We start from the raw sequence: 144,179 nt of genomic DNA on the forward strand, positions 1-144,179 counted from the left end.
TGAGAATTATCAAATTTGTGCTTTGGGACATCTTCCTTCTGTTTTTATCTCTTACTCTCTGGTAGTTATGCTTTCACTTTTATATTGCAAAGGCTTCCAATGTTCATATTCTGCTCTGCAACCCTAACCAAGGCTTTACACGTTGCCGATAGGTTAACCTAAGATGTTGAAAACTGATAAACAGAATTTGTTTTATTATGATACCAGATATGGTTTACAGCCAGATCAAGAAGTATACAGTGTTTATTCAATATTTAATGAGCTCCTAGGTATGTCAGGTACTGTTTCAGGCACTGGAGACATAACAATAAACAGACTAGGCGAAAATCTATGCCTTTAGAATGCTTATATTTTATTGAATTTTCTACTCACAAGAACCAATGTTACTGTCACTTGCTTACTGGAAGGAGAGTTTCTAACATGAAGGTCTAAGAAATTTTTAAATTACATCCCATTGATTGCTTAAAATCATGTATTTATGATGGAAATGATGGGTAAATAATTTGGAACTTAGTATGTGATAAGAATTCTGCTCAGTATTTCAAATATATATATACATATATATGTATATATATACATATATATATATATTTCTTACAACATCTCCATGAAATAGGTATTAATGCATTCATTAGTCTATAGACAATGAAATGGAGATATATATATATATATATATATATATATATATATATATATAAGATTCAATACTTCACAGAAGGGACTATGAATCTGTAATCACTGAAGGGAATCACACTCAAATACATGAAGAGTTCCGAGATATAGGAAAATATTTTCAGGAAATATTTTGTTAAGTTACAGCGAGGGAACAAAGACAAACTGTCTTAAAACATGGCATGCAGATTATGTGAGCTGAAAGCAATCAAGGCCCAAAAGACTTTGGAAAAAACTTTGACCTTCTCCCCACAAGAATCTAGATAGAGGACCTGCTTCTGTCGAGAGTTATCACTATATAGAAGTACATTATAATGTGGGCTACATAGGGTAGACATGAGGAACCTAGCAAGGCCTGTTTGGCCAAAGTCCTCTCTATGTTCTATTGTTAGTAAATGGCCCAGCAAACATTTGTTCATCAAACATTTGTTTATCAAATATATTCTCTTTTTCATCTTCCTATAAATTGTATTCCTTCCCTTTGAAGTCCCAGACCCCTACTCACTTCTCTTTATTTCAGGATGACATAAATACCTAATTTTGCTTGACTGTCTTCGGAATTTCATGTCTGTGTGGATTCTTCATACATACAGAATTAAATTGATTTTTCTTTTACTAATCTGTCTCATGTAAATTTAATTCTTAGTCCAGCTGGAAGAACTTTGACAGAATATTTCTTCCTCCTCAATAAAAGAGAATATGATCTTTTTCAAGTGGCAATGGAGTAATTATAAATATTTTATATAGTTTAAATAATGATTTAAATTGTAGAACACACACACAAAATAGAAATTCCAAAAATTCAAGAGTTATTGGGACTATATTGATTGATTTTTTTTTTCCTCTGTGGCCTCTTTTCCTGCTGCTTCCTTCCTGGAGCACTTGGATCATGACCATTATTCCAATATCCATGTTGGGACATGAGGTAACCTTGAAGATAAAGGTCACGCACATAGGATGGCTGCATAGGAACAACCACTAAATGACCAAAACAAAAACAAAAACAAAACAAAAACAAAAAAACCCAGCAATATTAGTCTTGGACTCTCTTTCAGGACTTCTTTTATCTGAGAGAAAAATAATATCACATGCATTTAGCTAGTATTAATGCTGGATTCTGTTATTTCTGTTACATGCAGCTAAACCCCGTTCTCCTTGATACATAATATTGCTGTCATTTTGACTCTGTCTCCAAGATCTGACTAAAATGGTCTAAGGTGATATGGCCCCTAGAGGACATGGTCTATTAAATAAGATCTTGATATCGGAAATGAAACGCTATTCTATTTAACAATGACCTTGGGTAGATTTATGGGACAGATAATGTTGATACATTATCCCTTATTAGTTACAATATCTTCCCAGCTGCTAAACTGATCCAACTTAAACTAAGGCATTACCACTTCTTCCTGGTGACCTATTTGAAGTGAAGAGATAATAAAACAATAGTAGGTAAAAGGAAGTCTAAGGAACTTCTGTATGAGTGGAAGTTATCTAATAATGTATTTCATAACATAAGTTCAATTTGACTTTAAATAACTGAATTCTGTAAGAAGTTACACTCAATAGAAAAATATTTTTTTGGAGGTAACGGAGAAGAAATATATACTATCCAGAACTCATTTTGGAGAAAAAAAAAAAAAAAAGAACTCATTTTGGGAAGGGATATATGTTACCAACTGACTTAACAATGGGTATTTTGTTAATCATTAGAATACTCTCAGTATTTATGAGACTTTAAATGTTTTATTCCATCCACATACTGCTCTTATTTTTGACTTTAATAAAAACAAATATATAGATTACTCATTCATACCATAAAAATATACATTTTACATAATCTGCCCCCTATTTAACAAATTCAAACACACTACTGCAAGACAGATTTGAATGAGAATTTTGAGAACAGATTTTTTGCTGTGATCTTTTTGATAGTGTTGCAATTAAGCTGCCAAAAGCTAAAGAGAAAGAACACATGTGCACACTGTATTTGACTAAAGAATGGCTGCTCAACCAAAGCACATTTAGTACAACAGATTCAAGGAAGCATTTAGCATACCTGACACATAATAGCTAGATGATGGGCAGTGAGGTATTCATCACTGGAAGTAACTGTAATATAGAGCTTTCTCACTTTAACATTGACTTCATTCTTAGACCTTTGTGTCAAAGAGGATGAAAATATAAACACGTCTCAAAATTAATACTATAATAAATACTGCTTTAGAGAAAGTGAAGATTTAAATGCTTTAGTGGTCCCCTCCCTGCCTTTCTTAAGTCTCCTGCATTTTGAGGGGTGTGGAAAGACACACATCTGTCTACATGAGGAGACTGAACCTTGGTTGACTCCTCTGGGTTTTTGAAGCATTCACCTTTATTGGCAGGTTAACTGTTTTCTTATGCTTCCATATTAGTAGCTTTGTAGGCACAAAGCCCAACATAGGTTATAAAAAAAGGAAATTTCAATGGAGATGCTAATAATTTTTACTATATGAGAAGGATGCTTGGTCTATATAGCTCATGTCCTGCAAATTCTCCTTTACTTAAGTCACATTTAAAAAATGAATATCAAATTTTATTTTTAATATTAAACTGATAAAGCAAAATTCAGTGTTCTAAAAATTGACAATACAGACAAAAGAGCATGTTTCGATACGTTTCTATCACTTTTGAAAAGACATGGATAATCTCAGCATGTTGTAGCATCAAGAGATGCTGGTGGGAATGTGAACTGGTGCAGCCACTCTGGAAAACTGTGTGGAGGTTCCTCAAAGAATTAAAAATAGACCTGCCCTACGACCCAGCAATTGCACTGCTGGGGATTTACCCCAAAGATGCAGATGCAATGAAACGCTGGGACACCTGTACCCTGATGTTTCTAGCAGCAATGTCCACAAGAGCCAAACTGTGGAAGGAGCCTCGGTGTCCATCGAAAGATGAATGGATAAAGAAGATGTGGTTTATGTATACAATGGAATATTACTCAGCCATTAGAAACGACAAATACCCACCATTTGCTTCAACGTGGATGGAACTGGAGGGTATTATGCTGAGTGAAGTAAGTCAATCAGAGAAGGACAAACATTATATGGTCTCATTCATTTGGGGAATATAAATAATAGTGAAAGGGAATAGAAGGGAAGGGAGAAGAAATGGGTAGGAAATATCAGAAAGGGAGACAGAACATGAAGACTTCTAACTCTGGGAAACGAACTAGGGGTGGTGGAAGGGGAGGAGGGCGGGGGGTGGGGGTGAATGGGAGACGGGCACTGAGGGGGGCACTTGACGGGATGAGCAGTGGGTGTTATTCTGTATGTTGGCAAATTGAACACCAATAGAAAATAAATTTATTATTAAAAAAAAGAGATGCTTAGGGCTTATCTTAAAGAAACAGAGTAATTGCAGGATTTGAATTACTTAAACCACTCAGCTGCATTTAACTGAGATAGTATACTCCCATGTACTCAGGACTAATTCCTAAAATTTCTCCCCAAAACAGGTTTAAATAGCCTATCAATTAAAATTTTTGCCAGTGTCTTTCAGAACACAGCAGAATTCCTTAGTCTGGTTTTACCAGTTTTTCTTATTGGTTTCTTAACTCTGTCATAGCTCTAGTAATAAAGAAATTTTATCTCTACATTGGAAAGTAACTTGCCTTAGTTCTCTTTTTTTTATTTTTTATTTTTTATTTTATTTTTTATGATAGTCACACACAGAGAGAGAGAGAGAGGCAGAGACACAGGCAGAGGGAGAAACAGGCTCCATGCACCGGGAGCCCGACGTGGGATTCGATCCCGAGTCTCCAGGATCGCGCCCTGGGCCAAAGGCAGGCCCTAAACCGCTGCGCCACCCAGGGATCCCTACCTTAGCTTTCTTTTAAAAATTTTTCACTAGATAATAAATAAAAACAGGTAAAGATGCTCAATGTCATCAACCAGTTACCGTAAATTTTCTGGCAAATGCAGACCCAGGGGAGGTGGCTTACTTATTTGTTTGTTTGTTCATTCATTCATTGATTTATTCTTTCACATATTCACTCCTTTATTCATTCATTTACTCCCCGCTTTGCTATGCAAAGGATTTGAAGTGATTCTCAAGAATATAAATCAAAAGTAGAAGTACTATAAAAATAAGAAAATTTAAAAACTAGAATTAGAAAGTAAAGATGAGATATAGCAGGGTTGGAGGAGGAAGCAAGGATAACTATTATGATAGAATTATAGGTATGTCTCTGACCTTTCCATTTGCCAAGGCATAACAAAAACAAACAAAAAAACACAACCAAAAAACAAACCCAGAATCAATTATATGATTTGCATTGTCTTCAAAAGGAGAATGCCAGTAGAAGCAAAATGTTCTCCTGTCTTAAGAACCGAAAATAAATTCTCTTTGGGAATACTTACATGAGAGGCACCAAGTGATGTAATTCATTACAAAGTTAAATACAATTGAGCAGTAAATAGAATTGTCTGTTTCACACAGCAAGCTCTAACACTATCCCTCAAGTTAAGCTGACGGCATAGCAAGAAATAAGTATAAGAAAAAAAAATCTGAGAATGGTCAGGAATATGTGGTTTTGGGTTACTGCTTTCTGATATTTTCAGTGTATTAGTTAAGACGCTTTAGTTTAAATCACTGGAAACCGAGATAATGTAGAGTGACTAAAATATATAACAAACTGGAAGTAGGGAGTGATGATGGGTTTCTGGGCATTCCCTGGACAAGCCAGAACTTTTCTATACCCTGAGACTTGACACATGGTTTTCTATTTGTCTGAAAAAATCTTACTTTCCCAATTAATTAGGCAAACTCCTAACTTGGTGTTGTACAGTGTAGTGGTTTAGAGTCTTGGGTTCTCAAACAAATAAACCTAGGCTTGAGTCCTAATCCTGTAACTCATTTGCTTGTGACCTCTTATAAGTAACTTTGCTGAGTCTCTGTTTTCTCATCCAGCAAAACAAACAAACAAACAAACAAAACATTTTGCCAAGTTCTTGGTCCATAGTAAGGCTCAATAAATTGTGGTTACTAATAATATATGAAAAAGCTTATGACAAATTTTATGAAATATTTGGAAAATAAAACATCTTACAGAAAAATGGGAATAAAACCAATCCATTAAAAGTCTGTCTTGAGTAAAACTTAGTCTTTTAAATTTTTTGTATTTTTCTGGATGACGTGCCATTGCTCACCTTGTTTTGTCAGTTTTTGATTGACTCAGTTTGAATAAATATGTTCAATACCTTATTTTAGAAATGTGTCAGCAAAGTAATTAAAATACGTAGGTTGTTTTGTTTAAAAAATATGATCTTAAAATGTAAAGGTCTTGAGTTTGAAATACTTAAAAACTTTCTTAAGGCAACTTTGTTGTGAGAGGCATTGGAAAAAAGAAATGTGATGGTTAATTTTCTGTGTCAATTTGACTGTACCGCAGGGCAAGCAGACACTTAGCCAAACATTGTAAGTATTTTTGTGAAAGTGTTTTTGGATAAAATTAACATTTCCACTGGTAGACTGAATAGAGCAGATTGCCCTTCATAATGTGGACTGGCCTCATATAATCAGCTGAAGGTCTGTACAGAAATAAAAGATTGAACCTCCCTTGAGTCAAACAGAATTTTTTTCTCCCTCATGGCCTTTGAACTGGGACATCAATTTTTTTCTTGCCTTCAGACTTGGACTGAAACATTGGCTTTTCCTGGGGCTCTAGAGAGTTTTGGATTGGAAATATACCATAAGCTCTTCTGGGTCTCCAACTTGACAACTTACACTATAGACCTTGGGACTTGCCAGGTTCCATAATCACATAAGTCAATTCCTTATAATAATTTGCTTTATATATCATTCTATTGGTTCTGTTTCTCTGAAGAATACTGACTAATATAGGGCACTTCATCCTTTTTCATGTTTAGTTTCAGGATTGTTCTTGGTTGTAGGTGAACTCATGTATGCGAACTGAAGCAGTCATCATGTATCCTGACTACATTTAATCAGTTTTCACAAAAGTGTAGTTACAACTCCTTTAAGCACAATCTTTCCTCCCAGTATTATCAACTTCTTTTCTGGATTTGGCCTTGAAAAGATGCTCATGTTTTCTCCAACCTTCTGCGTCTTGTCCTGCATGTACTCAGAAACCTAAGCAAGGTGGGTGTCTTCTGTCCTGCTGATAAGAGACCAGAAACCTGAATGTTCTATGGCACTATGTGGGTCAAACCTTTTTTTGTCCAGTTCCACTTGTTCTGTGAACCAGTATAATATTTTTATGGTTAACCCAGAAGCATGTTTGGAGCCTGGCAAGTTATAAGGAGATCTTTCTTGCACCCTCAGTACAGTTTTTGGACCAGCCTTCTTATATCCTTCCCTTCATTATCTATGATTGAGCCATGTTCCTTACTTTTCCCATTGTTTTTTAGCTCTTGTAATTTGGATTTGGTTAATCCTTAGAGTGATCTTTTAATTTTTTTTTTATCAGACCAGTGACTAGAAAAGGTAAAGGCATTTATTTCAAAGAAATCTCTGCTAATTGAAGTTAAACTCCTTAATACATCAGGATACTATTACTCTCAGATAATACATTTTGACTTACATTGGCCTCTCCCTTGAACTTCAAAAGAATTTATGCTATTCATTTTGACATTATATGGGAATGTATTTTCATATTACTTATTCAACAGTCTTAAATTATTTTGGGATGGATCATAATTAATGCTTCTCTAGTTCCTGATATAGCAGAGATGATGATAAAATATGACATGCTTAATAAATACAGTATTGCTAGAGTCAAGTAGTTTTTTAAAACTTGCCCTTTGTAGGCTTTTAGGAACAAAAATTATCAGAGAAATTTAGAAGGAGTTTTAAATGGAGTTAATCCCTGCTTGAATTATGACCATATATTGCTACAAAATATCTAGAAGAGGTTTTCTGTGTTCACTTATAATGGAGAATAAAATGACCACTATTGGCTACGAGAGATGAGTTATATAAAATAAAGGACTCTGGTATGTTGACCCTGATGGGTTTGAACATGGGAAGGAGGGCCTGATGCTAGTTTAAGAGTATGCTGAAAAGAACTAAATTGCTCTTAAAAAAAAAAAAAAAAAAAAAAAAAGATAAGTGGTACAAATTCCCAAAGTGATCCCAGAGAGAAAGGATGAAGTGGAGGTGTGAGATAAAGGAAAAGGAAAAATGGAATGATGTAAGACTGAAGCAGTCCATCGGGTCATCAGTGAAAAATATCTGCTGTAGGCAAGTTATGAACTAAAGAGATTTTGAATAGAGATATTAACAATTTAATTTGAGCTTCCATGAATGCTGTAATATATACCCTCCTTGATTACCTCAATCAAAAAAAAGTCTTCAAAATATATACACACTGACAACATTATGTAAATAAAGAAATTGAGGCATAGACTGAGTTTTATGACTTGGCAGAGAAAATATGACATAAGTACTACTCATGTATGTAGTGAAATAGTTCATAATTTAAACTGACAAAGTAGAAGAAGTGCTCAGAAAAAAGATGTAACCATGGGGACATAAGCCCTCCAAGAAACTGGGAATTTTGGAAAGACTTCTGGGCTCCTACATGTAATGGATTGAGCATCTGAGTTAATTTTATTAGATCTCAAGAAGCAAGAATCCTAATTTCAGTGTCATATACATTTAAGAATTATGGGCCCTCTTTCCCTTATCTGTTATTTTTGCTGATGTTTGCTCTTAGAATTCTATTTCAGTGCCTATTATTGCTCCTACAACAGAGAACAAAGACACTATTAAAGTGACGCATGTTTGCCTAAAATGAAACATGTAAAAATATTTTCCATGTCATGTGGAAGAAATAGAGCCTATACCTACAGCCATTCATAATTTTTTTCAACAATTTTATTCAGTGAAGACAATGGAGTTTCATACAATGTCTTGTATTCATATGACAATAACAGAAATATCAGTTAAATCCATTGGAAAGAGTCATCGTCTTAAACCAATAGATTCATTACTACCTTAAATTATCCCTTGGATTATCTGCAGAGTAATAAAGTTAATAAATTTAGGACACACTACCCCCAGAAATGGCACATTGGCATACTAACTATTTTAAAGTGAAGAAATTTGAGTAATGGCAGGTGCAGGAAGGACTTTGTGACTTTCTCTTGAAGTAGGTCATAAGACCCTTGTGTGAGAAGTACTCTTCCTACTCCCAAAAGAAAGGAGCATCCTTCTCTCTGAAGGTGAAGGGACATCAAGAAGAATCTGAACAGGCCTTGCTAAATTTTCTCCAGTCTACTGCACTTGGTTCACATCCTTTGGCCTATCATATTTCTACACGACTTTCTACTCTTCATCAAGCCTACTATAAAAATGTTCAGGTTTGACCTTTACTTCAGGTCTTTATTTCCTCGAATGCACCCTTGTCACATAAAACATATTAAATAAGGTTTTATGCTTTTCTCTTGTTAATCTGTCTTTTATTACAGAGACTCAGGCAAGAATTTAGAAAGGTAGAAGAAAAATAGATTTTTTTCTCCCCTACAAAATGCATTAGGTCAAGTTTTAACAACCTCCATAGAAAATAAAGCATATGTTTATAAATTCTATTAAATATGATCTTTTATTTTTAAATTTTGTTAATAAATTAGAATGCTTATATCAGAAATATCAAGGAAAGGAGAATTTACAGTGATAAAAATTGCTCTTTGATATTAATAATAGGTTTATACTGTATGGATGATTGGTTGAAAAAAATCAATCTGCTGGTAAATGTGTAAAACAATGAAACTTTCTTTATTCTTTCTCATATTATAAAGGTGGAGGGTAGCAGACTATGCCTCCCCCAAATATACCTTTTGGGGATAAGGATTATTTTGGGCTGATAGTTTTGAGAAACAGCAAATACTTAAGCAGTTCTGGAAACAGAGTGGAAGTTACTGTATGGAAAATTTACATCTATAAAGGAAAGCTCCATTTGTAATGGTGTCTCCTTGTCCATCCAGGAAAAAGGTGCAGGAAGAGACCCTTATTAATGGAGAAGGCTACAACTGAAATTTGCACAACAAATCTTACCCTTGATTACCATGCTTTCCCTGGTCACCTCCCTCACCACTACACACAACCTTTCTTCTTTTGTCTTTAGTTAAAGATGATATTTAAGCTGGAGTTCTAAATCACTTCTCTGAAATACTCATTTTTCCGTTGGTATCTCCCATGTATACTATGAGGTATACACGTTAGTCAACTTTTGTTTTTCCCTTTTAATCTGTCTTTTGTTACAGGATTCTCAGCCAAGAATTCAGAAGGTTAGAGGGAAATTATTTTCGCTTCCCTACAGTCTGGTAGTTCTATTTTCAATGTTTTTAGGTACCTCCATACTGTTTTCCATAGCAGCTGCACCATTTTGCATTCCCACCAACAGTGTGCAAAGGTTCCAATTTCTTTAAAACCCTGCTAACACTTGTTATCCTCTTTTTTTTTTTTTTTTTTTTTTTTTTGGTAATAGCCATCCACCAGTGTGAAGTAACATCTCATTGTGATTCTGATTTGCATTTCTCTAATGACTGGAAATGTTGAACATCTTTTCATATACCCATTGGCCATTTGCATATTTTATTTGAAGAAATGTCTGTCCAAGTCCTTTCCCATTTTTAAATCAGTTTATTGGTCTTTTAGTTATTTTTTGTTTCTTATTTCATTTTACTTTTGAATTATAGCAATTTAGTGTCACATTTTAAATAAGAAGCTGTATCTTCCACAAGAAAGGCATATGGTGCTTTTGATTTGTTTTAAAACCAAGACATTAATTTTTAGTTTCTATTTTCACAATGAAGTTAATTGTCTCTATGACTTAAAATGGCAGTTCATTCTAGCATTAAACTAACCCAAATTACACTTTGTTTTAAAAAAAAATGCTTTCTTGTTTTCTCCAGCCTTATTGGTACTCTTTTTGAAGATTTTGCATGGCAAGGATAATGCTATATATTTATCAAATCTCCTTTCATTTTCATCTTTCAGGGCACACAGGAATATACAACATTTCCCAAGCTCCCTTGCAATTAAATTGGGGCCAAATGGCTGGGTCCTAAACTAAACTGCCAGAGTATGTATTACCCAAGCCTGGAAACAATATGTTACAGAAATAGCTATAAGGGGGAAGAAGTGTGGCTAACTCACATTGGCCTTGATATGAGCAAGAAATAATCTTTACTAGATTAAAAATTTAAGATTTCAGGTTTCTTTTCATTTCTTTTTACAAAGTGTAGCCTAGCTTTTGATGACTCTCAGCAAACATTGTATATTAAGCCTGTATAAAATTTGATACAGAAAGGATTTTTTTAAGAATTTAAAAATATATAGACATTTTACAACATAAATCAACATTTTCCACAGTAGGGCTATACAAAAAAAATTGGTATTTTGCCAAATAACTGATGATGAATTAATGTCAGGAAAAAAACCAATTGTTTGTGGGATACGAAACTGCAGACTGGAGAAGTCTAAATATATTTAAGAACATTGAATAAACCAACATTAGCTGTAATTATATTTAATTATATGGTAACAGTTTTTAGGTTAACAAATTTGAGAAAATAAATCTTTGGCAGTTAGAGCATTTTATCTTCTTAAAAAACTTTTTTGAGTAGTAGATGAGAAGAATAATACTGTTATACTGGCCAATTTAACTCAAAGTGCTAAAGAGACCAAGGCAGGAGTCTGAGGAATACCCATAAACCTAATAAAGCTAAATGAATAGATCTTCAGTGAAATCCATGGTAACCACATCAGTGACATTTTGTAATTTTCTTTTTCATAAAGATTATCTGCAGAACCTGTAGACTGAAAAAATTGAAGAAGTACAAGCAATAAGGTAGCCATCAACAACTTCAGTATACAGGTCACTCTGACATATGGAAAAAAGGAACAGTTAGACCATGCAGTTTCCAAGATCAGTGGAGGAGGTACTAGAATGTGTCACCTCAAAGCAGGTTTCTTTAATATAGGAGTATTTTAAGTTAAAGGCCTTTGAGAACCAGCAGATGCAGGAAAAAGCTCTAAAAACGGGGCACAAATTTTCCTTCTATAAAGAAAATTTACATTTATAAAGAAAATTTCCATTTGGAGAGATGTCTCCCCTTACTGTACCAGGAAGTGGAGGACTCTTAGCTCGTCAGTGGAAAAGGCACTGACTTAATTCCGCATTATAAACCTTACTAAACAATCCTTATTTACCATACCTTCCCTGGTCACCTTCCCATAATCTATCTTCCACACAGGAGCCCCAAACGCTTTTTCTTTTATTTAAGTCTAAGACGGCATAGAAATCCAAGTTCTAACCATCCTCTGGAGTTACTCATCTCTGGGTGCTCCCATCTGTAATTGCAATGCACAAGCTAATAAAAAATTTTTTTTACTCTGTTTTTTTGTTACAGGGGCCCCAGCCAAGAACATAGAAGAGTAGATGGAAAAAAATTATCTTTTTCTCCCCTACCCTGCCAAATTCACCCCTGTTAATTTGTAGGCATTGTGTTATATATATTATATATACATAATATATGTATGTTATATATATATAATATATGCATTATATATATATATATATATATATATATATATATATATATATATATCCACAACATCAATTTTCAATGAACTAGGTCAGTTTTTGGTTACATTTTGATTCTGCTATCACTGTTTACATATAGCCAGCCTTGATTTTTGGCAGTTCTCTTAGAATAATGTGTACTTTACCATAATTAAAGAGTGCTCAGCTATATGACCTATATTCTCTCTAAAATGACATTTATAATTTTTTGAATTAAAAATTTATGAAGAGAAGGCTAACACAATTACACAAAAAATATTTAAGGATCAATATAATATGAGCATTTTTCTCTGAGTTTCCATTCATTAAAAAATTTTAAAAAGAGAAGCAAGTCATTCTCTACTGGGAAATTTATTCTAAGATGAATAAATGAGTGATACATAGAATACACTTGGCATAGTAAATTTTGGCTTTGTGATATGGGTATAAGGAGACGTCAGTATCTTAAGTGATGTCACAAATTATAAATCATTAGAATTTAATTACTATATTTTCTTCATAAGTAAATTTTATTAACAGGACACTAGTACTACAACAAATATGAGTCAAGACTTTTTAAAATATAACTCCTCTTTGCTTTTTGTACTTTTCAAATTTTCATCCTTAGTTACTAAGGTTTATATTTTGCATTGTTTTATACTGGGTAACAAGCTAAAGAAGAAACAAATATGATCAATTAAAGCCAAATGTTAACATATTTGCCATGAACTTTCGTTTACGCAAAACAAAAAAGAATAATTAATATTAAGCAGGCTCCAAGCCCGGCACAGAGCCTATGTAGGACTCCATCTCAAAACCCTGAGATCATGACCTGAGCCAAAGTCAAGAGTCTAGGCACTTGACCAACTGAGTTACCCAGGTGCTTTGGAACTGGAAAATGTTTTTGAGATCACAAAATTTTTGCTTGGCTATCCCTTGTTAGTTATCTGATTTTCATCTTTTTTTGGGTTGATAGGTTGAGAGAGTCAACAATGTACCTGGTGATGACTGTTGCCCTTACCACCTATGCAACTACGTTACCAAAAGATGCAGACGTGCTGCAATCCAGGGGGTTTCTGCAAAACCAGGCTGGATAGCCAAAATTATAAACTTTTGCTTTTGCTTAATCTATACCAGTCAGGCTCTAGATAACTGTCAAACCTCCCTTAATTCTCCCCACCCCAGAATTAACGTCCCCTTTCGAGCCGATGAATACACCAGAGTCATACATAGAGACTGGCAAATAATGGAAGCTTTTAAAATGTTTGTATCTGAAATGATTGCACTTCGTACTTCTAACAAACCTCCTAGAATATTCTATTTAGCGTCAGCATTGGTAGAATGTTCACCTCTGCCAGGAAATTGTAAACTCTTTTTGGGTGAGACTTCCATTTTGTTATGTGCCTTATGTAGTCTATCTTGCAGGGTTTGTTTATGTTTTTCTCCTTCGCTAGATGATGAACTTCTGGAGGAATAAGTTGTGTCACTTTCATCTTTGTGCCTAACACTACTTGATACATACTAAGTGCTCAAAGATTGTTTATTGAATTTGAGTGATATATCCCCTGGATAAATCTATTTATAAAATATTCACATTTGGATGGGACTTATTCTATCAAAATGATTTACTTTGAAGATTAAGGTGATCGTGAATTAAGAAGATGTGGAACTCTTTAAAGTAGTCCTTCCAACTTCATTAGGGGATTTAATAGGATTAGTACAGTATGGCAACAGGTACAGATGTGTTTGGTACCTAATTGTTTTCAGATTGTGTTTGCTTTGAGAGGGTCAGGTGCCACATCTTGGGAGCCTATTTTTAAAAGTGGTGTAAAGAGGCCCTCAACACCATATGTCTTTAAAAGGCCTGTGTTCTTTGTATGCAAATTTTGGCAGTGATCACCTTAGGTTTATACATTCAAAAAAAGCAAGCTAACTACACATTCTGATCAATAGGATAATTGAGGCTTTTGGATTCTCAAAGAAAAATGTTTACTCTTTCAATTGGTTGCCTAAAGCTGATGTCTGAGTCAGAAAACCTGTCAGCCCAAGTTGGAAGGACAGTGAAGAGAGTTTTAAAAATCAGTTTATTTTTATTCTATTTATTCTCCATTTCTTTTATATATATATATGTGTGTATAAATTTATTTATCTTATTCTCCATTTCTAAAAAGTACCAATATTTAGTTCTATAAACATTTTTTAAATACCCACCTGTTATATTAAATGAGTTAGAATATGTTTTTTTCTGATTTGGAAACTTTGTTTTCAAAAGATTTAATCTGTACCAATATCTGTGAAGTCTTTCTTAATTTCCCTTCAGAATTGACCACTGCAGGTACTGGGCGGGGGTGGGGGGGTGGGGGCTGAATTTGATCATTGATTTACTTGACAATTCTATTAAGATAACAATTTGACATCATTTTAATTTTCAAAATTAACCCTTAAAAGTCTGAGAGGATCTAGGCTGAAATCTTGCTATTCATTGTCTCTGTCATCCAGTATCCTAAGGATCAAGAAAAGCCCAGCATGGAATGGTCTCTTCGACTGATTGGTCTGAAACTCAAAGAAAAGGAGGATTTTGGTGTGTGAGCAGGTTAGGGTACCTGCAGTTTTCTTGGGGGCCCTAACAGTTATAATTTAAAGAAAGTTCCTTTAAATAGCATTAAATATGAATTCCTATGGGTATACGCCAACGCTGTCTTTGAAAAGGAACTTCTCTTATATTAAAGTGAGATCTCACTCTACTTTGCCGATGTATATGGCAAACTCAGTTTTACATCCAAACTGAGACAATTGGAGATCAAAGGGCACACCACACACTGTTAATAAACACACAGGGAATGCAACCGTAAACAGTCAGGACATCTACGATCACCACAGCAACAGAAATTCTTATATTGTACTTGGTTCTATCATTGTAGGACTTAGATGATGATGATGATGATCATGATCATGATGATCATGATTATGATCATGATGATAGTATGATGGTAATTTCTTCTTCCTGTCTAGGGTCCAGACTACATATCAGATTGAGAGTTTCTCAAAGAAAGAAACTATATTTCATTTTGAAGAAATAGCAGAATAGTCTGTTTTATCTATTCCACATACACTTGTTAGACAGGAATAAAGGAGAAATATAGTTGTCTTTCCATTTCCTTTTCACTTCTGTCTCTTCCTCAAACTCACTTTCCCCCGTGCCCCAGACTTTTGAGAAGAAGAATGCCTTATAGCTAAGTCAGCCTCAAGTCTCTGTCAGAGCTACACAACCTAAAATTGCTGGGGTGTAGGAGTAGGTGCTGGAAGAAACTGCGAGGGCCTGATGATCACTGATACAGGAAATGGCAGAAAGAAACTCAGAGAAGAGTATGGCCAAATAGGGAAAGAACAAGCAAGAAGAAAGTCAGGGGTTTTGTGAAATTTTGCAAATAGGAATGATTTAAGAGATGTAACTACTCGTTAAAGTGAAACCTAGGAGGAGTTTGGGAAGTTTTACTGTCTAATGTGGAAAGCAATTCTAGTACATTTTAAAGTGAACCGCAATAAAGGCTGGCAATATCCTCGATGTTTCATGGAGCTGGACTTCTGTATGCTGTGAATGTAATAAGATACCCTAGTTTTATACGTGCTGTACCTATTAAGCGCGTATCAAATAGCAGGCACTCTATTTGGAGAGGTAATGTTGAATAAGGCGTGTGTAGCAGATGATGCTTACAGAGCGAATGAGCGATGGATGCATGAATGAATGGCCACATTTGGAAGACCAGAAAGTTTTTCTCCCGTAAGCAATTTAAGGGCAACTTGCCTATGTCATGGCCCTTTACTCCTAAATATTTTAATGTCTATTCTGTTAAAATAGAAAAACACAATAATTTTTTAAATTCATTCTCTTGATTGTGTGGGATTTGAGAGAGGGTGAGGGGAGATTCGGAATCAGGCCATTGCTATTGTTTTCCTGAGAGCTGTTTATTAATCATGTTTTTCCTCACGCTGATCTGACCCCTGCTGATTACTGCAAAGCTGTACACTGAGCACACACCTGTGAGCTTCCTCCTTCCTGCTCCCATAGTCATAATGTGCAAGAGTGCACACCCTCATGTTCACTGTATTCTTGCGGATACACTACTTGCAAGGGAGCATTATGAAAAGAGTTTGCAAAACATTTTTCTAGAACAGCTTCAACAGTGACAATGTTTCAAGTCCTTCTAGCAGGCATCTAGTCTCATTTAGCTCTTGCATCAAGGGATTACCATTGTATTCACTTCCTTACACCTGCCACTCCCTCCCATTGGCACCCCTCTTGTTTACCACTTTTTAGTTTCACAGGGAAGATCACTGTGTCAATGGGAATTCTCCTTTCACTTCCTTCTTCTCCTACTTGGGTCACTAGGATCTTGTATGAGTTTTGTCCCCTCTACATCACTCATGAATTAATTTCAATCATATTTTTTTATGTAATGATTGTATTGTTACATTAGATTTTATTTATTTCTACTTTCCAGATCCTGTTGCTTTCTCCTCTCACTCTATTTTTCATTTCAGCTCTAATATTGACTCATTCTCTTTAATTCTCGTTTTTTACTTCAGTCTTCAAGAATAATGCTTAATATTAATATTCTTGGGTCCACCAATATATGGTTTGCTGGATCTTCTCAGAAGTTTGTCTGAATTTTAGTAGATTCTGTTGGTGGTTCAGGAAACAGTAGGATGTCTGGACAGATTTAAATTGGTGTGAACTTCCAAAGGCACCTAAAGGGAGAGATTGCAGCCTCATTACTGACAGATCAGATATAAGTGGCAAAACTGCATTTTTTTTCTTTTTCTTTTTTTTTAAATTTGACCCATATAGTGATTTAAACGATTTTTAATTAGTTACCAGAATTTTACATAGAAATTTTGGCTTCTCTTTGAAATAAGGATAATTCTCTTTAAATATAGATTTGTAGCTAAGTAGCTGCTGATCTTGTTAGATGGGTATATGATTTGGAGTTTACCAAGTCCCCACCTCACCCATTTCAATCATTTATATTTCCTGCCTGACTCCTGTAGGAGTTTCTGGCATTTATATGAAAGGCTTGAAAGCAGCCTGTTTCAGGAGGTGGAGAAGGGGGCCATGTCAAGGTGATAATTGCCCTCAAAGGACACATAAAACCTCGTGTGGCTCTTTCACTTTGTTCCCTGCCGTGTGGTGATATTTTACTGAAAAAATGACTGATTGACTGACGGAATTTCTCAAGAATCATCATGATACCTTAATTTTGTAAACCTCTGAAAACTCAGCAATGCTAGTGTGAAATTTGCAAGCTTTTCACCCCTATGGCCTAGTGCTTGTGGCAGAGGAGGTAGTTCTCTCACTTAGGCACAGTTCACACAAGAGGCCAGGGCCAAGGGCACACTCTAGGCGGTACAGTGTTTACTCAACTGGCAATGCTTCCCATCTTCTCACTGCAATTGGATTGGCCATTTCCAAAGAGTGGAGCTGCTAGAGGTTAGGAAGAAACATAGAGGCCATGGTGATTGTTGAAAAATATAAATGAATTCATGTCATGATCTTGATAATACCATTCTTTGGATTTCTATTGCAGTTGAGTAATATCTAAACTCCTTATAAGGAGTGCTCCTCACTCTCCCACATTGCAGCTCCAGTATAATCTTTATTACTCTATCACATTTGTTTTACTTCACACACACCTATGGGTCTCCTTCAGGACTTGGACATCTGTATGAAGGACTTGAATATTAAAGGCACCTCATTTCAGACCATTTCAAGGTAGTAGTTTGCCCTGAAAGGACATAGAAATCAGATTATGTCCTTCAGGTTTTTCCTGCATATCAGTCTCTTTGTTGCCCAGGAGAATGGCATTTTACTGACGGTCTGCTTTGTCTTAGCTCATCTCTTGACTTGTTCTTTTCTCATCTTTTAGGTCTCAGCTTAAATGTGTTATCTTCTAAAAGGTAGAAAATATCTACTTTTAGAAGATAACACAGAACAAGATAATCTTTGATTATCAAAGATTATCTTGTTCAAAATAAGCTCCCTCATGTACTCTTCATTACTCTTCTTTTATGTTAGCATTCATTACAATCTAGCAGTATTTTTTATATATTTATATATTTTTATATATATTATATATTTATAATATTTATATATTTTTTTTGCTCATCTCTCTACCTCAGACATGTATATGAACTGTATGACCATGGAAAACTTGTGTGTCTTTTTACTGATATATTTCCAGCACCAACCAATGTCTGGCTCAAAGATTAAAATAAATAAATGTGTACCATACGTTGACTCTCTTTTATTACGTTGATATTTCTGCCTCCAGTGTCTACAACCAAATTATACTACTAAAGCATACTATATTATTTTCATTATATATGTAAACTAAACTGAGAGTACCAGAAGTGTTGAAGAGTACAATTTACCCTAATGAAATATTTATTTAATTTTCTTTAAATATGAATCATCAGTGATATTCCTATTTCTAATAGTCTTCTTTCATGATTCCTTTTGAAGGTGTTAAGTTTGATAACATGCAGGTAAACTTTGTGGAAAAGATTGTGTTAAGGCAATTTAATTGAAGCATGTTTATTTGAGAAGTGTGATTACTGTCTTACTGAATAATATGATTATCAAGGTCTTTTTTTTAGGTCTTAATATATATCAAGTAGGTTTTAATATATAACAAATTACTTCTCAAAGGACACTCTGAGATTACAATAGCCAGTGAAATGTTATCACTGGCATTTTTTATTCTATAATTCTCAAACATCAAATTTCTTATTTTTTTCCCTCAAAGATTTTATTTATTTATTTGAGAGAGAGAGTGTGAGAGCAAGAGAGTATAAGCTGGGGGAAGGGACAGAGGGAGAGGGGGAAGCAGGCTTCCCACTGAGTCTGATGAGGGTCTCCATTCCAGGACTCTGAGATCATGACCTGAGCCAAAGGCAGCCACTTAACTGACTGAGCCACCCAGATGCCCTTCAGATTTATTTTCTAAAAAAACCTAGCCAGTTTGACTTTTAGAAAATGTAATAGTTCTTGGAACTCTTACCTTTACATTTCTTTAAGTATTGAATCTAAGACTATTCAACCTTCTCTGTGAGAAGCAACCTCTCTGAGGCATGCTCTGTATTTAAGTATAGTCAGAGCCAAAGGCAAGAGAAAGTTAGAAATCTATGCCAGTGTATATCCACTCAGTACTGAGTTAGCTATTGCTGTTTCCAATATAACCTGAGATCCACAACTGTAGAGGTGAGATTTGTGGCCCTAAGTTCAGGGAACCTAACATACACTATCAAGCAGGCCCCTTCTTGTTTGTCTTCTGCCTTTTTATACCCTTCGTCCATTGCCTTCCCCATTTCTGTTCCAGATCTTTGTTTTCACCCCAATTTATATTAATTTTCAACTTATTCTATCCCCATTTACACATGCAGCCAGATTATAAGAAATATTGGTTTTCTACATTGGTCCTCATTTGTTTTGCTTCACATGTGTTTAGTCACTATATACGCATTGAATTTCTCTTACAAATAACCCATAATGAAAAATACTAGATGTCATTACCTTTATATAATTCACTTTGAATTTTGAGCCTCATTTAGAAATAAAGCATTGATGTTTTCAAGTGTCCTTATTTTGATTATGGTTCTCTCAGTGGTTTATACCACAGTCATCTCACCTCTTACCAACTTAGCCCTCTTGGTTCTAATTTTCTCAGGTCTGCAGAAATGTCAGTACTGTCCTTATTTTTACTCACAGCATTGTCCAGTACAAGTTCCATAGGGGATCTCATCTAAAATCAGACCAAACACCAGTGCTTTCTTATCTCAAACTATCTACCTTCACTTTATTACCGGTTACTTTTGATTTCTAGTTTTAGCAAATCTCTATTCCCTATGATAGTGCTAACTATCAAGCTGAGAGGGTTATTTCTGTGATTAAAATTTCATGGTTTCTTAGATCTAAATTCTTTGCTAGGGAGAACACTGAATATTCTCTGGAGGAAGCAAAAATACAGCATAACATTTTTTGTTGCTGCAGAAATTTACCATTATAAATTCAAAGGAATGCCCTTTCATTAGCTCTCTCCAGGAGAAATAGAGTAATGATAATAAGCTACAGAGCAAGAATCCAGTTTGACAATTTATATTTATAATAATAAAATAATATATTTGATATATACAGGATATTTCTTTTCATCCAGATTTTTTTTATCCAGATTTTTATTTTCAAAACCAAAGAGAAAATGCAAAAAATCAGACACTTAAAACAAGAATATACTATATGGTGTATTGATTGTGCTAATAGGATCATGTTCCTCAGTATGGTTTTTTTAAAACAATTTTTTAATACGCCAGAGATTTTTTTATGTAATTAAGAATGGGGGGGATATTTTTTAATTGAATCACGAATTGACCACATCAAATCAAAGCAAAACATTTCTTAAAATCCTGTTATGTGCCTAGCTTTATGTTATGTACTATGAAGGAATACATGGCCTTAGTTGCTGCAAATTTTATAACTTTGATGAGGAAATGAGTAGGAAGAGAAATGCAATATATATGTTATCAAATTCTGGTTTTATAGCATAAAAGCTGAGAGAGTAAAAAATATCTGCATGTTAGAATCTTAAGATGACACTAATTGAGGTGTGTGGAATTTTGATTGCCCTTAAACAGGGTGTAGGAATTAAATTCATGGATGGGTCAGGAGGAAAGAGGTTGGTTTCTAAAAAAGGATGTGTAATCTTCCTGTAGGGCAGTAAATTTTTGTCTAACCCCCAAATTTCATTAGACTAATTCTGCAAAATATGTATACTAGTTTCTTTAGAATGCAGGATTTCTAGGTTTCTAGCTGTTTACAGAGATGGATGGGCCTACTGAGATGGTTTACACCAAGTGAATTAGAACAAGTTCAGTGTTGTTCAGTTTGCCATATGTGTTTAGAGACAGCTATCACTCTGGAAGTTTTTAGATTTTATTTGAATAATAGGAGGTTAACTGATAAGGTCACTTTGTGATTCAGAATAGAAAAACAAAATGTTCTGAGCTGGATAATAAAATACAGTTGGACATGTGACCGTGATTTTTCTGTTACTAGAATTCGAAATGTATTTTTATGTTGAAGAAAAACAACAAAATAATTTGGTGAAATATGTCACAGATAAGAACATGTGAAAAAAAACTAACGTGATACTGATACTGCATATAATAGGCATCAGATTTTAAGTAGCTGCAATTTTTGGTATTGAGTGGAAATATTAAAGATTCTGTAACTTCAGGGTAGTTAGAAAAAATGGTTTCAGACTTTACTGAGCTTGGAATTTGTCCTCTTTTACAAAATTCAGGAGCTATAGATCCTTTCCAGTGTTAGCGTGCAGATGCAAAATAAATGGAAAAACAGAAATGGAGAAATACAACGAGAATGTTACTATAGAGAAAGAGACACAGAGACAGAGAGAAACTGAGGGAGAATAAGAGCAAGGCACAGAGACTAGATAATGAATAGAATATGGGTTATCAGTTACTTCCTTTAACCTAATACTCAGTATTGTAACTGAATTATGTCTCTCCAAAATTCTTATGTTGAAGACCTCATTTTCAATATGCCTAGAGGTATGGCCTTTAAGGAAGTAATTAAGGTTAAAGTGAGGTCAAAGCATGAGGCCATCATCCAAGGACACTGTTGTCCTTATAAGAGATACCAGAAATCTCTCTCTCTCTCTCATTATATGCACAAAGGCTGTGTAGGGATACCCTGTGAAGGTGGACATCCATCTTCAAGCCAGGAACAGGCCTAACCAGAAACCAACCCTGCTAGCACCTTAATCTTAGACTCCTGGCCTCAAGAACTGTGAGAAAATAATGTTTGTTGTTTAAGCCACCCAATGTTTTATTATGGCAACCAGAGCAGACCAATACACTCAGTGTGCCAGTAGAGAAGTAGTATGCTTGGCAAAACTGGAGTAGTGTTCATAATGGAAACGATACTTACGAGAGGCACAAAGGGGGCAAACAATAGTTAGTAAGAGAGGATGGGGCATAGCCTAGAGATTGACAGTTGGATCCCTTTTTTGTTCTCTGTATGATCCTCAGCAGGTATATCTCAGAGTTTCAATATGGGAAGCAAAGCACAGAAGCAGCTGGAGGCAGCTCCTCTATTACATTTGTATACTTTTGCTTATGCCTACTAGATGAGCATAAAATTTGAATACAGAACATTATCATTTTTGCTTCTCTTCCCAAAATTAAACCCCAAACCAAAAACTCTGCATGAACATGCACACAAAATTTTGAATTCTAGGTTACCCAGTCTACTCTGAGTCATGGGGCTAGGAAACACAGAGAACAAACTACTAATCTGAGATCTGGACTGCACCAGCATCTAGCGGGGGAGGGGGGGCTGGCAGCATTGGGGCCAGTAGCCAGACTTATTAACTTCCAAGTGTTGATATACCTAAAAAAATCTTGTTTGTTTCCCTTAATGTGATACCATCATTGCATTAGACAGATCAGTATGACTAAGCCTTGGAAGAATTTTAAGATTACAAACATATTATTAGTAAAAAGTTACCCCAATATATATTAATATAAGTTGAAGTGGAGGAAAGCTCTGCCTCCGTTTGACTAAGTCTTCTCTATGCCCCAGTCTTGGTCAGTTACACCCATGTAATCCAGTTGCCCAATGTAATGCTCATAGATTGCTTTCAGGATTTCTTCATGTAGTTTTGGGCAGTGGCTCATTCAGCATATGTCCCATGTATTCCAACATGGGGACTTTGAGGACCCTGCGGCGTACCATACTTCTATGTCTAGGGTGAGTCTCTATTGGCAAAGTTACATCAAAACGAGTTCCACCAAAAAATAAACAAATAAATAAATAAAAATTAAAAAAAAAAAAAAAACAAGTTCCACCTGGAGCAAGAGCCACAGCAGCAACTTCTAATCTTGTACTTTTTAGAATGTCAAAAAAATTCTGAAAGATGAAGACTGGGAAACAGGAGAAAGGCAGAACAGGGAGGGTGAAGGGAAGTGAAGGGCAATCTGGACTAAATGGATGAACAGCCCTATCTTACCCATACCCAATCTATTGTCCTTCAAAAGACAATGGACCAGTGGTCAGCAAGAGCTCAATTTTGTACAGCTTTTCACATTCAGGGAGATCCCCACATAGTAGCACCTCACAACTATAGAAATGAGCTGAGTCATCTGTTGTTAATATTGGTGTGTGCCTAAGCCAAACTAAACAACAAATACAAAGTTAAAAAAAAAAAAACAATCAGTACTTCTTCCTGTACTCCTTACCTTCTTACACCAAAGAAAGAAAGAAAGAAACAAACTCTTTTCCTCAAATAGCCAAACCACATTCTCTGCTATAAGGAGAAATGAGGTAAGCATATTTGTTTTTATGTGACTTTGAGGTGATACCATACTTGAGTTGGCTCCAATTTTGCTAGCATAATGGATATGTATTAGGTCATACATCAGCTCAGGAAGATCTTGAGCTGCAACCCCAACTAAAAATAATTGCAATGACTTTCCCTAAATCCAATTCTATAGCAAATCTAATCTTTATCCCTTCTATCCTCAGACATTGCCCAGAGATCAAAGTGAGTCCATGGTAGTTGGAATATATCAGAAAGCATCAAAGCAGTGTTACAGCATAGACAGACATCACTCCCTGCTAGGTGGCACTCAGTTTAGAGGTGACTGTGCTCCAAGGGAAGGTCTCTCACCAGTAGTGAGCTCAACCTTGGTGATGGTTAATGCTCCCACTGATGGAACTGGATAAGATCAGCTTTCCCCCAGCTGCCAAGTCCTTGAATAAAATGCTCCCTCAGAATGATCCTTTGCTTGAAAATCCTTCGTTCCTGTTCCTATGATTCACTCATGCCAGGCCTTCTCATCCTGACTCAGCTCCCCACAACCCAGTCCATAGAAACCTGTTCTAACAGGTTGAAGTGGAAGAAAGCTCTGCCTCAGTTTGCCTAAGTCTTCTCTATGCCTCAAAGAGCAGAGGCTTTTGAAACAAAAACAAAAACAAACAAACAAACAAAAGCCAGGAAGAAACTCTTATCTCCCTCTGTCATATTTCTCCCTGGGAAATGGATCATTGGAGATCTAGCTGCTTTCACTGTGGAAAGCAGCTGAAGAAAGACAGGGAAAAAGCTCCACAGAGGAAAAAAGAAAAAGCAATAACATTAGTAAATATCTGAAAATAGTATCCTGCTCTGCTTGTTATGCCACTAGCTGTATACATGTATGCAAATAAACTACTCTAAGTTGCCCACTTTCTCATGCCTTAAGAAGGAATTTAGGGAACCAGTGACCAATAGGAATAAATTAAGACCTAAATCATGGAGAAAGAAGTAATATCATTAGATCAGTACTTATCAGTAGGAATGACACTGCTCCCAGGGAGGTGTTTCTAGGTGTCATAATTCTGTTTCATTTAATGAAAAAGGACCAGAGATGCTAGATGTCCTGTGTTATTCAGGGCAACCTTCCGAAAGAAAGAACTGTCTAGCATCCTGCATGGCTTTTAACTGATCCACACAGAACATCCAAATAGATGAATATCTACTCATAATGATCTAAACCTAAACTTACCTCTGTTTTACATGTAAGCACAAAGTATTTTTTGTATAGTGCTGAAATATATTTAATTTTTCAGGAATAGTGCTATTGAGCGAAGATTATACTTTACTTTGGAAATTTACCAAGAGTTGTTAACTGCTGGGAAAAGTTGTGCCTCCAATGATACATGCTGCCAGTTGGCTTTAGCTCTAAGTACAAGCATCTAACTACATTACATATTACAGTCATGCTCAAATAATTTCATATTTAAATATCAATTGTTTTATTACAAATAATTTTCCTTCCATGTGTTCTTTTGTATTATAGTAAATGCCTTGAATACATAGGGCAGCGTTGGGAAAGATGAGGCACAAGCTGTCATTTGTATACTCCCAGGAGAGTTACACTTAAAGTGCTTCATTCTCCCAGCAACAATATGTAACAACAGTATAAAGTATTGTCAACCAGGGAAGTTCACTTAAGTCATGTTGTCCAAGGTTTTAATTAGGGGGAAGTCATGTAACTATGGGGGGCCCATATGGCTGGCCTTACTTAGTTTCCAATTCTTCCAAGGTCACATTGATCTTGGGGCCAAAACCATTTGTTATGGCCCCAAGCCCCAGGTAAACAAAGGCACTCTTTCCAGGCAAGATATTTTTAGAGCTTAGAGATTATCTTTCAGGTGCTCATCAAGGACCAAAACTTGTTTGAAATGAGCAGGGTTTGGACAACTTAGGCCTGTTGAGTTAATCCTCCATATTATGCTATGAGTTTTACTTCAGAACATGAAAGTAAGTGTTATAAAACTTTTGCTTAAAAAAAAACATTAGATCTGCTAGGGCTTAGAATCATTGTATTGAACAGAGAGATTGAGAGACAACAGAATAAAATCTTTCACTCTGACTGCCATTTCCATCTGCCTCCCTTTCAGCCTCCTTAAGGTGTTAGGGTGCAATTTTCAAGATATAAGTCTTTTTTTTTTTTAAAGATTTTATTTATTTATTCACGAGAGACACAGAGCGATTCAGAGACATAGGCAGAGGGAGAAGCAGGCTTTCTGCAGGGAGCCCGATGCGGGACTTGATCCCAGACCCCAGGATCACAACCTGAACCAAAGGCAGAGGCTCAACCACTGAGCCACCCAGGTGCCCCACGAGATATATCTTTGAGTTAGACTTCCTGAATAAAAAACTGGCCCTGCCATTTACAAATTGTATGATTCAGAAGAGGCTATTGAAAGGTCCCATCACCAGTTTTTCATCTGTCAGTAAACTAGTGTTGTGAATGCACCTACCAAGAGTATAGCCAGCTCCTGATAAATGGTTCTGAGTAAGCACTCAGTATCTGTTAGAATTACTAATTGTAGAAACTTTCCTAAGAGCAAAAATGGGATTACCAAATTCCTTCCAAAGCAAAGGAAGGTTCATGGTCATTTGAAATTTTAGATATGCCTTTTCAGGATTTTGGTAGACTCTTGCTCTCAGTCCTTTTCCCAATTAATGAAGGGAATACCTGCTATTTGAGATGGGTTTTAATTCTAAAGTATGAGAAACAGTGATAGAGAAGTGTCATTTGTTTTCTGTGGGCCTGCTCATCACTTTCGGTTCAAAACAGGAGAGCTTAAAGCAAACCTTTTTTATTCCTAAGCTGTTCCAAACTATTCACTAAGGTACTGATGAGACAGAGATTTAGAGCAGCACTTTTTAAGTGATAAACATTTGGTTCGAACTTTCTTTTGATGCTACTTCTATTGAGAAAGAATAGAGCCTGTGTATGGCACCCTCCACTCACATGGCAGTTAATGAACAGCCTGAACTCATAAAACTTTTCTTACCCAGAGTGAACAAATCACATTATGTAAAGAGATTCTGAAGTGCTTTAGTCACTGCTTTCATGATATAGATACAATTTATAAGAGTATGTGAATGATTCACTTAGCCAAAATGGGTTGCATAAGTTGACTTTTGTCAAAAACAACCTAGAATAAGAGAATCAATTAATTGAAGACTGTGTGATACCTCAGCTGAAGAGTCTCCATTTATGGTAGAAGTACATAGCACTTCATCCAAAGTTAGGTGCCATCAAGCAGCAGAAAATGAGAATACATACTGTATATGAGAGAGCTTGCTTTCTAGATCATCCTACGGGGAATGGGGGTGGTCCTTGGGGATGAAGTGACTCATGCTCCCAACCCTCACTAAAAGCTATTAATCTTTCTTCTTTTTGGGAAAACTGAAATAGAAGTGCGGTCTTGAATAATGCAACTTAATAGCAGAAACATTTTTTTAGGAACTGTCACCAAAAGAGATCAAGAGAGCTTGCCCTCCACCCTGTCACAAGACAAGGGGCATCTTTTCCAGACTTTTCAACAACTCTGGAAAACTGAGAGTCCTCACCACCCTCCAGGGACTGCTGAAGTGAAATCTGCTGCTTGGTGTTCTTGCTGGCCTCAGACACTCTAGTCATCCCACCACTCCCGAGTTCACAGTCTCCTAATGCTTCTGGGTCTCCTCTCCACTGATCTGGTCTCTCATGGTTTTAGACTCCCCTAAAGCCTCTTACTGTGCCATGTGTTATTCCTTACCCATGATCAGCAAACTCTTACATAGCCTCAGCATCTTCCCCATGTTTCCTTTAACCTAAATTTCTCCTGTAGCATTTCTTAAGCAGCAGTTTACCTCCTCACACCCCACTCATCTCTGGGTCAGACCATATGAAACACTTAGACTACTACTGCACCTGCTTGAATTGATGTTCTGCCAACCATCTGAGATTCTCACTTCCATGTGTGCATCCTATACCTTTGGCTACCCCAAACTGCTCCAACCTAAAGTCACCAACTCAGACATCCCACTGTAAGGACACAGACTCATACTTCTTGTCAAGTTTTTATGACCTTTTGGCTTAATTAGGTTTTTCCTGCTTAACTATGATATAATTGACATGTAAGACTGTATAAACTTAAGTGGGACAATGTGGTATGTGTGGGTGTGTATCAAAGTATTTATCACAATAAGGTTAGTTAACACACAGTATATACCTCACTTAATCATCATTTTGAAGTTGTTATGGTGAGAACATTAAGGGTCTACTCTTACGGCAGATTTCCAGTATACATCATAGTATGGTTAACTATGGTAACCATGCTGCACATTAGATCCCTGGAACTCATTCATCTTAACACTGCAGGTTTGTACATTTTGACCAACACCTCTTTATCTTCCCCAGATCTCTGCCCCTGGCAGCCACCAATCTACTATCTGTTCTGTGAGTTCACTGTTTTTAGATTCCACATATAAATGAGATCATGCGGTATTTGTCTTTCTCTGTCTGACTTATTTCGCTTAGCATAATGGCTTCAAGGTATGTTGTGGCATAACTGTTTTATTTTTATGCTTCAGCCCTTCAGCATCAACATTAACTCATGTAGCTTTCTCTTGCTCTTCAATAACTATTGCAGAATTTCCCTCTCTCCTTGAAGACCTTGCTTCCTTCTTGCCATCAGCAAATGATTTGGATTATTTGACATACGCTTTTAAACATTGCAGTAACCTCAACTTCAGTACGTGGAAAAATATTTTTGAATCCTCCTTCTCCATCAGAAATGTCCTGTATCCAGTGTTCTTTATCTTTGTTTTCCTCCTACACACCTTCAATTTATTCTCTCAGTATTAAAAAAAAAATGTAAACCTGAAACTTAAATGTCTATGTGCAACCACTCCACTATTAGAAAGTCTAAATGATTAATAGTTATGCTACTTTATGGGCTGGCTCCTCCCTAGCTTCACCTTGTACTGCTCCTCACTCCGCCAAGCTTTTTTGTTCCACCCATAATCAACATCTTTCTCTTCTTCTAATGTGCTCAAGGTCTTGGCATAGTTTTATCTGTTTTTCCACCATAGTCACCTTACAACTGCCTATTCTTCATAGCACAACTAAAGTATCCTCCAGTGAGGTTTCTGTCAATCAAGCTCTACACAGTATAAAAAAGTTGCATATCTCAATTAGAATTGCTGATTAAGGGCAGCCCGGGTGGCTCAGTGGTTTAGCGCTGCCTTCAGCCCAGGGCCTAATCCTGGAGACCCTGGATCGAGTCCCATGTCATGCTCCCTGTGTGGAGCCTGCTTCTCCCTCTGCCTGTGTCTCTGCCTCTCTCTCTCTCTCTCTCTGTGTGTGTGTGTGTGTGTCTTTCGTGCATAAATAAATAAAATCTTAAAAAAAAAAAGAATTGCTGATTAATAGGTCTTTCTTGCCCTACTTTAAGCCCCATTAAGATAGGGACTAGGCCATATTGCTCACTCAGAGATTCTCAATAACGTCCATGGAAGAAAGTGAATGAATGACTTTAAATGAATCTTTTTATTATAAAAATATAGTATTTTTATTATTTTTTATTGTAAATAGATTATAGTTTAAAAACTGTATTTCTTGTGACTTACAGTGGTATGACTTTCTTTCCTCATAGAAGACAAATAGCTACAATCCTCTTATTATCTCAATTCCATGCACCTTTCTCCTGGATCACTATCTCCTATCTTTCCAGCTTATCCCCTCAATTATTCCCATCCTATCAAAATTTGGTGCCTATACTCTTGAAGCTGAAGATGACTGGAGAAAAATGTGCAACCACATTGACCTCCTACTTCAAATTCAGGGCCATGAACCTGAAAGTAGACCCTTAATTCTGCTCTGCAATCCTAGTACATTTCCCTGGGCTGCTTACCCTCCACTGTCCTGTAGGATTTTCTCACCTCTTCTTCTCTCAGACTTTGATTACTTCCTTGCATGCATTTGTACTCTGACTTGTTCATCTCTGGCTACTCTCTTCCTCGCTCACTCCATTGTAGCCCAGTGGCCAACTGGCTCTTCTTTGAACATTTAAGTATTCTCTATTTTAGGATCTTTCCCTGGTTATTCTCTTTGCCTGGGACATTCTTCTTTTTAGATAGCTTTATGTTTAACTCTTTCCTTCCCTCAAGTCTTTGCTTAAATGTGACCACCCAAAGACTTACCCTATTTAATTTTTTACTCTACCACCCTATTTAAAATGACAACCTACCCTTCCTAGCATCAGTGGTTCCTCTTAATTTATTCTCTTTAAAATTTTTTTAATTCCTTTTTTTAATAGCACTGTCTGATTCTGTCATACATATTTCATCTATTTACTATGTATAGTTTATGGTCTGTTTGGAGGAAAAATTGGTTAAAAAACCAGAAACTGTCAAATAGGATATTTGTGGTTACAATTCAGATTTTTAATTTATTCTCTGTAGACATTAATGGATATATATTCCTATTGTTTTATTTTATAAGCGTGGATAGAATCAAAACTTTTCAAATCTCACACACAAAGGAACTTAAAATAGTTTACCCATGAATTGGATACTTTCAAATTCTTTCAGATACATTGGTGATGACAGCCCAAATTGTCAAGATAACAACTCATGCTTTTCAAGAGATGGTAACTTTTGATTATACTTTGCTTTTTTTCCTCACATATATTTTTCAATATATACTTCTTATCAGATATATTGTATAAGTTGTCTTTATGATTATAACCTAATTATTATGCCTTCTGGTTAGGAGAATAGAGATATGTTTAAGGCGATCGTATGAAGAATCTGCATTAAAAAAATGGGATAACAATCTCTAACAACCAATAAGGAAGAAATTTTAATAGAAGAATGGGAAAAGTCTTAATGAAATCCAAATTTCCAATCAATACATATGAAAAGTGATCAATACCACTAGAATAAAAAGAAATAAAAATTAAAACATTGAAGAGATATTTTTGGCATGTTCAAATTGGCAAAGATTCGAATAATGACACTACCGATTACTGACTGGGGTACTTAGAACTAACCTATATTGTTAGTGGAAGTATAAATTTTAAATCAGTGTGGATAGAAATATAAACATTTTTTGAGCAGATATTTGGAAATACTAACAAAAAAATTCTTTAAATGTAGCCATTTAATTGCTTTTTTTCAGAAACAACTTGGATTTCATTTAGGCACTGCATACTTTTTGGATGTAGAAACTTAAGCAAGGCCAGACAGGTCAGATCACTAACTCTTCTTTATCCTGCATTCTATCCAGAGGTATAGATTGATTTACTTCTTCTTATAAGCTGTTTTATTTATTATTTTTTAAAAAAATATTTAAATTCAATTAACACATAGTGTATAATTTCAAAGTAGAATTCAGTGATTCATTAGTCTTATATAATACCCAGTGCTCATTATATCATGTGCCCTCCTTAACATCCATCACCCAGTTTCCCCATCTGCTCCCATTCCAGTGACCATCTGTTTCCTATGATTAAGAGTCTTTTACATTTGTCTCTGTCTCTGATTTCGTCTTGCTTTATTTTTTTTCCTCTAGTCCCATCTGATCCTGTGTTTTATTTCTTAAATTCCATAGATGAGTGAGGTCATCTGATAATTATCTTATTTCACTTAGCATGATATCTTCTAGTTCCATCCATGTCATTGCAAATGGCAAGATTTCATTTTTTGATGGCTGAATAGTATTCCATTATATATATACCACACTTCTTCTTTATTCATCTGTTGATGGACATCTAGGCTCTTACCATAGTTTGCCTATTGTGGACATTGCTGCTATATAATGACTCTAGTATAGTACATCTGGTTTTTGTTTTGGTTTTTGGTTTTTTTTTTGCACATCTGGTTTATCAATGATCACGATTTCCTTTAAGTGCTGTTTTGACTGCCTAAGACTAGTTGTGACACAGATGTTCCTTATGAAAATCTCTTGAAAAGCTGAGGAAAAGCAGAAGCAAATGAACAAAATAACTGGTATATTCCAGCTACTGGATCACTTTCTATTTATAGGGACTTTTTGAGGATGACCCAAATGTAGCTAATATGTGTAGACAGTGGGGCACCTGGGTGGCTCAGTGGTTGAGTGTCTGCCTTTGGCTCAGATTGTGATCCTGGAGTCCTGGGATTGAGTCCTGCATCAGGTCCCTGCAGGGAGTCTGTGTCTCCTTCTGCCTATATCTCTGCCTCTTTCTTTGTCTCTCATAAATAAATTAAAAATATATATATGTAGGTGGTATTTACCTTTTTAACACTTGACTAATGATTATTTCATTACTCCTCAATGGACATAATTCGGGACCTTGAATTAGTAGTTCTGTGGGATGCCTGGCTGGCTTGGTGGTTGAGTGTCTGCCTTTAGCTCAGGGCGTGATCCTGGAGTCCTGGGATCAAGTCCCACATTGGGCTTCCCGTGGGGAGCCTACTTCTCCTTCTACCTGTGTCTCTGCCTCTCTCTCTCTCTAATGAATAAATTTTAAAAATCTTTAAAAAATTAGTAGTTTTGTGAAAAAATGGTGTGTATTGTGAGATTTTTAAGATACATTCAGTTGCTCAAATTAGTGAATTATTGATAAATGAATCACACTGCTCTCTAATGAATAGATGACTACTAAAGAAAAATTTAGCAATGCAAAGGTCTCAAATCTTAAAAAGGTATTTTCTTTAAAGACAAAAATAATTTATAATCACTTTATTTATTTTTCAAAATACATATGAAACAGTAAAATTATATTTCAAGTGCTTTTCCATTTTCTTTTACAAAAGTAATCATAAACTGTACACTTCATAACAGCTTTGAGGTTTCATTGTTACATAATTCATCTGAACCTGACAAGTATGTCCACACATTCTAAAGTAGACATTGTAAAAATACTGAAATGTGTAACATCTTTTAAAGTGGTTGCAAAATATTTGTTCTAGGTAATACAATTATATGCAGTCAAGTTTCACAAATGGCTGGTTACCATGTACAAAAACCCGAAACACGAATTTCAAAAGATTTTAAAATTTCTGTTCTATAATGCGGAAGTCAAAGATATTGATTTGAACAATGGCTACGTATTACATCACAAACCAGTTAAAAAGTCACCTTATGAACAATGACAAAAGGATACCAAAAGGATCACATATGATGTATCTAAATTATTCAATATCACATGTGAAATTAAAAATTTTTGTGTTTTCTGGCAGTTTAGCATAATTGGCAAATGTCTTGAACTATTTATTCATTAGTGGAATCATCACATTTACAATGTGAGGCAGCTCTTTTCTATTTTGACCTCTTGATTCTTCATTCTGAAAGAAGGTCTCATTTTATTGTGTTCCATAACTTACCCATATTCTGCAGATGAACCCCATCATTTCTCTCAACTGGAAGGGCCAACAGAAAGTCAATGCAAATAACATGACTTGGGTTGGACTTTTGTTTATTAAAAAACTATAAATGCAAATGTTTTGCATAGTGAATTATGTCACTTATTTCTTATATAGTGATAGAATTTACGCAGTTATTCATACTAGGGATTACTGTCTTTTAAATGGAAAGCTTAAAGGGTATTTTTAAGGATAAAAATAAAACCCACAAAATGATATATATAGATAAAATAGAGGAACTCATGCAATTTTTATAGAGATTGATTCTATTGCTAGCTGGTCTGTAGCCTTAAGGATTATAGTGTTTTTGTTGTTGTTGTTTTGGTTCATAAGCTTTATTCTACAGCAAAATCATTGCCAAACATAATTCACTATATTGATGTTCAAATTGGGAAAATTAAAAAAAAACTCACACCACTTTTGAGATAGATGACAAAACCAAAAATCCAATGCATTAACCTTCCAACATTGAGACATACTTCTCTTAATAATTTTTCATTAATTTCTATAATATGCCTTGTTATGCATTAAATTGTTTTCAAGGGAACACAAATATTAAATTGAATAATTGAAATCCACCACCCTGTACAGTAAATAGGGATTCTGTGCACAGTATATGTAAATCGCAACAAAATTTCTGAAGAAAATGACCTATTTTTATCGTTTTATAAGATCAGGCATAGTTGCTCTTTGGAGGGGGTTCTTATGACCCAGGTGAGCTCCGAAGAGATTATTTTCAGTTGGAGATAAAAACATTTCCATAAAAATACTATCTGTGTCTCTAGATCTATCAATAGCAAGTCATTTCCAGTGTTTCATTATAGATAAAAATAGAATTATTCTAATCAATTCCTCCTTGTAGGAGTGTATTTAAATCATTTCAAGCATTAAGAAGCCTATCTTTTCTCTTAAACACCTACTTATTTTTTCAATCACCATTTCTAGTATTCAAAATGTTTGCATTCAATAAATCCTTAAACCTCACCTCAGCCCTTCCTTTAGCTCTTTCTTTTTAAAGTTTCTATAGCATGATATTGTCATGCCATCAAATCCAACCCTGGTTACCCACCTTCCTGATGAATAGGGTGAAAATGAAAACACCTTTTTACTTTGATGAGAAAACATTTGAACTGAATATTAATTTACTGCCACTGTTCAAATACACATCTTTTTGGTTAACTGTTAATGGTGGATGACAAGTATTATCAATGCATCTTTTATTAAATTACCACTCTAACATAAAATTGAGTAAATATAGGAAAAGTCTTTTAATGAAATAGAAAATTCTTACCTTAAAGAGCATCACTGAGTAAATACTTTGGAAACAGAATTTAGTGTAATCAGCAGTTTCCCATGTAAAATATAAACTCACTATTTTCTTTTAAAGAATGAGTCTTAGTAGGTTCAGATGAATCATATCCTGAGCCATGTCACTGAGGAACTATTAAAATGCTGTGTCATGAGTTTTTTTAAACAGCATTAGAGGATTTACCTTCCACTAAAAGGTAAAGATACAAAGGAGATTTCTATTTTGCTTTCAAAATCTTTATTTCCATGTATTTTAACATCTGTGTTTAACTACCATCCAGTTATGTAGATTTTCACTTTAAACTATTTTACTTTCCATGCTTTTGCATCATCTTTTACTGGCAGCAATACATTCTTAGCTTAAAAACTATAGAAGTTTAGATGGAGCAAAGTACATCAGAACAACCAGAGTTGCTTCAAGAACAAGTTGTGAAGAAAAGAGATCTCCACATTTTGTTTAAATGTAGTAGAGGTTGAATGACTTTCTTAAATCCTTATTAACTCAATTTTTTTTGTTTTGTTTTTTTGTCTTAATTATCAGGTAATTAAATCATAACTAAAGTGGCAAGGAATAATCAGATGGAATTCCATTCCATGAAAATATATTTACTTAGATAACATCAAGTACTCTTTTTAAAAGGGTAAAGAAATGACTGTGTGTTGTTCAAAGTTAAGATTTTTTGTGTCCCTTTATTTGTAAAGGCTCCTTTGATAATTCATTCCGAAATAAGTTACATTTTGTTTTATGGACAGCAAAAGTTGAGAGGGGAGTGAAAGTTTGGATTTTCCATTTTTAAAACAATCGATTATTAAGTTAAAGTCTTACAAGATTGATCTTCATTGAGTCTGCAAAATTTTAAAATAACATTATAGGAGAATAAACACAGGTGGAAATGCCAATTAAATATCACAACCCAATAGGTTCAAATATATTTGCTTTTATCTAAAACCTGAGTCAGTATTGATCAGTTGTGATCTCCCTGCAGTAATTAGAACACACACACACTCTCCAAAACTGCACAAGAAAGTGGATGCTTGGCTCTGCATTCCCATCTCCAGTTCCCTGGCATAGTCGTAATGATATATTTTTACTGAACTGTGAATGTATCAATATCATGAGTTTTTACGTGTAAAACAAAGTACCAGAAACAGGGCTCGCCTAACAAAGAAAATTAAAACTGTCAAGAAACAAATTAAGAAACCACTATAAAAAGAAAAGCATCATCCATTCAGATTTTTCTGAGAAGACTGCACATTCCTCAAACATTAGCATACTTTTCATATCCAATTTCCTCATTCCCCTGATTGCTTAGTGAATCAGGTAAAATACACGAATAAATAAATAAAATTAAAAAAAACAAAAAGAACATCAATATTGTTGTATAATGAACCAAGACTTGCTCCCTTTCTCTAGATTTATGTTTGACAAGTCCCTGAATAATCCCTGAAATTAGGTGTTCATTATATACCTAAACTTCAACTTCAGAATGTGTCAGTGCTGTCATGAAAAATGTGGTATCCCATGCTACTTAGTGGAAGATTTCTGTAATATCAAATCTCATTTTAAATACTGAAATTAAAAACATTTCATCCTCAATCACATGCAGAAGGAGGATAAGATAGGTTTGTATGGAAGTGTGGCTATGTAGAGTGAGAGTGTGTTGTATTGAAAGTGTTAAGATTGTATCTTAATAACATGAAGTATCCTTCAAAATCATCAGACTTTAGGGATAGAAGGGTACAACTCCCTCATGCATTCCATGAGAGATGGGTTGTGGTTATTTCTCTTCTTAATCTCTCTTACTGGATTAACAAATACTGGGCATGATGAATTTATCCTAATCCCTATGAAACAGTTTTTTAAAAATTACCTTAAAAACATATTCATATTTTAATCCATAGTCTCCACAGTAAAGTCTCCTGTTTGGCTGGTTGTTTGTGTTTTTTTTCATCATAAGCATTGGCTTTTTCTCCATAGGAGGCAAAGAAAAGCAAGAGCTTCTAAGAATGCATAAAAAGTCCTTAAAATATGTTTTCAGATGAAAATAATTATCCTCAGAAATATAGTTGTGAATTAATTGTAAGCTGCAGCTATATATACTAATAAAACATCTGTCTGCAAAAATGTCATTTTATTAAGAGTATAACTTGTCTTCCCATTTGACAATGTTTATTTCCTAGTAAAATAAAGAATCCCAGAATGGAAGTGTCATCTTCAGTCATTCTGTTTATGGCAAATGGTTCTTTTGGGCTTCAAAAGGTAGACTGGTATTTTCAAACAATTCTTTCTGTTATTTTCTATCAGCTAATGCTAGCTAGAAATAGTTGTTTTTATTAGGAGGAGACAGGTATTCTTGAAAAATTTTAGGGAATTGTGTTTGCATTTAAAATGTTAGTGTGTAAAATATTTACATCTTAATTTACAGTAATGCCATCATGTGAGAGATGCCACAAACAAAATTTCATAGCTTAAACTTGTTTTAATATTTAGAAATGATATTTTACTAAAATCAAAATTTTATACCTTGATAAAATTTTCTCATTCTGATGAACATGTTTTTATACTCTAAGTATAAGTTTTCTTGTTCTTTTCTTGGTTCTTTTAACCTCCTATCCTGGTATAATCTTGAAATATGCACTATTCATAGTATATATCTTAAAATAAGATTGGGGTCATTCAATATGGATACCTTCCGATAGGGTCCAGAAATGAGACAATAAAAAGTTGACCTGATTTAAAAGAAAGTTCTGTCATGTAAAAACATTTGCATAGTTTTTATAACTCCTGGCCAGATCCTTGATCCTTATGAAGGATCCTTTCATGAAAGGACTGCGGGTCTGGGCCTTTAGAATTATTTTTATTTTTATTAAATGTGGAAATTGTTATTTATGATATATATGTATATATATATAATTTTCTGAAAATTTTATGTAATTTTTCCCTTCTTAGGAAAATACCCAATTCTAGTACTTAATTTCTCATTGGGTTTAAAAGTCACCATTACTGTGTATAATCTAATTGACAATGAGCACAGACATTTATTGTACCTTTGGTGTCTGTTAGTATGTTCTATCAGAAATATAGGATCTACATGATAGCTTCATGTCACAAAATATACATGTCACAGTACTTGAGAACCTTACAAACACTTTAAAAATTAACACCTTCTGTTTCTATTCACTTGGGAATACTAATGCTACATTTGAGATAATGAGTATTAGAATTTTTAAAATACCAGTTAAACAGTTCAACAGATGTTTGAACTAATGTAACAATAAGACAGTATATAGAATGGTAGCCCAAATGGTTTGACCTCCATTTTCTAGCAACTAAATATTAATTCTTAAACTTAATTCAAAATTGTTCTTTAGATTATAGCATTGTCTGTATGTTTTAAAGAATGAACTTGAGAGACAAAGCTTTGAGTTTAGCAGAGCCAAACCTCACTAAGGAAGTAATTTGCTGAGAATGAAGAAAATATTATGAGATAAGTAACATTAATTTGATTGTGCAAGGATTTAATGCTGTGTAAGTTAAGTTCAAAATTTCCATTGAAGTTTATATGGAACCATCTGCCCAACTAGAGATTAACATTGTTGTAACAAAGTCAAAATCATACATACGTGACATGTGCTACTTTATACAATAGCAGAATAAACTATATTTAATTTTAGATAAGTACAGATTCTTTTAAAAGAATGTATTTCTTATGCAAAGAATTGCAACTTATGAAAACACTCTTTGTGCTAATAGGCATATGACATGAAGAATAAAATGCCTTATGCGAGTAAGGACTATTTGTATTCAAGTAAAATATATCAAGATGTCCAAAGTTAATGAACCGACAAAAAAAAAAAGAGTAAATGAAAAAAACGTCAAGTTTGTTCATTATCAAGATATATTTTAAATGAGGAAATCAAACCTCCCACTCTTTTTCTGATTTGATGAGCACAGGGTCCTGGGTCCTTATTATAATGGTCTTTATTTTGGAGGCATTATGGTGTGGAAGGTGGTTTGGGAGATGGACAGGATCCTTGACTATCAAAACTGGTTGCTCGGCCAGGCAACTGAAAGACAATAATTTCATAATGCATGATCTAATGCAAAAGATAATAAAGTGGGTAGTTGCTGCTACCTCTGACTAGTGGATATTCACCCATGATATGCAAATCTCCACAGAGAAGACATACATAACTTCCCCTGCCCTGTAGAACTCACCTTCTTGGGCAGCATGATTGGGCAAAGACATCTTATGGAGATGTAGGCAGAGCACGGTACCAAATGGCATGCACACAACTACTCATGACTGCAGGCTCATTTCACATTCTATGATAGGCTTTTAGCTCTTACTGTAAAATAATTAATGGTTTGTGATAGTGGGAGGTGATTGCTAGTTACGAGCAAGAAGGCTCAAGGCCCAAGAGACCACACTGTACTTGCTCTAAGGCAGAGGGCAATTTTTGTGGGGGCAACTAATGAGATGAGAGGGGATGACTTTGCAGATGGGAGCCATGAGTGTTGGAGAATAATTTCTCATGGTTCTTAAATATGTGTATTGAAAAAGTTCAATTACAATAGGATAGACTTTTGACTAGGTAGAAGGAACCAGATTTTCTAAATGATGCATTAGTCTCTCTCTGTTCCCAACTTACCCAGTTTTTGAATAATTGTTCCCTTCTCATTTTAATCCCTTCTCTGGCAATAAAACACATAATTATACACTCACCACTTTCCCAAAATGCAAAATCCAGCCAGTTCTTAGGTCTCTAGTCCATATGTTCTGTTTGACCAATGAATGTAGGTGCAGGAGTTGGAAAAAAGGAGCTACTTGCTGGAGAAAGTACATTTATATAGTCTTTTGTCCTCTGATACTCAGCTGTTAGAAATATATCTGGGATCTTCTTCTGATGCCCATATTGTAGCTTGTTCTTCCTGTAAGTCCTACAATGACTGAAAAGCGTTTACATGTCCTGAGACACAAACATAGGCCTATTCCAGAGCTCCCCTTCACCAGATAAATGTATAGCTGCTTATGAAACAGTCATAAGTAATTATAATATACCTTGGGGCATACAACCCCTGTCCTTTCATTACTAAAAGTTCTTGCTTACACTATCTCTCTTCTCCTTACATAATTCCTGTGAAGTCTGTAGGGCCATACATTTCTATTTTCATTAAGTGTGGAGAAATTCAGCTGTAGACAGAATAAGTGATCTGCTCAGGATCAGATAGCCAGAGGAGCAAGGATTAGATCCCATATCACTTTTCTTTTTTTTTTTTCTTTCCACATCACTTTTCAGTGTGGTTCTCTGCCTGGCAAACTTTACTCTCATGCCTAGATTCTTAAAATTAATATTCACTTCAAACTTTAAATGAAAACAAGAGGAGAGGCAGGAAAAGGATAGTGATTATATAATAAGAAGTAGAGTATATTTTATATTTTATACTTTAGACAATACACACTATTGACGTGAAACCCAACTTTCCTGAGACTTGCTAAATACACCTGTCTGTACTTCTGAAGCACTCTCGGGGAAAGTCCTGTGTGAATGTGCATTTGTGTTTGTGTATGTGTGTCTTTTATGATTTACATTAAATGAAGTGAGGTTAAAAATTGAGAACATTAATAAATATAAGCGGATATCTTATCCATGGTAACAGCTCTGTTGCCTGAGCATGCAATGTTCATACAGTGTTCATCAAATTTTCCCTATCGTGTCCTGAGTAACACAGCCAAGGTCACATTTTTGCGACTAAGCTGAAAAGCACTTGGGCCCACTGACAGTTAATTACACTGTGCTACCTCTCTCATTCAACCCAGTGTTTAATGCCAGAGCAAGAAGCAGACTCTCACCCATGAACAGACAGCAGTGTATTTTTCACTTACTATGTAGCTATCATAACTATTCTTTGTATCGAATGGCATAAATGCCAGCATCTACCCCACATCCTTTTGTTAACCTGCATTACCTCTCAATCAATCAGGTCACACAAAAGACTTACTTTGTGACTCTCCAAGAGTTTCCAGCAATCATCTTTGGGAAAGAAAGTCATCCCACCCTGTGACATTCAGTGTATTAAATAGACTGACAACTAACTTAAAGGCTAAAAATCCTGCCACAAGTGGATGTTGATACTTCTGGTTAGTATAACTGTGAATAGTAGTTGTATTAAGAGCTAACATATGTCAAACTCTGTGCTGAACACTTAATATTTGGCATTTTACTTAGTTTTACTCTTTGAGTTTACTGCTATTACAGAGCAAGGGCAGAAATATAGAGAAGTTACAGGAACTTGCCCCAAGTTCTTCCAATATGGGTCCCACAGCAGAGCCAGGCTTTGAACTCAGGCAAGCTGATGCCTCAGTATCTTAAAAATCTGTGAGCACTTTTATTTAATGCCCAGAGTATTGGGAGATATACTTGTCCCTTTACATAGAGGAGTTGTATTAGAAGATAGTACTTCTAATTAGGGATTCTAGGAGAAGTTTAGGTGAGGTGGCTGTTTTCACAAAAGGGAAACAGCAAAATTCAGTTGCCAGTTAGTAATAATTTACTTGATTGCTCTATCACTCATTTATAGAAGTTTTCATGCTACACAAGGAAAATGAGACTTGCAGTTTTTGTGAGCTTGCTGTCCAGAGGAATATCAGACCCAGAAAGTTTAATGGTTTCTAAAATCATACAAGGCACACAGAACTTTGAATACTGGATGATAAACTGTGTGGGACGGAAGGAAGAGCAATGTTTAAAAAAAAATTGGTGAATGTATACAATCAATGACAGACAAATGTTAGCAAATAATAATATTTAAGAAAAATAGATTTTAAAAAAGAATAGATGCCAGGGAACTGCAGCATACCTCCAGCAAGGGGTGCCAATGTGTTATTGGTTTTCGGTGATAGGCCAGCATTTCATTCCAGTGGTCTCGCCCAAGACCTTCAGCGTCCAGGCCTGTTCTACACACTCCTATGACCTCATTGTGTCCTACCCTACAATTTGGAGAATATCACACTTTCATTCCAACATTCAAAGATAAATGGAGTTTCATACATGTTAGCAGAATTTTAAACATGATTTAGAACTAGATTTTATGATAAGTTCTAAATTATTCTGCATATTACTTTAGGTCAAATTAAAAATTTTACACAAACAAAATGCACTACACAAGATTGGCTTTCAAATATGAATTTGTAAAAGGAGAATGCATAAACCGTTTTAGTTCTCTGTAAGTTGGGCACATTTCACAATAAAATAGAATGAGAAACACCAGCTGGTTCTTACCTATATTGTTGGATTTCCTTTTTAGAAGCAGCCCTATTAACTTTAAGTGATAGAAATGAGATCTTGTTTTTTTCACAATGCCTAATATTTTATAGTGATGCTTTGATTTCTTACCAAGAGTCAATACCCACTTTTATTTTGTATAAATGGCCATATTTAGTTGACTCTAAGTGATATGTCAGTATATATCACTGCTTATACTACAATGAAACAGGCCAGGGCTATATTCAGTATTACGGTATTTGAGTTATTATTGCACAGCACCAGGGAATACTGCACAACATTCCTGTTGTGTATTCCACACAAGACTCAAATGTGTATGTTCTAAGTCGCTTCCCAAGAATGGAATGTAATTTAAAGGCATTTCTATAGAGTTCTTTTGACAGACATCTCTAAGAAGACTTTTGAGATGATTTTAGGACCTTTCATTACTTTCTTCCTGTCACTGATGTAGATATGTTTAGTATCATGTTTCTTCCATATGAAGTTTCCCCAACAAGCATATTTTTAGGAATAATTTTAAAAATCTTTCTGTTCTATATACTGTCAAGATCCATTTCCCTAAAATTGTCTGCATGACAAATGCTGTTGTATCTACCTGCAATCACTGTGATAAATCGATAGGAATAATATTTTGGAAAGCAGATTAAGGGCTTCTGATGAAAGCACTGAAATATTTTTAAAGTTTGAAATTTTAACTAATTCAAGATTTTTGTCTCTCTAAATAGTGGTAGTTTTTTCCCTAAACTGTGATATAAACTAATTTCAAATAGATAGTATAAATCATTTTACTTTTTAGTGCTTCATTATCTAGCTCTGAGCCAGGGGATACCATATTAATTTCTCTAGATTCTAGGGTCCTGGTTACTACTATTTTCATGATATCATAAAATGGAGCACTCCTTTAGAATACATTAGAACAAAATAAATGTACTAAGACACTATCTATGTGCTGATAATTTTGTAGGTTAAACACACAGTATTCCTTCCCAAAGATATAAGTATAAAAAGCAAAACAATACAAAGAAGTATATAGCAAGGGCCAATTAAGAGATATGAACCTTTATAGGGACAACAGTTCAGAGGAAGAAGAGGTAGGTTAGCTGAGAAAGACACAGAAGGGGTGACTTAAGCAGGGCTGTAAAGCCTTGGTTGGATGAGATACACAGAGCAGGGTGACATTTCACACAAGGCAAGAGTGGGAGAGTAAAGTTCAGAGCTGAAGCAGGAAGAAACATCAGAGCTGCATTTGGGAGTTTGCAATTTATTTTATGAAAGAACTGACTTAAAGTGTGCAGGCTGAATGAATTACCCACAAAGCATGTTGAGACATCAAAGCTATTATTCACTTTCCACTCTTAATACTCACTGTTAATGGTTCTATATTACGCTAATGTCTTACAAATGGGAAAAGTGAATCCCAAAGAGATTACATAACTTGCCCTTACACACAGTTAGTTAATGAAAGAGCCTGGGTAAGAATTAATGATATTCATATTCTAGCCCAGTTGGGAAAACAAACTCCATTGATAGTAATTTCTGTTGTTATTGTAAAAAGATGTCACAATAATGCTTCCTATAATGGGTTCCATATTACTTCTACACCACTCTCTCATCAGCCCCAGGTGTCTGACTTCTTTTGGAAAAGAAAAAAGAAATATTATAACATGGGAAAAAATGAATTTTGAATGAATAATTTTTTCCTCTTCCATTCTAAATTAAAACTGTTGGAGCAGTAAATAACCTGGAAAGTTGAATTTGCTCTGCATATGACTAAACATGGCTGTTCTCCAGTGAGTGATGAACAGGTACCCACCTATCGTAATCCATGACTGCAATGGAGAGGCTGACCTGGTCCACGTTCTCTGGAGGGATATCGAAAATAATGGCCTCATTGTACACAGGGTTTAGAGTATTTTTCTTTGTAGTTGTTTTCCGCTTTTTTAATCTTCGACCCTCACACATCAGAGACACTTTGACATAAGGATCTAGGAATAGTAAGGTAATTTCATTAAAATGAAAGTAACAGTACGAAGCATAAATAAAACTGTAATTAGTTATTGCTATAAGAAAAGCCTTATTTAGCGGTATAAGAAAAGTATATTAAGCCTTTCAGTATTATCAGTCTTAAATTCAAATGACTTATATGGGGGTAATAGACTAACACTTCGTACTTTAAATGGAATAATTTATCTTGAATGAGCCAGAAAAGTATTAGTTTCATCTGTTTTTAATACAACAGAGAAAACCTACCAGTCTACCAAGAGCCAGTCTGGAACTATATGTCTTCTGGTCACAGCTATTTGAGAATATATTTTGTTAAAAGTGATTTCTAGGGAATGTAATCCTAACAGGTAAGAATAATTGCCTTAGGGATGTCTGGTTGGCTCAGCAGTTTAGCACCTGCCCTCAGCCCAGGGTGTGATCCTGGAGTCCCAGGATCAACTCCCACATCAGGCTCCCTGCATGGAGCCTGCTTCTCCCCCTGCCTGTGTCTCTGCTTCTCTCTCTCTCTCTCTCTCTAGGTCTCTCATGAATAAATAAATAAAAACTTAAAAAAACAATAATTGCTTTAAAGTTAATTTCCTTCAAAATGATTTAGGATAAGAAGATTGAAACTTGTGAAAGCATAACATTGTATCTAGAGCATATGTGTGTATGTGTGTATGTATACACCCACAACTAGTAGAAGTTAGAAATTTCCTCAATTGTTGGAAAAGTATTAAAATAAGACATTTCATTTTACAGTCATAGTGTTGGTGTTTGATAAAGAGCTCAGACTGAAGAAATGATCACTACAAAATATATTAAATATGTTGTGCTTAATTGTATACAATAAAAAAGGTAATAATTGGTTTAAAAATGTTATGGAAGGTTCTTGATATGACATTGTCTATATGATACCAACTTGAAAGGGAAAATTTTATTTGGCCCATATTTTTATGGGCCAAATTTATTTTCATAAGAAGGAAAACTGTTATAGTATTACAGAAAACTATGCAAAAGTTTCTATAAGAGCCTTACTTTTGTACCTTTTAATAGGAAGGAAGCATGGCTTTGGGAGGGGATGTAAGCATTGGGGTGAGAATGCTAGCTGGTTAAACAATCAGTGTTTGCTCTATGTTCATTTATTTTTTCCCCCTTTATTCTGGTTGCTCTCCAACAGTAACACCACCACCTCTTTTTTCCTCTTTCTACCAATGTAGTAATAAATCTTATTTTCTTAGAATAAGCCAAAATCATAACAGTATAAATTTACTTGAATTAATAATACCTTTTAAGCTCTAGAAAAATATATCTGTATATTTCATAAGCATTTCAATCAAGGAGCAAAAAATATATTTTCTGGCTCAAAATTGGGTAAATAAAGGTAAACAAAATGGCAATGTTCAATGGCTGTTTCCCATTTACTTCTCAATTTTTTAATAATAGGAAGTATGTTCTAAGAAAGAAACTCACTTCTGTGATACTCTTTTGTGTATTAGGCCCAGGCCTAGACCTCTCATTAACATTGGGAACAAGACATGATTTATCCTCTGCCACCCCCATCATGTCTCTGACGACATTTCTCCACTAGTGACAAGGATAATTTACTGGCTCCTTAGTTGATTCACAAACCTCTAGTGAGAGTTAATGAGGTGGTGTTCTCAGAGCATGCACTCTTTCGTTGAAAAGCTTCATATAAACAAAAAGTAATCTTGCACTTAATTACAACTTTGATGCTGTCTGCTTGTCTCAGAATTTGATCTCTTTTGATATATGGAGGAAAGAGTAGAATAAACAATAATTTGCAGAGTACATTGTGTAAATTCTTCAACATTTACTGACCCAAGAATTTTTCACCAAAATAAATGCAGAGTTTACTTTCATTCTACTTTTATATATCAACTGTGTATTGTAAATTTTTAAAAATGAAAAAATAATTCACAAAATTGTTCAAAAGTGAAGATGGTAGAGAAAAACCTATAATGAGAAGGCTCCCTCCCATCTGTTCCCATACCTCTCTCTCCACCCCTTGGTTTTCGTTTGTCACTCTGGTAATTCTTTTTGCAAATATTAACAACATAAATATGTATTGTAATATTCCCAATGCTTACACAGAAAGGAGCATGATATCCATTTATTTTTGTGCCTCCCCCCTTTTTTTTCACTCATTTAGTGTATCCTGGAGCTCTTTCTGCACTAGAACTTAGAGTTATCTCATGCTTTTTGTAACACAAATTTAGTTTATTTCTTTGTTCTGAAGAAGCACAAAGTTATAGATTTCTTTCCCCATGTCATCCTTTCCTGTATCTCCACTACCATTTCTTATTTGTTTAATTTGACAAATGCTTATTGCCTTCTCTCCTCTGTCCTGATCATTTTTTCTTTTACAGAGCTCTGCCAGAGTTCACATATTAAGTTAATATATAACCTTCCAGACTGTAGTGATTTAAATGCAGGGGTAAAAGAACATGATGTGACTTTACCTCTTTATCAAAATTAGCACAGAAAGAGAAATTTCCTCCAAGAATATCGCAGACTCCATGCAGAGCCTGACATGGGACTTGATCCCGGGTTTCCAGGATCAGGCCCTGGGCTGAAGGCAGCGCTAAACCACTGAGCCACCCGGGCTGCCCTCCTCCAAGAATATCTTTAAGAAACTTCAAGAAGCATTCCTTTATTATTTCTTTCAGTCACTACACTTGCCCAAAGTTTTATTTTGAAAGGTGTTAAGAATGCAGATGCAAATGATGGTCTTTGAAACTTGTTCTTTCTCTGCAGATCGAGGGAGGGAAAGAAGTTCAGCCTACATGTGTTTTCATACTTGTAAGGTAATGCAAGCTTGAGGTGAAGAATCTCCTTTTATAAGTAACTGACTAGTTAGAAGTAGGGCAGTGATTGGTAAATTATGAATTTTTAAGAAAGAACCAAATTTGTAGAGCAAAATAAAAATAAAAACTCTAGCTCATAGTCAATATATTTGATAACATCTTTTAAAATTTTTATAATAATAATAATGTAAATATAAGAGGTGATTTAAAGTCCTTTGTTTGGTAATCTCTTTTTCTACTTTTATAATACTCCACTATAGACAAATGAACTTAATAATTCAATAGCCATATATAATTTTGGATACATGAAATATTTGGGAATGTACCCTTGACCCATTAGCCAACTGTGTACATACCTGATGAGCCAGTGACATCCATAGCCTTCAGATTTCTGCACTTGATGACTGTCAATGTCATACGTCCAGCAGTTGGCAAATAACAAAGGGAAAACATGATTTCACCCAGATCTATACTTTCCTAGAAAGGCAATTGGTAATGTTAGCCATTTCGACCGGATAGTAAAACAAGATTATAATTGAAGAGGTTCAGTGAAAACTCACTTTGATGGAATCTCTGAATGTCATTCTAAACTGTTTTATTAAGGATACAGATAACATTGCAAGAAAGCTGTTCTAAACAGAGTAAGAAAAGAGAGTATATTCCAGTTTGCTCATTTGACATCTCCACTTGTATTTTTAATAGGAAACTCAAATTTAATATAGTCAAAACCAGACTGCTGATTCCATTCATTCCTATTCATCTTCTGAAACCAATTTTTCTGTCACTCTTTCCAAGAACCAACAAAGGAAGTTATCACTTACCCAGAGGCTGGAGCCAGAGCCCAGCAGTCACTTTTATTCTTCTCTTTCCCTCACCCCTACACATCCAACCCATGTCTTGTCTACACTGTCTACCAAATATATCCCAAATTAGTGACTTTCTTTTTCAGCTCTATTAATACCATTCAAACCAATATCACTTCTTCTCAGGATTACTTTAGGAGTTTCTAAAATTGATCTATCACAGAAGCACTCAAAAGTGATCACTTACGAACTGCAAATCAAGTTATTTCACTCTCCTGCTTGAAACCATCTGAGGGCTCATAACTATACCGGAATAAAATTCAAAACCTGGTATAGAAGTAAGGTAACTATAAATCTTGGTATATCTGGGAAATTCTGGGTTTATACCTGTTGTCCTTGTATAATTAGTAAGAACATTCCCCTTCAATTCTTAAATATGTCTTTGGTTTGGATGGTAAATCACAAGGTCAGATATAAGGCCCAATGTGATCAGGATCCTATCTTTCTAACTTTATTTCTTGCCTCTCTTCTCAGCTTACTCTGATATGGACTCAAACCCCCTTTTTTTCCCTGTTATTCAAATAAATGCAGTTTGTTCCTGCCTTTGCCTGGTGCATTTTCATTTTTTCTCATATATCTTTCCATGGATGACTCCTTCTCACAATGCAGGACTCAGCTCAAATAGCATCTTCTTAGTGAGGCCTTCTTCCTTCCTATCCTATGCTCACCTACTCACAGATCCTTTATATTTTTTTCATAGTCCTCATAATCATTAGAAATTATCTTTTACATTCATTTTTTGTTTCCCTGATTCCCATATGTAAGGTCTAGGACAGCAGAGTTCTTGTCTTTTTATTGCTACACTCTACTGAAATGCCTGGTGCATAACTGGCTCTCAGTGCATCTTTTTGAAGAAATGAAAAGATTAGTTCATATGGACATAAAGTTGTATCAGATATACATTTGAACTGTTCACAGAACCCTAATATAGATCTATTTCCTGTCCATGGCTGCATAGATGGTGGACAAATGAAAATGAATGTGAACAATGCATATTTAGGATGCTTCTCAAAGAGCTATTTATAGGATTTAATAAAATCATTCCTGGTAAGACAATATGTGGTAGATTTAATTTGGCAGGAAATAAGTTGCTATGCACCCAAGCCCATAGGACTAGGTTCCTAAAAATTCTTCACGACAAACTATTAACATTTGTTGGACTTACTCTTATACCTTAGATTCTGATTTATGTAATTCCTATTTCTTTATTCATGGTCTAGAAGTAGTAGAGCCCGCTAATTAAGAGCATAAAGTTTAGAGTCAAACTTATGTTTGACTCCTGTTTTTTTCTACCTCCTAGCTGTGAGATCCTAGGAAATTTAATTAAGTTTTGAATTTCTGAAACTTTCATTTTCAAACTAAGGAAAGTACCCACTCAACAGTGGTTTTAATCATTAAGTGAGATAATGTATATAAAGTCCAAGGCATTTAAACCAATGGCTGACATATGACAAAGGATACTGTTTTGTTTATGACTGTGTTGCCATCACATGAGCAGTACCTTACTCATATTGAATGCTGAGTAAGTACTAGATAAATGAAAAAAATTAATCAAGGAAAGCAGTTATTATTTTTTAAGAACTTTACTAAAAAGCATATATTTTAAAACAAAGATATATTCAACTGGGTCTCCTCTGGGCTTTTGGATTGCTGCAGACCCAAAATAGTGAGCAATAGCCAACAGGAGAGGCCAGAGAAAAAAAACAGCAAGAGTACAATCTCCTACTAAGGATTCATTCTTTTCACCACCAAGCAATTACTGAATATTATTTGCTAGGTGCACTGGTAGGTTCCATGGACCCCAAGATAGATGTGGCATGATTCTGTCCTTGAAGATCTCAGCTGAGAAGGAAGAGTAGGCTATAAAAGACTAAGAAAATAAGTCTGGATCCTATTTTTATCTGGTGATTCTCTTCCTGTTTCTATCTCTTTTCCAGTGTTTCTTTAGGCTGAGTCAATGGAGTTCTCTGAAATTTTCTATCTGGCAGCCACCACCCTTCCTTTTCTCTCAGTGTGTATTTCTCCTCCCAGGAACTATCAGTAAAAGTAGGCACACTTTGTCACCAGCTGGTGAAAAAATTAAGGCACCTTTTTATGAATATAGAGCAACTGTTAAGTTCTTAGTGGGATGGCAGTGGAGAAGTGAGGGAGGAAATAGGAGACATGATCTCAGGGATGAAATGCTTAGAGTCCAACAGGGATTGTACCACAAACACAACACAATGTACCAACAGACACATCTAAAGGGCTTAGTTCTTACATGAAAAGAACATATTTTCATGTATGTGACTGTGACGATTTTAATCTTACACATTGAACAATCTGTAGAAGTAATTTTTCTATTTCTCTAGATATATCACATGCTTACTGGTTGGAACAAAGAAAATTTACAGTATTTGGTCCCACCCCTCAAAGGTCCTTTTTATCAAGCTGCAACATAATTTTGACTATCTGTTATTAACAGGTATTGGTAAATGTAAAGAGGTTAAACTGAGGAGTTGACGAAAGTACTAGCCTAAATAAACTAAAAGCAAAGAGCATGATTAAAGGACATCCCTAGGCAGCTCTGTATGACAGGCTAGCTGGGTTTTTGCCTACTGGAGTAGTAAGTAATTTCCTTAAATATTTAAACTCCATGAGGTCAGTAGTTTTAAAGAAACTAGAATGAACTGGGTGGTTTTCTTTATTTATTTATTCATCAGAGACACAGGCAGAGGGAGAAGCAAGCTCCCTGTGGGGGGCCCGATGTGGGACTTGATCCTAGGATCTGAGCCAAAGGCAGACGCTAAACCCCTGAGCCACCAGGTGCCTCTGGGTGGTAAAGATTAATGTACAGTATGCATGCATAATAATTGCAAAAGGATTCTTCATTAGACTAGATTTTTCCTTCAGGAAGTGTGAATGTGAAAGAACTGAAATTGCATACACGCTGAAAAGGGCACAATACTCTCTAAGGTAAATACCAATATTCTACAACTTTTTAAATCTGGAAGCAACCTAAGAAGTAATTATGAGAAATGAATTAATGAAGGTAAATGGCTGTATAACCTTTAAAAAGGTCCTGTAACAAATGTACCAGCGGAAGTCCAGGTTTGGGTGACAGTCCTGTGAGCTAGTGTGAGCACTAATTCTCCATACCCCCTGTGTCTGTGTGTAGATGGCCCAGCCTCAGGGAGCAGGCTGACTTTTAATTGCCACCTCTTCTCTGCCCCAGCTCACTGCAGTTTATAAGGCCATACTCAGTTCCAACAATCTGAACCCTCTCCTGCCGAGCAAAAAAAGCAGAAAATAAGTTGAAAGGTCTCTGAACATATAGCATAAATATAACAAAGTTATATGGTGAAATTCTCTTACATAAGGAGACGACCTCATTTCTTACTCAACACCCATTCACTATTATTTTAGGTAAAATTCTAACGAGAATGTTTCCTTGGTATATCATTCTATAGCAGGTCAAAACTCACAGGTGGAATGTGGAAATGGGGCAACTAAAGCAGTCGGTCTGGGGAAGCCCGCAATAAATGATAGCTGGAAAGACACCATTCATACAAGAAGGAAGCAAATGTTTGGAAAAGGATAGCAATCTGGAATCGTTTTCCATCAAGGGGAACTGACACTTATAATAATGCCTTACTAACTTAAAACAGCATTTTATTATAGATTTCAACAGTAATTAATATTTAAAATGATGGCTTTTGAGTCATTAAACTTAGAAAAAATATATTCTATATGTTCTAAGAAAGTAGAGAAGTATACACTATTTTTTTTAGGAATTTATCCAAAATCCTTAGAATGTTTGAAGTGGTAATTTTGGGCTTTAGGCTTTGAGTTTCTGAAAAGTTTATTTCTGGATAACCTCATTTATTCCAATTCTACATGAACATGAACTTCTCATATGAACCTTTGAAAAATGACTCTATCTTTGGACAAATAATCATTTGAAATCCTGCTTTACGTCTAGTATATAGTGTTCCATAAAATTTCTCCAGGTAGGAAGACCATTCTCATACACACTAATAATGTATTTGGTGGAACATTCACAGTGACGATCTTCTGACTGTATACCTGGAAGGAGGGCTTATGAAGAAGGCTAACACTGAGCCTGGCTCAGAGACTATACATTTGATTTCTTCACCCTGGTTCCACAGACATTGAGCTGGGTAGATAAAGATCACTTTCTAGTAACTGGCTATAGTTAACTTCATAAACATAGACACAGTTATAAAGATTTTTCCATATACCATCTCTCTAAGATAGAAATAAAAGTCAATGGACAGATAAGTTGATATACAGATAGTTGCACTGCACATCCTATTTCAGGACTGAGCTAATAGTAAGATCGAACTATAGCAACTGAGTATAGAAATGGAGAGACATCAGATTTAAGGCTTGATAACTACAGCATGTTTTAACCCAGTGAAGGAAGTAAACAGCACATTAGGGTTTGAGAGCCTACAGACATGAGACCGGCAGAGGAGAGGAATAATATTGTATGTGAGTACTATGATTAATATTTACAAATAAGAATGGGCAGCTTATGGTAAGAAATAAGGAGTTTGGTGACATGTTGGAAGACGTTTAAAGCTCTATGTAGTTTATTCTGTGACTCCTATGGGTAATAGGGGGGATCCAAAGGTGTTGGTAACATGAAAGAGTGGGAGCCTGGAAGAATGAAAAGGGTATATAGGTTCCCAGATCAGAAAAGCTAGAGTTAATATCCTACATCTCCCATGTACTAGTTGGTAATGAAAACAGTATTTGCAAAACATTTCTTTGTTTTGAGTAGGGTATATTAGGATGAATAAAGGAGAAATGTGGGGTGCCTAGGTGGTGCAATTAGTTGAGTGGCAGACTCTTGGTTTTAGCTCAGGTGGTGATCTCAGGGTTGTGAGACTGGGCTCTGAACTTGGCATGGAGTCTGCTTAAGACTCTCTCCTTCTGCCCTCCCCCCACTCCTCACTCTCAAGTAAATAAATCTTAAAAAAAAACAGTAGAGGGGCTTCTGAAGTAAACAGGTGTGTGAAGGTGTTGACTGAAGAAAGGTTTGAATTCAGAGATGTATTCAAAAGAATCATTAAGACTTATTGAAAAAAAAACCCCTTTAAACAATTGGTTGCCATGGTGACAGCAGTCATCACATCCTCTTAGCACCCTAAATGCTGCCTGCCTTCCACATTTCCTGGTTGGTAAGAAAATGGATGGTTCTCCTTGCACTGTTAAACGATGTGTTACTAGATCAAATGAGCATCTTCATTAAATTACTAGTCTTTCATTTGCCTGCTCACAAACTGAAGCAGGTTTTCTCAGGCTCTCTGACACAAGAGCACAGGGAGGTTAAGGGGGAGTGCTACGGTCATACAATGGCAATCCTTCAGGGTCTCGGGTGTCTTCATACACCAGGTAAAACTGTGCCTAGAGACTCAGGAACTGCAGGGGTCCAGGCAGGCCCAACTCATCAAATTCTCTGATGGGACCTTCCATTCGTTGAGCCGACCTCGGGCCAAACCCTGTGGGAAGTGGTTCATGCTCGAGTGGAAGGGCATGCCACCACCCTAACTGGGGGCATCTCCTAGGTGAGCCCTGGCACTTCTTCTCCAACTCCTCTTTGGCATCTGAGCATCCACTTCAAGGAGGGGATGACACCTCTGGGAGCCCCAGAGCCAGGAAGTTGGCCATGTACTTGGCCAGTGCCACATCGTCCACCATGCTCTGTCCTGTCTGAGAGAGAAGGTGATTTGCCGCCCCAATGTAATGCAGACCCAAGGTGGGTCTACTGCATTCAAACTACTGTAAAATATTTATTTCTCTCTGACCCACATCATCCATTCACCTGAGAAAAAATGGAATTTAACCTTGGGCAATCCACTTAACCTCACTTGACCTAGTTTCTTTGGTATAGCATGAGGGTGTTCAAACAGATGAACTAATTTATTTCCCATCTCTAAAATTTTGTAATTTTATGCACTGGTTAAATGAAGACTAAATAGTATATATATTGTTCAGGAATGTATGGCTAGGCCCTTTTAGCCCTTGTTTGCTACAGACCCAGCAGAGCCTCATTAGAAAGACCACAGAGGATCAGCTGGTGCTAATAGCTCAATTTCAAGTTCAAGAACAAGATTAGGGTTGATCTGGTGGGGGGATACATGAGGAAAGACCATACTGGATAATGAAAATACCTGGTTCTTCCCATGAAATCTAGGAGGAACCACCCAGAGGTGGGTGAATTTTAATCTAAACTTTGAAGAATGACTAAAGGTAAAGAGAATTAAAAACAGAGGGAGCAGTATATAAAGAGGCTTGAGGTGCTGAGTGGAAGATCCAACCATGACCAGAAGATTAACAGAGACCACTGGCTCTGGCAGTGATATAGGATAATTTAAATGGTAACACACTGGCCTTATTCTAAATGACCCCTTCTTGGGGCATGTGGTTGGCTCAGTCAGTTAAGTATCTGCCTTCAGCTTAGCTGATGATCTCAGAGTCCTGGAATCAAGCCCCGTGTCAGGTTCCCTGTGTCAGCAGGGAGTCTGCTTCTCCCTCTCCTTCTGCCCTTCCATGTTGCTTGCATGCTCTCTCTCTCTCTCAAAGTTAAGAAAAAAAAAAAGACTCCTTCTCAGGAGTATGTGAACAACCTGATTTTTTTTTTTTTTGTTTTTGTTTTTGCAGTCAGGATGAGAACCATTTTCATGGTTAATAACAATTACTTGGAAGGGTTGCATTTCATTAAGGGATAATATACAAAACTAATATATATTATAGGCCCAGTCTGACACACAGGAGATGTTGAAAAAAAAGTACTATTTCTTTTCTTGTTTACTTCAATTTTTCCAGGGTCAGTGACTAGTATAAGGTTGATGCTCAGTAAAAAAATGTATTGAATGAATAAATCATAAAAGCATCAGGCCAAGTCATGCATGGCTTCAGTGGCAACAGGGACATCTACTATTTGAAGGACTGAAGGCTACTCAGTAAACAGAGAACAAGTGAGCAAAGACACTGTTTACAGGTGTTGGGGGCTCTATGAGTAGAGCTCCCTAGAACTGTGCAAGGGCATGTCTACATATGGTAGCCCTGAGAGTATAATAGTCATAATAGTTTTGGGCCATCTACAGATACACTAAAGGTTTGGGGCACTTAAGTTAGAAGATACTTATCTATTGGTTTTTACTAAACTTTATTTCTTCATGGATCCCTCTAGTGTGATCTGGGATTATGTTTGCTCTAATTCTATAGTGCATCGGAATTTCAGAAGCAAATATCTTCCTAAGGTATATAAATTGCATTTTTTCCTTGCACATCTGACCATTTTCACCGATCACCAGAACAAGCAGTTTTGTGACTCTGGGATGCAAAGAAGGAGGAGGAAGCTGTTTGATAGAATACAATTAGGAAATGTAATTAACATTAAAATCTACTCCAGTTTCTAGCCCACTTCCTTCCTTTTCTTTCAAAGAACTACAATTTTCACATAACACTTCCTTCCTGCCCTTCCTCCTTCTCCTAGTGATTGTGATTAAACCAGATTGCACCATGTGCAACAAGGGTGGGGGAAGGGACAAGCAAAGGAGGGTTCTATCACAACACCTAGTTAGACTCCTGGAGTTTTACATACATTTTCATTATTGATTCTTTCTTACCATCTCCACTTGAAGATACAGAAAACACTTACTAGGTGTCCTTTAGCAGGACCTGCTTGTGTTTCTGCAGGAAGGAAAGAACACACTTTTCAGTAAGGATTATATAATATCAAGCATTGTGGTTGGCCATGACACAAAATCCAGGTGAAACTTTACTGAAGTCAGGGCAGAAAGGGGCAGAGAACATGGCAGTGTTGAAGATGGGAGGATAACAAACCCCACTGAGCATTAAGTGATCAATATTCACTACCCAGAGCTACTATTACCAGTGATACTATTTAATAGTGTGATGTTTCTGCTCAGTGAGAGAACCATTTTCAGCTCCCAATCTGAGTGGGGAAATAACCCTGCCTGCCGAATGGTTTAACTATTATCCCATCCAACATAGCTTCAGACTTGGCCACTTGGAGGAACAAAATGCTGAGTTTATAGAAGAGAGCTGAGGCCTTAAAACGGTCTTTCATGGACTTAAATCAATTTCGTAACACCTGGTGTAATGAGCATCCTGAGGCAGAGGGGATAGCCCAATGTAGACACTGGGACAAGAGCAATGTGGGGCATAAGAAGAGGATACAAATTTAGTAAGAACTCTTCCTTTTGTAATAACGGTTAAGAGATACCTAAAACTTCTTGGTGAGAGGACCTGGAGACTTATTCTTAAACCTTAATAGGTTTAGAATAGGTTTATAAATAGTGGCATAGAAGCTTGTGCAATACACTATGCAGCTCTCCTTGGAGTATTTGAAGCTTTTAAATACCTTGATAAAATTCCTCATTAATGGCATTGCTCTCAGTATGGTTGTACTAGGCACTTGGACTGGATGATCCTGGCTTCACTATTTTAGAGTCTACCTTAAATTAGTTTGTATGGTTTCACCTCTATTGTGTACTGACTAGTTATGAATTCAAACCCATGTTTTGCAAGCTTGTTTTGGACAATGCTGTTTGGATAATTTGTTTTCGTGGGTTTCTTTTTTTACTATTTTTTAAATCTATTTTTTATTTTTTGAGAATAACTTATTTTGAATAACTTGTTTAGATGAAATTGATCTGCAGTTGGATGTTAAAACTTTCTTACCAAACTTCTGCACATGGAAAGGAGAGGACCATTACATCCTTGATACCAGAGTTAATGGCAGGAGTGTCCATCGTGTGATGGACCTTTAAAGTTTAAAAACCAAGGTTTCACCAGTAACTTGAAAGTGTTTGGTCTGGGCAAGTCTACACTTTGCTAATCTAAATAGCTGTCTATAGATGAGAAACCTGTCCCTGTGATGGCCAGGCTACTCTTGGTTGGCAATGCTGTTGAACTGCGCAGTAGTCTCAGGAAGAGAAAGGACACGTGTTCCTGCCTTGGCGAGGCTACTCACCACAGGCAGTGGAAGCAAGCTGTGTCCTGAGAGTAATAACCTTTGGATCAGCCCATCTTGTCTGTAATGCCAGTGCTGTTGCCTGCTAGCTACATGCTCTTAGCTTCTACTATGCCAGTGGCTGATACTGAGTTTATTTGGAAAGACTGACTCTACCAAGAATAAACTCATTAAAAGGAATGCCTCAACTAAATGTGGACTTTATTTATCTCTTCTTTGTCTAGAACAATAATGTAATTAATCTATCATTGGCTCAGTATCTTTTTATTGGCATACTAAAAGATTTTATTGTCCTATTTGCTATTGGTCTGTGAAATATTATTATAGATTACAATTCCTACATGAACCCATGTTAAACAAATTACTGGCAAAGATGATCTAGTTCCTGGGCTGTGAACAAATCCACCTCTCCTCCCCAGTCTATTCTCCACATAGTAGTCAGAGATCTTTTTGATCCTAAGTGACACCATGGCTCACTTCTAATTAAAAGCCACCAATGGTCTCACAAGTCACAGAGAGTGAAACTAACAGCTCTGTCCATGGCTTGAGGGCTCCAAAAGACCTGACCCTCAGCTGTCTCTGATCTCATCTCCTAACACTGTCAGAGAGGCCCTTTCTGACCACCCTATTTAGAGTGGCCTCTCTCTCCTTTACCCTGCCTCTGTTTCACATAGCATTTCCTTCATTGGACATACAACATATTTCACAACATATTTCCTTATTACCTGCCTTCCTTTTCTAGAAAGTAGACCCTCTACACGGAGACAGATTATACTCTAAACAATGCAGAGAGTGCCCGGTAAATAGAACTAAATAGAGTTTGTTGAATTGACGGATTCAAGATCCTTGTTCTGTAAGTGAGTAGAGCAGGTAACTAGCTTCTATTACAAATGTTCTTTTTTAAAAAAAAAAAAAAAAGATTTATTTGGGGACTCCCTGGGTGGCTCAGCGGTTTAGCACCTGCTTTCAGCTCAGGGTGTGATCCTGAAGACCCGGGATCGAGTCCCATGTCGGGCTCCCTGCGTGGAGTCTGCTTCTCCCTCTGCCTGTGTCTCTGCTCTCTCTCTCTCTCTCTCTCTCTCTCTCTCATGAATAAATGAAATCTTTAAAAAAATAAAAATAAAATAAAGATTTATGTATTTATATTGAGAGAGACTGGAGGAGTGGCAGAGAGAGAGAGAGAGAATCCTTCACGCAGACTACCTGCTGAGTGTGGAGCCTAATGGGGGCTTGACTCACAACCCATAAGATCACAGCCTGAGCTGAAACCAAGAGCGAGATGCTTAACTGACTGAGCCACCGAGGTGCCTCTACAAAATGTTCTTTTATCCACTATTTTCTCTGGATGGCCAATATATCACACTCGCTATTCTATGTATAACTAGACTTTAAGTTAAATATTTGTAGCCTATTGCTTTGACAAAAGCCCGATTGGGGATAATTTTCTGCTTCTGGTTATCAGCTCTTTTACAGACTGGTATTTATTTGATAAGTGCCTGTACTTGTAAAGCATCCCTTTACTTACCATAGGGTGTGAGACTGTGCATAGAATACTTAAGAATTTGAAAGCACTCCAAATACATGAATAAAATTGACATTCAGTAAGATCTCTGGTTTAGTGAATTAAATTTATAGAAAGACTGAATGTGAGATGAACCATGGCATAGTCTCTTATAACATTGTCATATTTTATTCAAGTTCAGTATTGAAGAAAAAAGAAAAGGTATCTCATTCATTTTTTAAAATATGAATATGATTCATTTAGGAAATTTAATTAGGGTAAGAAATTTTAAACATGGGAGAAACTGGGATATTAGCAATCAAGTGGATAATAACTGTTTGTGTGCAAGAGTATAGCCACTCCCCCACTCTCTCTCTAATAAATGTGAACTTCCTGTTAAAGTACCTTTAGAACCATGCTGAATTTTAATTCTTTTAATTTATTTTTAGTATATTCTAAACATGTTAATATTCCGACATAATTCAAGTCAAGGAACACTGAACTAAGAGTCATTTAAAGATTTAAAATCTAGTTCTGGATATTCTATTAATCTGCTGGGTGAGCCTAAGTGATTTTTTAAAACATCCCTGGGCCTTCATTTTCTAAACTATAAAATTAAAGGATTAGACTTGAACTTTCTAGCAATTCTGAAATAATATGATCACATGATCTAGACATAAGTGTTCTCAATATCTTACTCCAAACATACTTTGGAATCTTTAGGTTAATATGAAAAAGACTTTGACCTATTACAAGTCTCATGCACTTTACTCTGAGAAAAAGATCACAGGTCAATATTTAAGACATATTAATTTTATTTGTATACCATTCCCTCCAACTGAGGTATTTTATTAGAAACCTAAAAGCGACAAATTGGAGAGGTAAGGAATACAGGAAGCATGTATACTTATAATGGAGATGAAAATAGTGTAATAGAAGAGCAATGGATAGAAATAAAAATCTATTTTTAAAATTGATTATGATAACTAATGGTCATAAAGATCACCACTATTAAGAAAAGGTTATTCAGTAGATTTTACTTTAAAAACAGGGACATGCATAGTGTTTTATAAGTGTTCTATTTTAAATTTTTAAGGTAAGAAATTGGGGACATAAATATATTTTGAAACCTATAATATTAACATAGAGTTCTTTTCCAAATCACTCTAAATAAATGATGTATTATTCCTGTCTGAAATCTTGATTTTTAAGAGGCAGAAATTGAGTTTTTCAATTGTGATGAAATGTGAGATTCCATTTTAAGGAGTTCCTTTGAATTCTCTGTATTTAAAGATTAGAGGATTTAGCATGGCCATGTTCCTTCTCACTTTTAGTGGCTGCAGGCCTTGTCCTATTATCAAGCTTCTCAAGGACTAAAGGTAATGAACACACAGAACATCTCAGACACCTGGAAAAGTCCAAGAAAGTTAAAGGAAATTAACCTGTTTGTAATCAGGAATTCTTTTTCACCCCCCTCCCTTGAGGTTATCAGTCAGGGATCTAGGAGGAAATAGATGGCACACACAAGCTAGACTAATTCCAGAGGGCTTAATGAATGGACTATCTACAGAGATGTGAGCAGGGCTAGGAAAACCACAAAAGATAGGTACAGCACTGAGGCTCTGGTAACAGAGGGCTGTGTTGACTCCTAGGTCTGAGAGGACAAGGGTAGGGGTACAGCTATCTGGACTCAGAAGGAAAAAGTGGCAAAAAGAAAAGACTGCTTTGAGAGGAACTAATACCCTCAGGTGAAGGACACAGCCAGCCTGAGGTGATCTCTCAAAGAATGATGAGAGAATACATATCCAAATGACATTCTCCTCCTGCCCTGACATCTCTTGCCAGAAATTAGAGTACAGTGTCTGTGGATCTCACAGGCCAGCCCCCTGAGGTACCAAACGGTGGAGAATAGTAGAGAGTGAACCTGAAGGGACACACAAAGTACATTCTAGTATCTTTAAGCTCTTGGAGTTTTATAAGATGCACTTAATAAGCACATGTACAGTTTGGTAAAGAAACAAAGAGAAGTGCCCAGTGTGAAAGGAAGAGTCAGGCTCAGTTGCAGATGAGGGGCATGAAAAGTGACATTGTGAGTATATACTTTATAAAAATACTACATTCTCACTGAATCACAGCATAATATAACTAAAAAGATTTAAATGAACTCTTACATAAAACTTTCCACCCTTCATAGAAAAGCATACCACCTAAAACTATCTCCTATCATGATAATAAGACATAACCATTTTTCAGCACCAAGATCTTTGCTCCTATTTAATATGTAAGGTACATCAACAACGAACATCATTTCCTGATGATATTATTCTGTAATACTTCTTGGCAGCTAACATACAGTAAGGATTGACAAATGCCTGGCTCTGCTAAGCCCTTATTTTATTTACTGTATTCAACAAACTGTGGTTTGCCTTCTCATAATCCCTGTTTTATAGATAAGGTAATTAAGGTTTAAAGGTTCTGTAACTTGCTCAAAGCCATAGAGAGAAGTGACACAGCAGGGATGCAAAGCTTGTTAGTTTGTCCCAGAGCCTAAATTCTTCAGTGATTAGGGTTGAGGGCTTCCAACAATAACCAGATAGGGAAAAGCTAGGGAGAGGGGAGAGGGTGAGGGACTAGGAAGCCAGGGAGGGAAGGCAGGGATGAGGGATAGGCAGTGGTGGTGGGGGTTAGGGGGTACAGGAAGAGACTCAAGGGTGATAGAGAAGTTGGATCGCACTATAATCCTTACAAGTCAAGCAAGGTAGGAATTTAAATTGGAAATTATGTAGGTATTTTGAATTTAGGAAAAAAAACCATTTTGCTTTTTGAACAATCCCAAATATATTGACTAAAAAATATGGTCAGCTACCAATTTTTGACTAATATCCTTTCAAGAACTGAAAATATCTTACCGTGCTTACTCAGCAATTCTTTACTTATTTAAAAAGTGTGGCATCAGTGTTGAATTCAGACTAAAACTAGCGGCATCAAAGTTTTAGATTAACTTCTTTTTGTTTTGTGAAACAAAATGCTGTAACCAATATTATAGGAATGTACTGCTTAATCTGACAATAAAAGGCTAATTTAATTGTTATGGTCTTATTTTAAGGCTAATTTGCCTCCAGTCTTTCATGTGCAATGCAAAGGCAGTCAAACAGATGGAACACTGAAGCCTTCTTCTCTAAATGCACATAGTTGAGATTTAATTTTCAAAATAATATAAAAACCTATGATGATTTATTGAATACCAAATACTCATGAGACAAAGTTTCTTATATATTTTTTCTTTTCCCCCATTTGCCCATCCCCCTCCCCCCCCCCCCTTCTGGCAACTACTAATTTGTTGGGTGTTTTTATGGGTCTATTCCCGCTTTGTTTGTTTATTTTGTGGAGACAAAGTTCCTTAACAGTCTGCTTGAATTGAGTAGGGTTGAAGCCTAAAAAAACCACACTGTGGGAACTTTCATAATCTTTTGGTAGTCTATTATAGACTTTATTTTTTTAATATTTTATTTATTTATTCATGAGAGACACAGAAAGAGAGGCAGAGACATAGGCAGAGGGAGAAGCAGGCTCCCTTTGGGGAACCTGATGTGGGACTCGATCCTAGGACCTGGGGATCCTGATCTGAGCCAAAGGCAGATGCTCAACCACTGAGCTACCCAGGTGCCCTAGACTCTCTTATTTTGAACTGAATTTTAATTTGATTTTATGTTGCAATATAGATACTTGCTATAAATTCTTGCAAATGACTAAAAGAGCTCAGAGATAGGTTCATAGAATTTATTTGCATCATTTGAGTTAATAATCAATAATGATGGCCCATTAGCAGATGTAGTATCTGTGACACTCCAGGATCAGGTTTAGTACAGAGATGAAAGAGAAAATTAGGAATGCCTAAGGAAGAGCAGACATGGGTTCATTTTCCCAATCTGCAGGCCTATGACTTGTAATACTGCCTTGCTGTACCCCAAAGATTGAGCCAGACCGTCCCTGACCAAAAAGTTTCCTCTCTACTGCCTTGCCTTCCACCATACTTTTTTCTTCAGAATGTAGTTGGAATTTTGCCACTCTTTAAAACGTTATTGGATAACAAAATATTCCATAGTTAACACATTTTAAAAGAGAATTGATAGTTAAATACAAACAAAGCAAAACAAGAAGGCAGTATTATTTTGCTCCTGGAATAGATCTAGGATGCTCAGGGGGAAAATTAAAAGTATATCACTAGAAACAAGAAAACAAATTAAAAAAATTTTTTAAACATTTAAAGAAATTTTGGTACTGGGTATTAAAATACATTACTTCAAACTCAAGCTCAGCTAGTACATTCAGTACTCTGGTTGGTACAATGAACACAATAGTTTCTTTGTATTTGGTATGTCAAGGTCTACTCTTTCAAACTTGACAGATCCTTAGTTAAAAGATAACAGATTCAAGTACTTTATAGCTGTAAACCAGGTCAGTGTAGTTATGTGCATACGCTCTCTTTTCCTATGAGAATTCCTGCCTGTATAGAACATCATTGGTGCTGAAAAAATGTTCATTGATTAGATGAGTAAATAAATAAATACATAAAATAGAGTTAGTTCTATTCAAAAAAAGAAAAGCTTTTCTTTATCTACGTATACTTTAAAAAAGATTTTATTTATTTGACAGAGAGAGAGAGCAAGAGAGAGAGAGGGAAAGGGAAAAACAGGTTCTCTGCCTAGCAGGGAGCCCGATGTGGGGTTCAACCCCAGGACCCTGGGATCATGACCCTAGCTGACGGCAGTTGCTTAACTGATTGAACCACCCAGGCACCCCATATCTCCTATACTTTCAATGGCTTCTTGAGTGTGCATGACATCGCTACATTTAAATATTTAAATACAATCGTCTTTGAGTGACTTCGCGAAAAAAGAAATTTGAAGAATATACTTACATAGCTTAAAAATAAATGTATATAAAGCGATATGTTGCAAATCATTCCTTTTCTACATTCATCTAGTTTCTCCCATTTTTGCCAATATGTAACTACTATTAGATTTTTGTGTCCTTAAATAGACTTTTCTAATATATATAACCAAATATGAATATATATTTCTTTCTCAGAATTACAAAAATAGTGGCATAGGGTGAACACTATTCTTCAAAGTGATTTTTCCCTATGTTGGAAATATTTCTATATTAGTGCAAGCGATGACTGGCTTGCAATATTTCTGGTATATAGTGGGATGATCCTTAAAGTGAAAATTAATTTTTTGCAAAGAATAAATTCATACCTTTTTATCTCCTTATTCCTCAACTTCCCTCTTATTCCCAATCATCAATTTTTAAAAATCTTGCTAATTCCTAATAAAAATATTAATCCCTCTTATGTAGAAATAATTAGTAATGAAATTTACAAATACAAAACATGTGACTCTTGTTTCAACCTGATAGGATTTTTGACAACAAAATATTCCTGCTGTATTTTGCATATGAATTTATGCCACACACTGGATAAATTTTTAATTTTTGTTACAGAAAGTGGTTGATGTTCACAAATAGAACTAAGCATATATTAATTTGTAATCAATAGGGTACAAGACTGCATTGTTTTTCCCTCTGCAGACATAATCTGCATAAGAGAGAGAGCGAACAAGTGCGCGAATGTGTGTGTGTGAACAATACCACATTTGTGCAGGTTATCAGGAAGATATATAGTATTATTTCTACATTAGCATATACTTCTTTGTTTCTTCTATTAAAGTTCTTGACAAAACTTGTATTTTACTAACCTTTATTTCTACTTTAGAACAAAGTATAAGATTTGTACACAGAAGGTTCTCAGTAAATACTCATGTAACCAAATTAAAGTTATTTGAATTCCATGCTGTAGGGAAAAAAATCAATTTAATTTAATGAACTGACTTAGGAGATTTTTTGAATAAGATCTTGGACAGGTCTTAGGATACACGGGGAAAAATTTTGTGACAGAGACTCTATGATAAAAATTTGTTGGAATGAGACACATAAAAAAAATTAAAAACAAAATCACAAAAAAAGCATCAATTCTGATTTTCATAGTTATATTTTTAATAATTATATAATTGGCCTGAAGAAGGAAAAAGAGATCCATGGTATTTATATCAATGTGATGGTAAAGCAGGACTTAATGATAGTAAAGAGGTTCATTAAAAATTAGAGATATATCAGCTATTTCAAGTTGATGACAAAATTTTTTGACTAAATTTTAGAATTTTTAATTTGGAGGTTTGCAGAATATAACGGTACTCTTTAAAAACCTCATACATGATTATTTCAAGTAAGAACCTTAAATTATAAGAGTGGTTTTTCAGGATCTGTTTAATTAGTTATTTATGAATATTTGTCATCAGTGTTTCCTGATATGTTACATAAATTCTTTTAAATCTCTGTTCACATAGTTGAATCACTTTTGCAGGTTTCTACAAAACTTGGATGAGTGAAGGCATATGACTACATTTCTATTTCCTCTTTTATAATGAATCCAAATACTGATTTTAATTAGTAAAAATTTGATGGGGGAAGATAAAATATGAATTACTTTGAATTAAGATATAATTTTCTTATTTTTAAAATAATCCCTGTTCTATTAAAAACTGCTACATTTTAAGCTTATAAATTTCGGTAAAATTTGGACAAAAGATGGTAAATACATAAAGATAACCTCGTGGTAACAAATTAAATGACTTCACTGAAAAACCAAGAAATCAGGGGTGCCTGGGTGGTTCAGTTGGCTAACCATCCTACTCTTAATTTCTGCTCAGGTCATGATCTCGGGGTCATGAGATCAAGCCCCATGTTGGGCTCTAAGCCGAGTGTTGAGCCTGCATAAAATTTTCTCTCTTTTCCTCGGCTCCTCCTCCCAAGCTCATGCTCTTTCTTAAAACAAAAAAACAAAACAACAACAAAAAAACAAATCAAAATAATTCTGCAATCTAACCTAAGTGACCAGTTCTTAAGTTCCAATTCCATAATACTATCCTTGACACATAATCTCAAATAAAACAGAATTATGTAACAAAGAACACAACAACTTTTAGTATGACAAAATTTATGCCTTACTCAAATGTACAACAATAAAAGAATGGTTTGGTAAATAGATCATATATTTAAACATCAGGCACTAAAACAAATGTAGCATGAAAGAATATTAGTGTGGAAATTTTTAAACTTGGTTTGCTCTCAACAATTTTAAAACATGTATAGGAAAAATTTAGAAAGCTATATGCCATAATATTATACGTAATTGGTAGCATTGCAAAGTATTTTAATTTTGTACTGCTTTTTACTGTTTTCCAAATTTTCATTATTAAAGTTATTATTTTATATTCACAGAAAGCATTTTGTAATGTAAAAGAAAAATTCTAATATAAATGATCACTTCTGATCATTTAACATTTCAAATTCTGTAATCATGTCTGTTCCATTAAAGCCTCTGTAGGAATGGGAAAGAGCTGTTTTAGACTTAACCAAGGGCTTTTCAAAATAGCGCCAAGGTATATTTTAGGTTTGATCTGAGGAACAGAATCTTCTTAAATAATACAAGTCAATATTAACCATGAGGAGACAGGTTACAAATAAACATTTTATGAGAAAAGAACTTATTTTTGGTTAACTTAAAGAGCTATTTTATTGACATAATCACTAATATTGTGTTAGGTGCCTGAATTATTATCCATGTAATCAAATCCTACCTTTGCAGGTTAGCACATAAATTCCATAACTTCATAAAGTTACTCCAATAAGCTGAGTGATAATTAGTTTTATATACCACTGCAGGTCAAATAAAAACCAATATATTGGTGAAATTATTACTTACTGTGGTAGCACAATGAATATCTTTCCACACTGTGGCTTCCCTGGAGAGATCAGAGACTTCAAACAAATTATCAAGAATCACTTCCCCAATCATGTCATGTCTAGAAAATCTGTCAAAATCATAAACACTGAAATGTAGTTTTCGGTTGCTGAGTTGATCATATGCTACAGGAAATTGAAAAGTTTCATCAAATAGAGGATTTAAAGTCTTTCTGTGTACACGGGTCTGAAATTTCTTTTTCCTATCTGGAAGAAGATACATCTTCACGTAAGGGTCAGATGTGCCTGTGAAGTCTTTAGCAGGGAGGTCTAAGGCTTTGATAATTTTAACAACTAGAAGTTCATTTTCATAGTCATATTGGAGGGTGAAGTTAAGTTTCCCACAGGTTTTGATATCTTCTTGCCTGTTGCCTTCAGAATCAACTGATTTCTGTTTGTAGAGCTCTGGTTTTATCCTTCCAATGCTTGTTGTTGTTTCTCCTCTTTGCAAAACAGGTTCTGTGCCCATGCTAAAATCAACACTGGAAACCTGCATTTGCCTTGGTAGGTGTCTCCTGAAGGAATTGTGGCTGTACATACACACACACACACACACACACACACACGCAGAAAATAATTTAGGAAGATCATTTTGTTGACATTATTCAGTGGCATATAAACTGTCCCCTCACCCCCAAGATAATGAAAGCACTGCATTTATATTAATAGACAGACAGATACACACACACACACACACACACACACAACTACTTTTGAAAAAACCAGAAATGCAATATTCAAAGGAATAGGATTCTAAAATGATAGAAATACCTGAAACTCATGAATGTACATTTTTATGAGCTTTTGGAATTTTGTACTCTAAGTCACAAGCACATAATTACTATACAATTGTAAAAAAAATAGGATTACCAACAAAATCTAGTATTCCACAAAATACCACGAATCATCAGTCATCTTGTTATATGTATCTGTAATCTTATGTAGACAAATCATTGAGATGGCTGGTTTCTCTCTATCTGGATATTTGTGTCTCATGGATCTCATGTTTTACTGACTACACCATTGCAATAAAAAAACATAAGTCTACCTATTCTTATACTATGTTAAGTATTTCTAATACTTAAGATAACGAAATGAATATTTACTTGTAGAAAAAATATGGTGACAGCCAAAATGAGTACATTTTTCTTTTTTCAACATGGAATGGGCTTCAGAAATTCTGAGGATTAAAAAATGTAGAATTTTAGAATTTGGGGCCAAAATAATAGAGTGCTTTAGGATTCAAACGGACTTTCCTATTATCAGTTACTATTCATCTAGTCAACGTTTCCAGGGCATTAGCTGTACCAACTAACCAGTGCCTTGTAAATGTGACCTGCACTAAGATCTGCTTCTCTTCTACTTCCTCTGTGATTTCTGGCAGGAGCTGTGTCAACTTAGAGGTCTACTCAATGCTTAGTCCCATGTCTTTTGTTCTTTAATCTCCTTGGTCTCTCCATCAGACTAATCATTTCTTGGACTGTAACTATAATATAGTGGTTCCCTATACTATATTTCCCACTATTATAATATAGTACTACTATATCCATAGTATATCCTGGGGGGTTCCCACTACTATAATATAGTGGTTCCCTACATGGATCTCCGACATATAAACTTCTAGTTCCATATTTCTGTATCTATAAGGGAGATTTCTAAATGAATGTCCTAATTTTGCCCCAAACTCAAGCAAAGTCATTAACTTTTGCCTTCTACATCTAAACTGGCACTCCCTTCCACAATCTCAGAAAATAGCTCTAACATTTTTATCAGCCACTTATGCTTGAACTCCTACAGTATGCTTTGAATCACCTTTCCTTTATTCATGAGGTTTACTCAATTTTCTAAACCTGTTGATGTTTGCTTTGAAACATCCCATATACTTGTCCATTAATTTTCATTTCTATTGCTACTCAGTCCAGATCCTCATCACCTTATACTTGGCTTTCTATACTAGACTTTGGCTGGTTTTGCTTCTTTTAGTGCTCCCTTATACTTAATATCTATCTAGCACTTACTTCAAAACCTGTACTCATTTCTGTTATTACATCAGGTCTACATTTCTTACAGCAAGCACTAAGTAGTAATACTGAGGACATTGCTTAACTAATACTTGATTCATTGACGCACACATAAGGACTGATTTAAGAAGGATAAAAAAAATGATAACCAGAAGTAAGATATTTAGCCATGGTACCATTTGAGAAGAGTTCAAGGAGCTGAAGATGTTGAAACTAGAAAGGACAGGAAGTCTGGCTTCTAATTTCTGAAGGACCATCATTACAGAATTAATAAGAATCTCAGGGGAAGTTACAATTAAAATAGACTTCAGCTTAATATAAGAGAACATTAAAAAATATCTAGAGCTATCCAAAATGGGGAAGTAATGAACTTCCACAAACACAAAGTATAGAAACAAAGGTTAGATGTTGAAGGAAAGTTTTCTGCCTCAGGTGAGGTGCTAGACTTCTAAATATTTTCTTTCATTTCATTTTTTTTCTTTAAAGATTTTATTTATTCATGAGAAACACAAAGAGAGAGGCAGAGACATAGGCAGAGGGAGAAGCAGGCTTCCTGCAGGGAGTCTGATGCAGTACTCAATGCCAGGATCCTAGTATCATGATCTGAGCCAAAGGCCAATGCTCAACCACTGAGCCACCCAGGTGTCCCCTAAGTGTTTTTAACACTTAATTTCTGATTTGCTATCATTCTGTGATTTTTTAATAATTTTATTCAAGATATCATATGTGTACTAATAAAATAATTTTATTAGGTAAATTGTAAATTATATAAAATCAGAATTATAGTCTGAGGTTTTCCAATTCTCTCACATTGAATTAGCTTATTTTCTATTAATGGGACTGAAATACTAAACAACTTTTTTGGTGTGTGGCACTTTCCATATGCTTTATTTTTTTGTTATTGTTTCAGATTTTTTATTTATATTCTAGTTAGTTAACATACAGTGTAATATTGTTCTCAGGAGCAGAATTTAATGATTCATCACTTATGCATAACATTCATTACTCATCACAAGTGCCCTTAATACCCACCTCCCCTCCAGTAACCTTCCGTTTGTTCTCTATAGTTAAGAGTCTCTTAAGGTTTGCCACTCTTTTTTTTTTTTTTTGCTTCCTTCCCCTATGTTCATCTGTTTTGTTTCTTAAATTCCACATATAAGTGAAATCATATGGTATTTGTCTTTCTCTGACTTATTTCACTTAGTGTAAGAGATTCTAGCTCTATCCATGTCATGGCAAAAGGCAATATTTCATTCTTTTTCATGGCTGAGTAACATTCCATTATATTTACATACCATATCTTTATTCATTCATCAGCTGATAGTCATTTGGGCTCTTTCCATAATTTGGCTATTGTTGATAATGCTGCTATAAATATCAGGGTTAATGTACCCCTCTGAATCAGTATTTTTGATCCTTTGGATAAATACTTAGTAGTGTAATTGCTGGGTAGGATAGCTCTATTTTTAACTTTTTGAGGAACCTACATACTGTTTTCCACAGTGGCTGCACCAATTGGCTTTCCTACCAACAGTGTAAGAGGGTTCCCCTTTCTCCACATCCTCACCAACATCTATTGTTTCCAGAGTTGTTCATTTTAGCCATCCTGACAGGTGCAAGGTGGTATCTCATCATAGTTTTGATTTGTATTTCCCTGATGATGAGTAACATTGAGCATTTTTTCATGTGTCTGTCAGTCATCTGTATGTCTTCTTTGGAAAAATGACTATTCATATCTTTTGCCCATTTCTTAACTGGATTATTTGTTTCTTGGGGGTGTTGAGTTTGGTAAATTATTTATAGATTTGGGATACTAACCCTTTATTAAATATGTCATTTGCAAATATCTTCTCCCACTCTGAAGGTTGCCCTTTAGTTTTGTTTGTTTCCTTCACCGTGCAGAAACTTTTTATCTTGATGAAGTCCCAATAGTTCATTTTTGCCTTTGTTTAACTTGCCTCCAGAGATATATCTAGCAAGAAATTGCTATGGTTAATATCAAAGAGGTTACTGCCTGTTTTCCCCTGGGATTTTGATGGTTTCCTATCTCTTCCATTTTTTAATATATTTTTGTGTATGGTGTAAGGAAGTGGTCAATTTCATTCTTCTGCATGTGGGCCAGTTTTCCCAACACCAGTTGTTGAAGAACAGTCTTTTTTCCATTGGATATACTTTCCTGCCTTGTCAAAGATTAGTTAACCATAGAGTTGAGAGTCCATCTCTGGGTTTCTATTCTGTTTCCTTGATATATGTGTCTCTTTTTGTGCCAGATATCACTATAGCTTTGTAATATTGCTTGAAGTCTGGAATTGTGATGACTCCAGCTTTGCTTTTCTTTTTCAAGATTGCTTTGGCTATTCAGGGTCTTTTGTGGTTACATATAAGTTTTAGGTTTGTTTGTTCTAGATCTGTGGAAAATGCTGGTGCTTTTTTGATAGGGATTGCATTAAATGTGTAAATTGCTTTGGGTAATATAGACATTTTAACAATATTTGTTAAATATTAGCATGGAATATTTTTCCATTTCTTTATGTCTTCAATTTATTTCATAAGTATTCTGTAGTTTTCAGAGTACAGTTACTTTACCTCTTTGGTTATGTTTATTCCTAGGGCCTTATGGTTTTTGGTACAATTGTAAATGGGATTGATTCCTTGATTTCTCTTTCTGCTGCTTCATTATTCATGTATAGAAATGCAACAGATTTCTGTACATTGATTTTGTATCCTGTGACTTTACTGAATTTGTGTATTAGTTCTAGCAATTTTTTGGTGGAGGCCTTTGGGTTTTCTACCTAGAGTATCATGTTATCTGTGAATAGTGAAAGTTTGACTTCTTCCATGATAATTTGGATACCTTTTCTTTTTGTTGTCTGATTGCTGAGGCTAGGACACTAAACAACTATTTAAATATCATAAAAATGGTACAGCTAATACCATTCTAATTCTTGCTATTTTTAGCACTAATCTGATAATGAAGTATCATTTTTTTCTTTAAGTCTGTATATCTATCCTTGATATACAGGATCAGGGGCTTAAATTAGAGATAGGCAACCATTAGAGAATATGTAGGAAAATAAGAAGAATTTTAAAAGGAATATAACTTTAAACCAACCATAGTACAGATCTCATTCCTTCACTTGCCGGTTGCCTGATTCTGGGCAGGGCATCTTAGGGCTTCTATCTGGAAAATGAGGGTAATAGTATTACCCATGCTATATGTTGTGATGCAAATTATGTGAAATGATGCATGCCCTTTGCTGGGCACAGACTACATACTCAACAAATATTAGCTTTTAATGACAATAAAAATGATATAAATTTTTAAAAATTATAAAGGAATATAAGTCTATTTTTTGAATTATAATTCAAAACATATGCTGGGGTATAGTATAATTTAGTTCTATATTCAGTGTACCTAAGAGATTTAGGATATTTTGTTAAATAATGTAATATTTCTGCCTAAGTCACCTTTACTTATGTAATGATTTTTCAAGAAAAAATTTATAAATAAAATCCCTCCAAAGTAAATTCCTTATTTTTTATAGATTCCATTCACACTTATACTTTTCAATATAAAAAAATTTTAATCTTCTATTGTCTCTCTAAAAATCAGTAATTTCTTTCTTATGTCTGAATATAATTGTACAGCTGTAAAGCCCCTCCAGCAGGAATCAAAGAGTAGTAATGTTTTTGTTCTAGTAAGCCAGTGCCCTAATTATAGGGTAAATAGTGTATGTTCTAAGTCATAGTTAAGCTAGTCAGTTAAGAGAAGCTTTAATTATTACAATGCTAAACTATTACTGTGACAAAACGGATCTTTTTCTTCTTGCTTCCCCCTGCCCCGCCCCCTTTCTTTTTCTCTTTTGGAATGACATGGTAAGTGGCTAGTCTCACACAGATATCCAACCAATCAAAGTATAGGCCACTTGTCTATTATTGATCTCATTCTTACCCTTCAAACCTGGGAGGGCACCACCAAAGTACTTTTCCAGATAGAGAAGGAAAAACTTTCCCTACCTTACCTGGAACATCTAACCATAGCTAGATAGAGTCAAAATTCCTCGATGCCATAAGAATAACATGCATTAACATGGTGATTTTTAAATATTACCAATAGGTCCTTTCCTTCAAACAAAATCAGAAGCCAGAAGTTGAGTATGTAAAGACAGAGCTCCTCTAGTTGTTGTGTGGGTACAGTCCTGGAATCCCACTGGAAACCAAACCAAGATTTCCCTACTACCCAGAAGAAGATGCTTAAAGATCAGAACATTGAGATGAGGCGGGAAACATGTTGGCTTGGAATCAGACAGTTTGAGCCCAGCTTCCCTATGAAGTGAAAGCAACTTTGGACAAGTCACTTAATCTGTTTGAGCTTTACTCCCCTTATCTATAATATGAATACTTTCACAGTGTGAAGGAAGATCAAATGAGATATTAGATGAGACGACTATGAAAATTAGAACTTCTCATACTGATAATAGTTAGAATCATTAGAATTCAAGACACAAAGGAGTTAAAGTGCAAATGCCATAATGAACGCTCTGGTTCTGACAACTGCAAGCCTAGGGTTGCTGTTTGGGGATGCACAGGTGGCACAAAGTCATTCCTGTATGAGCATGTCCTGCGCCACAGCCCTGGATAACTCTACCCTCTAATCAACTCACTTCTTAGCATCTAGCAGTTGTCTTTTTCTTATTCTCCTACTCTTAACCACAGTGTCTTTACCATCTGTTAAGTTTACCTTAGGTATTGCTTGAGAATTCAGAGAGGAAAAGCAAAAATATATTTAGCAGCATTTTATTGATTTATTCAATATATTTATAAGGACTTCATCTCTCCCTGATTTTGTTAGTACTGAACTTTGTATCCAAAATTATCAGCATATATTAAAAGTTATAGCCCCATCTCATAGTTAAGAAGGCTTAACTAGTAAGTCTAAATCAAGTTTGTGGTAAACTAAGTTTTCATCTTTATTTGTTTCCTGTTTTCTTCTATTCAATTAGAAACAAAGAGAGGAGTGATTCATTCAATACACAAAAATCTCAGCAAACAAAAACCCACACAAAACCAAAACCAAACCAAATCAGGCAAAGCACTCCATATATGAAGGCAGACTAAATTGCATAATATGTCACAATGAGTTTTTTAAAATAAAAACTGGACATCAGTAAAATTTTCTATATACTTAATCTCTTCTTTGAATGTTCTTTTCACCTTATTCCTCCGTAGAAACATGGCTCTTGTTTAAGGACATGGGTTCTGCTGCGCCCCTCTCATGTGGTGGCTGATATGTTCCCCACAGTTCTTGTTTCACTAGCCTGGTGGTGGGGCAGTCATACAATCCTCTCGCTCCCCATTGTCACTTTGGCTCCATTCTCCCTTTATCCACCTCTCCCAGCCCTAAAGCTGAAGTCAGCAAGTCACATCCCCATTATTACCTATTGTTAATCACCTATTGATTACTAAATCACTCCCTTTTCATTTCCTGGTTCACTAATACTTTTTGACAATGTTTTGGTCTAATTTCTAGCAGTGTATATGTTTCTCCCCAACTTGTGGCCCCTAGGTTCTTTGAATTCCCCTCCTGCAATGATGCTCTTTACTTACTGAAATCACTACCATGTACATAGATTTTTGTCATCATTAGCTGCAAACTTGCCACAACCCCAATGTCACGCATACCTCTCACTGATCAAAATCTCATATCTTTCTAGCTCAGACCCTTTGATACCCCAACTCTGACAACCTTTCCAACTTACCAGGACTCTAATCTATGACTGTACCACCATTTCATAGTCCCTACTTCCCTGATATCATTTCCCTCTCATTATCCAGTTTTAATTCCATGGCTAATTAGTAGAGTCACTCTCAGGCACATCTCCAATGCCTGTTTTCTCGGCCTTCTTAGTTGCAGGACAAAACTGCAGCTCTGGATGAATTCAAGCTTCCATCATCTCTACACCTGTACACATGCAAGGGATTGCAACTAGAGAAAAACACAAAATAATTTTCACTGCTCCACTTTAAATTCATGACCACATTCCTCATGTAAACCCTAATGTAGCACAGCAATTTCTTCTCCCTCTCAATCTCCTAGATTTGCAAGAAGACTATATCACACCTTCTACCTTCCTACAAACCTCCATCACCTTCTTCCTCATTCTAAGTCTCAATTAATGACCTAACTTTCCGTTTCACTTGGAAAAATTGAAGCAAAGAGCAGACCTTCCACAGGCACCATCTCATTAACCCTCTTAGCAACATCTGTAACCCATATATTTTGCCTTAAATACAGTCCCTCCACTTACATAGTAAATCCCATTTTCTTTCATGTCACTTTCCAGAATATTCCCTCTGATTCTTGCATTATTAATCCTCCCTCTGTTGGATCACTACTATCAGCATAAAAGCACACTGTTGTTTCTCCTATCTTAAAGGGAACTTCATCTCTCTGTACTACTCTGTTTCTCTGATATAACAACACTCCTTGAAAGAGTTGAGGACAATCTGTTCACTGTCCAATGTATTTCCTTCTATTCTATTTAAACATACTCTAATTACTTTATGCGTGCTCAACTCCATCACAAACACTCTTGAAAATATGAAGTGTCTTCTCCACATTGCTAAACTCACAGGGAAATTCCCACCCTTACTAGAGTAAGGGTATACTTGATACAAGTATATCCCAGCCAACCTTACTAGAGTCACTTAACAGTTAATCTCTGCTGTTTATTTACATACAATTTCACTTGGCTCCCAAGTTATACCCTCCTGGATTTTCTCCTAGTTTACTAGTCTCTATTTCTCAGTCTACTATGCTATTCCTGATGTCTGCAAACAGTGTATTGAAATCACTTGTTTGCATATCAGTCTTCCATTCCTCAACCCTTTTGCTAGACTGTGGTCTTTATAATGGCAGAGACTAAGTATTATTCATCTTTTCATGAATTTCATAATAACATTTACGGGGATTCAGGAAGTTTGTTGGAGTTTGTATTAAAATAATTTACCCTAGGGGCACCTGAGTGGTGCAGTCCATTAACCATCCAGCTCTAGGTTTTGGCTCAAGTCCTGATCTTAAGGTCTTGAGATCCAGCCCCATGTCAGGGTTCCGCACTGAGCATGGAGCCCACTTAGGATTCTCTCTCTCTCTCCCTCTCCCTCTGTCCCTCCCACTCATGCTCACTCTAAAAAAAAAAAAAAACTTAAAAAAAATCATATACCCTAAGGGATCCCTGGGTGGCGCAGCGGTTTGGTGCCTGCCTTTGGCCCAGGGCGCGATCCTGGAGACCCGGGATCGAATCCCACGTCGGGCTCCCGGTGCATGGAGCCTGCTTCTCCCTCTGCCTGTGTCTCTGCCTCTCTCTCTCTCTCTCTGTGACTATCGTAAATAAATAAATAAAAAACCTTTAAAAAAAAAATCATATACCCTAATACTCCTGTGAGTAATGAAATCAATCGTCTCAAGAATGATTTCTATTATAAAAGAGGGCCTAATCAATTTACAATTAGTGTTTGTAAAGAGGAGATGATATTTATCAGTACCAGAAAACAAACTCTCCAAGTCTGAATTTATTTTATAAGGTTCTGTCTCTGACCTTGGTTCAAAGAGCCATCCAATTTCAGAAAAGAAGTTGCTATATTTATTGAATACATATGTTTCATGAAATGGCTTATTTAACTATCTCAAGCACCTGCACAGCATGTTTCATGAAATTTTAATTCAAAGAGATGGATCTTAGGTCCTCTCACAGCTTTAGGCAAGTGTGGCTTCTTGATATCCTAGCTAGGTATATATCTTTTAAACTCTTCCTTTGTGTAACATCTTGCTTTCCACTCCTTACAATGCCCTAGAATGGATAATTGCAATTTTTGCTATCTTTGGAGAGGAATTTAATTTTTAAAAATCTCAAAAAATTAAAAAAATTAAAAATCCCTTAAAACTATATACTTCAGTATTTTTTACATAATTCTTTCATATTTATTATGTGATGATTTTAAAAATTACTTTTCTAGGCAACCATAGCTAATTGCAAATCCATGAGCACCTATAAGTCAGTGATTTCTTACCATGAACATTTTCCCGCTTCTGTTCAATTGGCACTGCCATTAGGTTTCCTAATTATTTTTTGGTAGGTACTTAGAGTCCTCTATCACAGCAGCTAACCTATATAATTTCTCATCCTCAACAAACTGTTTTGCCACTTATTATTCACCTCTTCTCTGCACCATTCATGGATGCAAGAAAATTGGTCCTAATACTCATCCTGGGAGTATAGCATCATTAACCTCTTTCTAATATGGGCAGTTTGTCTCACTATCTGATGCTGCAGGTAAGAGCAAAGTGAAGTGGAGAGATGACCAATCAGTCAAAAGCACCACCTGATGCTTATTATGTACCTACACAGTGATAGAAATTAGGAATGCATAAAAGTTGGCTACACAATCTTGTTCTCTGAGAACTTAGCAATGAGTTTGGCAAATAGCTAGAGCTCAATATTAAGACAATAAATAATTGCTAGATTGTAACTATGGCTTTAAAAAAGAATAATAGCTTATAATTGGACAGAAATAGTAGACTCTAGATACATTTTTCATTAAACATCTTATAGAAGAAAAAGAGGTTGCCATTCCAGATGTGGAGAGCAATATAAGAAAAAGCGCAGAGGCAGAGAGGTGAGGTCTACAGGAGGATAGTAAAAAAGACCAAGCACTCCTCTCATGGGCAATCATAAAATATCCATTTGGATAGAAATGATGAGGTCATCAAATTTGTTTATTGAATTTCTTAAACCAACAAACATAGGCTGAGTTCCTACAGTACTTTGTCTAGGTGTCAAGAGCGGTACTGATGTGAATTTGGCGGATTTTCTGCCTAAAAAAGCAGCACAGAGCTATATATTTGGAGAATATGGAATAAAAAATGCTTGAGTGGTAGCTTGGTGGCATCAGATTGTAATTGTTTGAAAGGCACTTCTAAAAGATTTAGACTACACCTGTAATGACTGAAGTGTCACAATGCTTTTTAAAGGGATCTTAGATTCTTCCTTTACAAGTTCCCTCAGGCTTTTGTCTTTGGTTGTTATTTGCTATTTCCCAATTTTTATCATGCCTTCATTATTATATTAGTTTCCAAATAGATATCTTTTTCTTTAGTCTATCCTATAAACTGTTGCAAAATTAATTTTCCTAAAACACAGCTCTTTTATCCAAGGGACTCTTCCATGGCAAATATTTTTAGGAGGACAGACCTTGAACATCCTGGCCATGATTTCAAGACCTCCTTTACTTTGATTCCTGCTGACTTCCTCTTCTTCCTTTACTCCTCTACTGAACTCTGTTTACTGATCAAGTTAACTTACCTGCTATTAGCATGGAAACATTTCTTATTCTATGTCTTTTTACATAAAATGTTTTCATCTGGGATGCACACCTTCTTCCAGTTGCCATTCATGTGAATTCCTAGTTTCTTTTAGCCTCTATATAATGGCCTTTCTCCATGCTGGAAATAATTTTTCTGTTCTCAGAATTCCACATTCTCCATCACAGTTTGCACTTGTAATTCCTTTTATTGAAGTCAGTCTTACATGTTTTATCTTTGCATAATGTTGTAAATGTTTTTCCAACTCCCTTGGATTTGCAGAATAGATGGAGTGTGCATAATACTTGATGATACCCATTAGTAAATATCTACTGAATAAAACTACTGAATGAATGAACAATCAATTAAGATAAACTAGAAGATTGTTAGTAATGAAGAAATAACACAGCTGCTGCCTGGCCATTTGGCTGCTGGCAGGTTGATGGGGTCAAATGTCCAGGCGCTTGAAAAGGAAGGCAAGAACGTGGAAAATGTGCCAGTTTCCAGCAGAGCTGTTAACTTCGGGACCAATCAAAATGTTATGAAGTTATAGAGACAAATAAAGCTTGAAAGGGGAAGATGTTTATTGTCTACTATCTGAGTCAAGTCAAAGGGAGTCCCAACAGTAGACTGGAGTGAGCATAGCCTAATAAGGTGATGAAATGAAGCCTTAAGGTTAAATTCATTGTGTGTGTGTGTGTGTGTGTGTGTGTGTGTGGTTTGATTTTACTACATTTCAATGACAAGTTAGGATTTGAGTCTGATTTATGATAATGTACCCTTGGTCTCTGTGTCCAAGTGGACTGCATAATGAATTTAGCAATTTCTTCCTCTTTCCATATGAAGGTAATTTCTAATATGATGAAATAATTAATGTAGATGAGGGGTTTTGAGAACTAAGTATAATCAAGTTTTCTGCAAGGAATTCATCTTAAGGCCAAAGAGATTAAAATCATGACTCTAGTCATTCACAATAACCACTTATAATTTTAGATTTCTGAGTAGAATGAGCAGGAAGATGCTCTCATTTTTCAATCTCCAAACTATCTGTCCTCAGCAAACTTTGTAACCAACATCTTTGATTGCAGAAAACTATATCCTCTTGGCTTTCATGCTTAAAATGTGAAGCCATTAATCTGTATAAATTTGAATTCTAACTTTTGCCAGCTGCATGACTTCAGGCAAATTCTTAAATCTCTCTGGGCTTGAGTTAACTCACAAGTAATGGGAATAATTAATAATACTTACTTCATGCAGGTTGGCAGAGGATTAGCAGGAAGGGTGCCTGGCATAGTGGCTAAATTGCAAGTGCTCAAATATCATTCTTTCTTTTTTCCTTCCCTAGCCACTCATATAAAAAAGGAAATTCAAAGAGGCAGATGAAATTATATCAAAGTTCTAACAAAACTTTGAATTTGTATTCTACTTTTTTCTTTTAGAAAATATGAGATATGTATAATTCAATCTTCATGTTTTAAGTTTGAGAGAGAAACTTATGTCCTTATGTAGGGTACACTTATTAATTAAAAGAGTTGAATAATTCTGAGTGCAGGCTGACTGAGGTGCATAGCTGCTGCTAATATTTAAGAAATGTTTTGCAAATTAATTGAACATTTTTACCCTAAAATTTCTAAGTGTCTTTAAGTCTTTATTAAATATCATATTTAACTACAGTTGCCAGTGATGATAGCAGTGATAATCAAATAGCCACATGAGATCATTTTAAACAGTTTTTCTTATATTTTAAAAAGTGGTACATGGGATAATTATTTCATAGTTAAATATCCATAATAAATTTAAATGAACATATAATTATGTGGCATTAAATTATAAAAACTAAAAATGATGCTAAATGACACAGCTCAGAAAAACTAAATGTGAGGCATATATTGGTTATAAGTTAAATAGCACAGAAAAGTATAATGTAGAAAAAACACCTCTATCTCTCTTCCTTATTCCTGAGTTCCTTATTCCCAAAGTAACAATTTTTTTTTAATTTATTTATTTATGATAGTCACAGAGAGAGAGAGAGGCAGAGACACAGGCAGAGGGAGAAGCAGGCTCCATGCTCCGGGAGCCCGACGTGGGATTCGATCCCGGGTCTCCAGGATCGCGCCCTGGGCCAAAGGCAGGCGCCAAACCGCTGCGCCACCCAGGGATCCCAGTAACAATTATTTTTATTTATCTCTCTGGAATATATTTCAGAAAGAAATAGCTTTATTTATTGACACAATCCTTTTCTATTTCACAAAAGATATACTGAATATTCTTTCAATCCTAGTAGCAAACGTGATCCATGCCCAGTTTTTCAATTTTATCTCTAAACCTACAAAGGTATGTCATGTCAGAAACTGTAGAAGCTCCTTAGATTTAGAGAGGTAGAAAAGTAAGATTAGAAAGTCAATTAGTTAGCAGGAAACCAATTTATCCTCCCAAACCACTGATTTTACTCTGCCCTAGGGTAAAACCAGTTGCTATTTTTAGGAACCAGAGAAAAACTGCTACCATCATGTAGTCATTCATTTTAAGGACTGATGACCATCTTAAGTAGAAAAAAAACCATTTTTCTTTTACAGTTTAACACAATTGGAAATATACTATAGCAAATTATTTTCATCTAAGCAGTCTTTTGCTGATTTTTCCAAGCGGAGTTAAAATGCATCTCCACAAAGAGGTCTCACTTTTACCTCCTTTTATGTACATTCTTTAGTATGCTCATGATATTCACCAAAACTCTTGGAGAGCTTATCATACTCTGCCCAATGTAAGAGTTCGGTCTATGGGAGTTCAAACAACATTTTCCAGTGGTTCTATGTTGACCGTGTAGTTGCGAAACAATTGTAGCCTAAACATTAGTCTCTGTTACTCAATTTTGATTGTGAAGTTCTAGATGATTTCATGACAGACATTGCAAATGGCTGTTTTCCCCATATTTATTGGTTGAATTAAACTAAATTGAAAGACTGCAAGTAGCAACTATCAAACAATGATATTTCAAGGGAAAGAGTTAATAAATAATAGTCTTGTTATATGATTTTATTGAGACCTCAAATTCTACTAAACTCCTTTCATGGTACTGCTCCCTGTTTAGCTCCTTTGTTCTCAGTTTTTCTCATCCTTACTTACTCTGCCCTTATATACTTTATTCATTTGCCTGTTTTCTACGTTTTTCTCATTTCTCCTGTTTGTCTTTTCTTTTCTACTTTACCACCTCGTTCTTTTCTCTTACAAAATCAATCCCTCTCTCTTTCTCTCTCTCTCTCTCTCTCTATCACACACACACACACACACACACACACACACACACACACGCCCAACTTTATGTATCTGATCTTTCCTTACCGGGATGAAGATGTAGGCTCAGTAGTTTGTCTTTGCACACGTGCATGTTTAATTAAATGCTCTTTTAAAGCAGTTTGGACTTCTGCTGGGATATCAGGGGAAGTGTGGCTGATTTTTATAGCAGGTTCAATAGCTTTTAGAGCTGGCTTTTCATTTTCTTTAACTTCTTTTTTCTCTTCAGTCTCTAAAACTTCAGTAGGAGCACTTGAAATGCTCTGAGGAAGGGTACTGATGTTGGAAGTCACTGGTTTGCTTTTCCAGCAAGGCCAGCACAACTTCCAGAAGACAAAAAGTGAGACAACCAACAAGGCGAGGCCACAGAAGCTGACAACCACTGCCAACAAGCTGACCGAAATATCTGGAAAAAAATGACAATGCAAAGAAATTTTAATTCATTGATAGTGTAGAGATAAGAGAGCAGCAATGGTGAGATAATTTACATTAGCTTTCTGATTTAGAGTCTCAAAATTTACTTTTAAGATGTCTTTGTAGGGAGGAAAGATTAATAATTACCTCTGGAAATTCTCAACGGAGATATATGAAAATTTCTAATTGTACACAGAAAAAGCACATTGCACTACAAGGGGTCCAAGAGTTTGCAAAATGAAGGGTGGCAGCCTGCACCCTGCCTTGCAGATATGAAGCTTAAGAAACTCGGAAAATGCACACAAGGAAAGGCTTCTGTTTGCTTCATCTTTTCACTCTTGAAGCAGGCAATACTGTTCAATATTTGTATAAACCACTTTCTGTAGCCCAAATGAGGACAACTTGTTACTAACAGAGAATGGGTATACTAGTAGCTAGATTTTTAAATCCTCTAGGTCCCTTCTGATAACCTTTGCATCTTTCTATTTTATAAAGCCCAAAATTCATGATGTGTCACCTAAGTAACTCTAAAATATCCTTTAAAATAATCACAAAATTAATATATGCTCATTATGCAAAGTGCTTTAAATAAATATAGTTAGAAAAAGTTAGTAAGATTAAGTAAATAAGTGAATGAGAGAGAAGAAACAAATCTATGCAAAATTCCAAACAATTTATGTAGATACTCTGCTCTCAAAGAGGTGGAGCACAGCTCCCCAGTCCTTAAGTGTGGGTTGCACTTCCTTGAGAAGAGAGAGAAAAAAAAAAAGGTAACTTTAGAGTGGAGAGACCTCACTAGGTGATCAAGGTGAACACCTACAGTAATGAATCATTTTGATAGTATGCAGCCCTGATACCTGATGAAAACAGTACTCTTCCTCTGTGGTCTTCTTCCTCAAACCCATAACCTTAGTCTAGTCATTAGAAATATACAAGACAAATTCCAGTAGGAGGGCATTCTATAAAATATCTGACCAGTACTGTTCAAAATTTCCAAGGTTGTCAAATAAAAAGTTTGAGGAACTATCAGAGCCAAGAGATTACAGAGGCATGACAACTAAATACAATGTGATATCCTAGATGGACTCCTGGAATAGAAAAAGGATATTAGGTGAAAACTAAGGAGGCATAAATAAAATATAGACTTTAACAATGTATCAATTCTGGTTCATTAATTATAAGAAATGTCTCATATTAATGTAAAATGTTAATAATAGGAAAAACTGGGTGTGGGGTATATGGGAACTCTGTACTATTTTACCCTATTTTTATTTAAATCTAAAACTGCTCTAAATAGTAAAGTCTGTTTTTTAAAAAGCTAATGATCTCCTGCTACCCACTTAAATTTTCAGCCTTCAAAAACAACCAATGTTAGCAATCTGGTATAATGGCACTCTTCAAAACCAAACAGATTTCCTATAAAGGGAAAGTTTCTAGATGTAAATAACCTTGTAATTTTCTTTTACAACTTTGTTTAGACTCAGTGTAAAATATATTTGTTTAAAATAAAAATGTTTAAAATAACATGTTATAGACTGAATTGTGTCTGTCTCTTCTTCCAATTTATGTTGAAGTCCTAATGCCCTTAGTATCCCAGAATGTGACTGTATTTAGAGACAAGGCCTTTGAATCAGTTATTAAAGCAAATGAGGTAACATGACTAGGCACTGTTCCAGTGACTGGTGTCCTTATAAGAAGAGGAGATTAGGACAAAGATACAGAACAAAGACCCTGTGAAGACATAGGGAGAATGTGGCCACCAACAAGCCAAAGGGGAGAGGCCTCAGAAAGAAATCAACTCACCTGACACCTTGATCTCAGACTTCTGGTTTTCACAACTGTGAAGAAATAAGTTCCTGTTGTTTAAGCCACCACTCCATGGTACCTTGTTATGAAAGGCCTAGCAAACTAATAAAGAATAAATCTAATTTCCTTTAACCACTACCATAAATCAAGAATTTCCCACTCCTCTCTAGAAGCAACCACTGATCCCAGTTTAGTGTGTATCTGCCCAGTTTAAGCACTAATAAAGATATTTATTTAAAAAACATAAAAACATAAAATTATTTAATACACTTTTTAAAAAACATAAATAGTTTACTGCATATTTCTTCAATTTGCTTTTTTTAATCGATCATCCTTGAGGTCTAACTTCATCTCACATAGCATTTCATAATACTTCCTCATGATGGATATTTAGATTACGCCCAGTGTTTTGCTATTACAACATAGCTACAGTGAAAATCCTTGCACCCTTCTTCTTCCTTCTTCTTGTGCATATCTCTGATATTTCTGAGTGTTTCTCTAAGGTAAATATCTAAAAATAGAATTGCAAAGTCTTAGGATATACCTATAGTTATGTTACTAGATATTTCCAAAAGAATCCCAGAGTGACTATCACTTTTACCAGTTTACCAGTTCCTACAGTCTCAGAGAAATGATGATGTAGTTTAATTTTCACTGATACGATCAGGAAATGATACCTTGCTTTAATTTATATTTCCTGATTAGTAGGATAAAACAGTTCTGTTTAAACTCATAATTTGTAACTAATGGGAACCTATTCAGACACTGAAATAATTCCAAGTTTTTAATGCTACTTAATTATAAGACTAAAAGTTAATTTGATATGCTGTTATACATAGATATTAATGTTTTCCCTCATTTTCCAGTTGCTTATTAAAGCAACCATTCAATATATTTCCCATTTATATTCCATTGATGAGGAATGTGTGATATTTATATTTTGTAGTTTATTTTTACTTTTTAATTTTTCATTAGTTCCATAACTTGAGGAAAAAAGAAAAACATATAAAATTAATGTGTTTCCTGATTATTAACTATGGCTTTACAAGGAGGAATAAATACAATTATGGATTCATAATCTTTATGTACTTTTGGCTCCATTTCCAATATATTTTTCTGGATATTTTAACTTAATCAACTTCTACAATCTACTAACTTCTACCCAGTTGGAGCGAAAAGCCAAGATACAAGGAAACTGCAGTACGATGTGGGGTAGGGGAAAGGATGAAAGTTTTCAGTCCATAACTGAAAATGCCTCCACTCTTAGTTGTAGGCATTAGAGAACTTATGCTCTACCTATAAAAATTTGATGACATTCTTTTATGCCACTGTTCCTGTGATGGGCTTTGGCATTCACAAAATTTTTCTTATCTTAGGAAAAAGTCTGTGGAAATCTCTTACCCTAATTCCATTTTCCTTACTGCTGACAAGTTTTTTTCTAAAGTCAGTGTCTGGTTCTATCATTTAGGGGACCATAACATATTTTACCCAAATTAAGTTACTTGTGAATATGAAAAGTTGTGCTATCAATAATGCCAGGGTAGCAGGAAGAAACCAAGTCATGTCCTGGCAACTGAGATGTATGGTCACCTTACCTCTCTAAGCCTAACATCCTTCTAGGTCACCTCTTAATCATCTGGGAGAAATCCAAATTTTGTAAGGCATTCCACAGCATCTTTGTGATTTGACCACTTGGTATTGCTCAATTTTATTCTTCTGCCACTTTCCCACCTATATTCCTTCCCCTGACCACATATTACTGTTTTATGATTTTGTTCAGGCTGTTTCATGTAGCTCCAATGCATTTTCTTCTCCTACTCGGCTGCCTGGCAGATTTGTATTCAACAATGAGATCCAATAGGGTAGGTACCTCTCTCTTGACACTCTCTGTCTCTTCTATTCTTAAGGGCTTTGAAAGCACATCCACTACTGTAACATAATTGATTGGCTTAATCCTTTACCTCAAACACTGGGACATGATGTGTTTCAAAAATTATTATTATTATTTTCTTTTGGTTATTAGAAAGGCAACATGGTACACATTATCTGGATGTTTCCAGTACCCAACCACATCAATAGATCTACAATGAACTGTATGAATTTGTCACCCTGAGTGGGATCACTGAAGACTGTTAAGTAGCTTAATGCCAATTCAGGTAAGGTGTTGGTGCCAAAATGCTACAATTGACAAAATAATTTTCACTTTTCAGGGTTTTGAGGTTTTATAATCATGGATAAGAGATTGTGGATCTGTATTTATTTTGTTTTTCCAAATGTTCCCATCCTACAAATACTCTCATTCCTTGATCCTTCAGAGAAGCAACCAAATTTATTCATCTATTTTAGTGTCTAGTATTTATTACATAGTCAAAAAATGTTTATGGAGCTACTATATACATATTTTGGGAGTTATCTGACACATGGAACTTAAGTATCTGTGGATTTCAAGGTGGATGGATGAAAAAAAATTGAGTAATTTGGAAGGAATATGCAGAAATCCTCATACCAGGAAAACAGTATAATATAGCTTATACTGTAGCACTGTTTAACAGGTCTGGGTTCAAATGTCAATTCTACCACTGTGACTTTGGGCAAGTTGGTTAAGTTTTAAGAGTTTCAGAAAAATAGGGCTATTTATATCTATTTCATAGGATGTTGTGAGGTTTAAGTAAATATATATAAAATATTTAACATGGTAATTTGCATAGTAAGTTAAGTGATGGGTTACTATCAACTATTTTTTCCTTAAACAAAAATAGGGAGTGATGCCTATGTGGCTCAGCAGTTGAGCGCATCTGCCTTTGGCTCAGGGTGTGTTTCAGAGTAACAGGATCGATTCCTGCATCAGGTTCCCTGCATGGAGTCTGCTTCTCCCTCTGTCTATGTCTCTGCCTCTTTCTTTCTGTATCTCTCATGAATAAATAAATAAAATATTTTTTAAAAAAAGTACTGAGGGAAAAAGAAGTATGGTTATAGATTCAGTATGGATTGAATGGTGATTCACAAATTACTGAGACTCATCTGAGATCTGGTACTTAAAAGGGATCAATTTGTTTAAAGCGAACACTATTATTTCTAAGTAAATATTAATGTTTCAGGAAGCTAACAAATAACATCCCATTTTTCTACCCGTATGTGCTCAGAACAACTGAGAGACAGACACAGCATTCAAACATGTAGCAGTTGAAATACCAGCAGCTATCAGCTTAGGTCTATCAGAAAGTGGACTTGCTAATATGCCACCTTAAATTTAATTAGGCTTGTCCGTACAGTCACAAGCCTGGCTGGATCACCACATGTATTCCCCATGAAGACTGGACTCTAAAATTTACTACATGAAGGAGTAGAGAATATTTGTTTCCTGAGGCTTTGAAGCTTACACCTCAAAGAAGGGGGAAATAGGTAACTCATTTCTCAGAAACAGGGGTGGGCCAAGATTCCATGAATATTCTTATCTTGTAGCTCCTTTCATCAAAAAACATAGAACAAAGGGAAGTTATTTGTTCTCAACAGCAAAAAGTGAAATAAGTTGGATAATTAGAATTTTATGCTGAAAAAATAAAACTAAAGTTATAAAAATTAGCTTAGTGTATTTTATATATTTTTACATTGCCTGCTATTGTAATTATAAGTAATCATTACAAGTATTAAAAAGCAAAACCAACTGTTAAATACTTAGGTCTTTATAATTTTTTTCAACAAAATTTATTTGGCAAAATAAAAAAAAAAATCTGACTATCAAAAGATTAAGGAAGGAACTGGGAGAATTTATAAAGCCATCAAAGTATTTTAAATTATTTTTTTTTATGATCATGATTCAACAGTTAACTATGGCATGAAAAACAGTGTGAGTCTGGGCTTAGTTCAAAGAAAAATAAGCCTCAGTCTTGACCTTAAGTCAAGAGGCACATTTCTCTCCAGCTATGGAAAAGAATGAAAGTCACACTAGAAGAGGAAAAACTAGTTAACAGATTATGATAGTCATCCATAGGATTATGGTGGTTCTGAATGAGGTTTACTGAAATGGGGGAAAGAGTAGATTTGGAGATAATTGGGAAGTTAAAGTTCTAGTTAAGGAGCTTCTCTTGAAGGACAAGAACGTGAGTTAGTGGGAGACAAACAGGATGATGAAGTCAAGAAGACTGTGATTTCAGCTTTGTTCATTATTGAGTTTGAAGTACTCGTAGTCATGCAAGTAGAAATTTTGAGGAAGCTATTGGTCATACATGACTGCAACTAAAGATAAAATTAAAGAACTTCCTTAAATAGTGGAATCTGGATCCACGAAAGAGAACTTAAAGGCTGGATAGAAACCTGAGTACATAGTACATCAGTATTTAAAGAAAAGGAACTTAAAGGATCAAAGGATCAAAGAGCCTGCATGCATAGAAAACTAAGAAATAGCAGGGAAGTATGGAAAAAATCAGGTCAATGGGTTTTTATAGAGTTTGAAGAAAAATATTTTAAGAAGTGAACAACCATGTAAAAAAAGCGAAGATAAAGTAAGTTCATTTAGAAAAAGTAACTACTAATATTAAGAAGTAAGTCTTTGGTGAATTCAATGAGATGAGTGAAGCAGAGGCTATATCTGGTTAAATAAGTGAATAGGAGTGAGGAAATAGATTCTATGGGAATAGATTATTGCTTCAGGAAATTGGATGTAGAAAGGAGAGAGAAAGTGAAAACTCTACAGTAGCACATGGAGTTGAGGGAGGTGTTTCATTAGGACGTGCAATACTGAAGCATGTTTTAAAAATTAAGGGAAGAAATCCATAGACAGAGTACATAGAAAGTTAAGCAGAACAAATAATGGGAAGTCCAAAAGGGGTGACAATGGATAGATGGGCTCTGAAACAAAGGACTACCTCATTTTTTCCTTTACAAGTAAAAGACGATGGTTCTGGAATCAAGTAAGTTTATAGGTCTTTGGGCAGAAAGTCAAGTGACTTCTTGTCTAAAATTTTCAATGTCTCTGGATAGTTAGTAAAAAAGAATCCATTATGCATTTGTCTTATTATGTCTTGGTAAGACTAAGAATTAATGAAATTTAAAAGTATTAGATTAGGTGTCAAGATAATCAGGTTTAAAATTGCTCAAACTCTGGTTTGATTACATATATAAGCATAACCATTGCTTTACCAGTGTCCATCTAATTATCTGTCTGACATCTCTGACTCACTTTTGCTATAAAGATCTTACTTTTATTGTGTCTTAATATCTCAAAATAAGGTGACCCAGTTCTGAAAAACAGAAAAGACAACCCTCTTAGAAAACACGGTAAGTAAAAAAAAAAAAAAAAAAAATGCTAATTCTTTATAAGCTTTCAGTAAAGAAAAACTTTGCTAAAGTCTGTAAAAGCAGACCATAACACTTGCATTCACTGACACTTGTAAAAATGTTAGCTCTAATTGTCAACTGCCTATTCAAATGCAAATGATCACACAGAAAAGCACAGACCAATAGGCATGCTCTCAATTTCCATCACCATTGCCTTAATTGATATTCTTATCTGTGTTTCTGTATCATTTTATTTAATTTTAAAATTCTAGTTCTTTAGTTTTCAAAATGTACAAAGGTGATTTCTTGTAATTAATCAAAAATTATAATTTAGTTGATATTCCAAGCCTTTTCTTTGGTTGCTTCCCATTATTGCCAGAACAAATTTATTGTATCATTCTATAGAGAAAGAGGGGGAATAAAACTCAAATTAGCAATTCTTATTCAAAGAAAGTTGAGGAAAACTGCATCTAAGATGAAAATTTGGAATTATCCTTGAAGTTAAACTATTTATCCTATTACATGGTATTACAGTTGACCCTTAAACAATGAGGGGATTAGGGGCACCATGTCCCAGTTGAAAATCTCCATATAACTTTTGACTCCCCAAGAATTTAACTACTTTTATTTAATTTAGTTTTAGTTTAAAAATATTTTATTTATTTATATGAGAGAGTATGTGTGCACAAATGGGTGGAGGGGCAGAGGGAGAGAGACAAGCAGACTCCCCGTGCAGGGCTCTATTCCAGGACCCTGAGATCATGCTCTGAGCCAAAGTCAGACACTTAGCCAAATGAGCCATCCAGGCATCTCTATTTTTTTTAAGTAGGCTCTGATGCACAGCCTAAACTCCGGATCCTGAGATCAAGATCTGAGCTGAGATCAAGAGTCAGAGGCCTAGCTGCCTGAGCCACCCAGGCACCCCAAAAACTTAACCATTAATAGCCTACCATTGACCAGAAGCCTTGCCGATAGCATAAACGCTGGATTAACGTATTTTGTATGTTATATGTATTACACACTGTATTTTTATAATACAGTAATCTAAAGAAAATACAATGTTATTAAGTCATAAAGAGAAAATACATTTAGAGTACTTACTGTACTATAAAAACCCACATATAAGTGAATCTGCACAGTTGAATCCCATGTTGTTCAAGGGTCAATTCTTAATATAATAGGGCATAATTGTGATTTCCCTAACAGGGGGACAAAATAACAATGACTTACACAAGGGAGAAGCTTATTTCTCTCTTGTGTAATTAACTGGCCCAGTATAAACAGGCCAAGGCAATATACATCAGCTCCAAGGGGTCTAAAATCCTGATTTCTTCTCTATTTTTGTTTTTCTATTCAGGTTTTTTTTCTCCTTAAAGTCCAAGATGGCAAGTTACCATGCCCTGGTTACAGGCTGATTGGTGATAGATTAACAAGGGAAAGGGAAGGTGAGCGTATGTCCTTTGATTTTAAGGGCACAGCCTTGAAGTAGTAAACATCACTGCCACTAACATTCTGAGGGGCAGATTTAGTCACATGGCTGCACCAAACCAAAAAGAAAGTTCAGAAAAGTTGTCATTTTTAAACTAAAAAAAAGTTTTTAAAACTCATTTTAATGCTCCCATATCCTTAACTAAAAATAAAGGATTCTGATGCTGGTAAATAAAAAGGGGAAATGAATACCAGGAAACCAGCAGTCTTTTTTTCATCTATAAATCCAATACGTAATCAACATACCATCCTTGCAAAAATGCCTCTTATATTTTCCATTTTAATTGCACTGACTTTTGCCTTTTTCTTGAATTTCACCAACTGATAAACAATGTTAGGTTAATACTATACATGATTATAAAATGCATATTTGAAACATTTTGATTTTCTGAAATCAGAATATATTTTAGTATCAATGGCTTGTAACCATCACTAAAAGCCAGGAAATAAGTGTGCATAACTTATTCTGAGCATGTGCTAAAGCAAAAGCATCAGCATCAAAAGTCCGAGAAAGCCAAGTCTAAGTGGCTTGAAGGAAAACATCAGAGAAAATAGTGAAGCCTAGCCCTAAACCTTACAAGCCAAACTTTTAATGAGGAGAGGTGGAGAAAGCAGTGAGTCTAGTGAGTTTGCTAACACTGCTAACATTGCACATAACTGTACAGGTAGCTTAGAGCACACCACCAATGGCCTTTATATCTTTTATTAATTATCTTAAGGAGAAAAATGCACCTTTAATACCTTTGACAGCATTCTTGATGTCACAGAGCCCAAAAATAAGTGGAAAACAACGGTATCACTAATTCTGAATCAAAAAGTCATTTAGGAGAATCACACTCAACTTTAATTTAAAATAATTTTAGGCAATTTGTCTTTTATATTTCTTTTTTATGTTTTTACAAAAGATTTTTAAAATTTGTGTCAGTTTTAAAAGAAGTCTTCATTAGTGTGAAAAAAATTTTATGTGAAAAAAGGACATCAAGACACAATTTAATTAACTACATTCTTTTTCCTTTTTGGTATCATATAAAATAATGGTGCTTCTTATAATCAAAAGCATCTTAGATTCAGTCAAATATGGTATCAAATACGGTATTAAATATAGTATAAAAGTACCCAAACTTATAAAAAAATCTTCACACATATTCTTAATCGTCTATGTGATTGTCTATATTCTACATTTACAATAACTTGAACTATGCACAATGTTTAATTAATGGCACGAGTACATTTTAATGTCTGGCACAGTGGCTTTCACCTAAGTGTTCAATAAATATTTGTTGGATAAAAGCATAATGCTAAAACCACCTCTTGGACACAGTAACAACTTATACTAACCTATTAGAGATAATATATTTCTTGATATCATTTTGTCCATTATTCCTATAAATCTATGACTACTGAAATAGAACTAAAAAGGAATAATAAAGACTGTAAACAGTAGTCCTCGTTGTATGATTAAAATAATTCTGCAGTATGAACAAATTGACATTTACAAGTAAGTTTTTTTAAATTGACTGTAACGTTGTCTCAATAGAATGTTAAACAGTAGATCCTAACACAGTTCAGAATCCACCTGGAAGGAAAAAAAAGTTAATATTGGTCCTCCCACCTCCATCATTCTACTGTTCTAGCTCTGAAGCATCAGAGTCCAATTTCATGATTTTATAATCATATATATGTATATGTGTGTGTATATATTTATATATACACACAGCTTTATTTTCTGAGAGTCTACCTAAGCTATGTTAATGTCAGCTCTTACAGCTTCAGTGGTCATTTAGGATATTTAATATTATAAGGAAAAAAAGAAAACTACTTTATTATATAATAACAAGAAGCACCTCTTCAGTCAGGGATTCTCTTTCTAAACTTCACCAATGTTGGATATTCCACCAACAGAGAAAATCGATATTGTACAAATTAGAAACCAGCAAAATAATTTACTCACCTTTAATAATAACACTTCCTATTAGGAGGTCTAATTTTCTTTGGCATCATAACAATGTTGATAATGATATATATATAGATGATTGATTACTTAACTTATATTATATACCCAAATATGGTAGGAAAATAAAGCAAAAAAGGTTTTAATGTATTACTTTTCCAATTACTAAGTAATAAAAATAATTTAGCCAACAATTTCCTATCTGTTTTCATTACAGGCATATTTATGGACATACAAAAGAAGTTATATTTATAATTATATAGGTTCTAAGTTGTACATTTCAAACACACTAAAATCTTTTTACATAATTTTACTGTTCAAATAAATCAATTATATTTAGCTAAGAATTCATGAATAAACACTCATGTGCTCTTAATTGCAGATGCATTCATGTACTCCAGAAAAATAAAGAATGTTGTATGTTATACTATATGACAGTATATCTAATAAAAATAAATTTGGGGATCTGGGCCATAATTACACACTAAGAAATCTTATTAATACTGGTGCCTGGGTGACTCAATTACTTAAGCATCTAACTCTTGATTTTGGCTCAGGTCATGATCTCAGGGTTGTGGGATGGAGCCCGGCATCAGGCTCTGTGTTCAGCAGGGAGTCTGCTTCTTTTCCCTCTGCTCCCCCCACTCATGCTCATTCTCTCTCTCTCTCAAATAAATCTTAAAAAATACCTCCCAATATTCCACTAATTATAGCCAATAGTATAATAATAGCTAAGAGCCTATCTTTACAAACATTTGTTCCAGTACCCTATTGCACCAAGAATGCCCCCAGGAAATCTTCTTACTCCTACTTTTTGTGAACCTATGATAGAATCTAAGGAGCACTGGGTTCTTTTCCTAGTTGCATCATTGACTAGCTGATTTGAGGGAAAGTTGCTAACTTTTCCTGCCTCCATTTTCACCACTGCAAAATGATACTTTCTAGTTCTAAATGGTATGACTAGTAGGCATTTGAATAATGATGATTATTTTCCCATGCTATTTTCTACTTTAGCAAACAGACTTTTTTTTACTACCATAAATTGATATTTTAAATAGATATTCCCACTTTTCTAGAACTTCAATAAAGTCAACACTTGCAAATTTAGCCACTGGATCTTAGAGTTACCTGAATGCACTCTGGGAAAAGTCGGTGGACATCCAAATAGGGTACAGTTGCTTTTTCAGGAGTATGTTGCTCATATTCTAGGTTTTAAATACCTCAAATGCTCTAATTTCTACCATTACATAAACTACATTTTTGTGTGTGCCTATCTACCTAGCATACTGTATTGGATATTGGAGATACAAAGACACAAACATATATTTTAGTTTAAGAGGGATTTGGGAATTATTAAATAGTACCCATCATTAAAAATAAGGGAAGTTGGGGGATCCCTGGGTGGCGCAGCGGTTTGGCGCCTGCCTTTGGCCCAGGGTGCGATCCTGGAGACCCGGGATCGAATCCCACGTCGGGCTCCTGGTGCATGGAGCCTGCTTCTCCCTCTGCCTGTGTCTCTGCCTCTCTCTCTCTCTCTCTCTCTCTCTCTCTCTCATAAATAAATAAAAATTAAAAAAAGAAAATAAGGGAAGTTGGAACACCTGGGTGGCTCAGTGGTTGAGTATCTGCCTTGGGCTCAGGGTGTGATCCTGGAGTCCTGGAATCTCCTACATCGGGCTCCCTGAAGAAAGCCTGTGTGTCTGCCTCTCTCTGTGTCATTTATGAATAAATAAATAAAATCTTAAAAAAAGATAAGGAAAGTGGGTTCTTGAGTAAATTCATTAATTCATTTATTCTTTCATTCAACAAATATTTTTTGAGACTACTAAGAGCCACAGATTTTTCTAGGTACTAAGGATAAGACAGTAAACCAACCACTGCTCTCAAAGAGCTTATATTTTACTGACAACGTACACATCAGGAAGCACACATTTTCAAAACAAAGATAATTTTAATTGCCATTAGATATTCCAATAAACATTTGTGATGTTTATGTTCTGCTGGATTTTTGTGCAAAAGCAATCTTGTAAATATATGCAAGTGCATTCTATTTGTTTTTTTTTTTTTGCATAAAACAAATAACAATGAGGACTAACTTTTTAAAGAAAATGAGATTTGAATGAAACGGGAAGCTATAGATCTTGTACATATAATCATTTTTGTAAGGATCAGATTTCAAAGATTCACAGCTCTCATGTAACAAGGAAATATAGATTTTAGTTTGTTTCAAGAAAAAAAAAAGATTAAAGCAAAGAAAGTCCTGTCAATATTGGCAAATACTGATATCTCAGAATTAAGAAAAACAGATGTTTGTTCAGACTGGCTTGGCCTTTGAAGGTGGTTGTTCATTTCACTTTGGAGCAAATGAGACCAAATGCAATATGTATTGATGATCATGTAAAAATGACACTAGAAATAGAAGGTGGCCATTCTTCACTGGAATGACAATGTGGAAGAAGGAAAAAATCCTCTCATACATCTTTCATATGGGCTTATCTGAATTCACTAAGGTTCAATTACTCTTTCTCAGACCCACAAGTCTTGAGGAAAAATTTCCACTATATTTCTAAATTGTAACTTTAAAAAAAAGATTTTATTTATTTATTCATGAGAGACAGAGAGAGGCAGAGACACAGGCAGAGACAGAGAGAGAGAGAAGCAGGCTCCCTGCAGGGAGCCCGATGTGCAACTCGATCCCAGGACCCTGAGATCATGACCTGAACCAAAGGTAGACACTCAACCACTGAGCCACCCAGGTGCCCTTAAATTATAATTCTTTACACAACCATTAGAATGTGTAAAACTCGGTGGTGTAGTGAGACAAGAATTATAAATTGATTGAGTAGTCATTTGCTTTGTGTCTGCAGAGAAAAAGCTATGAAAACACCCTTATTCTTTTTAAGTCTTTATCATAGACTTAAAATGCTATAATCATGATGTGATTTAAAAATTTTTCTTAGTCATCTCTTTTATTAGTCAAGTAACTTCACAGAAATTCTTTGATAGACCTACATACCCCCACATCTAGGAAATTGAGGAACACATGTATGAATTTAGAAAAATTTGTTTAAACTTTTATTTTAGAATTTTTAGTCCAAAATTAAAAGTATAAAGTGCAAAATTAAAACAATGATGAATGATGGGGTGCCTGGGTGGGCCAGTTGGTTAAGTGTCTTCCTTTTGGCTTCCGTTCAGGTCATGATCCCCGGGTGCTGGGATCCAGGCCCAGATGGGGCACCCTGCTCAGTGGGGAGTCTGCTTCTCCCTCTCCCTGCCACTCCTCCGTTTGTGCTGTCAAATAAGTAAAAAAAAAAAAAAAAAAAAAATCTAAAAAAAAAGATGAATGACATGTTTATTTAAAATATTCAAATTAAGGCTAGGTCATTACAATTATGATATGACTGTGCACTGGGTTTGGTTAGTTATGATTTGCGACGTCTCCCTTTTAAGCAATATGCTTTCCTAAAACCTCCTAAGCATTTGGATATAAAGCAGCAATTAAAGACTGACCAGCAATGAATCCCAGTGCAGTTCAAAAACTATTATGTATATTAGCCACAGTCTCTCTGAAAAATAACATTTCAGGCAGATATATTGTTTTGTATTTCCACTAAGCATTCTAGTATTAAATCATATTATGCATGAAGATGAATTTAGTGGGTGACATGTCTATGGGGGGGGAGTATCAGTGGTAAAAGAGGACAAAAATTTGATTTTCTAAAAATTGCACATGATGAATTTTCTAGTGTATGAGTAATGTTGACATTAATAATGTCTCTAATAAACTATTAAAAAAAGTAAGCTAACTAGTGTTGGCAGATGCAATCTATGTCTTCACAAATTTTATGAAAACATAGGATTGGTCAACTTGATTGGTAGATCCTTAATGCCAATAACACTGCCTCTGCTTCTGCCACTGCTGTTATAGTAAAGAGGATGGTTTTTATCGGCACCTAAAGAACCAGGAGAATATCTTATTTATATATGTGATTCATCAGGTCTTTAATGTAGAATGTCTTTAAATGGGATTACCAGAATTTCTCTCCCTCTACTCCTATGTGAAGGAATCTAAAAATATACACAATCTGGAAGCCTGCAATTGTCACTGCAACCTCTGAATAACTGACACCATATGGGCAGTGCTGATTAACGTTCAAAGCAAATAACCACTGGAACCATTCAATGTCGATGTCCTTCTATCAATGTGTTTCCCATTAAACAGTGAGTAGAAGGATCACCTATTAGAAGTGTTTTTACTTAGGGACCTAGAATAAAAGGCACAAGTACAGGAGTTATAAGAAAATAAGGAACAATGTGAAGCTGAGTGACTAATTAATACAAAGAGTCAGTAAAATATTATTTGAATCCATTTCACAAATATCTATTGGTGTTGGGAGCCTGTAGATTAAAATATTTTATTTCTAATTGTTGCATAGATTTACAAATGGAATATGTAATCTTACACATCTTTATATCTCATATACAACCTAATAGAAGGTCTTTAGTGGTAGCCACTCAAAATATATTCATATATTCAATCAAATACCCGATTTGAATAGTATATATATATTTCCCTTAACAGGAGCAAAATATCTATGTAATTGTTTTAGACTAGTTTTCCCCCACTTTTTCTTCCCAAGGGAAAGTCCAAAAGGAATGAGGACTACAACTTCTTGTGGTGCTTAGGACAAGCTCAAAACCCTCTCTGCAATTCATACACTGTATTTTACCTTAAGTTTATATGGTTGTGTACTTAGAAAGCCTTATAAGCCAGTAATTGGTTTCCAACCTTCACAAATTGTCCTCATCACCAGCCACTCTGAGACCCAGGAAACCACTGCTTGGTGTGAGATCACAGTTGGATCATAGCATCCAAATGACCAAATTACAGGTCTTTAAATTTAAATTCTCTAATTTCTTCCACTATACCCCCTTCTCTGAGTCTTCTGTTTAGCAGGTCTATGTCTAAAGATAGTTCGGAAGACTTTATCCCATAGCACCACAAAGGACTTTTAAGGTCACACTATTTTGAGTGTTTAGCTCCTGCTCAGCAACCACACACACACACACACACACACACACACGACAGGCATAGACACAAAATTCACCCAGTCCCTTCCACTACCAGTGACTGCATACATTCCCAGGAACTCACACCTACTGAACAAGAGGTAAAGACTGGTGTTTGCGTATTCTCAAAATGTCTAAGTGTTCAGCATGTGCACAGCACTAGTTATGTATCACTCTGCCCCGGGTGCAAGTGGCAGCATCTCAGTTTCTGCCAACTGCAGACAGAAAGAAGCCTCTCTGGGTTCCTGTTGCCATGATCAGAGAATCTGAAAACCCCAAAGATCCTCCATTTAAAAAACTGGCAGGAAAAGCTAACCCCACTGCCTCTCCCTTTTCTTTGGTAGTGGTGGTGGGCCGGAGAGATTGGCTAGGGGTGCCCTCCCGGCCGCCTTCCCAGCGGGCCAGCTGTCACCTGTTGCCCTGGCTCCCCTCCAGCCACGAGGCCCCGCCAAGAGAGCACAATGACAGGGGAGCAAAGGGACACAAACACCACCTAGGGCAGGAAAGGCAATCTTCCGGCCGGAGGCCGAAAATCCAGAAACCAGCGCTGACCTCCCAAAGCAACAAGTGACCCTCACAAGGGACTCTCGAAAGCACAGGCGGCCCCCAAGTCTGGAGTCGCTGGTTCGCGGGAACAGGCGCGGGGCCGCACAAACCAGACATTGCGCATGTGGTTAGAACCCTACCCAAGCGCGCGACCCAGCAGTAGTTCGGATGCGGTTCCCCCCACCCTCCGCGAAAACCCGGTCTCCTGGGGTCTCCTGGGGCTTCTTCCCACCCCCCCACCCCCCAGATTTCTGGCGGTCCACGTCCGTCTCCATCCCATCCCATTTCTTAGCAACTTTCCTGAACGGAGAGGGAGGATGCCCGTGCGCTGGGGGTGTCTCTGGAAAGGATTTATAATCTTCTCCTCCTTCTTCCACTTTATAAAACGTGACTCGAGCCTTAGTTTCCGTCCCCCCCCCAAAAAAAAAAAACTGGATCGATAAGGTCTGCTGCTGTTTCGCCACCGCTGCCAAGAAGCCCCATAAAAACCCTACTTGATAAGGGGGCTTGGACGCTGTCAACAGCCCGACAGGTTGCAGCCGCCAGTTCCCCCTCCCGGGCAGCCCTATTTATTTGCAAGGAAGGTTCTTGGCTTCCACGCGGGGAGTCCCGGGTCCGGCCGCTTCCCCGACCCGAGGGCAGCGCGGGGGGCGCGCGGGGGCGGCCCAGGGGAGCGGGCGCAGCCGGGCGGGCGGAGACCGGGAGGCGCGTCGCGAGCGGCCGGCGGCCGAGGTCTCCGGGAGCCGAGCGGACGGACGGACGGACGGACGGACGGAGCCAGGTAGGGAGGCGCCGCGCCCCTCCGAGGCCGCCCGGGTTACCTGTGCTGCTTCCGCCCTGGCTGCCCCTGTCCCGGGGGAAGATGCCCGAGCACTTCTCCCACTCCACCTGGCCCGCGAAGCACAGCTCGGTGACGATGTGCAGCGCCTTCTGGCACAGGCTGCTCACTCCGTCCTCCTTGTGGAAACTCATCTTGCGGCCTCGACTCCCCCGCGGGCCGTCCTCTTGCCCCTTCCGTCACCTCGAGGCTGGCTCCTCGGGCGCCCTAAGCCATGGCGCGCCCGCGGGGCAGCGGGCGGGGCAGCGCGGTGCTGCGAGGCGCGGCTCAGGGGCCGCGGGCTGGCCCCATGGAGGCTGCGGCGGGAGCCGGGAGCGCGGGGCGCCGCGGCGGAGCGGCGGCGGCGGCGGCGGCGGCGAGGCTCGCGCCAACTCTCCCGCCGCGCCAGGCAGGCGGGGCGAGCAGGGAGGGAGACCCGGCCTGGAGTGCGGAGGGGCGGGCGGGGGCCGGGGGGGGGGCGTAGGAACGCGGGGGCCCTCGGCTCGCTAGGGCGCCCCCCTCCTCTTCCCCGCGCCCGGCGGCCGCGCGTCCAATCGCAGCCCCGCGCGGGCCCCGCCGCCCCGCAGCGCCCCCTCCGCGCGCAGCTGGCGCTGGAGTTGGCGCGGGAGGAGGGGCGGCCCCGCCGGCCGCGGTGTCGGTGCAGGGCTGGGGGGGGCGGACCTGGTCTTCCGCGGCCCTTCCCCAGCGACAGCGCCCCCCCCCCCCCCCCCCGGCCCGACCCGCAGCCCGCGGCCGCGCCAACTCTGCTCCACACCTGGGCCGCGCTCGCGGGTTGAACCGCCGGGACTCCGCTGAACACAAGCGGAAAAAGTTAAATTTAAGAAAAAAAAAAAAAAAAAAAAAGATCAATGAACATCCAAGTCAGACGTCTGTACCGAAAAGAAAGGTGTGCCTGGAAAGCGTGTTTTAAATGACTCCTAACGGGGACACCTGGGTGGCTCAGCGGTTGGGCACCTGCCTTTGGCTCTGAGATCGAGGCCCGCGTCGAGCTCCCTGCAGGGAGCCTGCTTCTCCCTCTGCCTCTCTCTCTTTCTGTGTCTCTCATGAATAAATACATAAATATTTGAAAGAAAAAAGAAAAAGGTTTCTAATGATGATGGTTTAGAGGCAGAATGTATCCCACAGTTCTTTTTATGGCTATCTCTGAAGTTCACCATAACGTAGGTTTCCTGTTTACCCAATTCAGGGTTTGGGGTTTTTTATTTATGCATAGTGAATATTCAGATTTTAATTTATTGCCTTTTATTTGTCCTTTAAAAAAAACCTCATATTTTGCAAAGGGAAATGTGATTTATATTAATACTCACTGTTGATTAATCGTGATTGGCAATTGAGAATGCACAATTTAGGGCACCTACTTGGGTGGCGCTCAGTGGTTGGGCGGGCGGCTGCCTTCAGCTCAGGGTGTGACCCCGGTGTTCTGGGATCAAGGCCTGCATTGGGCTCCCCCTGGGGAGTCTGCTTCTCCCTCTGCCTAGGTCTCTGCCTCCCTGTGTCTCTCACGAATGCATAAGTAAAATCTTAAAACCAAAATGCCCAACTTATCTTCTTTATCATTTTTTTAAAAAGATTATTTATTTATTTATTCATGAGAGAGGCAGAGACACAGGCAGAGGGAGAAGCAGGCTCCATGCAGAGAGCACGTGGGACTGGATCTCCTGGATCAGGCCCTGAGCTAAAGGCGGCGCTAAACCACTGGGCCACCCGGGCTGCCCCTCATTCTTGCATAGAAATACTGACAACAAGGCGTGGGTGTTAAGAGGGAGGGCTCTGAAGTTCAAATCTATCACATACACCTGCACTTAGCCTTGAAGAAATTGCCTTCAGGTCCTTCTTTCAATCTGTAAAATGAAGGGCTGGGACTCACCTGTCCTAATTCTCTAATGCAAATGGGTGAAAATCACTCATGGAGCTACAACTATAAAATAATGTTAATAATGTTAATAAGGTTACAGTAAATGGATTTACATTGTTTTTAAATTGTTTTGAGACAGAGTTTGGTACCCACTTATAACGTGAAGATTGATTTAGCCTTTATTAGGTGGGGATCTTTGTTTCTGAAGTGGAATAGCCTGACCTTGTTAACATATTTGTACTAGTAGAGCATGTAATCTTATTTTAAACTGCTAGGCAGTTTATGATAAATTATTTCCTGTGTAAGGACACTATGGTAAATTTACTATAAATGCTAGGCATAGCATCCCAGTAGATAAGCATTCATTAGTTGAATCATTTTGACCTGATTCATAGGACACTTGGTATAACTAGGACTATTTTTATCATGAATCAAGACAAACTAAAATCTGCAGGCTTCATTTGTTTTTTGTTTGTTTGTTTGTTTTTATGCACATTCATTTGGATGTTTTTTAGATAAGATCGACTCTTTTGAAATAATGTCACTGTCAAAAAATATTAAATATCGACTGTGTCTTTGAAACAGAATAACACACTTTAATAAGACCCTTTCCAGTTGTCCTTGCCTTCCAGTCTTCCACAGTTTAGACAGATTCATATAAGTGTTGTTCTTTCCTATTTACTGTATGAGCAAACGATTATGTGGGAGTCCAAATGAGTAATTTATCTCTAATACTACTTGCAGACTCTAATTGCTTAAGTGGAATAATGCAGGTCTTTCTCATGACCCTTTGATGTTTGATTTTGGTGTTAAATGTTATTAGGTAACATTTTGAAATTTGTTTTCAAACAAATTTCATAAACAAATAACTCTCTTCGTATTTGTTTATGCTGTTCCTGGCCTGTTGCTACCCTTACCTGTGTTTCCACAACAAGCAGAGCTCATTTCACTTGTATATTCATTTTCCTGAATTTATTTGTCTGAAATAGTTTTGCTTTCACCTAAAATTAATACCCTAAGGTTTTGATTTTTTTTCCCTTTGTTCCTTAGATCATATCATACAGCTCATTAGCAGGTGAATCAAACCAGTTTTTCTTGTCACTTATTAACAGCTCCCGTAAGAGGTATGGGAAGTGTAGAAACTGCATTCAAGGTGGGCCACTATTTCAATGCTAAAAGAGAAGATGACGGGAATTGCAATTCACGATCTGTAAAATGTTTTTGTGAACTATTTCAACTAAGAGCCTGCCCATCAAGTAAACCAAGCAATACAGATTTGCACTTACTTGCCCACACACACTCTGAAGGAGTTGCTGAAACAGTAAAGGAGGGGAAAGCAGGTTAGACTGATTTTACTAAGCACCAGATGCTACACTAAGTGATATATGAGACATCGATAGTCAGGTAGGTCTCTGACATAGCTAGCTTCCTTCTGAATGATCTCTGCATTAAGTAGAGGAGGAATTAGAATGGAGTAAGAGCCCACAAGCACTCCGATCTAAATAAGCTAAGCCAGACTCTGGAGAAGTAATTCTAAAGGGTGAACACTGTGATTTCCCTGCTTGTTCAGTCCTCTCTCAAGTCTTTTTCCCCTTTCCATGGCTCTTTCAAAATCTGGAGGGAGTTATCTTCTTGGGTAGAGATCTCCCTAAGGTAAGGGGAATTTGGAAATCATTCCTGAGTCTATAATTTCAAATGAGACTCGATCCCCATGACAGGCACACAAAGAAGGGAGGTAAATGAGGAAATAGAATAGCTGAGCTCAGTCTGGATGAATATCAGAGACAAGTATTAAATTTTAACTTACTTAAAACTTTCCCACCTTACTTTTCTGTGTTCTACAGTTCAGATTCATGTGAACCTAATTCTAATTGCCTGTATATCGGGCCTGCTTCTGTATTCCTAAATTTGGAGAGTGGCATCACCACTCACTCCCACCTGGTAAAATGACCTGACTTCTGCTTTGCATGGATGGGTATTGCTATTGAGAAGTCCATTTCTATTCTGACTCCAGACCCTTTGATCAGCCTGATTTATTGTTCTGGAAGGTTTGTTGTCTTTTCTCTTTCCATTGTGTTCACTTTGTTCATTCATCCTGATGGATACTCAGTGAATGCTTTATACAGACTCAGTTTTGAATCCTTTGATTTTGAGAAATTCTATTGACTTATTCCTTCAGTGATCCTCTGCCTTCTCTGTGTCTGTGTAGTTCTTTTCTGGAACTCATTTATGTTGAATTTTTGAATGCCAGACTGGAATCTCTAATTTTTGTTTCTCTACTATTTTCCATCTCTATCACCCCTACTCCTTGTGCTCTAAGTTTTGGAAGATTTCCTTAGCTTTCTTTTCTGAGCCTTCTATCTAATCATTAGAATTTCAGCTATTATAGTTTTAAGATATACATACTTTTGTATTTACTTACTGTTTTTTTTCTTATTTCTTGGGTATATAGTCTGTGCTTATTGATTTGACCATATTAATTATATATTTTTAACTCCCCTCCCCTGCTTCTGTCTTGTGTCTTTTTTCTCTGAATAACTTTGTTTTGTTTGTCATTATTCATTTTCATGTTGTAAGATTTTCTCAGCTGTTTGCTCACCTAAATAATGAAATATAAATACCACAAAGATAAGGAGTTGAAGCCCCAAGTGTATTAGGCTTTAAACCAGGGGCTTGGGATCCCTGGGTAGCTCAGCGGTTTAGGTCTGCCTTCAGCCCAGGGCGTGATCCTGGAGACCCAGGATCAAGTCCCACATCAGGCTCCCTGTGTGGAGCCTGCTTCTACCTCTGCCTCTCTGTTTCTCTCTGTGTCTCTCATGAATGAATAAATAAATAAATCTTTAAAAAAATAAACCAGAGGCTTCACTGCAGGGTGAGTCAGGGTATTTTGAATTGGAGCATCCCCAAATATCAGAGAGGGACTATCTAATCTTTTATTAGGGTTATGGGGCAATGATTAAAGTCTACCTGCTTTTATTTTCCAATTGGGCCTCTTATGGTTCTGCCCTCTTCTAGTTTTGGTGCCTTAGGTTTGGTATCTCCAGGGAAGAACTATTTTACTTGCAAACTTGGGGAAGGGTAATCACCTGACCACAGGGGTTGTGCAGATGAAGGCTTAAAACTCTAGACACCTTCAGAATGACACTCCCTGCATTTTTAGCCTTTCCCTCTACTGCCATCCTCTGCAGAGTCAGTAAGAGCTACTTCCATTTCTGAGTTGTCCTGAGATTCTGTCAAGTGAAGCACTGGTCTCTCGTACCTTCTGCCTCTGGAGGTTTCAGTTGCCTTTACTCAGCAAGAAGTCACTACTCCTTCACTGCTTCCATCTTGTAAACCATTTGACAGCTTCTGTCCTTGTGTCATCTCCTGTGTCCTTCCCTATTCTTTCTGTCCTTTTGAGTTTATAGCTTTTTATTGCTCTATTGTCATCTTAGTGTCTTCCTAGGACAGACAGGAACACATGTACGTTTTCAGTCCATCATGTTTAACTGTTTAAAAAGGCAATTCTGATTTATGTCACTTCCAGTGCCTTCCTCTTGTGCTGTAGCAACATCGAACACCTTGGATGTGACCTGTAGAGCCCTCAGTGACCTGACCTCTGCCTACTTTCTTTATTCTTTTCTGAATTCTTTGACTTGTGCTTTCTTTTCATTCTACATTTCTCCTTTGTAGCACATAACATAATTTACACTAAACAATCAATCTGATATAAACTGGTCAGTAGAAAACCTTTTGTCTCTCATCACTGCTCTTTTCATGAGCTTTCACTCTGCCAGCAATAATAAATCACTCAATATTTACTGATAAATTAATGTATGTCTTTTGTTAACCCTCTTTCCCTTTGACTATCAGAAATAAAAGCCTTTATTACTTGTTTAAGAAATAATAGGATATAGTAGAAACTAATAAACTATTCTATTCCCAGGGAAGTTGAGAGAAGAGGGATGAGAAGGAAGAGTGAGTGATAGTAGTGGAATGTATCCTTTGAGAAGGAAGACGATGGTCCTTTGTATCTTAGGAAAATACACTAACTTTTGAATACCTGCTTTGTACTAGGCCGGTTATGTATATTCTATACATGGTTTAATAATAATAATAATATAGTTTTTGTTTGATGTGTAAGCTAAATACTAAATACTTTGTAAGCTAATTGTTACAGTATTAAGTCATACTAACTCATATAAGTAACTTATACTAACTCACATTGTCACTTAGAACAGTGGTAGGCATACTACTAGGCTTTGTACATACATTAACTTACTTAAATCCTTCCTTTTTCTCTCTCTCTCTTTTTTTTAGAATGGGGGAAAAGGGAAAGAAGAGGGGTAGAGGGAGAGGGAGAGAGAATCTTAGGCAGTCTCCATGCCCAGGGAGGAGCTTGATGTGGGACTTGATCTCACGACCCTGAGATCATGACCTGAGCCAAAATCGAGTCAGACGCTTAACTGACTGAGCCACCCATGTGCCCCGATATTAACTTACTTAGTTCTTACAGCAAGGTTGTGAGATAGATACTGCTATGTTCTCATTTTACAGGTACGAAAAGAGCCACAGAGAGGTTAAGTAGCCTTTCTTAGGCTATCCAGCCATTGTTAGTAGAGTCTGGATTTGGACTAAGGCATTAAGGTTGCAGAATTTAGGTTCTTAACTATTGTAGTATGCTACTTCTTACCTATCCTTATGATGTGCTCATAGGGTGGGCAGGAGGAGATTAAAGGGCTATTCAGCCATACAGCTGTAATTGGTAAAAGTGTATAATGATAAAATCATGACTTTTACCTACTTCATATTAGCAAGCAGTCCCTACCCCAATAGTTATGCCATTTAAGAACTTAGAATGTGTTTTGTCATATTCTTCTCCTCTCTCATATAATTAAGTAAGTGTACGAGTGAACATGTGTAGTGTATACATAGGTGTTCTGTCATTGTTTACCTTCCAAAAAGGTGCAGTTTTTTCCCAAGTATAATGACAGTCTCTCTAGTTCACTTGGGTAGCTTTAACTAATAATTTTAAATGGCTGTAAATTATTCAATGTGATGATATACCCTAATTTATTCAACTATTTTTCCATGGATAGGAATTTACTTTACTTTCAGTTATTTACCACTGTGGATTTCTCCATAGAGTCGTGGTATATGTATAATATATAGTGCATGTTGCAGTAAACCTTGTAATATTTACTTACATACTAAGAATTGTATTTATTTGATCTAGATTTCCAAGGAAGAGAATTCTGATATATGAAATCACCTTAAAAATCACATTTCTGGGGATCCCTGGGTGGCTCAGCAGTTTGGCACCTGCCTTTGGCCCAGGGCACAATCCTGGACTCCTGGGATCGAGTCCTGCGTCAGGCTCCCAGCATGGAGCCTGCTTCTCCCTCTGCCTGTGTCTCTGCCTCTCTCTCTCTCTCTCTCTGTGTCTATCATGAGTAAATGAATAAAAAATCTTTTAAAAAATCACATTTCTACCAGGAATATATGTAATATTATTATTTTTTTATCTCTTGCTTACAAAAACAGATGTTACAAATTCTTGTCACTATTTTGTGTGATTTTTTTTCGAAACTTCACTAAAAACATGAATTAAATGGTCACATTTATACATTTTTGTAAATTTTTATCTATATAATAATTTTATCTGTGTATATAAATGAAGTTCAAATTAAAAGTTAAATATATTTATTTGTTTTAAAGATTTTATTTATTTATTCATGAGAGAGACACAAGAGAGAGGCAGAAACATAGGCAGAGAGAGAGAAGCAGGCTCCATGCAGGGAGCCCGATGTGGGACTCGATCCCAGGACTCCAGGATCATGCCCTGGGCCAAGGGCAGACCCTCAACCACTGAGCCACCCAGGCATCCCAAACATATTTATTTTCAATTAAAAAAAAAACAAGAATATGGAGATAGCCATGACTTATCTTTTAAATTAGTTAGGTTCAAACCATAGCCTGTATCAAAATCACCTAGAAGGCTTGCTAAAGTATGTATGGAACATAATTTAGGGCCCACAAATTGTTGGGCCCTACTCCCAGAATTTCTGATTCAGTAGGTCTGAAGTGAGGGTCTGAGGATTTGCATTTGCAGGTTCCCAGGTGACAATGCTGCTTGTGTAGGGACCACACATTGAGAATCATTGTTCTATGGATCCCCTTTAAAATCAAAGAAGTATTCCTAAGAATTTATATCAAAAGTAAGTTTCCCAATAATCATACCTGGTCAGTTCAAATAACCAATCTAAAATAACAAAAGTTTGAGGGTGTTAGTTAAATTAGGTAGAAAACCTTAGTTTTGGCCTAAATTCCATCATTTGCCAACTGTGTGATACATAGCTTAGTCAAACTCTCTGAACCTAGTTTTTCTTTTTTAAACCTTAGAATAACAGTATGTTTTACTTTCTATCAAAGGATTGTCCTGAGGCTCAATAGACGCAACAGATGTGAAAATGCTATAAAAACTATTGTACTATACAAATACAAGTTATCATCATTCTTTGGATTAGGATTCCTTGATATGTAAACAAATTATAATCTGTCACTTCTCATCAAGGCTTTTCTCAAACTGACATTCATTCATAAAACAAATGGAGGCCAAAAAGCACCTTAAAAAGTAACAATACATCTTTCTCAAGAGATAAGTGATATATTTCACAAACACATCCTTAACATCCCTAAAATACCGCTTTAGAAAATGCTCTTTTCCACTTTCCACTCACTGAGGACGTTCCAGTTGTTCCACATCATATTAGAATATTCTATTATCTCTGTAGCAGTATCCCTCTTGAAATTATCTTGCTTGTTCATGTGTTCACAGTCTATCTTCTGCGTACTAGAGTACATGCTCCATGAGAGCGAGGTCTCTCTAACTTTTTTTTTTATCCACTACCTTCCAGAACTGAGAACTATGATGGGCAGAGTAGCAGTGAAACAGTGTCGCTTTTTAGGGACTAAAGGAAACTGTACAACAGCTTCTAAGTAGGCTTTTTCTGGGACTGACAAGTTTGAAATAGTCACTGAGAATGCACTATGCCAATTCTTAAGTGTCAGAAAGTTGAAGCTTCGCTGATTATTTTGGGAAGTTCCAAAGGAAGGATATAGTGATCAGATGTTTTGTGAATTACCATGATTACAATTTATGCATTAATTGAACAAATACTCATGCAATTTATATATGATAAAATGAACAGTTTGTAAATTTTTAGCAATTTTTTTATTCTACTATATAATCTTAGAAGAAAGCTTGCCTAAAAAAAAAGCAATTCTAATTTAGTACTCTAGAACCAATTCTCCTAATGTTAGGTATACTTTTCCCAGCAGAAGAAATGATAAAGTTGTTGTGTTTACTCTTTGGAGTAGCACTGGTTGAAATGGTGTAAATTCTAGGAAGATAACTTTGGCTGAATATTAGAAATAACTTTCTGGGGGTGCCTGGGTGGCTCAGTTGGCTAAGCATCTGCCTTCGGCTCTGGTCATGCTCTAAGGGTCCTGGGATGGAGCCTGTGTTGGGCTCCCTGCTCAGTGGGAAGTCTGCTTCTCCCTCTCCTCCTCACTTGTGCTGTCTCTAGCTATCTCTGTCACTATCTCTGTCTCTCTTTCAAATAAATAAAATCTTTTTTTAAATTTTTTTAATAAAATCTTTTAAAGAATAGAAATAAATTTCTGATGATTATTATCATTCTTATAAAAGTTCAGTTTTAATTTGTTGAATACATTTTCTGCAGAAGCATTTGTAGCATTCTTGGCTCCAAACATTAAACAGTTAGTGCTAGAACATAGAATGTGCCTATAAAATAAGGAATATACTGGTTTTTTTTTAGTAGTTGTTTTTATAGGATTATCACTAATTTTCAGAATGTTATATTTACTCAGAATATTTTGGGATTGCTTCTTTTTGGACTGACTTCAAAATCAATTCATATGCTACTGCAAAAAGCAGAGAACTTCAGGATAACACCATTTTTTAAAACCTTAATTGCAGTAATGTAATTTGGTTACATGTTTTATTTATCAATATTGAATACTGGCTGCTTAATACAGACTTCAAAAAAATAGATCCAAGATTCTTCCATAATAAAAACATTTAACAAACTAGGAATAAAAGAGGATTTACTCAAGCTGATAACAAATCCATGAAAAACGCCAGCTAACAACATACTTAACAGTGAAAGACTGAAAGCAAGCTTTCCTCCTAAGATCAGGAAACCGTAAGGATGTCCACTCTTGCCATATCTATTCAACATTGTGCTGGAGGTTCTAGCTAGGGAAATTAGGCAAGAAAATGAAATAAGAAGCACCCAGATTGAAAAGGGAAATAAAACTATCTCTATTTACAGAGGACATGATCTTCTATATAGAAAATCCTAAGGAATCCATATCAAAACTATCACAGCTAATAAATGAGTTCTGCAAGATTGCAGGATACAAGATCAATACTTTAAAAGACTGTGTTGCTATACACTAGCAATGAATATTCCAAATGAAATTAAGTAAGCAGTTTCATTTGTAATAACATCAAAAGAATCAAATATTTAAGAATGAATTTAACAGAAGCACAAGACCTGAACCCTGAAAACTGCAAAACTTTGCTGAAAGAATTTGAAGAAGAGTTTAATAAATGAATAGTATTGTGTTTATGGATCAAAAAATTGACCTGCAGATTTTTAAAAAGATTTTTATTTATTCACGAGAGACACAGAGACAGAGACACAGGCAGAGGGAGAAGCAGGGTGCATACAGGGAGCCCGATGTGGGACTTGATTCCGGGACTCAAGGATCACACCCTGGGCCAAAGGCAGGCACTCAACCACTAAGCTACCCAGGTATCATAACCTGCAGATTTAATGCCATCCACATAGAAATCACAGCTGCTTTTTTTGCAGAATTTGATAGAATGATCTTAAAATTTATATGGAAATGTAATACACTTAGAATTATCAAAATAATCTTGAAAAAGAAAGTTGAGAGATTCACACCTCCCATTTTCAAACTAAAAGCTCTGTGTAATTCAGACAGCGAGGTACTTGTATAGATCAATGGACTAGAACTGAGAACCCCAATGGGAAAAGAATAATCTTTTCCACAAATGGGCTGGGACACTGGTATCCATATGTGAAAGGATGAAGTTGTACCTTTTTTACACATCATACGCAATAATTAATTCATAGTGGATCATAGGCCTAAATGTAGGAGCTAACATTATAAGCCTTTTAGAAGAAAATGTGGGAGTATATATTTGTGACCTTAGATTAGATAACGATTTTTAAAATAGGACACCAAAAGCTAAATCCACAAAAGAAAAACATAAATTGAACTTAATGAAAATTAAAACTTGTGCTTCAAAGAAAATTATTAAGATAGTGAAAAAGCAATGCATGTGTTTGGAGAAAATATTGCAAAACATATATAATAAAGGATTTTTATCCAGAAAATTTAAAGAACTCTTACAAGTCAACAACAAAAAGATAACCCAGTTAAAAAATAGGCAAAGGATTTGGATAGATATTCCTCCAGAGAATAAATAAAAATCATTAATAAGTTTATGAGAAGATGTTCAACATCATTAGCCACTAGGGAAATGCATATTAAAACCACAATAATATACCACTTCAAAGTAAGATAATTATAACTAAAAAGATAAACATGTATTGGAGAAAATGGACTAATTAGAACTCTCATACATTTGTGGTAGGAATGTAATTGGTGCAGCCTCTTTGGGAAACAGTTTGGAACTTTCTATTAGGTATTATTAACTCAATACTTAGTATCTACTCAAGAGAATTGGAAATGTATGTTCACATAAAAATGCATATACTGCTGTTCAAACAGCATTATTTCTAGTATCCAAAAAATGGTAATGTCTGTTAATTGATAATATATCTATACAATGGCATATTATTTGGCAATAAAAAGGAATACATTATTGATACATTTTACCTGCATGAACCCGAAAAAAAGATTGTTTTAAGAAGCCAGTCACAATAGAGGACATATTATATGACAGTGATTTGTATCAAAGTCCAGAATACAGAATACATAGAAACAGAAGGTAAATTAGTGGCTTCTAGGGTCTGTGTGTGGAGAGAGCTAGAGAATGCAGAGTGGCTCCTAATAGAGATGGGGATTCTCCATTTTCATTTGAAAATGTTCCAAACTTATATAGTAGTAGTGTTTGCACAACTCTATGAATATACTAAGACTGCTGAGTTATATACTTTAAAATGTGACTATTCTGATATGGGAATTAGATCTCACCAAAGCTGTTGTAGTTTATGAAAATGCTGATTTGTCATCATGGAGCTTATATAATTTTGAAACCTAAATATTTAAAATTATTTATAAAATAAAGATTCCTTTTAGAGAATTTCTAGTTCTAAAAATTGAGACCATAGCATTAGTACAAAAATATATTAGAAAAGCATCATAAAAATTGAGAAAAAATGTGTGTGGCATATATGCAATAAAAGGATAATAATAATAATAATAATAATATCTTAATAAAACACCTCTTACAAATCAATTAAAACAGAAGCTCAATTTTATTGAAGTAGGAAACATGAAGTAGGAAACATGAATTTAAGAAGCTATACACATGACAAATTAACATGTAAAAATAACTTTATTAATAGTCAAGTAACCACAAAGTTTATCAATATGATAATCTTTTTAAAAAAATGATAAAGTCCAGTGTACTCCAGATTTTGGGCAAAACTGAGTAATTGTATACACTGCTGGTAAAATAAATTGATGCCATCTTTCTCTAAATTATTTAACAGTTTTACAGTTTTGCATACTTCACTTAGAAATTCCCTTCTAACAGTGTATCCTAAGGAAGATATCATAAATATGTTCATTGATTTAGCCACAAAAATATTTATTGAAACATTTATAATGTTAAAACTTGTTATTTAAAAAATAAAACATGTTATATTGTTATAATAATCTGCATTTGTAAATGGGGGACTTATTAGATCAATTGTATATATCCATAAAATTGAAATCATTCAACTATTCAATAAAAATAATCAGATTATAGAGAAGTAGGTACAAACTTACTGATTTATAAATAGTAAGAAAAAGTAACAAAAAAGTACCCAAATGCTCACAGTGGTTAAGTCAGATGCTGGCCGTGGTGACTGTGATGGGTGGCATTCAACATCTCTTGAAGAATCAGTAGTTACTTGTGGTATGGCAGAAGGATTCATTTCTGAAAGCACAACCTAGAATTTGTTTCTTCATCTTTGCAATAATTCTGTTAGTTATTTAATAGTAAAATTTCTTTTGGTTTACACTGGCAGAAAGGATTTGGTTCTCTGCAGTTGGACTCTGAACATGGATACAATTGGATTCTTTTTATTTTCATTCTCTAGTTTATACATATTATATACATTTTCAACTACTATATCTTACTTTTGTAATATAAAAATTTATATAATAAAAATAGGGGATCCCTGGGTGGCGCATCGGTTTGGCGCCTGCCTTTGGCCCAGGGCGCGATCCTGGAGACCCGGGATCGAATCCCACATCGGGCTTCTGGTGCATGGAGCCTGCTTCTCCCTCTGCCTGTGTCTCTGCCTCTCTCTCTCTCTGTGACTATCATAAATAAATAAAAATTAAAAAAAATAATATTGTTTAGAATAAATCTGAAGTTTAAAAAAGAGCTTCTTTTAAGATTATAGTTTTTGGAAGAAAGTATTATAGTTTGGTAGTTAAGAGCTGGGCTCTAGAGACATTGTAGGCTTAAATCCCAGCTTACTCCTTTAGCATTCTTAAGCAACAACACTTCTAAAACCTCAGAATTGTTTTCCATAAATTGAGGATTAGGACACTTTATTTATGGTGTGAAGATTTAGTGAGATAATGTATGTAAAGCTGAGATCCCAGTGCTGAATATTTTATAGGAATTCAATAAATGGTGGTCTTACAGTCTCCTTTAAACTTTCCTAGAGCTCACATTTCTTCATCTTGATCCTAAGAACATCCATGGAAATCTTTCCTAAATGCTTTGCTTTGAAATGCATTTCATTATATTCTACACTATCTCAAATAATTTAAATAATAAATATCTTAATCTCAATATGAAATGAAAATTATTTCTCCATGTGAGCTTGTATTTTACACTTGACATTACTTAAGAAAACAAACTGTACTTTATATTTAAGTGATTTTAGTGTTCTTTCAGCACAGTGATTGTTTCAAATGAAATAAGTGCCAGCCTGGTGTTCAAACTACAGCAACGCATCAATGTCTAATAATTAAGGAGTCTCTATGTTGTGGATCCACATGCATAGCTCTTAGTAGAGTTCATAGTAAATGAGGGCACACAATGAATTTGCTAGGAATTTAAAATAGGAACATGCTTCTGATTTGTTTTTTAACTCAAGTATCTAGAGTACACAGGGTAAATATTACCCTTGAATATTGAATATTTACACCTGAGTATTGTATAATTGCAGATGGATGTCTTGAAATGGTCAACAAACTCAAAGCACCTTGTCTAGTAAAGCTAATGGTTTCTGCTGATGTAATTACATTCAACTTACTCTTTGGCACTGTTAAGTCGCCAAGGGAAAAGAATATAATATGTAGCTAGTGCATAAACAAATAGAAAACCTCCTTTTATGGGTTTCAAACTTATCACCTTGGTTTTATTGTCATATACACTAACCAACTGAACTTATCAGTTGTTTTAATTATGAATAAATCATGAATGTATATCTGTCAGTTACTTTGTGTAATTACTATATTCTTGACAATATGATATTAGGAGATTATTCCTTGAGATAATGTGCTCCTGAATTGTTAGAAACTATTTGAGATTCCTTTCTGCTTTAACTATGAGATTAACTATGAGATTGTCATTTGACAATGATATTAGGAATGCCTTCTTACAGCTTCTTCTTTTAAATAAGTGCTTGGCACTAATTTGTTACAGTGAGAACTTGCTAATAAGTAGGAAAACTCTGCTCATTAATTCACTATGAATGAGACCTACCAGGTAGTCTTCTAAGTCCTGGAGATACAGCAGTGAACAAAATAAGTAAGGCATGTAAATGGTGCAATCATTTTGGAAAATAGTTTGGAAGTTCCTCAAAATGTTTAACTTAGGGTTACCATTATGACTGGGAATTCCACTCCTAGGAATCTACCCAAAAGAACTGAAAACATGTTCATACACAAAATATTGTACGTTAATATTCATAGAAATTGTACGTTAATATTCATGGAAATTGTACGTTAATATTCATGGCATCATTATTCCTAATAGCCAAAAAGTGGTAACATCCATCAACTCTGAATGCATAAACAAAATATGATATAGCTTTATACTGGCATATACCTGGTAATAAAAATGTATGAAGTGGGGATCCCTGGGTGGCTCAACAGTTTAGTGTCTGCCTTGAGCTTAGGGCGTGATCCTGGAGTCCTGGGATCGAGTCCCACATCAGGCTCCCTGCATGGAGCCTGTTTCTCCTTCTGCCTGTGCCTCTGCCTCTCCCTCTCTCTCTCTCCCTCTCTCTCCCTCTCTCCTCTCTCTCTCTCTCCCTCTCTCTCTCTCTGTGTCTCTCATGAATAAATAAATAAAATCCTTAAAAAAACGAAGTATTGATATGTAACACAACATGGATGAACCTGTAATATTGTGCTAAGTGAAAGAAGCCAATCACAAAAACCATTTATTATAGGATTCTATTTATAGGAAATGTTCAGAGTACACAAATCCATAGAGATAGAAAGTAGATTGCTGGCTCTCATTGTTTTGTAAGAGACAAAAATGAAGGAATGGGAAATAATTTCAAATGGATATGGGTTTTTTTTTGGGGGGGTGATAAAAATATTCTAAAATTATACTAGTGGTGATATTTTTACAACTACGTGATTATACTAAAAAACACTGAATTATATACCTTTAAAAGAGTTGATATTATGGTGTGTGAATTATATCTGTTATATTTTAAAAATTTTAAAATTAATTGAATCCTCTTTTCCATCAGGTATTATCTCAGGATCTGGGGATACTGCAGATGTCAAAAAGTATAAGTCTGCATCCACAGAGTTAACTATTTTTTAATATATGCTGTTGAAATGGAAAGATCGTGCTCTATGTTTGAGCAAAGAAGGAACTAAATGAATTATTACTGGATATTATAGTTGGCATACTATTATATAGAAGGGTTAGGATTCTTCTTCTTACAATATTATGTAAGAAATTGTAGCATGAAGGTGTCACTAAAGAGATGGAACATATCTCTTACATTTAGGATGAATCTTAACACAACTTAGGAGCTTGTAGAAGCATATTTTCCTATAATTTTATATTAGAATTTAATGGAAGATAGCCATGACCTACAGAAAATTTTAAGAACTGCCAGAAATTAATATCACTCTGTGCCTACCCTCATAATGAAATTTCAATGTGCCTGCCCATGATATTGTACCAATGTTTTTAGTTTGGAATAAAACGAACAAATAATAGTGATTTTTATAAAGTGTAACTGCAGAAACAAATATGTACATGTGAATTATATATTAGATATAACATAAAAGATGATTTCAGGGCAGACCCGGTGGCTCAGCGATTTAGCGCCGCCTTCAGTCCAGGGCATGGTCCTGGAGATCCGGGATTGAGTCCCACGTGGCGCTCCCCGCATGGAGCCTGCTTCTCCCTCTGCCTGTGTCTCTGCCCCTCCCTCTCTCTCCTCTCTCTCTCTCTCTCTCTCTCTCTCTCTCTCTCTGTGTGTGTGTGTCTCTCATGAGTAAATAAATAAATAAATAATCTTAAAAAAATATTTCAACAGATTGATAATTATGTGCAACAAATTACATTATTATAAGGAAGACATGGATCTCATGAAGACATCCAAGTTGATTAACCATTTACCCCAAAGTTGCTATTGTCATTTCCAAGCAGAGGGGTCTGTTTTACATGTCAACATTACTAGGCTAGTACCCAATTTTTAAATTAAATTGTTTAGTTAGTTTTTAATTAAATTTAGACTTGCTAAATCTCACAACTGTGTAAGCTAATGCTTTGAAACAAACCTTTTTTCTTAAAAAAATATTTCTATCATCTATCTATCTATCTATCTATCTATCTATCTATCTATCTATCATCTATCTATCTATCTATCTTGCTAGTACTATTTTTCTGTTAGAATCCTGACTAATACTATTTGGTACCAAGGGTGCTTCTAGAAAAAGAGAATTTTAGGATGAATTCTTAAGATTGGTTCTGGGTGTTCTGGAATGGATTCTCTAATCGCATTAGATTTAAAGGAATCAGTGACTCTATCTTGAGTGGTAAAGAGAACACTGCTAATCCATGGCATGATGTAGCTATAGAGAGAGATATGCAAAATATTGCCATTGGATACTCCAAATACATACCTAGTTAGGACATACTGGAGCTAGAATATAAATGTAATTTATTCAGGTTGTAAAATCTGTGAAGTGTCTGCTGAATGAACAATAGTTAAGTTTTTTTTTTAATTTTATTTAATAGTTCAGTTTTCTAATAGCAATAGACACTTGTAGCCTTTCCTCAGAAATCTGTTTTTGAGTGAGAAAGCCTAAGACTCACAGTCACAATGTACTAAACAAGAATGGTTGTTACTTCACTATCACCATAATGTCCTTTCAGATTTTCTAGAATTAAGGTCACCCTTTTATAACCAGAGCGGCTGCACTCAAGCTGTTAACAGAGTCAAAACTCACTTTTTCTGTCACATTTATAATCTTGTTATCAGAATAAAAAAAAATCCTGGTGCTTATAATAACATTGTACCAAGGGGCCATAGCAGGTCATGAAAAAGGACATAGAAGACATTTTTACTTCCATGTCAGACATAATAGGAAATGAATTAAATACACTTCAAGTTTTATTTGACTTTTTGGCAAAGACTAAGGTTAAGGAAAACTTGGTAGTTTATATTGAGCAGTTACTGAATTTTAGGGCCTTTACATTTCTGTAGGACTATAAAATATCCCCCAGTTTCTACTTTTTATTTGACCATTTAATACAATTTAGCCCACAAAATACATTTATTTAAATTCATACATCTATTTACATCATGGAGTCTCAAAGAGTAGTCTCAAAGAATAGAGATTAGGGGGCATGTGGGTGGCTCAGTCAGTTGAGCATCTATCTGACTCTTGGTTTCTGCTCCAGTCATGATCTCCAAGTGGGGAGACTGAGCCCCAAATTGGGCTCAGGCTCAGTCTCCATGCTCAGTGGTCTCTATATTCATTGCAGTCTGCTTCCCTCTGCCCCTCCCCCTGCTTGTGTGCATGTGCACGTGTGAGCGTGCTCTCTCTCTCTCTCTCTAAATATTTAAATCAAAAGAGTAGAGGTTAGTTTTTCCTAATAAAATGGGCACAGATATATAAAAGTAAAGATATTAAGTGTATGTATTTATTAAACATCTATACAAATGAATTAGCAATTTTCACCTCTGGATATTCATCAGGGTTGCCTGCAGGGCTTCCTGAAACACTTGTGCCTGGATCATACAACAGACTCATGAATAAAATTCCTAGGAGGGAAAATTCCAGAAACCTGCATTTTTACAAAGTACTACGGGTAGCTTTGATTCATGGCCAGTATTGATAAATACAGAGATCAGAAAAGAGAAACTTTACAATTTGCAACAGTTAATTGAATCCATTGATTTTTCTACCCTGCTCCCTTTTTATGGGCCCAATTTCCCATTCTACACACACATTCTGGTTCATTTTTATTAGAATCACTTTGCCACCACTTCAGTTTTGGACTTTCTATTTAACTACCCTCCTGGGCTGACAAGAATATTTTCTTTAATTCTGGCTTCTTATTTTATTTAAGGACTAAAGCCCTGGCATATATCAGTTTGGGTTTGGTGAATATATTTCTTAAAAAATTATTTTAATTGAATTTTAATTCATATATATGTATATAAATATATATGAATGAAATTAAAAATATTTTAATTGAATTTTCACACACACACATACACACACACACACAGATATATATATATATATATATATATATATATATATACAACTGCCAGTGTGTATTTTTAATGGAACCCTATTTTACATTACTTTGTTCAATGTGTTTCATATGAGTGACCATTAATACATAATTGAGGTCGAGGTTTCAGCTCAAAACTCCCAAACTGTGTGGTTCATGACACATAACCAAACCAGCAGGGTTTTAGAGTTGGGATACACATTTAAACTTTTTTTTTTTTTTTTCTGGTTAAAGTTCCCAAGAGAGTGTAAAGGTTTTACCAGAAAGCAAAATACCATGCAGCTTTATGGAAGTTTAAAGCATGTTTGCAAATATTGCAGCCTGATGGAAGAATTTGCATGTACAGGGAAGTTGTGGACGGAGGTGGTTTGTGGAATTTTAAGTGCTCATTGTAGTAAACCTTTGCTTTGTAGATTTGAAGGGACAGAGTTTTACAAGCAAGCTCATGAATTCATGATTAGTTAACAAACATTAAGTAAGATGAAGTTAAAATAAATTATTATTTTCTATTTGAAAAAAATATATATTTTTGTGAAATATATATTTTTATATATATGTGTGTGTGTGTGTGTGCAACAAATGGGTTAGTATCTAAATTGTTTCCTTGAGTTAATTTCTTTATTTCTTTGGAGGAAAGAAACAAACAGCATTTTGAGAACAAATACAAATGCCTTATTTTCCATTAGCTAAATTCTGGAAGAGTATTGAGAAAGCTGTACAGGGCCACCAGATTAAAGAAGCACACCTTTCTGAATGTTATCATTTTAAACATGGATATAATTATTTTTGCATTGTCTTTTTATTTTGTTGTGTATAATAAAATTCAAGTGAGTAACATTTCTCTCTTTTTGTAATATGAATGTTAGCAAATGGATAAAATTTTGTTTGTTACATATGTGCAATTTTCTGATTAATATTTAACTAGCAGTATAAACAAAAATGGAATTAATATTTTAAAAGTCTTTTAAGTATAAAATAAGTTCTTATAAAATAAGTTCTCATTATATTATAAATTAATATAATTTATTATATATACATGTTATAATTTATTGCATATAATTAAACATATTATAAATTAATTATATGTAACATATTTTATTATAAAATAAGTTCTCTTCCTGAGCTTATTTTTCTATTTTTTTAACTTTAAACAAATTTTTATTACACAAAGGTTGTCACATAATTGGATATTTTTCTACTTTGTACACAATTATTCTTACTCTCCACAGAAAGGCTGCTTAACTTTTCATCTGGTGATGGCAAACACTAAAATCCTGATTTTATTTTATTTTATTTTATTTTATTTTTTAATTTTTTTTTTAATTTATTTATGATAGTCACACAGTGAGAGAGAGAGAGGCAGAGACATAGGCAGAGGGAGAAGCAGGTTCCATGCACCGGGAGCCTGACGTGGGATTCGATCCCGGGTCTCCAGGATCGCGCCCTGGGCCAAAGGCAAGTGCCAAACCGCTGCGCCACCCAGGGATCCCTAAAATCCTGATTTTAAAAGAATAGTAGTAAAAATGCCTCAGTGATTTAAGTTGAAAGCAGTACATTGGTACACGGCTCTTGCACTCAGTTATCAGGAATGTACAAATGTCTTTTTATTCAAAAATACAAAATAAATTATCTGTAGGCATGGACAATGACAGCAGTAAACCATTATATGTTGTCAACTGAAACCAGTAACTGATGGTTATAGCGATTTTCTTAAACATCAGCCAGCCTTTTCTTCAGTCATTTCCTTCAACTGACTTCTCTGAAGTTATGGTTGAGGAACAGAGCCTTGAGCTTCCTCTCACAGTTCATTAAGAATGGTAAAGCACTATTCTAGGAATCAGAACATGCCACCTCCCATACCACCTCCCATTCCATCCGTTCCACCCATTTCTGGGTCCTTCTCTTCTTTAGGAATTTCAGTGACTACAACTTCTGCCGTAGTTAACAGAGAGGCCACTCCAGCAGCGTCCAATAAAGCAGTTCTTCCCACCTTAGTTGGATCAATGATTCCTTTTTCCACCATATTCACAAAATCTCCAAGCATAGCATCATAACCAACTTCTGAGGAACTCCGCATAATTTTCTCAACTATCAATGATCCTTCAACACCTGCCTTCTTAGCAATGGTCATTGCAGGAATTTTGAGTGTTCTCTTAATAATTTCGATACCAATTCTTTGATCTTCATTAGCTGGAGTTATTGAATCCAAGGCTGGAATGAACCGAAGCAGGGCACAACCCCCTCCCAGAACAATGCCTTCTTCAACAGCAGCTCTTGTGGCATTGAGGGCATCTGTAACTCTTTCTTTTCATTCACTTCAACATCGCTTGTCCCACCAACCTTCAACACAGCTACTCCAACTGAGAGTTTTGCCAGATGCTCATTCAGCTTTTCCTTTTCATATTCACTAGTTGTGATATCTAACTGCTCAATGATTTCTTGAAAACGTTTTTCAATTTGAGCCTTGTCACCTTTTCCTTTTAAAAGCATGGCATCATCTTTGGTCACAATGACCTCTCCAACTTTTCCTAAGTCATGAGGCTGACCATCTGCAAGATTTAGAGTCAATCTTTCTTCCCCAAACACTGCACCACCAGTAGCAATAGCCATATCTTTAAGCTGGTTCTTTCTATTGTCACCAAAACCTGGAGCTTTGACTGCCACAACCTGAAGACTGACATTTAGCCTATTTAAAACAAGTGTAGGGGATCCTTGGGTGGCGCAGCAGTTTGGCGCTTGCCTTTGGCCCAGGGCGTGATCCTGGAGACCCGGGATCGAGTCCCACATCGGGCTCCCGGTGCATGGAGCCTGCTTCTCCCTCTGCCTATATCTCTGCCCCCCCCCTCTGTGACTATCATAAAAAAAAAAAAAAAGTGTACTCAGAGCTTCTCCATCAACATCTTCAGCAATTATGACCAAGGACTTACGGTGAGCATTGGCAATTTCAAGAGCAGGCACAATGGACTGGATGCTAGAAATCTTCTTTTCACTCAATAGAACATAGGCATCTTGGAATTCACATTTCTGACTTTTTGATGTATTAATAAAGTATGGAGAAATATAACCTCAATCAAACTTCATGCCTTCAATAATTTCTAATTCATAATTCAGTGTTTTCCCATCCTTTACTGTGATGACACCCTTCCTTCCAACCTTTTTCATTGCATCAGAAATGATGTCAATTTCTTTGTCTCCATTTGCAGAAATTGTAGCAACCTGAGCAATTTCTTCAGGGGTTGTCATGGGTTTAGACTGCTTCTTAAGTTCAGTGATTACAGCATCAACAGCTAACATCACACCTCTCCAGATTTCCACAGTATTAGCACCTTTGCTAATCTTCTCAAAGCCTTCCTTGGCAATAGAGTGTTCCAAGACAGTAGCAGTAATGGTGCCATCCCCAGCCTCTTCGTTTGTGTTATTGGCAACATCTTTTTTTTTTTTTATTGGCAACATCTTGAACAAGTTTAGCGCCTATATTTTTATATTTGTCTTTTAAGTCAATTGACTTTGATATGGTCACACCATCCTTTGTTCCTTTGGGACTTCCCCAACTCTGTTCAATAATCACTGTTCTTCCCTTTGGCCCCATAGTAAGGCTAGGAGATCTACACCTTGAAGCATTAAGGCTCGGGCATTGGCACCAAATTTTACATCCTTGGCATAGCCCTAGTGAGATGAGGAGCCAGGGCTCTGGACGCTGGCCTGATCTGGCAGAGGACTGCGGGTAATCGAAACATTTCTGTGGGAGACTGCAGAGCATGCGGGCGGCAAGGCAGGCCAGTGGCGGTGACTGACGGGCCTGAGCTTATTTCTCATTTGAATAGAAATGGAATGTGTAGAGGGAAAAATTATCTGGTATGTTAGTCTTTACAACGTGACATCATTATTCTGTAGGTGGGTTTCTTATTTGTGTGTGTAGCATGATTTTTTAGGAGAGACTTTAGATGTTTACAATCATAGAGCCCAATTTTAAGATATTTGGTCTTGTTCGTGTCTGGTAAAAGTTTATGGTCATCATTATATTAAAAGAATAGAAAATGGTAAATGCCTTTAAAATGGTCTTGCGGGATCCCTGGGTGGCGCAGCAGTTTGGCGCCTGCCTTTGGCCCAGGGTGCGATCCTGGAGACCTGGGATCGAATCCCACGTCGGGCTCCCGGTGCGTGGAGCCTGCTTCTCTCTCTGCCTGTGTCTCTGCCTCTCTCTCTTTCTCTGTGTGACTATCATAAATAAATAAAAATTTAAAAAAATAAAATAAAATGGTCTTGCTATTTTATCTAATTACAGTTTTTGTAAATGTTATATAACAGTTGAGTTTTGATAAAATGTACTAAAATACATGGAATAAGATCCCTTTAAAAGACACTTGCTTAGGAAATTTTACTACTTTTAAATTCTACTGAAAAGATCTTCAGAAGACATATGGGGTAACATAATTGTTAATAGGGTAAGCATGGAGAAATAACTTGATTTATAGGATTCAAAGATTTAGCAGAGTTTGTCGGTCATCTAGGTCTTATAGAGAATATGTTCATAAGTAAGTTATGTATTAAAGTAAGATAGTTCTTTCCTTTTGCAATTCACAAATTCTGTCAATAATTTGTCATTTTATGGTATAAACCATTTAAAAGAAACACCTTAAGAGTTATGATATGGAAACTAGAGTAGGAGGCTCACTCCACTGAAGCTATCATTAAGCTGGCAAAAACAATTAACTTTTTAGAACTCCAGAGTTTTATGAAAATTTATAGCAACCAGGGAAGTACTTAATGAAGGAAAAGGCTGCTAAGTTTCAGCATTTAAAGAAATGTCTGTCAGTCATTGGCTAAATCTTGAGACAGTGGAACAAAGAATGAGTGACTACATACAAAAAGGAAAACAATTTTTGCTAAAATGGCTTGGAGAAGTCATTAAATGAATGAATAAATACAGCCCTCAACAAGCAACAATAGCAAAACTTGGGGAGGGAGAGGGGGAAAAGAATCTGATTTCTGGAGTTCACACATTGTAATATGCAAAATATCCACTTTTTGGCAATAAAAAACACAAAGCATACAATGAAACAGAAAGTATGGCCCATTCCTAAAAGAAAAAATGGACAAAGACCATAACTGAAAAAGCCAAGACATTGAATTTAATCAACAATACTTTAAACCAACTGTCTTAAATTTCTCAAAGAGCTAAAAGAAGCCATTGAAAGAATTGAATGAAACCAGAAGTCTGATGTCTCATGAAATAGAGAATATCAGTAAGGACATGCAAATTATAAAAAACAAATCAGAAATTTTAGAGCTGAAAAAATACAATATCTGAAATAAAAGATTACTACAGTGAAAAAAGAATAAACTCAAAAATAAGGCCATTGAAATTATCCATTCTGAGGAATGGAAAGGGAAACAAATGAAGTAAAATGAACAGGGCTTAAGAAATATTTTGGGCACTGTCAAGTGTACTAGCATAGTATTATGGGAGCCCCAGAAGAAGAGAGAGTTAATGAGAAAAAGAATATATGAAGAAATAATGGTTAAAAAAACAACTCACAAATTTGTTTTGATAAAACAAGTGAATCTACAAATCCAAGCAGTTCATCAAACTTCCAGTAGCCTGAACTCAGAGATTAACACTGAGACAAATAAAACTGTCAGAAACCAAAGATAAACAAACAAAAACAAAGACAAGAAATGTTGAAAGGAGCAAGAGAGAAATGACTCATCACCTGCAGGTGATCCTGAGTAAGATTAAAACTGAATTACCATCATATAGGCCAGCAGACAGTGGATGACATTAAGTTGCTGGAAAAAAAAAAAACTGTCAATGAAGAAGTTTATATCTGGGCCAACTATCTTTAGAAACTGAAAAAGAAATTAAGATATTAATAGAGAAACAAAAGCTGTAGACTCGTCTATAAAAAATGTTAAAGGAGCACCTGGTGGCTCAGTGGTTGTGTCTGCTTTCACCTCAAGTCATAATTCTGGGGTCCTGGGATTGAGCCCCCCATTGAGCTCCTTGCTGTGGGAAGCATGCTGTGGGGAGCCTGCTTCTCCCTCTGCCTCTGCTTCTGCCTCTCTCTCTCCTTCTCACTCTGTCTCTCATGATTAAATAAAAAATTTTTTTAAAGAAATATTAAAGGGAGCCCTTTATGGTGAAATGAAAAGATAGTAAAAACCAACTCAAAGGCATATGCAGAAATAAAGTACTCTAGTAAAGGTAACTACATAGGTAAATATAAAACAGGTATTATTATATTCTTGATTTATAACTATTGCAGGCTATTCAAGCCTGAAATGTTCTCCTTTGTCTTGCAAGGGAGCCAACACAGAAATGATGAGAGAGGCTAATGTTAGGGATAGACAAGAGCCCCAAGTGGGCTATGCCATTACTTTTATTCACTCAGGTTTTGTGACAGCATTATAGCTATGTGCTTGAGGCAATGATCACAAGGTAATCATTAACACATGTCATGTTTCAGTCAACAATAGGCAACTGACAATCGTTTTCTAGTAATTACAGTCTGTGACATCAGAGCTAGAAAAGCATGCATTCTAGTTAAAAATTAGGTTGTAATGTTTCTGTTGTATTCCTTACTAAACTTGGGTGCTTTTGCCCTGGGGGTGGCTTTCCATCTTAGAGGCTATTACGATCCTTATTAAGCTTGGGCACTTTTTGCCGTGGAGGTGGCTTTCCAACTTAGAGGCAGCATTCTTCCCTATGCTCTTCTAACCCACTTGTGCAGTAACATGGCTTTCTTAAAGCTATATCCCATATGTAACACCTCTTTCCTTTCTTTTTGATTTGAAGGATAAATGCATAAAACAATCATTATAAATCTTTAGTGAAGACACATAATGTACAAAGATGTAATTTTTGTCAATAATAACATAAAGGGGGCATGGAGCTATATAGAAACGGTTTGTGAATGCTATTGAAGCTAAGTTAGTATCAGGTCAGAGTAGACTCTCCTAAATTTATGTTGTTAATTGTAATACCCAAGGAAATTACTAAGAAAATTACTGAAAGTGTACAGTAAAAAAATGAAGAGGAAGTCAAAATGATACACTGGTAATAAACAGAAAATAAAGCAGTGTTAGAAAAATCAAAGAACAGTAAGAGTTAAGACACACAGAAAACAAATTTCAAAATAGAGCAGTCCTTGATTATCACTAATCACCCTAAATGTAAATGGATTAAACTCATCAATTCAAGACAGAGATTGGCAGAATAGATTTAAAGACCCAAAACATGACCCACTTTAGATCCAGAGAAACAAATAAGTTTAAAGTGAAGGGATGGAAAAAAAAGATGTAAACAAGAACAAGAGAGCTGAGGTAGCTATTGTAATATGAGAAAAGGAGGGTTTAAGTTAAAATTAATAAAGAAGATATAAAAATTATAAACATATACAAACAACAGAGCCTTAAAATATATGAAGCAAACACTGTCAAGAATTGAAAGGAGAAATAGATAGTTGTATAATAATTGTTGGAGATTTCAGTACCTCACTTTTTAGAACATCTATATGGAAGACCAATAAGGAAGTAGACTTGAACAGCACTATAGAACAACTGGACATAACAGGCACATATAGAACACTGTATCCAACAACATGAGAATACACATTTTTTCTAAGTACACATAGAACATTGTCCAAGATACATGATATAAAAGCTGTACTTGGGATCCCTAGGTGGCTCAGCAGTTTAGCACCTGCCTTCGGCCCAGGACGTGATCCTGGAATCCCGGGAATGAGTCCTGTGTTGGGCTCCCAGTATGGAGCCTGCTTCTTCCTCTGCATGTATCTCTGCCTTTCTCTCTCTGTGTGTGTCTCTCATGAATGAATGAATAAATAAAAAAAATCTTTTAAAAAAGCTACAGTTAATCAAAACACCGTGGTACTGGTATAAGAATAGACATACAAAAAAAAAAAAAAGAAATACAATTGAAAGTCCTGAATTAAACCCATACACTTGTGTGCAATGGCTTTTTTCAAGGTAAACGTCTGTGCCAATGTGGGGCTTGAATTCACGACTCTGAGCAAGCTCTAAGGACAGAACAAGCCAGGCACCCCTGTGTGCAATTGATTTTTGATAGGAGTGACATGACAAGTCCATTCAATGAGGAAATAGTAGTTTTTCAACAAATGGTGATGGCACAACTGGATATCCACATGCAAAAGAATGAAGTTAATTCTTCACGTGGTGCAAAAAAAGTTAACTCAAAACTATTAACTGGATCAGTTGTGTAAATATAAGGGCTAAAGCTATAAAAATTTTACAAGAAAAACAGGGATAGGGGCACCTAGCTGGGTCAGTGGTTGACTATCTGCTTTCAGCTCAGGTCCTGACCTCGGGGTCCTGGGATTGAGTCCTGCATCAGGCTCCCACAGAGAGCCTGCTTCTCCCTCCCTGTGTCTCTCTGTGTCTCTCATGAATAAATATATAAAATCTTAAAAAAAACATAGTATTAAATCTTCATGATGTTGGATTTGGCAATGTATTCTTCAATATAACATGGAAGCACAAGCAACACAAGAAAAGTAGATATTTTGGACTACATAAATCTTTTGTGCGCCAAAGGATATTATAAAGCAAGTAAGAAGACCACCTAAACAATAGGAGAAAATATTTGTAAATCATATATTTTAAAAAAAACAAAACAAAACAAAACAAAATATTTGATAAAAGTCTATTATCCAGAATATATAAAAAATTCTTCCAATTCAACAAAATAGCATACAACCTAACTTAAAATAAGAAAAGGACTTGAATAGACATTTCTCCAGAGCAGATATATATATAATGGCCAACAAACAAAAAAGATCCTCAGCATTATTAGGAAAATCCAAATTGAGCCAAAATGAAATACTGCTTCACACCTACTAAGATGGCTATAACTTTAAAAAATGAAAAACAAATGGCAAGAATGTGGAGAAACTGGAACCATTGTACAATGTCGGAGGGTATACAAAATGGAAAACAGTTTGGCAGTTCATCAAAAAATTTAAACAATTATTATCTAATATTTGCACTTATAGGTGACTGCCCAAAAGACTTAAAAATAGACATATATACCAGATCTTTTATATGAACATTTATAGCAGCACTATTTATGATAGCTAAAAGACATAAATAATTCAAATGTCTCTCAATAGATGTATGGATAAGCAAACATGGTTTATACATAGAATGAAATGTTACCTTAAAAAGGAGTGACATACTGATGATATATGCCTCCATGTAGATGAAGCTTAAAAACATTATGTGAATGAAGTCAGGCACGAAAGGTCACATATACTCCATTTATAGGAAATAATCAACATAGGTAAACTTATAAGAGAGAAAGCAGATTGGTGATTTCTAGGAATGAGGCAAAGGGGAATGGGACATAATCATTTAACGAGGGTCCTTTTGGGGTGATAAAAATATCTTGGAACTAAATAGAGTATGTGGTGGTTGAGCAATATTGTGAATATATTAAATGCGCTGAATTATATACTTTTAAATGGTTAATTTCATATTAAAGAAATTAAACCTCAATAAGAAAATAAAGAATCAACTACATTCTGGTACCTTTTTGTTTGTTTTTAAGTGATGGGATGAAACTTAAAATTATACTAGTCAGGGTCCAATCAAGAGATAAAACTGGGCAGCCCGGGTGGCTCAGTGGTTTAGCGCTGCCTTCAGCCCAGGGTGTGGTCCTGGAGACCCGGGATCAAGTCCCACATCGGGCTCCATGCATGGAGCCTGCTGCTCCCTCTGCCTGTGTCTCTGCCTCTCTCACTGTCTCTCATGAATAAATAAATAAAATTTTTAAAAAAGAGAAACTATATAGTAGTTTTAGCAGGGAAGGTTTACTACAAAGAATTATAATGGATTACCTACTAAAATAAAGAATACAAAAGAGCAAATACAAGAAGAAGCCCCTACCTTTTTTGGCTAAGACACAGCCCTGAAGGAAGGAACAAATATGGAAGAACCTTCTTCCCAAGGCTGAGACCTAAACCTGGTTAGACAAAGTGCAGCAGTACCTCATACAACAGGATATTCCTAACAGTGAAAATGTTTGCTGAGGTCCTGGGCTGTGGAACTTACTGGTATTTCTCCTGCAAGGATGTGAATTGGGAAATTGCCTGCTGGGGAAGCTGCCCAAGAAGTGCTGTTGGCTGTTGTACATGGCAGTTTACCATGAGGAGCATCCTGAAACTAAGAAAAGACCCTTCCTCCTGCTGGGTCCCTGTAGCACTCTGCTCTAACAAAGCTTAACATGTGCCAACTGGCAAAGGGAAATGTTTACAAAGTTACATGATTATTTCCACTATTGTGTAGCAGGAAGGAAAAGAGGTTTTTCAGCTGACAAACAATAAATTGTTAACTGGCACAAAATTATTTTAACAAAGTAAGTTTATTTTTTTTAAGGATTTTATTTATTCATGAGACACACACACACACAGAGAGAGAGAGAGAGAGAGAGAGAGACGAGAGAGAGACAGAGACAGAGACACAGGCAGAGGGAGAAGCAGGCTCCATGCAGAAACCCAACGTGGGACTCGATCCCGGGACTCCAGGATCACGTCCTGGGCCGAAGGCAGGCGCCAAACCACTGAGCCAGGCAGGGATCCCCAACAAAGTAAGTTTCAATCAAATAAGTTACACAAAGGTCTGGATCTTGGCAAGAGCCTCCAATATTAATTCATGAGTCATGTAATACTTCATATGTGATTACTTAGTTGTCATTTGGGTTTGTGATATTACTTCCAATCACCTGGGAATTGGAAAAATATATTCCTTAGAAAAAAATGTAAGTTAAAAAATAGGCATATTAAATTATAATATTGAACTGAAGTTATTAGATAAAAAATATAGCAATGGATTTAAAAACATCAGTAAGACATGCTTATTGGTAATAAATTAGCATATCATTTTTTCTATTTAGTCTTACAGATACTAAGCATTATTTCAAATAGAGTTTATATAGGGTACAAAGTAAAATGTAAGAAGTAAAATGTAAGAAATAAAATGATAACCAGCTGTGCAGAAAAATACACTAAAATTTACATTTCTAAATTGTTAAAAATAAAGCAGCCAGATTTTGATCAAGCTGAATAATTGTAACATTGAATAAAATAACAAATAACTGTCAGGGCACAATTATAGCATCCCTATTATAAAATAATTACTTTTCTAACATTTTTTAGAGCAAGGTATAATGTATCCAAAATAAATTATTGCAATACAACATTGCTTAAAGGTTATTATTTTATGAGATAAAAATTCCTATCTCAACTTTGACATTTGTTTTTGAAAAATGGGCTCTACTTCAACATTTATATAGCAGCAGGAGACCATTATCTTGTGACAACACTTCATTGCATTGACATTATCTGTTAATTATCTTTACCACCACTAATTTCAAGCCTGGTGTGCTGTATATGCTGTCTCTTACCAGTTGTATGATTGCTCTTTCTTTCCTCATTGATGAATCTGGAAAATAGACAAAGCTTAATTAAAAGTGAAACTCAGACAAAGGTCATACTTTGCACAATCACAAAATACAGGAACTGAAAAACAGTATAGCTTAATAATTATTTTTTTATTTAATAGGGACTATGTTCTTACCTTTTTCTAATATTATAAAGTATTCTAAAGAGCTGCATGGATTTTTGAATCTGAAAACTAAAGGAGAATATTTAATTATTGATATACAAAAACATTTGGCAGAGGAGAAAATTTTTCTAAGTACAGTAATAAAACATAAACAGATGAGAAGTGTGAAAAAAGATTTATTCTTCTAGACAAATAGATCAATAAAATTCTGGCAATAATCCCATCAGTTACTGTTGGTATTAAGTTGCCCTTTTATCAATGTATTCATTACTTGGAAACATTTTCAAAGAGGAAATTGTTAGTTCTTTGTGTATGTGTATGTTTGTATATGTGTGTGTGTTATTTTTTTTTTTAAGAAAAAAGCTACCTATTGAAGACTTACTTTTCTCCCTTATTGATTCACATGCCTTTAGTAAAGTATTACAAGACTTAGATTTTGTGGGTTTTTTTTGTTTGTTTGTTTGTTTTTAAATTACATTGGCTTCTCTGCTGCCCCTGAGGAAAACTCACAAAAGAGGATATTTCTAACACATTTATAACACCAAAAAGCAACTCAAAAGATAAATTGGTATTACTGTGTTTTTTTTAAAGATAAGGATATTGAGGCAAAGGTAAAACCAAATAACCTACTGAAGTGTACAAATTGGGATTATACATGTACAATACATAGTTTAATGTGTGACACATGACAAAAAAATCAACAGATCATGGGAGCTATTGAAAGTAACCAAATACACATTTGAATATTTGAACACAAATGTGACATTTTATATTTAAGCAAAATATGGATAGATCCTTTTTTACTTTTTTTGAGATAATGGGGTTTTTATGTGTGTCTTACTGGGTTTGTATCTGTTTCTCTCACATCCTGATACACATTCTTTGGGTCACTACTAAGTAGGAAGATACAAAAGAGTTTGACATTTGACACTGAGGGGGACACTTGACGGGATGAGCACTGGGTGTTATTCTGTATGTTGGTAAATTGAACACCAATAAAAATTAATTTATTAAAAAAAATAAAAAAATAAAAAAATAAAAAATAAAAAAATAAAATAAAATCTCCATGAACATAAAGCTCTAAATCTTTAACCAAAAAAAAATAAATAAATAAAAATAAAAAAATAAAAATAATAAAAAAAAGAGTTTGACATTTGAAAATATAATATTTAAAAGAATCGCTTCTCTACTTTTAAATTAGTCTCTCCTAATTAGGCTTTATATAAGGCTTGAACTGGTGAATAGATAAGAATAAGTTAATACTACTTAATATTATGAGTTTTTAATTGCTAAAATAATATTTGTATCACTGTGTAAGTACAAAATATATTTTATAGCAAAGGCTGTTAAGGAAAGACAAAATATAATTTCAACAGGTTCAGGCCTCCATGAACATAATTTACTTCTGACAATTAAGTTTGTAATAGCATAACTTCAGGTTATATGAGAACAAATTCAAATAACTGTAAATAAACATTGGTGGGCAAATTGTCATATGAGATTCAACATATCAATAATTGATGAATTGAGCACACATAAGGATATACAGTCTCCTGGATTAAAATTTAAGTGTGATAAAGCTTTTTAACTTGTATAAGAAAGTAGAAGAAATTATCTTCATGGCTTTGGAATAGGGAAAGGCAATCACACAAAGGCACAAAACCTTAAATAAATATTTGATAAACTTTATTATATTAAAAAACATAAAAAACATTGTCAATAAGTAAAAATCTATACTAGAAAGCAAATTGTTTTTAACATAAAAATATGAAAAATGTTTTATGTATTATATAAAATATTACAATATTAAAATATGAAGACATAACTAAACTTTTAACAGATATATCACTAAAGAAAATACATAAGTTGCCAAAAAATGTGAAAAAATGCCCTATATTATACTAACCAGAGAAATGAAAATTTATTTATTTATTTTAAATTTATTTATGATAGTCACACACAGAGAGAGAGAGAGGCAGAGACAGGCAGAGGGAGAAGCAGACTCCATGCACCGGGAGCCCGACGTGGGATTCGATCCCGGGTCTCCAGGATCGTGCCCTGGGCCAAAGGCAGGCGCCAAACCGCTGTGCCACCCAGGGATCCCGAGAAATGAAAATTTAAACCAAACAATTTACATTTCAGATTCATTAGGTTGGCTACAGTTAAAAAGTCTCTCAGTACCAAGTGTTGTTGAAAACATGGAGCAACAAGAATTTTTATACACTACTGATGTAAATTTGAACTCTCAATTTGGCAAAGACTAATAGGATTGAAGGTGCACATGCCCTTTGACATAGGAAGCACTGTCTTTGATATATAGCATAGAAAGACACTTGCACTGTTCAAACACAGATGTTTTTAAGAATGTTTAAAGCATCAGCATTTGTAATTTCAAGAAATGGAATAAAATAAGTGTCTACCAGTTATACATTGCAAAGATATATAACATATTGCAATATGGTTAACTGAATATTAAATTGCATTGCAGAGGAATGAACCATATCACTAATGCAGAGGAAGAAAATGAAGCAAGTTGAGGATTACATACAATGATACAATTTATGTAATAACATTTAGTCAAACATTTCGATAAATTCTTAAGTATATTTGCATTGTAGTAAAATCGTAAAGTTATATAATGTTATGAGAAAAATTAAGAAGTTCCATCTGTGTTGAGAAGGAAATAAGGGCAGCCAGGCTGGCTCAGCGGTTTAGTGCCGCCTTCCACCCAGGGATCGAAGTGTCCAGTGATCCTGGAGACCCAGGATCAAGTCCTGCATCAGGCTCCCTGCGTGGAACCTGCTTCTCTCTCTGCCTGTGTCTCTGCCCCTCTCTCTGTGTCTCTCACGAATAAATAAATAAAAATCTTAAAAAAAAAAAGAGAGGAGGAGATAAATGAGATCAGAGTGGAGCACACAAGGCTTCAATTTATTTATGATGTTTTATAATTTAAGATAATTTAATGAGTTCATACACACTTGTTGCATTATTCTTTATATTGCTTTGTATATCTTAAAAATCACACAGAAAGTTTTAAAGAAAAACAACATTATCCACTTAAAACAATTAAAGTGGTAAATATATATGTACATATATTTATCACAATTTTAAAAAAAAGCCTATTGAAAATATTTCTTAATGAAAAAACTGTGAATGGTACCATTTCCAAAAGCATATCACCACACTTTGACCTACATAACCGTGTGTGTTGTTTGGCCAAATAGGATAATTTTTTTGTAAACAAAATAAATGTTTGGATGTAAGACCACATCTTCAGACAATTTTTGTTTCACCTTCTTAGCAGATTTCAAGATCACTTATTAAAACAGAACAACTTGTACTAAAATGAATGACCACATGATAAGTAGTAGTAGTTGCCAAGATGAGGCATGTGTCTGCATCTTGTCAGTATTGAATACTGCATATAAATATCACATTCATCTTTGCTTTTAATATCCTGCATCAGACTAACTGAATAACTGAAAACATTTTTGCAAATCTTAGGTAAGTATGAGAATATGCTTTTTTCACCAGAATGTAGCTATAATGAACCTGTGAATATAGAATATTTAATCATATATATATTTCTATAATGAACCTGTGAATATAGAATATTTAATCATATATATATTTCTATAATGAACCTGTGAATATAGAACATTTAATCATATATATATTGCCTGTTTTTATAACAAAATTATACTCTAAAGAATAACCTAAAATTCTCTCTGTAAGGCATTCTGTCTGTAAGGTTATTAAAGTTTAATGTACATTTAAATAATTTGTCTATTCAAAAATTATGATATTTATTTTATATAAGCTAGAGCTAACACAGTGGAAGAGTTAGAGATTATGTAGGGATTCAACAGTGCAGATCCTCATTTGCCGAGACCAACCTAACTATAAATATTAGAGCTGTGAGCCACCTCTGATATAGCACTATATTCACCTTGAGAAGTTGAACCAACCACTTGGAGCAAATTGGCTATATTGGTCCCTTCTGTCCTAGAATGTTCGGCAATTTGTCCTTTTAGGAATAGATGCATAATGCCAGGTATGGGTTTTCTTCTTCCTACACAGAAAACCTTAGTCAACACCGTTATCTGGAGCATATAGAATGCCTAATCTATAAGTATGTAACTCCACAGAATATACCAATCAACCAGGAGACCCGCTTCCCAGGGAAGAAGGTATAAGAGTGGATCCCTGACCATGGGCTCCACTGGTCATATCATATAACATACTATCCAGAAGTAGCTGACCTTAATAGAATTCTAACAGGAAAAACCTGTTAAAGGCACACCTGAAAGACCACTTGAAGTCAATACACCTAAAGAATGGGGGTGTTATTCTTTAGAACTGGTACATGAATCAAATTGGAGGCTTCTGTTATGATCCTATGGTCCCAATGCATAGGTCCACAAAACAAGGGGTGGAAGATTGGCCCCACTTAAGAACACTCTCAAACATAAAAGTGATCGACAACCATTTTGTTGTTCATCCCTGTAACTCTGGTCTTGAGGGTTGTGAAGGTACCGATGCCTAAGGAGGACACTGGCCAGAGAGATCAAGTAACCCATTTAGCCACAAGCTAGGACTTCCCGGGGAACTTTGAATGTTTAGTGTATACTGAACAGCAGACAAGAAGAGGCACCATTATGATTTGGGTAAAAGACTCTGATCAAGAAGGATGATAGGATTGTTTTTACACATGTGCGCAGGGAAGAGTACAAGTGCATTTGCTTGGATGATCTATTCGAGTGCCTTCAGGTATGACCTTGCCTCATTGTCAGTGTGACCAAACACATGTAACAACCTAGGCCAGGGAAGCATGTGATTACAAAGGTTCAGACCCTGCAAGAATTAAGACTTGCTTCATACCTCCAGATAAGCCTTCATACCCATACTGCCAAAGTAATAGCTAAGGGGAGGAAAATTTAGAATGGCAGTGGGAGAGAGGATGAGTGTGAGTTACATCTCCAGAATTAACTACAAGAGTTCCTTCTTATAACCTCCCTCTTCTAAGTTTTCTATCAAGGCAAGGGCCCTACAGGAACACGAATGAGTAGGGAGTTTTGAGTTTTGTCGTACCTCACCAAAAGCAGAGTATCTGCTGTTTTCCAAATTATTTGGAATCTTCTGTATGGAGAAAACTTCTGTATGGGAGATTGTCTTTTCTCTTCCATTTACCTATTAAATCAATTATTTATATCAGTATAGATTCATGGGGACTTACTTTATACTGTTATGAACCCAAATTACTTAATTTCGTTGCTAAAATTATTCTAGCTTTGGCTACTGGGAACTACTTCATTTAGTTCCTAAATCCCTTTGACATAACACCATCGTTAACGTTTTTTCACTTTGTTTCTAAATGATATATTTATTGGATATTGAATTTTGGCATGGGCCTTCCTCCCCCCCAATGCTTTATAATAATGTTATCTCGTCTTTTGCCTTCCACCGTTTTTACTGTTAATCTTTGCTTTTCTGAATGTAATGCCTTTTCTTGTATTACTTTATCTTTGGCTCTTCAGCAATTTTATGATGGTGATCACAGGTGTGTTTTCAATGTGTGTTTGTTTATTTTATTTTTTATTTAAGAGTTTTAAAAAATTAATTAGAGAGAATGTGTGTGCAAATGGGGAAGGGGGCAGAGGAAGAGAGAGAATCTCAATCTGGCTGTGGGGCTTAATCTCAGGACCTCCAGATCATGACCTGAACTAAAATCAAGAGTTGAAGGCTTAATTGATTGAGCCACCCAGGTACCCATGAATGTGTGGGTTTTTTTGAATCTTATAGCAGGTTTGTTGAATTTCTTGAAGCTTTGGAGCTTGAAATCTTTCATCAGTTTTGGAAAATACACTGTCTGTTTTCTTCTCCCTCATTTTTTTCTTCTGGATCTCTAACTGTATTTATATCACATGTTGGATTCATTCCACTGATCTCTGATGTTCTGGGTTTTCATTCTTTTCTGTTGAGCTATCTTAGAGTTTATTGGTCCTTATCCAGCTCTTAACTCATTCAATGAATTAAACATGTTAAGTTTTATTTTGATACAATCTAAAGCTTACAAAAAAGGGTAAGAATAGAATAACAAACTTAAAAAAGACTTATTATAGAGTATGTTGCTCACCTGATGCACTATTGTGCTCCAATACTTTAGTATGTATTTTCTATAAAAGGACATTCCCCTACAAAAACACAATACTCCCATATAAAATCATGAAAATAATATTTACTTGTTATTACCATGTAATTCTTTGGTTCCATTCAACTTTTCCTACACTCTTAGTGAAAGTCTATCGGGGAGAATCAGTGGGATGTTGGAAAGAGCTGTGTATTTTCGGTTTCTACAAATTCCAATTCGTCCCACCAACTCACACTGTCTTTAAAAACTGCTAGTAATTCCTTAATTCAGTAGATAGCTCAGCTTGCAGTAACATCAGTTTTCTGCTTTCCATATTATTAGGCAAATGTTCCTAGTGAAGGGTATAGCTCCTAAAATCTAGCCATTTAGGAAGACCTTGTGTCTCTTTGTAATGCAGTTTCTTTAGATTTCTTTGCTTAGGCAATGTTTTTTGTTTTGTTTTTTTCTAAAAAAACCCTGTCATTTCTTAACTTTATTTTCTACCCTGGGAATAATGGTTTGTCTTAACCTATGTTTTGCTAAAAGTAAAACTTCTGCTTCAATGGATTGCTTTTCTATTTTTTTCCCTTTAGAACTGATTGTGTAAATGTTTTCTTGTCATTTTTATTTTTTTTTAAATGAGAAACACAGAGAGAGAGAGAGAGGGAGAGAGAGAGAGAGAGAGAGAGAGAGAGAGGCAGGCAGAGACACAGGCAGAGGGAGAAGCAGGCTCCATGCAGGGAGCCTGACATGGAACTTGAGATCCTGGGTCTCCAGGATCACGCCCTGGGATGAAGGCAGCACTAAACCACTCAGCCACCCAGGCTGCCCTGTCATTTTTATTCTTTAACGAGACTTGAACTTACACATTTTCTTTTTACTATTTTCTTAACTATACTAGAAATTAAAACATATATACTTATTAAAGTCTAAAGTTTATCATTTACCCTCCACAGAGAGGATCAAGTTAATTGTTCCGTGAATTCTTCTCAAATGTCATATTGTTGCTATGCATCTTGATTAGATTTTTTTTAAGATTTATTTATTTATTTATTTATTTATTTATTTATTTATTTATTTGAGACAAGTAGGGAGAGAGCAGGAGTAGGGGCAGAGGGAGAGGGAGAAGCAGCTCCCCTGGGGAGCAAGGAGACCAATGCAATACTCCATCCCAAGACCCTGAGATCATGACCTGAGCTGAAGGCAGACCCTTAACCAACTGAGCCACCCAGGCACCCCTTAATTAGACATTTTTAATCTACAAAATATTATTGTTATACAGTGTTCTTTTTAATTTTATTTACATATATATCTTTCCAAATCATTATTTTTTTTCCTTGCAGTTCAGCATCTTCTGTTAGCCCTTTGTTTCTGTCTGTAATAAACTCTTAAGAATTTGTTTTGGCCAGTCCTTTGTGTCAAATTGTTATGTTGGCAGACTCTCTTATGACTTGATTTTGAGGTATAATCACTACACTGTGAAACTCATCCTTTTTTGTATGGAATTCCATGACTTTTCATAAACACATACTGCCATGTTACCACCATCAACATTAAGAACACCCCAAAGAACTCCCTTTTGTCACTTTTTAATCAGTTATCTCAGCTCCAGCCCCTGGAAACGACCAATCTGTTTTCTGTTCCTATATTTTTGTCTTTTCTGGAATGATAGAATGGAGTCTTTTGAGTTTGGCTTCTTTCACCTAACTTAATGAATTTGTGATCCATCCATGCTGTTGTATATAGTTCATTCCTTTTTTACTGCTGAATAGTGTTCCATTGAATGAGGTACCATGGTTTAACTATTCCCTAGTTGAAGTACATTGGGTTGTTTATATTTTGGCACCTATGTATATAACAGCTATAAACATTCACATGTAGTTTATTACATGTACATAAATTTCATTTTACTTGAATAAATACCTAAGGATGGTATTGTAAGATCATATTATAATGATAATGCTTAACTTTATAGGAAGTTGCCAAATACTTTTGGCTATATCATTTTGCATTATCACCCACAATTGATGAACGTTCCAGATGTTTGGCATCTTTATCATTTCAACCATTCTAATAGATGTGTAGTGATATCTCGCTGATTATAATTTGCCTTTCCTTGATCACTGATAATGTTTAGCATTATTATATGTGTTTTTTTTCCATCCATATACCATCTTTGGTGATGTATGTATTCAAACCTATTTTTTAATTGATTGATTATTTTCCTATTATTGAGTCTTGAATTCCTTATAAATTTTGGATAAAATCCTTTGTTAAATATGTTTTGCAAGTATTTTCTCTTAATCTGTGACTTTATATTTTCTTTTTTTCTAAATGTATTTAAATTCAATTTAGTTAACATATACTGTATTATTAGTTTGAAGGTAGAATTTAGGGATTCATGAGTTGCATATAACACCCAGTGCTCATTACTTCAAGTGCCCTCCTTTATGCCCATCACCCAGCTATCCTATCCTCCACCCACCCTCCCCTCCAGTAACCCTCAATTTGTTTCCTAGAATTAAGAGTATCTTACGGTTTTCCTCCTTCTCTGTTTTTATCTTATTGTATTTTTTCCTTCCCTTCTTCTATGTTCGTTTTGTTTCTTAAATTACACATATGAGTGAAATCACATGGTATTTATTTCTCTGACTTATTTTGCTTATCATAATTTTATTTTCTTAATGGTGTCTTTCAAAGAATACAGAGTTTTTAATAGAAAAAATCCATTTTTTCATTTTTTTGAATGGGTTGTGCTCTTGGTGCCAAGAGAGCAAAGAAATATTTGCCCGATCTAAAGTTTAGAAGATCTCTCGTATGTCTTCTTCTAGATTATTTATAGTTTTGGATTTATACATATATGTCCGTGATCCATTTTGAGTTAATTTTTGTAAAGAGAGAGAGGTATGAATTGCGGCCTAATTTATATATTTATTTCATATGTATATCCAATTGTTTTAGCACTTAAAAAAAGATTATATATTCTTTATTGAAATCGCTTTGTTGTTTGTCTAAAATTAATTGACATACACCTGTGGATTTATTCATTATGTTTCAATTGTGTTTAATCAACCTATCCCTTTACCTTGATTTATAGCTTTAAATAAGAGTTGATATCAGAATCTACATTCTTCTCTTCACCTCCAGGGTATTTTGGGAGAGGATTACATAATTTTGAGCAGAGTGAGATGTTTATCAAACAAGACAAATATCAATGCAACACTCATATCAAACCTAGAATAGTGTTCACATGCAGAAGACCACAGAGAGTAGAATAGTAGCAAATATACAGATTTTTTCTGTCTATTGCACTCAGGAGCAGTGACACTGATATAGTTGTGTAGTATGCTAGGGTATTCAAAGAGGGACTCTGGCTTTTATTATTATGGAGTGTAAAAGCTTAACCAATGATGAAACAATAGCACCTTTCCTGACATAGGCAAGGGCTTTGAATTATGTCCCCTTTGCTCCACGAGGTCACCAACACTAAAGCCCGCATTTTCCTAAGGTTGAAGACTCTGTTCTTGATCTACTCATCAAATGATCTTAGTCAGAGTTGCATATTGGTCAGTATTATTTCCTAAATGTGATAGAATTCACCAGTAAAGCCATCTGATTCTGGACTTTCTTTGTTATGAGTTGCATATTGGTCAGCATTATTTCCTAAATGTGATAGAATTCACCAGTAAAGCCATCTGATTCTGGACTTTCTTTGTTATGAGGTTTTTGATTGCTAATTCAGTCTCCCTACTGGTAATTGATCTGATCAGATTTTTTATTTTTTCATGATTCAATCTTGGTAGGCTGTATGGTTTTAGGAATTTTTCATTTCTTATAGGTTGTCTGGCTCGTCGGCACTGTTGGTTTTTCATAGTAGTCCCTTATGATTTATTTGTGTGTTATCAGTTGTAATATCTCCTCTTTCATTTCGAATTTATTGATTTGAATCTTTTTTTTCTTGCCAAGTGTAACTAAAGGTTTGTCAATTTTGTTAATCTTTTAAAAAAAACGCTTATTTTTACTGATTTTTCTGTTGTGTTTTTAGTCTCTATTTCATTTATTTCCACTCTGATCTTTATTCTTTCTCTCTTTCTGCTAAATGTGATCTTCATTCATTCTTCTTTTTCTAACTCCTTGGGGTATAAAATTAGCTTTTAAAAAAATTTCAGCTCTTTTTTAAGATTGTTATTTATTTATGTGTGAGAGAGAGATAGAAGATGAGTGGTGGGGAGGAGCAGAGCGAGAGAGAGAAAGAACCAGAATCCCTGCTGAGCAGGAAGCCTTCATGGGGCCTGATCCCAGGCCCTGGAGATCATGACCTGAGCCAAAGGCAGATGCTCAACCTACTGAGCCACCCAGGCACCCCAGCTCTTTTTTTCTCAATGTAAATGTTTATTGCTATGAACTTCCCTCCAAGAACTGCTTTTGTTGCATTTTATAAATTTTGGTGTATTGTATTTTCAATCACTTTTGTCTCAAGATATTTTTGATTTGTCTTTTGTTTTTTTCCCAAGTTCATTTTACTAGACTACTGTTATCGTGGCACCATAACTAGACAGGGACATCATAAGAAAACAAACAAACAAACAAACAAACTATAGTACATATCCCTGATAAGCATAGATGCAAAAATCTTCAACAAAATATTAGCAAGTCAAATTCAACAATAGACTAAAAGGATCATATGCTATGATCAAGTGAGATTTCTGTAGGTGTGCAAGAATAATTTATCACTTATACATCAATCAATGTGATATACCACATCAACAAAATGAAGGATAAAAATCGTGTTCATTTTAAGGTGCAGAAAAAGCATTTGACAAAATTCAATATCTGTGCATAATAAAAACTCTCAAAAAACTGCATATAGAGAGAAAGTACCTCAAAATAATAAAACCAATTTATGATAAACCCACAGGTAACATCATTCTCAAAAGTGAAATGATGAAAACTTTTCCTCTAGATCAGAAACAAGGCAAGGATGTCCATTCTTATCACTTTTATTCAACATAATACTCGAAGTCCTAGACAGAATAATTGGCAGGAAAAAGAAGTAAAAGTCATCAAAGTCAGAAAGGAATAAAAAACTACCTTTATTTGCAGATGACATGACCCTAAAGACTCCACAAAAGAAAAAAAAATGGTAGAACTAAAAACTGAATTAACTGAAGTTTTAGAATACAAAATTAATGTACAAAAATCACATGCATTTCTAAACAGTAGCAATGGAATATGAAAAAGAGAAACTAAAAAAGTTCCATTACAATTGTGTTGAAAATAATAAAATACTTAGGAATGAAAATAACCAAGTAGGTGAAAGATCTGTACACTGAAAACTATGACATTGATGAAAGAAATAGAAGACTCATGGAAAAATATTCTGTGTTTATGATTGGAAGAATTAATATTGTTAAAATGCCCATACTAACGAAAGCAGCTTACAGATTCAATGTGGCATTTTTCATAGAAGTCAGAAAAAAAAAATCCTAAAATTTGTGTGGAACCAGAAAAGATCCCAAATAGCCAAAGTAACCTTGAGAAACTAAAACAAAGCTGGCAGTATTACACTTCTGATTTCAAACTATATTATAAAACTTTAGTAATCAAAGCTGTATAGTATTAGCATCAAAATGGACACATAAGTTAATGGAACAGAATAGAGAGTCCAGAAATAAACCCATGCATATATGTCAACTAATTTACAACAAAGGAGCCAAGAATACACAATGAGGAAAGGATAGCCTCTTCGATAAATGGTGTTGGGAAAACTGATCTGCTACATACAAAAGAATGAAAGTGGATCTTTATCTTACAACATAAACAAAAATCAACTAAAATGGATTAAACACTTTAACATAACACCTAAAACCATAAAAACCCCAGAAGGAAATGTAGAAAGTAAACTCTTGGACATCAATTTTGGTAATGATTTATTTGGATTTGATGCCAAAAGCAAAGGCAACAAAAGCAAAAATAAATGGTGAGTCTACATTAAACTAAAAAGCTCCTGCACAGCAAAGAGCTTCCATCAACAGAGTGGAAAGTTAACCTATGTGTGGGAGAAAATATTTGCAAATCATATATTTGTTAAGTGCCTAGTATCTAAAAATATATAAAGAACTCATTCAACACCTGAGCAAAAAATAATCTGAATAAAATATGGGCAGAGGATTTGAATGGATATTTTTCCAAAGAAGATATACAAATAGGCAATTGGTACATGACAAGGCACTCAACTTCACTTATTTATACAAATCAAAATCACAATGATATATCATCTCCACTTATTAGAATGGTCATTATCAAAAAGATAATAGATAACAAGTGTTGGTCAGGATGTAGCTCCTGCCCTCTACCCATAGCAATGAATCACAATTTCCTCTGAATTCTCACATCATGTTAGTTTTTCCAATCTACAGCACTGAAAGAAAAAAAAAAGATTTTGGTCAATCTCAGCTTTGGTACTCTGCAATTTCAATTTTTGCTCTAGGGTCCTAATTTTCCTTAAATGTTAGTCTGGTGGTTTGTTATGCTGTTAACTCATTAATTTTTTTTAAAAAAGATTTTATTTATGTATTCATGAGAGACACAGAGAGAGATGCATAGACATAGGCAGAGGGAGAAGCAGGCTCCCTGCAGGGATTCTGATGTGGGACTTTATCCCAGGGTTCTGGGATCACGAGCTGAGCCAAAGGCAGACTTTCAACCACTGAACCACCTAGGTGCCCCAGTTCATTAATTTTAACAATGTTTTATGAAGTATTTTGTTGTTTCTATGATAGGATTGATCTATACAAACTAGCTCATCACTAATAACAAATGTGGATTATCTCTCACCATTTTAAATCACTTATTCCATTAGAATTAGTGTGTTTGTTTGTTTGTTTGTTTTTAAGATTTTATTTATTTATTCACGAGAGACACAGAGAGAGAGGCAGAGACACAGGCAGAGGGAGAAGCAGGCTCCATGCAAGGAGCCTGACGCAGGACTCGATCCTGGGTCTCCAGGATCAGGCCCTGGACTCAAGGCAGCGCTAAACCCCTGAGCCACCCAGGCTGCCCAGAATTACTGTTTTTGTGAATAAAAATATAACCTATTTTCTAAAAAATACTACATATAATAAGTACAAACTAGAAGAATCAACATTATCCTTTTTTATAACTAAGGTATATAAATAAGGTATAGAAATGTGACAGAAAATATTTCTTTCATTAGCATATCTTGCCAAGTATCTTGCAATGAAATGTAAAAACTTGGGCTAAAATTTTGTGAATTGTTATTTTCTATTGTGTTTTTTAGCTGAATAGTGGTAGAATGGTTCTCCTTCAAAAGAGGACCTAAATTTTTTAAACACCCATGTGCCTATAATTTAAAAAAAATTAACAATTTCAACAGTAATATTAATAATGCATCAAAAATAAGAGCATAATGTATTTTGAGTGGAAACAGCACTATTTCCTTTGTCCTTAACATATGCAGTAGACTTTCTCAGGCTAACAAGGAGGCAGACCAAAGATTACAGAATTCCAAAGTCTAATATTTTATATCAAGCTCAAGAAATATTGCAATCTGAAACTGGTAAGATCATTTTGGTATTCAGATTGAATGATTTATGCTATGTATTTTAAAGTAAATTGATGGATGATTAAACAGGAACTGCTGACAGGGTCATGAATGATAATGTTCAGGAGCTTGTTAAACAAATCTTGTCTCTGTGGGAATTGAATTTCTATATTTGTGTGAATTTAAAATATTATATCTTATTCATTATTATATTAATATCTTTATTCATGTATTCACTCGTTTTCTCAACAAGAATTTATATATCATCTGGTAAAAGATTTATTCATGTTGATAAATGACCAATACAATTAAAGACCTGCATTCAAGTGTTACCACAACATATGACATCAGAGAGATTACCACTTCATTCATAAAAGAGAATTTGGGGGTGCCTGGGTGGCTCAGTTAAGTGTCTGCCTTCAGCTCAGGTCATGATCCTGGTGTCCCAGGATTGAGCCCCAAGTCGGGCTCCCTGCTCAGTGGAGAGCCTACTTCTCCCTCTCTCCATACCACCTGCTTTTGCTTTCTCTCCCTATCTCTCTCTCTCCCTCTCAAATAAAAAAGTAAAATCTTTAAAAAGAGAGAACTTGACTTTGGAAATCTCTGAGGTCCCTTCCTGTTCTGTAATTCCATATATGTTACAAATTTATACAGGAGAGTACCTGACTTCTTGTCATTTACAACATACTAAGGAGATAAGAAAATGACATATTATGTTAGGACACCTGCAAATAGCTTAAAAAAGTGTTACTCAAAACTTAAAACAATTCATTTATTAGTAAAGGTATTTGAATGCAAAAGCTGTCAGTAAGTTCTAGAATCTCCACAGGGAATATCTGATGGTCTCTCAAGCCTAGAATCTTGATCTCGAGTGTCCCAATGACTCACTCTAACCAAAATCGTAAGACATTTTAGTGTGTAATGTAGAACGCCAATTTATTTATTTTGATTTCCAAAGACACAAATGATTCCCAGTGAATCATACATCCCAGTGTATTCTTTACACCGGCATAACTACATGGGAAGCTAAACTTTCAGTGGATTTTCGTTTAGGAGATTCACATAGGCTCCAAGCAAGGGGAGCTCCAAATGGAATTTTATGTTTAGCGCAGCCTGGGTGGCTCAGTGGTTTAGTGCTGCCTTCAGCCCAGGGCATGATCCTAGAAACTCAGGATCAGGTCCCATGTCAGGTTCCCTGCATGGAGCCTACTTCTCTCTCTCTCTCTCTCTCTCTCTCTCGAATGAATAAATAAAATATCTTTTTTAAAAAAGGATTTTATGTTTAATAGCATAAGTTTCTAGTCTTTAGCAACCAAGTCAATGAAATCAGATAGTCTGATAGTAATTTAAGACATTTGCAAGTGCCAACTTTAACTACCTTGCTGACTGGATTATGTAGACTCCTGGCTGGCCAACCTCCATTCAGAATGATGCATTACTTTTTATTAACAATACATTCAACTAAGGAACTGTCAAAACTTATGGGTGTCTTTACATCTTTTTTGCTTTGCTTTAGTTCAGAATCTGGAATTCAGGACATGTCTTACTAAAGGCAATAGTAGTCACTTATATCCCAGGACTTGGGGTGAGGTGGTTTTTTTTTTTGTTTGTTTGTTTTTTTTTTTTTTTTTTTTTTTTTTACTTGTTTAATACACAAAATCTGTTGGGAAGTGATAATGTCATTTTTGAAATTTTTTAAAGTTCAATATTAACATAATTATTATTTTGATTGTTTCTGTACTCTTGTTTGAGGCATTGATCTATGTCCTTTTCTATTATGAAAAGTGCCAATATTTTAGATTTGAAAAAGTTGATTTGTATGAAGATCATTCAATGATAGAAATACGTGATGGAAACTAAGATAATCAAGATATTACATTCACATTTATCATATCTTGAGACCTTGTCCTAGATTTCCGTAATTTAAAAATATTTATTGAGGGGTGCCTGTGTGGCTCAGTGGTTGAGCATCTGCCTTTGGCTCAGGTCATGATCCTGGAGTCTTGGGATTGAGTCCCGCATCAGGCTCCCCCCAGGGAGCTCCCCCTGTGTCTCTGCCTCTCTCTCTGTGTCATTCATGAATAAATAAATAAAATCTTTAAAATATGGGATGCCTGGGTGGCTCAGTGGTTTGGCACCTACCTTCAGCCCAGGGCATGATCCTGGAGACCCGGGATTGATTCCCACATTAGGCTCCCTGCATGGAGCCTACTTCTCTCTCTCTGTTCGTGTCTCTGCCTCTCACTCTGTATCTCTCATTAATAAAT

At 35.7% G+C, this 144,179-nt stretch overlaps 1 protein-coding gene and 1 pseudogene across 2 annotated transcripts; both read right to left on the reverse strand.

Annotated features, from left to right (window-relative positions):
- Positions 1 to 38,206: 38,206 nt before the first annotated feature.
- SYT10 (synaptotagmin 10) lies at positions 38,207 to 97,901 on the reverse strand. 2 transcript variants are annotated; one of them, XM_055318757.1, is made up of 7 exons: positions 97,738 to 97,901; positions 80,413 to 80,770; positions 65,651 to 66,218; positions 46,808 to 46,928; positions 43,454 to 43,625; positions 41,216 to 41,345; positions 38,207 to 38,421 (listed from the first exon to the last, which is right to left on the reverse strand). In XM_055318757.1, the coding sequence occupies exons 1-7, from the start codon at positions 97,886 to 97,888 to the stop codon at positions 38,350 to 38,352; spliced, it is 1,572 nt and encodes a 523-aa protein (XP_055174732.1). In that variant the 5' UTR covers positions 97,889 to 97,901; the 3' UTR covers positions 38,207 to 38,349. The 2 variants fall into 2 exon arrangements, with proteins under 2 accessions (XP_055174732.1, XP_055174733.1); XM_055318758.1 differs by lacking the exon at positions 38,207 to 38,421 and adding an exon at positions 39,168 to 39,304.
- Positions 97,902 to 118,195: 20,294 nt separating this feature from the next.
- Positions 118,196 to 120,357, reverse strand: LOC129505627 (60 kDa heat shock protein, mitochondrial-like; annotated as a pseudogene).
- Between the last annotated feature and the right edge of the window lie 23,822 nt (positions 120,358 to 144,179).

Source organism: Nyctereutes procyonoides, unplaced genomic scaffold (assembly GCF_905146905.1).
Source record: "Nyctereutes procyonoides isolate TBG_1078 unplaced genomic scaffold, NYPRO_anot_genome, whole genome shotgun sequence".
Lineage (NCBI taxonomy): Eukaryota > Metazoa > Chordata > Mammalia > Carnivora > Canidae > Nyctereutes > Nyctereutes procyonoides.

What these genes read in the sequence shown, in the direction of transcription:
- SYT10 (XM_055318757.1), bottom strand. Translation starts at nt 97,888, where the DNA reads ATGAGTTTCCACAAGGAGGACGGAGTGAGCAGCCTGTGCCAGAAGGCG. An exon ending in CCAGGGCGGAAGCAGCACAG is followed by an intron (nt 80,771 to 97,737) that starts GTAACCCGGGCG and finishes ATTTTTTTCCAG; the next exon opens with ATATTTCGGTCAGCTTGTTG. An exon ending in GAGCCTACATCTTCATCCCG is followed by an intron (nt 66,219 to 80,412) that starts GTAAGGAAAGAT and finishes GTGTATGTACAG; the next exon opens with CCACAATTCCTTCAGGAGAC.